General features: G+C 41.9%; 2 protein-coding genes and 2 pseudogenes across 3 annotated transcripts; 3 read left to right on the forward strand and 1 right to left on the reverse strand.

Annotated features, from left to right (window-relative positions):
* Positions 1 to 231: 231 nt before the first annotated feature.
* Positions 232 to 28,402, forward strand: MTMR4 (myotubularin related protein 4). Of its 2 annotated transcripts, XM_010371149.2 has the most exons (19): positions 232 to 323; positions 1,520 to 1,558; positions 5,190 to 5,279; positions 5,625 to 5,741; positions 6,648 to 6,730; positions 9,319 to 9,479; positions 9,596 to 9,692; positions 9,886 to 9,999; positions 10,849 to 11,045; positions 11,297 to 11,425; positions 12,570 to 12,681; positions 13,180 to 13,375; positions 13,666 to 13,851; positions 13,931 to 14,101; positions 14,253 to 14,407; positions 21,630 to 23,028; positions 25,042 to 25,152; positions 25,395 to 25,483; positions 26,135 to 28,402. In XM_010371149.2, the coding sequence occupies exons 2-19, from the start codon at positions 1,556 to 1,558 to the stop codon at positions 26,310 to 26,312; spliced, it is 3,588 nt and encodes a 1,195-aa protein (XP_010369451.1). In that variant the 5' UTR covers positions 232 to 323; positions 1,520 to 1,555; the 3' UTR covers positions 26,313 to 28,402. The 2 variants fall into 2 exon arrangements, with proteins under 2 accessions (XP_010369451.1, XP_030779485.1); XM_030923625.1 differs by lacking the exons at positions 232 to 323; positions 1,520 to 1,558 and adding an exon at positions 3,388 to 3,774 and having other exon boundaries at positions 26,135 to 28,401.
* A 1,243-nt stretch (positions 28,403 to 29,645) lies between these two features.
* Positions 29,646 to 94,686, forward strand: HSF5 (heat shock transcription factor 5). The gene is made up of 6 exons (XM_030923700.1): positions 29,646 to 30,255; positions 38,531 to 38,905; positions 52,984 to 53,078; positions 56,626 to 57,147; positions 58,778 to 58,955; positions 94,616 to 94,686. Exons 1-6 carry the CDS (start codon positions 29,646 to 29,648, stop codon positions 94,684 to 94,686), a joined length of 1,851 nt encoding a protein of 616 aa, XP_030779560.1.
* On the forward strand, positions 41,572 to 42,950 carry LOC104668441 (annotated as a pseudogene).
* A 27,220-nt stretch (positions 94,687 to 121,906) lies between the features above and the next one.
* LOC104669831 lies at positions 121,907 to 122,370 on the reverse strand (annotated as a pseudogene).
* Between the last annotated feature and the right edge of the window lie 17,112 nt (positions 122,371 to 139,482).

Raw genomic sequence — 139,482 nt, forward strand, 5'->3', positions numbered from 1 at the left:
TTCCCATTGGTCGCGTCTCCTCTCCGGCGCCGCGCCTCCTTCCTCCAGGTATAGTCATGTCTTCCGGCATCCGATTGGCTAAAGGCTGGGAGGGCGTTTGCCTGAGTTAACCAATGAGTGGGGTCGAGAGTGAGGGCGGCGGCTGCGTGATGGGGGCAGGGCGGGACTTGGCGTGGCCATTGGCCAGGGCGGGTACAGGCTAGGGATATGATTGGTTCAGGAGAGGGGCACCGCGGTGGGGTCGGGACTGCGCGGCCTCAGCAGCTGCGGGAGACGGAAGTGGCAAGAGTGCGGCCTCAGAGGGTCGGGCGGACACCGCCTGGGTGAGTCACCGTGCCCCCTGCACTGCGAGCCTGGGAACCGCAACGACCGCGTCTTGCCCGGCCCCGCCCTGGTCCCCACCGGCTTTCCTGAGTCCCGCCTTCTGTCACTTGGGGCTCCGCCTCCCAGTCTTTAGGCTCCGCCCCTAGAACCTGGGCACCTGGGCTCCCCTGCCAACCTGGCCCGCCCTTCGGGACCAGATCCCCTAGGTCTGAAAACCCTGGGCCTCCCAGGCCTGATCCTTGTCCCTCCTTCCCTCCCTTCGTTCCCTGGGGCTGCTGCCAGTGGGCGGTGAGGCAGCACCTCTGGCTTGTCTCTTGCGGCTTTCCCCATGAGGGAGAATGACCTAGGGAAGAGATACTGTGAACAGGGAGGTGGGCAGGACCACAGATGGAGGCTTTTATCCCCGCAGCCTCCCGTAGGGCTCTGTTGCACTGCCCGAGGATAGCAGGCATGAAGGAAAGTGTCAGTGAAACCTGGGCCTGGCTCGCTAAGTGAGCCTAGGCGGCCCCATCCTGAAATCCCTGTTACTTAGGCTCATTGGACAGCTGCTGACTCCAAGGCCTGGATTGGCCTGATTCTGTCCCTGTTGTGTGGCCTCCTCTCCATAACCTCCACCCCACTTGGTGTCAAATATACTCAGCAGGACCTGTGCAGCCCTGCTGCCCTCTGATCACAGGTTGTGGTCCCCTCCCTCTTGTCCCACTCTGGACTCTGCCCCCAGTAAACAGGTCAGGTAGGTACTACTCCCAGACTCAGAAACTGGCAAAACATTCCTGTGGACTCATGCTCCTTCCGCTACTGCCACTTCACCCAAAGATTCAGGGCCCAAAATGAGCCCCAGTTGGGCAGCCTGTGTCTCTTCAGAGTTGGCAGTTCTGCTCCCCCACAAAGAAGTGTTCTCCTTCTGCGTCTGGGAATCAGGACTCCTGAATTCTGCCGAATAATCTTGGATGACACTCATTCCTGCTCCAGAACTTCGTGGCTGACTTCATGCCCTGCAGGATCACTTGTTGCTTTCTCCCCATGTAGCTCCCATTGCCTCTCTCTGGCATGGTGACTTGTGGAGAGACTGGAGTCTTTGCGAGGGAGAAGAATAAGAGTTGTAGAGAAGGTCGGGGTAGATGTGTGGCATTTGTTGATTCTATGGTAGTGTTAATGGGGCCCTTTACTTTTATGTTCCTCTGTCTCCTTACAGTGAGAAGCAGGGAGCCAGGACCCTTGCCACGGTAGAATGGTGAGTACCCTGTCTTTCCTCAGGCCATTGTGTTTTCTGTAATCCTTGTGTCTTTCTCTGTGAAGCTGCCCCACCTCTCCTAGACCTTGAGCTCCAGGCTACCCTGTTCAGTTCCTAAACAGGTTCATCTGCCCTGGAGATAAATTAGGGTTTCTTTAGATTACACAACATCAGCCAGAATACAGCACTAGGACTGGAAGCTTCTAGAAATCATTTTCAGCATGTGCTATGCCCCATACTTTCCTAATACTCCCTACCCACCACTGGCTCTATTAACCCTTCGTAACAGCCCTCTTCTTGCTTTTCTTGGGTGCCCGGTAGAATCTCTGTGTTCTGGTCTGAAAAGCCAGGCCTTCTTTATCTCAAGATCCTTGGACTTCTGGTGGGTCCGTTGAATACTGTGGATGCTATATCAGGAGTGACTCCACCAAAACTGTGGGGCTTCTCCAGTTCCAGGGTGCTCCTGTTAAGCCACTACAGGTGACAGCTGACTGAATATCTAGCAGGATAGCATCTTCCAGGGTGACCAGAATATCACCAGAGATGGTTTACAATGATCCTATTAATTTTCCATTAATTGTAACGGCCCTTCTCTCACCCCAAGTCCAGGGAAGCCCTTAACTCCTGAGAGCTAGGAGGAGGCAGTGAGATGGGAAAGGCCTAGAGAGCTGCAGGCCCTGGCCCAGACCAGGCCCTTAACCTGGTGGTATCTCTTCAGTTTCTTTTAGGTGTCCCTTGTGCTTAGGGGCAAGTTAAAGAATTCAGTAGATGAGAGGATTTTCTCCTTCCCTCCCTTCCTTCCATAGACATGTGGATTTGGTGTATGCACTATTGGTTCAGTCTCTTCTCAGAAAGCCTGCTGGGTTTGGCCCCCACTGACAGATAGCTCCTCTTTTTCTCTTCTGGGCTACCCTGAAAAGAGCATGGGCTTCAGAGTCAGCTTCATCTAATTTCAAATCCTAGCACCACCACTTAGGTAAATTACATACTTTCTCTCTAAGCTTGAGTCTCACCAGTAAGACAGGATAAGGTTTACTTCTTGGGGGTTGAAAGGTTTTAGTGAGATAATGTTAGAAACTGCCAGGTTCATTGTAGGTGCTTAATAAAATGTCAGGTTTTCTTTTATTACTCCCTTCTCCCCGAAACAAGACAAAAGCCCTGGTGTCTGAAAGTTACCAGGTGCAGGAAGTTTGGGGTTCCAGTCAGCTCCCTCTGTGACTTTTGGTGACATTTTGAGCCCCTTATTCCTGCTCCTTATTTCTTGGCCCTCTGCCCAACTCTCTATTCCACTGCTCCTGGGTTTCAAGTTTCATTTTTTTGCATACCTTCTGTGGTCCATACTTCTAGCTCTTCTCTTTCCTAGACTAAGAAATCCCTTCTCCTCCAAGAAGGACTTTATTACGCAGAGATCACAATGTGAAACAAGGGAGAGATGGAGCTGAAGGACTAGGGTTGGGTAGGGGTGTTGGATAAAAAGCTCATTTCCCTTTCCAGGAGCGTGGAATGACTAACCTGGCACCATTCTAAGGGGAAAGAAGGGTTTAACGAAGTCACAGGATTGAAGGACCCTGATGGGCAGGGGCATGGTGGGTAGTGGTTTTGGAGGGAAAGGAGGAAGCAAATGGGTAGCGGGTAGGTGAGCTCCACCTTGGGATCCAGAGCAGGCGTCGGGGGAGCTTAGAAGGGGAGGGCGTGGGGATGGGTTTGTAAGAGGGCACAGGGGGGCTCACCTGGGAAGAGGGGAAATGAGAAGATGTGGGCGGTCCCGTAGCCCACGTTCCTGAAAGCTCCTAAAGGTCCCTGGAGTAGGGTACGCCCTCCTACGAGGCCCAGGGTCCACGGGGAGGGAGGAGGCTGGACTTGTGGGCGGGGCCCGCGGAGCCGCCCCGCCCCTGCCTCCGCCTTCCCGCCGCGGTCCCCGGCTCCCCTGGCGCCTGGCTCCCCTCCCTTCTGCCCTCGTGCGGGAGGGCGGAGCTGGGCCCGCTCCATTGTGGAGAGGAGGGGAGAGGCGCGCGGGAGCCGCGCGGAGGCCCGGCCACCAGCGCCCTAGCCTCTTGGCCGCCGCGGCCGCACCTGGCGAGCCCCGCAGCCGGGATGCGGCCGGCGCCCGGGGCTGGCGGGCAGCGCAGCGGCTCCGGGGACATGTGCGCTCGCCCAGACCGCCCGCGACCATGAGCCTGACCGCCCGCGTCTCCTGCTCCATGCTTAGCTGCTTCGTAAGTGCCCACCCTGCCTTTGGGGGTCTAGGAGGCACCCGCAGCCCCGCCCAGGGTCAACCTTCGATTTCAGCCCATCCCCCTTCCCGAGGCCCCTGGCCCGGTCCCGAACGTTTGGGGCGGGGAAGGTGGGTTAACCCGTTTATTTCTTGGACATGCTTCTATCTTTGGGTGCCGGAGATGGTCGAAGGCCAGGAATGGAAATTCTTTGGTCCATCCTGGCCCCGCAGCCGCTGCCCTTGACTGCAGATCTCTAGGCCCCGCCCTGCAGGGGTACATCTCTTTACCTCCGCCTCTCCATCTTGGTCCCACCCGCTGAATCCTTGCTTGGGGATGTGGGATGTGGCTAGTAGGCTGAATGGGACGTTAGGGGGCTGGTCGGGGAGCACGGGATGTCTGTGAGCTGGCTCGGGGCTCCAGTCCCTTCCCTCTTCCACCACTCCATCCCTCACCTGACATGCCAGCCTTTTCTCCTTGACTGTCCCCCAGACAGCCTCTCTTCTCCATCTTCCTTGTCTCTGCAGGGTTCCGTACCTCTGCATCATTCCCGGTCCTCCCCTCCTCCCGCTCTGGTTGATGCTCCTTCCCAGCTTCCCCCATCTGTCCTCTCAGCTGTCCCCCCACCCCCACCTTCCCCGTGGGTGTCTGCCAGGCCTCCTCTCTCTCTCTCCGGGCTGTCCTTGGGTCTCCTGGCTCCTCCCAGGCGCGTGGATCCCCTCAGGTCCCCTCCCTGGTGGTTGGGAGGGGAGTTCCTTCTGCTTGCTGTGGGTATTCCTCAGGAATTCCCCTCTGATTAGCAGGCAGGGCAGGTTACTTGGCAGGTAATGGGGGCCTGTCAGCAGTGTGGGTCTAACAAGAAGATAAGCCCAGCTCCCAAACACGTCTTCCTTTTGAAAGCATCGGTGAAGGCCCTCTAGAGGCGTGGGACTGAATCCCCCCACCCACTCCTCTTTGTCTCCTTCACCCGCCAGATTGAAGCTTCAGTGGCTGTAGGCGCCTAATTTCCCTCCTCTTTAAAACCAGCTGCCACACCTGTCACCTTTTCCTCAGGACAGCACTTTCCCATCCCCACTCCTGCCTTACCCTTACACGAGTCTAAGGAAGATAGTCTTTCTTTTCTTTAGTTTTCTCTCCTCCATTTTTGAAATATTGGTTCTATAGGACAGTCTCTCTTTGAAGAGTACAGATTCCCAATTCCTCCTGGGGCCTCACTCTTTCCTTAGGCTTAATAGGCTGATACTCTCTCCATTTCACCCTTCCCTGTGTCAAGTCAGATCTCTTTTCCCTTCTCTGGTGACCAGAACTTTTAGAGGTGTGTTTGTGGTTATCTGTGGATTTCTTGGTGGGGAGGGAAGCAGAATGAGCCTGATGGGCTAAGTGGAGCTTGGTGACTTAGGACTGTGGCCTTCCTACAGGGTGAGGAGGGGCCCCCCAGCCTGGAGTACATCCAAGCCAAGGATCTGTTCCCCCCCAAGGAACTAGTGAAGGAGGAGGAGAATCTTCAGGTAAGGAGGATTTGGGGGCCAGGATAGATGCGGCTCCCTGCCCAGTTAAAAAACACCCTCCCTTCTCCCAAAAATCCTCAAGGGGATCTGGTACCAGAGCTCTGGCTTCCTGTTCCCTGGTCTCTGGAGGAGGAGGGTTTGTCTGTGTATCCTGGAGCCTTTGACCCCAGGGAAGGAAAGGGAGCTTTCCTGTACAGCTGTTGCCTGGTGCTGTTACTGTGGAGAGAACTCTCCTCTCCTGCCTTGGTCCGCCTTTTCCAGAGGGGATCCCACAGATCAGGGGCTGTAGAGGAAGATAAGGTGGTCACTCACTTCTGGACTGAAGGTTTCTCTGCCCCTTGACAGGTCCCCTTCACAGTGCTGCAGGGTGAGGGAGTAGAGTTCCTGGGCCGGGCAGCCGATGCCCTCATTGCCATCTCTAACTACCGGCTGCATATCAAATTCAAGGACTCTGTCATCAACGTGAGTTTCTCTATTGTTCTTCTACCCCTAAGCTAGAATCCCTATGAGGTTCTAGCCTGGTGGAACAAGGTGGGATTGTTCCAAAGCTCTCCTTGATCATGTCGTTAAAAAAGTTGGAGGCCGGGCACAGTGGTTCACGCCTGTAATCCCAGCACTTTGGGAGGCCAAGGTGGACAGAACACTTGAGGTCAGGAGTTTGAGACCAGCCTGGCCAACATGGTGAAACTCTATTTCTACTAACAATACAAAAATTAGCCGAACTTGGTGGTACGCACCTGTAATCCCACCTACTCGGGAGGCTGAGGTGCGGGAATCTCTTGAACCGGGAGGTGGAGGTTGCAGTGAACCGAGATTGTGCCACTGCTATCCAGCTTGAGTGATAGAGTGAAACTACATCTCAAAAAAAAAAAAAAAAAAAAAAAAAAACTTGGGGATCCCTTCTCTTTCTCTCTGACCTCATGTTTTCCTGCCTCATTTTCCTAGCTATAGCTCTGTTTCTGGCTCATTCTCCTTTCTCCTCTTCTCTCTTTCCATTATTCTATTACTGGCCCTTCTAAGGAGCACAGTGGCATTGTTGGAAGAACACAGGCTTTGGAGTCAGACAAACCTGGGCACTTTTCCTGTGTTGCCACTGACCAGCTGGGTGACCTTGGTCAAGTCACCTAACTGAGGCTTGATTTTTCTCCTCAATAATATGGGCTGAAAACACCTGCCGTGCAGGGTTATTGGGATCATTAATTGGGATCACATATGCAGAGGACTCCGTACAGTTACCAGGTGCTTAACAGACCCTCAGTAAATGTTGGTTTCCTTCCTGCTATTGATACATCAGTGCCTAGGCTAGGGTGAGGGTAAGGAGTGATACCCAGTGGGGAGTCTGAGCTTCAGTTTGCCCTTCCTCTAAAGGTCCCCCTCCGGATGATTGACAGTGTGGAGAGCCGTGATATGTTCCAGTTGCACATTTCCTGCAAGGACTCCAAAGTGGTGAGGTGAGAACAACGGGGCCTCACTCAGGTCCCCTGGCCCTAGTTTTGTCCAGATCTCTGTGCTGCAGGGTTTCTCTGGTGCAAGAGAGGAAAGATCCTGCCTCACTTTCCCCAGTTGGAGGAAAAGGTGAAGACCATGTTCTGGGTTGGGAGGTCAGTGTACTGACCCATAGTATCTTGACCTGAAAAAATGGGGGTAATGCTTAGTTCATGGAGTCATCGTAAGGATTAAGTGAGATAATGTGTATGTGTATGAAAGCACCGAGGACAATATCTGGCACAGAGCACTCACATTATTGTTGGTTTATTTATTTATTCGTTTGATATACATGTATTGAGTACCCTACTCAATGCCAGACTGTTTTAAGCCCTGGGGATATAGCAGGGAACAAATAGACAAAATTTTCCCTTCTCAGAGAGCTTACATCCCAATGAAGAGATACCAACCATAAGTAATAAGTAAAATTTGTGAAATGATAGTAAATGTAAAGGAAAAAAATAAAGCAGTGAAAGGGAATACGGAGTGCTATGAGGGTGAAGATTGTAAAACAATTAGGCTGGGCGCGGTGGTTCACGCCTGCAATCCCAGTACTTCGGGTGACCATGGTGGAAAGATCGCTTCAGCTTAGGAGTTCAAGATCAGCCTGGGCAACATGGCAAGACCCCATCTCTACTAAAAATATAAAAAATTAGCCAGGTGTGGTGATGCGTGGAAAGATTGCTTCAGCTTAGGAGTTCAAGATCAGCCTGGGCAACATGGTGAGACCCCATCTCTACTAAAAATATGAAAAATTAGCCAGGTGTGGTGATGTGTGCCTGAAGTCCCAGCTACTCAAGAGGCTGAGATGGGAGGACTTCTTGAGCCTGAGAAGTTGAGGCTGCAGTGAACTGTGATGACAGTACTGCACTCTGGCCTGGGTGACAGAGTGAGACCCTGTCTCAAAAAAACAAAATGAAAGTGATCAGAGAAGCTGCACCAAAAAGGTGGCAGTTGAGTCAAGACTTGAAGAAAGTGGCCATGTGGGTATTTGGGGGAAGAGTGTGCCAGAGAGAGAGAATGGCAAGTGCAAAGGCCCTGAGGTGGGTGTGTGCCTGCATATTGGAAGACTGGCAGGGAGGCTGGTGTGGTTGGAGTAGAGTGCCTGTGGGTGAGAGTAGTCGGTTATAAGATCTGAGAACAAAGCGAGGTGTCAGACATTTTGTCATGAAGACTGGCTTTTACTTTGAGGGAACTGAGAAACCACTGGAGGATTTTGAGCAAAGGCGTGATGTGATCTGATTAATGTTTCATAGAATCACGCTGGCTGCTCTATTGAGACTAGATGAAAGAATGGGGGCAAGAGCAAAAGCAAAAACTGGGAGGCTAGTTAGGAAGCTATTGCAGTTGCCCAGATGAGAGATCATGGCGGCCTGTCTGAGGCGGTAGCAGCCAAAGCGGTGAGAAGCAGTCAGATTCTGGGTGTATTTTGAAGGTGGAGATGACAAGATTTGCTGACAGATTTGAAATGAAAGAAAGAGGAATCTGGGATGACTCCAAGGTTTATTAAAAGGATACCCACTTTAGAGCCTACCATGTGCTCAGGTCTGTGGGGCATTCAGAGGAACATTCACACTGCTCTTTCCTTCAAGGAGGCTAAACTCTAGCTGCTGGAAGAAGACCTAACATATGGCAATGCTATGGGGAAATGTGGTGCTTAGTACTCCAAGCAGGCCAGGCACGGTGGCACATACCTGTAATCCCAGTACTTTGGGAGGCCGAGGCAGGAGGATTGCTTGAGCCCAGGAGTTCAAGATCAGTTTGGGCAACATAGAGAGACCCTGTCCCTACGAAGAATTTAAAAAGTTATTGCACAATTATGGTCTCAACTACTCAGGGGACTGAGTTGGGAGGATTGCCTGAGCCCAGGAGGTCGAGGCTGCAGGGAGCTGTGATTGCACCACTACACTGCAGCCTGGGTGACAGAGCAAGAGCAAGACTCTCTCTCAAAAAAAAAAAAAAAAAGAAAAAAAAAGGTGTGTGTATATATATATATATTCCAAGCACATTAAGAATCAAGAGAGGAAGGAGTTTCTGGAATAGAGTAGGCTGGGAAGCCTTCAAGGAAGAGGTGAGATCAAAACTATCTTCAAAGCATCAGTAGGATGTGGCTAGGCAGAGAGGAGACATTATCAAGCAGAAGATAAACCAAGGGGATGGGAAGGATGTGAGCAGGACTTCCCGCCTGAAGCAGAAGGTTTGAATTAGGGAGTCATAGGAGATAACACTGGTCCGTTAGGGTAGGGACAAGGAGTGCAGACTTTCAGGGCCACGTGGTAGCATTTAGATTTGACACAGGAACCAGTAGGGCCCCATTCGAGAGGATAAGTATGCTTCAAACACAGGAGTTCCTGGGAAGAGAATTATCACAAGAGACAACTTCTGTTGGGTGTTGGCCAGTGTCCCTCGTTCCCCCACCCCAGGTCCCCACTGCTTTACCTCTTGCTTTGCAGCCTCTCTTCACAGCCTTCCTGTGGCTGTGTTTTTGACCCTGATAGCTCCATGGCACAACTGCACTTTGCCTCACCCAGGCCTGTGGCTTCTTGCCTGGCAGGTGTCACTTCTCCACTTTCAAGCAGTGCCAAGAGTGGCTCTCACGGCTAAGCCGAGCCACAGCAAGACCTGCCAAGCCTGAGGACCTCTTTGCCTTTGCCTACCACGCCTGGTGCCTGGGGCTGACTGAGGAGGACCAGCACACTCACCTATGTCAGCCAGGTGAGGCCAGTCTATTTTCTTTGGGAGGCTGCTTCTTACCCCTTGGTTCTCATCCCTCCTCCACTCCTGCACATTGGTGCTCTGGGAAGCTAACCATCATGGGGGCTCTGTTGCAGGTGAGCACATACGTTGTCGGCAGGAGGCGGAGCTTGCAAGGATGGGCTTTGACCTGCAGAACGTCTGGAGAGTCTCACACATCAACAGCAACTACAAGTGAGAGGGTTGGGGACCAAAACTCCTTCCACACCAAATGGCTTCCGTGTTTGGACAAAGCGTGGTGGGCACAGCTTCTGAGTCTGTGAGGGAGGAAGGCTTCTGGTTTTTCTTCCCACAAAGCCATCCCCAGGGATCCTGTCGTCACATGTTTTAGACCCAGTGCGGTGACCCCCACCTGGTCTCTTCTCAGATTGTGCCCCAGTTACCCCCAGAAGCTGCTGGTTCCTGTGTGGATCACTGACAAAGAGCTGGAGAATGTGGCTTCCTTCCGCTCCTGGAAGCGGATCCCGGTGGTTGTGTATAGGTGAGGCAGTGGGGCCGGGAAGTAGGGAGGCCATTTCTTACGTAACAAGGAAAGAGTCAGTATTGGAGGTTTTGGGTAACCTGATTGCCTGGGAATTGACACTATGGGGAAGTATGAAATAATTTTAAAACAAAAACTATCTTAGTTTTTTCTCCTAAGAATAAGGCTATTAGGGAGTTTATTCATTCCCCCCCTTTTTTAGAGAGAGAGAGAAAGAGAGGAGAGAGAGAGAGAGAGAGAGAGTGTGTGTGTGTGTGTGTGTGTGTGTGTAAACATTGGTACACGGGTTGGCAAACTGGCCTGCAGACAAAATCTGGCTTATAGTCTATTATATAAAACGGCTTGTAAGCTGTGAATGGTTTTTACATTTTTAAAGGGCTATTTTTAAAAAAACAAAGAAGAAATAATACATGACAGAAACTGGTTGTGACCCATAAGACCAAAAATTTGTTGTCTGACTTTTTACTGAAAATGTTTGCTGATCTCTGCACTAGAATATTGTAGCTAAAATAGAGTGAGACAGGAAGTAACCCTGAAGTTTGGAATTGTTCCTGTTCTTGGCTCAGCCAGGCCTTGTTCTCCTGCTGGGTGTCTGTACCTGGAGCAGTTGCTGTGCATATTTGATGAGTCAAGGTCACCTTGGGCGTATAGAGCCCTTTTGAGAAAATATGTGTGATGGTGCTTTGTGAACTGTGAAGCCTGCTAGAGATGCTGGGGCTTTTGGTTGCTGTTATGGCCTGGATGAGTGGGTAGCCCCTGCTGGCTCTAGAGACTTTGGTCTAACCCCCTGAGGTAGGCCTCTGGAGGCTTCGAATGCCAAGGGCATTACGGTTTCTTCTGTTTTGTCAGACACTTGCGCAATGGGGCTGCCATTGCCCGCTGCAGCCAGCCAGAGATCAGCTGGTGGGGCTGGCGCAATGCTGATGATGAGTATCTGGTCACGTCCATCGCTAAAGCCTGTGCCCTGGACCCGGGGACAAGGGCCACTGGGGGCTCCCTCAGCACCGGGAATAATGATACCAGCGAGGCGTGTGATGCAGACTTTGGTAAGGTGTGGATGATGCTAACCCCCCAGGGAGCAGGCCCCCTCCTTGACTTGACTGGCTCCCAGGGAGTCCTCAGTGAGAGTCTGGGAAGATGACCGCACACAGGGTGCTGGGGTCCCTGCCTTGTCAGAAGCTGTGGAGTGTGAGGGGTCTGTAGTTGCATGTTCTGCCTTCTGAGAGGGAGTGCCAGAGGGCCAGCAGGAGGCTGGGTGGCTGGCTGACTCAGGGGCTCCTTGCTGCTGTGTGTTTAGATTCCTCTCTGACTGCGTGCTCTGGAGTGGAGAGCACAGCAGCCCCCCAGAAGCTGCTGATCCTGGATGCGCGATCCTACACAGCAGCAGTGGCCAACCGGGCCAAGGGTGGAGGCTGTGAATGCGAAGGTATTGCTCTTATCCTGGTGTCTGTAGCCAGCCTGTGCTGTGGGTGGCTTTGGTGAGGAGGGGGTTGGCGGCCGTTTGTACAGTGGAAAGAGCCCAAACAAACCTGGCTTGGAATCACAACTTTGCTCCCTACTAGCTATGGCTATGACTATGCTGAAGTTGCCTAATCTGTCCAAGCTTTATTTTCAATTTTACAAGAAGGGGGTGTTACAAACTTTGCAAAATTGTTGGGATGGTTAGAAGTTGCCTATGTAGGCTGTGCCCAGTGGCTCACACCTGTAATTCTAGCACTTTGGGAGGCAGAGGCAGGCGGATGACTTGAGCTCAGGAGTTCGAGACCAGCCTAGGCAACATGGCGAAACCCCGCCTCTATCAAAAATACAAACCATTAGCTGGGCATGGTGGTGCACTCCTGTGGTCCCATCGCAGCCACTCAGGTGACTGAGGCATGAGAATCTCTTGAAGAGGCAGAGGTTGCAATGAGCTGATATCATGCCACTGCACTGTAGCCTGAGTGACCATGAGACCCTGTCTCAAAAAAGAAAAAGAAGTTGTATATATAAAAGTATTGCTGCAGAGCAGCTACTATTTATTGAGAATTTAGTATATATTGTCTTTCTAAATACTGCTGTCATCTGTCATTACTGTTACTATTATTAGTATATGGCACCTGAGTCTCCAGAGATACAAGTGTGATTCAGATTTCAAAACTGTATTTAGTTCCCATGCTGGAGTGCTCTGCCCGGCCAGGGAAGCTTTGTCCACCAGGGACCACTCTTGTCCTGGATGCCTGTTTCCAGGACGTGCTTTTTTTTTTTTTGAGACAGAGTCTCGCTCTGTCACCCAGGCTGGAGTGTAGTGGCGAGATCTCGGCTCACTGCAACTTCTGTCTCCCAGGTTCAAGCAATTCTCCTGCCTCAGCCTCCCAAGTAGCTGGGATTACAGGTGCCCGCCACTATGCCCAGCTCATTTTTGTATTTTTAGTAGAGACGGGGTTTCACTGTGTTAGTCAGGCTGTTCTTGAACTCCTGACCTCAGGTGATCCACCTGCTTTGGCCTCCCAAAGTGTTGGGATTACAGGCGTGAGCCACCGCACCCAGCCTAGGACGTGCTTTTACGTCCCACTCTCCTGTCATGTCTACAGAGTACTATCCCAACTGTGAGGTCGTGTTCATGGGAATGGCCAACATCCATGCCATCCGGAACAGCTTTCAGTACCTCCGGGCTGTGTGTAGCCAGATGCCGGATCCTAGCAAGTAGGTGTTCCCTACTTGGATTCCTTACAGTCTCATTCCTTACCCAGTACCTCTTATTCTTGGAAGATTAGATGGGGAGATGAGAAGTTCGGAGAGCAGGAGACCTGAGGGCCTGGGTGGAGTTGGGTGCCATGGGCTAGTTCCAAGAACCCTTCCACTTCTCAGCCAACACTTTGGCGTGGTCACAGGACATTGAATTCCTTTCGTTTGGATCAGTTGTTCTACTCAAAGAACCCAGAGAACTGGGGAGAGAAAATGGCTGAATGCGCATGTGATGCTCCCCAGTTCCTCTTTTGAGCCTCAGAAGCTCTTATCTGCTGCAGGTCCTGTCTTTCCTACCTTCCTGCTAGATGCCTCTTGTCCAAAAGGCCCCGGGTTGTACCTCTTTGTTTCAGTTCTCACTGGGGACTTTGTTGGGTGGGGCTGGCTGTGGATGGAGGAGAGACTGTTGTGGCCTCAGCTCCCTTTGTGACCGACTTGATTTCTGCTCTCGTGTAGCTGGTTGTCAGCATTGGAGAGTACCAAATGGCTGCAGCACTTGTCGGTGATGCTAAAAGCAGCTGTGCTGGTGGCAAATACAGTAGACCGGGAAGGCCGGCCTGTGCTGGTACACTGCTCCGATGGCTGGGACCGCACACCGCAGATCGTAGCCCTGGCCAAAATATTACTGGACCCATATTACAGGACGTTGGAGGTATTGAGAGGAATTGGGTGGGAAGACCAGAGGGAATGTGGGAGGAGGGAAGGTGTTGAGCCCTCTGGATCTGTCCTGGGGATCTTTCAGTAGAGGACATTGGTGGCTTTTTTTTTTCCTTTTTTTTCAACTCCCAAAGCTTTGGAAACTTGGTGGCTTTTAGTCCTCTTCTAGGTCCAGTCCTATTTTTCTTTGAAGCTGCCAGCTCCCTGCTTTGGGCAGTTCCCGGGAGAGCAGCACATCAGCATTTCCAGAGAGGCCCTATGTTTGAATAGTTTCTTTTTTTGCAGGGCTTCCAAGTGTTAGTGGAGTCTGACTGGCTGGATTTTGGGCACAAGTTTGGAGATCGCTGTGGCCACCAAGAGAATGTGGAAGACCAAAACGAACAATGCCCTGTGTTCCTCCAGTGGCTTGATTCTGTTCATCAGTTGCTTAAGCAGTTCCCCTGCCTGTTTGAATTTAATGAAGCATTCCTGGTAAGTCCTAAACTCTAAACAAGAGGGATGGGGAATGACAGCCCGAGGCCCCCAGGTGCAAGCTCTCTCTGCCTTCTAGGTAAAACTGGTGCAACACACATACTCCTGCCTCTATGGCACCTTCCTGGCCAACAACCCCTGTGAGCGAGAGAAGCGCAACATCTACAAGCGGACCTGCTCTGTGTGGGCGCTCCTTCGAGCTGGCAATAAAAACTTTCATAACTTCCTCTACACACCCAGCTCAGACATGGTGAGTCTCAGCCCTTTTCCTATAGGTGCTATTTAGAAACCTATAGGGAGAAGGAGCTGAATCAGTAGGGAAAATGTAGAGTCAAGGGCTTAGGGAAAGAAAAGGTACCAGGGACTCTTGACAGAGCACTAGTATTGGGCTGCTTCCCTAGGTCCTGCATCCTGTTTGTCATGTCCGGGCCCTGCACCTCTGGACAGCTGTTTATCTGCCAGCATCATCTCCATGCACACTTGGGGAGGAAAACATGGATCTTTACCTTTCCCCAGTGGCCCAGAGCCAGGAGTTCTCTGGCCGCTCTCTGGACAGGTAAGAAAAGCCCTTCTTCCTTTCTCCTCTCTCCACTAGGAAAGCAATAACTGTTTCCCATTTCATCTAAATGTTCTCTTTCTTTCTTTTTTTTTTTTTTTGAGACGGAATCTAGCTTTGTCGCCCAGGCTGGAGTGCAGTGGCGCAATCTCAGCTCACTGCAACCTCCACTTCTCAGGTTCAAACGCTTCTCCTGCCTCAGCCTTCCGAGTAGCTGGGATTACAGGCGCTGACCACCACCCCCAGCGAATTTTTGTATTTTCAGTAGAGACGGGGTTTCACCGTGTTGGCCAGGCTGGTCTCGAACTCCTGACCTCAGATGATCCACCTGCCCCGGCCTCCCAAAGTGCTGGGATTACAGGTGTGAGCCACCGTGCCCGGCCTCTTTCTGAGGTATTTAAAAGCAATTTCTTGAGTCATTTGCAGGAAAAGCTTGGCCAAGACTTGTAGCTAGCCTGGAGTGCACTCTGTGTATTTTCAAGGTCCTCTGAAGATAACGTTGGATACTTTTTTTCCTGAAGGAACTGCTATCACCCTGTATGATATACCCAAGCAGGGGAGAGAACAAAACAGAAAGGACTATTTTAGGAAGGTTTGTGAGAATGGTCTTGATTTTTGTTCGCTGGTACAGGGCATGGAGAGCTTACTGTATTAGTAGCAACCTTTGTTGTGTCCAGCATTAGCTTCCAGAAACATTTGACTCTCAGGGAAATGGGTTCCCAGCAGGGGGATGGCCTTATATTACTCCATCAGAAAAAGGCCAGAATTTAAAAGGGAGACATAAAATTAGTTATCTTCTGGCTGAATGTCTGGGGGGAAGTGAGATGGTGTTGGTTAAATTATGAGAGTAGTACCTGTTTCTTGTTTTTAAAAAAAATAGTCAGTATAAAAGTAGAAAATCCCTTATGATCCTTGTCCCCACAGGTGTCCACTATTAACATTTGATATGTGTCTTTCCAGATGTTTATCTCTACATAGGTAAATCCACACTCATGCTCTCATATGGAAACATTTTTTATAAATAAAATCAGAATATTTTTACATACCCTTTTTACTTTTTTGCATATTCTGCAACTTGTTTTTCCCACTTTGTATTAGATTGTCTTCTCATGACAGTACATCTAAATTTCCTTTCTTGTTTTTATTGGCTTCAGAGTAGTCCACAATTTATATAACCAGATTCCTATTCATCATTTAGGTAACTTCCATTTTTTAAAAATCATTACAGGGAGTGCTTTAGTGAACATCCTTATATGTGTAACTTTTTACAAAATTGTAAAATACGGGCTGGGCATGGTGACTTATGCCTGTAATACCAGCATTTTGGGAGGCTGAAGTGGGCAGATCACTTGAGGTCAGGAGTTCAAGGCCAGCCTGGCCAACATGGTGAAACCCTGTCTCTACTAAAAATACAAAAATTAGCTGGGCATGGTGGCGGGCACCTGTAATCCCAGCTACTCGGGAGGCTGAAGCATGAAAATCGCTTGAATCTGGGGGGCGGAGATTGCGGTGAGCCAAGATCGCGCCACTGCACTCCAACCTGGACAACACAGCGAGACTGCGTCTCAAAAAAACAAAAAAAAAAATTGTGAAATACACATGCTATTTACCATCTACATCATTTTTAAGTACATAGTTTAGTAGGGTTACTTTGTAGTTTTTTTTTTGTCTTGTTTTGTTTTTTTAAAGACAGAGTTGGGCTCTGTTGCCCAGGCTGGACTTCAGTGGCACAGTCTCAGCTCATTGCAACCTCTGCCTCCCAGGTTCAAGTGATTCTCCTGCCCCAACCTCCCAAGTAGCTGGGATTACAGGCATGCGCCACCATGCCCAGCTAATTTTTGTATTTGTAGTAGAGACGGGGTTTTACTATGTTGGTCATACTGGTCTCAAACTCCTGACCTCAAGTTACCCACCCACCTCGGCCTCCCAAAGTGTTGAGATTACATGTGTGAGCTCCTGCGCCTGGCCAGTAGGGTTACTTTGTATGCATATTTTTGCACTTGTGCTAGTATTTTTGCCAGATAAATGAAAATACTGTGCTCAAAGGATATATATATATATATATCTCAAATTTTGATATTTGCTTATTGGCTGAGAGCTTTTTTTTTTTTTTTTTTTTTAAGAGACAGGGTCTTGTTCTGTCACTCACGCTGGAGTGCAGTGGCACAATTATAGCTTAGTGTAACCTCAAACTCCTGAGCTCAAGTAATCCTTATGTTTCAGCCTCCCAGGGAGCTAATTAGCTCATTAGGCACGTGCCCATTTTTATTTTTTGTACAGACAGGGTCTGTTGCCCACATTAGTCTTAAACTCCTGGCCTTGAGTGATCTTCCTGTCTTGGCCTCCCAAAACACTGGAATTACAGGCTAAAAGTTTTTAAAATATGACATATGTTATTGATTGAATATTATAAAGGAAAACAAAAAACCCAGCATCCCAAATTACTGGTTTTAGGGTCTTTTGAACTAAGTCATTGTGAGGGGACCATGATAGGTTTCAGGAATTCAGTGACTTTTTTTCCTTCCCCAAACTATGCAGAATTTGGCTATAGGTTCATAGGTTTACTTTTCCTGGGAGAGGGGTCATAACTTTTAATCAAATTTTTAATAAGCTCTGTGACCCATTTAATAATCATTTCATTAACTTAGTATCTGATTTATCAATTCAACAAATGTTTCTTTAATACCTACAAGTTGCCTATTACTGTACTAGGTTTTGTGGCTACACCAAATAAATAGAAGATATTGGTTCTACTTTCAAGATAATTTTAAGCTGTAAGATAAGACACAGAGCAACTAGAGAACAATTCTTTTTTTTTTTTTTTTTTTTTTTTTTTTGTGATGGAGTCTCACTCTGTCACCAGGCTGCAGTGCAGTGACTCAATCTTGGCTCACTGCAACCTCTACCTCCTGGGTTCAAGTGATTCTCCTGCCTCAGCCTCCAGGGTAGCTGGGACTACAGGCATCCGCCACCACACCCTCATTTTTCTTATTTTTAGTAGAGACAGGATTTCACCATGTTGGCCAGGATGGTCTCAATCTCTTGACCTCATGATCTACCCGCCTCGGCCTCTCGAAGTGCTGGGATTACAGGTGTGAGCCACTGCACCCGGCCAACTAGAGAACAATTGTAAGTCAGCATCTAAGCAGATAAGAATGTGTATAGTTCAGGCTGGGCGCAGTGGCTTATGCCTGTAATCCCAGCACTTTGGGAGGCCAAGGTGCGCAGGTTGCTTGAGCCCAGGAGTTTGAGACCAGCCTGGACAACGTGGCAAAACTCCACCTCTACAAAAAATACAAAAATTAGCCAGGCATGGTGGCGTGCGCCGTGATCCCAGCTACTTGGCGGGCTGAGGCAGGAGGATTGTTTGCGCCCAGGAGGTCGAGGCTGCAGTGAGCTGTGATTGTGCTATGGCACTCCAGCCTGGGTGATAGAGCGAGACCTTATCTCAAAAAAAAAAAATAACGTGTATAGTTCAAAGCTTTAGAGAAATGATGTGTGTTTTAAAAGGGTCATTTGGTGGCTGTTTTACTCAGGAAATTTTCGTGAAGGACCAGACAAGAACTGTGGGTCTGTTTGTGTTCTCTGTATCTGGCTTAGAATCTGGCACATAATAAGTAAATTTAAATAAATTTACTGAGGTAAAAATTTACTTAAAACTTGACAAACAGCTGGGTGTGGTGGCTCATGCTTGTAATCCCAGCACTTTGGGAGGCCAAGGTGGGCGGATCACAAGGTCAGGAGATCAAGACCATCCTGGCTAACATGGTGAAACCACATCTCTATTAAAAATACAAAAAAAAAAAAAAATTAGCGGGCGCCTGTAGTCCTAACTATTCAGGAGGCTGAGGCAGGAGAATGGCATGAATCTGGGAAGGTGGAGGTTACAGTGAGCCGAGATAGTGCCACTGCACTCCAGCCCGGGTGACAGAGCGAGACTCTGTCTCAAAAAAAAAAAAAACATCTGGACAAATGAATGAAATAAAGGGAGTTGTGAGCTTAGTAACAAGGTTAGTGGAGAGGGGTCCAAAGGAAGTAGATACATGAGAGGTAGGGTTTTTTTTTGAAATGGAGTCTTGCTCCATTGCCCAGGCTGGAGTGTGGTCACACAATCTTCTCAGCTCACTGCAACCTCCGCCCACCGTGTTCAGCTGATTCTCCTGCCTCAGCCTCCCGAGTAGCTGGGATTACTAATTTTGTATTAGTAATAGTAGCTGGGCTAATTTTTGTATTTGTAATAGAGACGGGGTTTCGCCACATTGGTCAAGGTGGTCTCGAACTCCTGGCCTCAAGTGATCTGCTCACCTTGGCCTCCCAAAGTGCTGGGATTATAGGAGTGAGCCACTACGCCTGGGCGAGAGGTAGTTTTTTTTTTTTTTTTAAAAGAACTTCTGTGGCTGGCAGGGGTTGAGAAGGGGCTATTTTAAGGAATAGAGAGAAATATAAGACAGGTCATTGAGGGCATTGAAGGCTTTAAACATTACAGTAGAGTTTGTTTTGATTCAGTTGTCAATAGGAAGTCACTGTAGGAAGTCACTGTGATCTTCTGACAGTGGGATCCTTGGAGAACTAATCAGTGAGTACAGGGTAGCTGGAGGCACAGAGACCAGCCAGCACTGCTGTAGTAGTTTAGGTATGAGGGGAAGAGTCCCTGGCCAAGAGAAAGGATTAAATTTAGAAGCACTGTAGAGAATCATTGGCAGGCTACAGAATTGATTGAAAGTTGGAGAGTAGAAGTGAAAAGTACTTTGCGTCCCAAGTATCTGAGCTTAGAAAGTAGGAGAATATTAGTACCGCTAATAGACATTGAAAAGTCGAGAGACAAGCCAGTTTGGGGAGAAAGCGGAGATACAGGGAAATTGGGATTGAAATATTAGTTGACAGCAAAGAAGGAGGTGTGTTGTAGGCAGCTCAAGATGGAGAGTGGATTTTGAGGAATAACTGGTATAAAGATTTTAAAGGAAATGGTCTCTGTAACAACTGACCTGACTTACCTTTGATTCTACCTTTCCCTAGATCAAAAATGTCCTACTGTCTTTTTTCTTATCCTTCCATTAAAGTCATAAACACATTCTTGTATACCCATCTCAAATCCTACCCTCTCTGTGTAGCCTTCCTTGACCACCTAGCTGGATGAGCTCGCTCTCCTTGTTCTAAACTCAGGTATTAGTATCTCTGTCAACATTGCTGATTAACCTTTGGTACACATAGAATGAGTTGTGGAGGATGGCAGAATGTTGTTATTTGAATTGGGACGAAGAACACATCAGAGTTAATTATAGTCTTCTATTTGTTGTTGTTGTTTGAGACAGTCTTGCTCTGTCACCCAGGCTGGAATGTAGTGGTGCGATCTCGGCTCACTGCAATCTCTGCCTCTTGCCTCCCAGGCTCAAGCGATTCTCATGTCTCAGCCTCCCAAGTAGTAGCTGGGTTTACAGGTGTGCACCATCACACTCAGCTAGTTTTTGTATTTTTAGTAGAGATGGGATTTCACCATGTTGGCCAGGCTGGTCTTGAACTCCTGGCCTCAAGAGATCTGCCTGCCTTGACCTCCCAAAGTGTTGAGATTACGGGAGTGAGCCACTGTGGCCGGCATATTCTTTACTTCTTTTGTATGCTTGAAAGTTTCCATAATAAAAAATAAAATGAAAAGAAAGAAGTCAGCTGTGGCACTTAAAAGACTACAGATCCCTGGGCCTCACTCTTGGCCGTTCTTATTCATTAGGTCTTGGGTGGACCCTGGTTGTCTGGATGTCTAAGAAGATCCACCAGGATGCCTGATGTATATCACACATTCAATTGGCACCTAGCAGTGGAAAGTTGATGTGGTATTTTGAGCTCATTCATTCATTTCTCAAGTCATTTGCCCCTGGTAGTGTGCTAGGTGCTGGGGATTCAAATAAGACAGAGTCCTGCCATCAGCACACTTCAGCAGAGGGAGTTAAACAAGTAAACAATGAAGTGCAATAATGTGTTATAGGAAGCACTGAGCAATGTGCTTTGATGTGGATTCTTTTGTTTAATCTTCATAATAGCTTTAAGAGCTAGGTACTTTAACCTTTATTCCATAGATGAGGGATCTGAGGCTTAGAGAAGTTAAAGTCACACAGCAAAGATGTTGTTAAATTGGGATTTGAGCCCTGCCTATGGGACTCCAGGAACTCTAATTATAACGACTGTTTTTGCCTTCCTGGAATTTCATACCATTAAAAAAAAATCAAAATTGGTCATAAAAGTTATATCAAATATGTATAAAACATTTATTTTAAGTTTCAAAAATCAATTACTTAAAATAAGCTGCATTGTAACTCTGCCTTTGGGGGATTTTTCCGCATGGGCTGAACTGACTGAGCCATCTAAAAATAGGAGGCCAGTGAAGTCTCTACTGTTTCCCTGGTGAATTTCCCTCAAGTTTTCATTGCTCTAAGGACTTTGAACTGCATAAATAATCAGGATGGTCATTCTTGAAAATGTCCCTTAACCCATCTGGTATATATGAATGCCTCTAGAGCTCTGAGTGCTATATACCAGGGGAAGTTTCCATGGGGCCTTGGGAATCAGAGGAGTACACTGCTGCTAAGTGGTTATCAAGAGCAGTGCTGAGGGAGTTGTGTTGTCTTAATCAAGTTTGTGGTTATTATGTTTGTGGTTGGTTGCCTATATTTTGAATTCTCATAGCATCTCTACAAGGTATGATTTATTATCATCATTGTATAAAGGGAAAGACCAAGTATCTGGGAGGTTAATTTACTTATTTGTAGTCATGTAGCTAATTAGTGTCAGAGCCAATATGTTCTAGCTCCAAAACCCATCTTCTTTCTGTTTTATTGTGATGGAGGCAGTGGGATATTGGGTTTGAGTCTCAGGTATAGTCCTGACTGGAACAGTAGATTCAGAAGGCATTGGCATAGAAGGCAGCTGAAACCACTGTAGTGGTTGAGATTGCCCAGGGAGACTGGTAGGTTGAGTGCTGACAAAAGCTGAGGATAGATTTTTGGGTTCCGGAGGACAGGGTCCATGTCTCATGCTTTTTTTTACAGAATAAACTTTCAGTGAACATTGGTTATTTGTGATCTTAAGGGTCATTATTTCTAAACTTAAGTATTCTTAAGTGTCATTATTTCTAAACTCTGGCTTTGACATTGCTCCATTGATTCAGCTCCATATATTGTATTGCAAGTGCCCATCTCCTGACCTGGAGGTGTTATATTTGTCATTCCAGATTACCTAAAACCAGATCCATGGATGATCTTCTTTCTGCCTGTGACACAAGCAGCCCCCTGACTCGTACATCCAGTGACCCTAACCTGAATAACCACTGTCAGGAGGTCAGGGTAGGCCTGGAGCCCTGGCACAGCAATCCTGAGGGATCAGAGACAACCTTTGTGGACTCTGGGGTAGGAGGTCCTCAGCAGACTGTAGGAGAAGTGGGTCTTCCTCCTCCTCTGCCCAGCAGCCAGAAAGACTACTTGAGCAATAAACCTTTCAAGAGTCACAAAAACTGTTCTCCAAGTTACAAATTGCTTAATACCGCAGTGCCTCGGGAAATGAAGAGCAACACCTCTGATCCTGAGATCAAAGTCCTGGAAGAGACTAAGGGACCAGCTTCCAACCCTTCTGCCCAGAATGAGGTGGGTAGGACTTTAGATGGCACAGGGGAGCCACCTGAACATTGTCCTGAAACAGAAGCTGTCAGTGCACTCTCCAAGGTCATTTCTAACAAGTGTGATGGAGTTTGTAATTTTCCTGAGTCTTCCCAGGACTCTCCTACAGGTGTGCCCCAACAGGCCCAGCCAGACTCCATGCTAGGTGTGCCCTACAAATGTGTTCTCGATCACAGCCTCAGCACCCTTTGCAACCCAGCAAGTGCTGCCTGCCAAACTCCTCTAGGCCCAAGGGCTGACTTCCTCAACCAAGATCCCTCAGGGTCTGTGGCAAGTATCTCCCACCAGGAACAACCGAGTTCTGTGCCAGATCTGACTCATGGGGAGGAAGACATTGGTAAAAGAGGAAATAATAGGAATGGGCAGTTATTGGAAAATCCTCGCTTTGGGAAAATGCCATTGGAATTGGTCCGGAAGCCAATTTCTCAGAGCCAGATCAGTGAGTTCTCTTTTCTAGGGTCCAACTGGGACAGCTTCCAAGGGATGGTGACTTCATTCCCAAGTGGGGAGGCCACCCCTCGGCGGCTGCTTTCCTATGGCTGTTGTAGCAAGAGGCCAAACAGTAAGCAGATGCGGGCCACAGGGCCCTGCTTTGGGAGCCAGTGGGCTCAGAGAGAAGGTATGAAGTCACCTGTCTGTTCTAGTCATTCCAATGGACATTGTACTGGCCCAGGAGGAAAGAACCGGATGTGGTTGTCCAGTCACCCAAAGCAAGTCTCTAGCACAAAGCCTGTTCCACTGACCTGTCCTTCTCCAGTGCCTCCTCTCTATTTGGATGATGATGGACTCCCCTTTCCCACGGATGTGATCCAGCATAGGTTACGGCAAATCGAAGCAGGGTACAAGCAAGAGGTAGAGCAGCTACGTCGACAGGTGCGTGAGCTTCAGATGAGGCTGGATATCCGTCACTGCTGTGCCCCTCCAGCAGAGCCTCCCATGGACTATGAGGATGATTTTGTAAGTAGTCACCAACTGCCATACACCCATTATTTAGTCTGTTAATCCAGCCTTCCCTCTATTCAGCATTTATTCATTGGGTACTTGGCTGTGTGCAAATGAGTTAGGTGCCTGGACTATAGGATGAAAAACAAGTAAGCAATTAGAATGATGTTTTTAAGTGCTATGATTGAGGAGGCATCAGGTGTTAGAGGGCTGGAATGGAGTGAAACGTCAAGGAAGGCTTTCTTGAGAAGGTAATGCTTGAGCTGAGTGCTGAAGAATGTGTGATATTTAGCTAAGTAGACAGTGAAAAGGAAACACCATTTGCAGAAGCATCGTGGCAATAGGTACTCCAATGATATGGCTTAAAAGGATGGGACATGCAAGTGTATATGTGTACATGCATGCATACACTTACACTGGGGCTATAAGAGACAGATAGGGTGCTGGGAGGTGACATTGGAGAAGTAGATGGAGATTAGAAGGGTCAGCTTGAGTGCCCTTCTTGTTTGGATTTTACCCTTAAGGCAATAAAATTTTAGGCCAGTGCATAATATGATTAGAGTTGTACTTTAAGAAAATGACTCTTGCACTCTTGCAACAGTGTACAATTTTTTTTTTTTTTTTTTTTTTTTTTTTTTTTTTTTTTTTTTTTTTTTTTTGAGATGGAGTCTCGCTCTGTCACCCAGGCTGGAGTGCAGTGGCACGATCTCAGCTCACTGCAACCTCCGCCCTCCCGGGTTCACGCCATTCTCCTGCCTCAGCCTCCTGAGTAGCCGTGGGGCCAGCTAATTTTTTTTTTTTTTTTTTTTTTTTTTTGTATTTTTAGTAGAGACGGGGTTTCACCGTGTTAGCCAGGATGGTCTCGATCTCCTTACCTTGTGATCTGCCCACCTCGGCCTCCCAAAGTGCTGTGATTACAGGTGTGAGCCACTGTGCTTGGGCCAACAATGTACAATTTTAATGAGGCAGTTGAGACCCAGATTGGGAGACTGGTAAGGTCATTTTGGAATAATCCAGGTGAGAGATGAAGACTATGTAGGCTGTGCAGTGTTGGGCAGCCTCAGGTTCTGGCACCATAGTCCTTGGGGAGCTTCTAGGAACCAGCTTCCTCCCCATGGTATCTTGCCATTTTCAGACACCTCCTTTGTTCTGTTAAGGTGCTCCCTACTTGCCTGCTTCTCACTTCTCTGGTGCTTTAAACAGGAATCAACAAACCTTTTTTTTTGTAAAGGGCCAAATAATAACTATTTTAGGTTTTGTGGGCCATACAGTCTATGTTGCAACTACTCAGCTCTGCTGTTGTGCAAAAGCAGCCAGGCACAGTGGGTCATGCCTGTAGTCTTAGGACTTTGTGAGGCTGAGGTGAGTGGATCGCTTGAGCCAAGGAGTTTGAGACCAGCCTAGGCAACATGGTAAAACCCCATCTCTACAAAAATTACAAAAAAATTAGCTGGTCATGGTGGCAGATGCTTGTGGTCCCAACTACTCAGGAGGCTGAGGTCGGAGGATCTCTTGAACCCAGGATGTTGAGGCTACAATGAGCCGTGATCATGCCACTGCATTCCAGCCTGGGCAAAAGAGCGAGACCTTGTCTCAAAAACAAAACAAAAAGCAGCCATAGACTGCTTTTAGTATGTAAATGAATGAATGCAGCTGTATTCCAACAAAACCTGATTTACAAAAACAGGCAGTGGGCTAGTTTGGCCTGTGGGCCATAGCTTGTCAACCCCTGGTTTAGAACGTAACAAGAGAGTCTTTCTATGCTGTGGTGTAGCATATTGGTAAGAGTATAAGTCTGAAGCCACAATACTAGGTTCAAATCCCAGTTTTACTACATATCAGCTCTTAACTTTCTCTGTGGCTTCATTTTCTTATTTGTAAAATGGGGATATTAGTAGTATACGTTGTAAGACTGTCGTGAGAAATAAGTTCATGTATGTAATGCACTTAGCACAGTGCCTGACACATGGTAAACACTAAGCGTTAATGATGATGAAGATAATGTTGTTGTCTTTGCCTTTTCATCAGACATGTTTGAAGGAGTCAGATGGCAGTGATACTGAGGATTTTGGCTCTGATCACAGTGATGACTGCCTTTCAGAAGCAAGCTGGGAACCTGTTGATAAGAAAGAGACTGAGGTATGTTTAGGCACATATGTGGTGGGTACTTATGTGAGCCAATGAGTCATCATACTTCCCAGAGATGAATGACATGCTGTAGACTGAGCTGTCTCCCAGAGGAGTGTCAACCTGGTAGGCAAGTGGTAGCCAGTTACGAAGATAAGCCTTGTCACTTTCTCCTGGGATGCTTTCCTTGTTGCAGTGTTGCTCTTCCAGTCTGTCAGCAAGGACCAGGAATTTTTCCTTGTGCCTTCTATTAGGTGACTCGCTGGGTTCCAGACCATATGGCATCACACTGCTATAACTGTGACTGTGAATTCTGGTTGGCCAAACGAAGACACCATTGCAGGTAAGATGTTTTGTATGATTTAGTATGACTTAAAAAACAGTGCAGGCCAGGTGCAGTGGCTCACGCCTGTAATCCCAGCACTTTGGGAGGCTGAGGCAGGCAGATCACGAGGTCAGGAGATCAAGACCATCCTGGCCAACATGGTGAAACCTGTCTCCACTAAAAATACAAAAATTAGCTGGGTGTGGTGGCGTGTGCCTGTAATCCCAGCTACTCTGGAGGCTGAGGCAGGAGAACAGCTTGAACCAGGGAGTTGGAGGTTGCAGTGAGCTGAGATCACACCACTGCACTCCATCCTGGCAACAGAGCGAGACTCTGTCTCAAAAACAAAAACAGTGCAATACATATGTATAGAACTAAATGGAATTCGTTTGGAAATGGATACCTCTTTATAGAAACTATTTTTGTTTGTCCCCAACTTTTCATTTAGTATCACTCATTCTCAGTATATTGGCATTTCCTAATATTAATTAATTTTTTTTTATTAGTGATGGGGTCTTGCTATGTTGCTCAGGCAAGTCTCAAACTCCTGGCCTCAAGCAATTCTACTGCCTCAGCCTACCAAAGTGCAGGGATTACTGGTGTGAGTCACCCTACCTGGCTAGTATATTGGCATTTCTGATGAACTCTTCCCTCTTTGTGCTTTGGCAGAAATTGTGGGAATGTATTTTGTGCTGGATGCTGCCACCTGAAGCTGCCCATTCCTGATCAGCAACTCTATGACCCAGTTCTCGTCTGTAACTCATGTTACGAACACATTCAAGTCTCTCGTGCCAGGGAACTCATGAGCCAACAGCTGAAGAAACCCATTGCTACAGCTTCCAGTTGAATGCCGGGGAGATGACCTGTCCAACTTTAGCAGGTTTGAAGGGAGGATCTGCTTCAGTTGTAGTTAGGAAGGTTCGTTGGTGTGGCTCGTGAAATCACAGAGCTCAGAGATACCATCTTGAGAAATCCTCCTTGGTATCATGAAACTGGAGCAGAGGAATTGCAATTTGGCAGGAGGTCCTCTACTGGTGAGACCCTCACCTTGGGGTAATGGTCCTAACCCAGACCCAGGGTCTGGAAGCTTAATGTTGAGTTGGTGACTCCAGCCTCTTTCTCCTGGAGGTCACAAGATGATGATTGCATAGATGTTACCTGGTGCAAAGTGCCCCAAACAGCAATAGAATGGCATACGTATAACCAAACTCCAAGTGATAACCAGACCCATCTCTCCTCCACCTTGACAAAAGCAGATTATAGTATACAAGATAGGAATTCCTGTCCTATTTGAGATGAACTATATCCTGTACCTCTGTGCTCTGTGTCTGTGCATGAAGGCTCAGTCTTTAGAGGCACTCCCTCTAGTTGCATTAGTACTGTCTTTCTGTGGAGTTTGGTTTGAAGACTGGTTCAGCAAGTGGAGGTTTCAATGTATTTTTCAGTTGGCTCATCAGCCAGCATTGGTGAATATTCAGTTTAGGGGGACAGTTCTAGGGAGCGAGCCATTTTTGGGAGCAGAGGAAAACTCTGCTGATTGAGTTATTTTGAGCTGTGAAGGCAGTCGTCTCTGTTACACAGTGGCAGCTCTTGAGTTACGCACTGTGAAGAATGAGAAGGGAAAAGTAAAAATTATCCTTGTGAAACATCTGCTGATTGTGCCCTACCCTTTGCGCCTGACTCTTCCTAGTTGTCGTGGTGCTAACACAGGAGCTACACCTTGATCCTCTCCTGGCATGAAAATAAAACAAAGGTTTTCGTTGTTGTTCCATTGCCCGTTTCCCCCATGTTGTCTTTCCCTTGGCTGCTGCCTCCTCTGGATCACATTGCTTCTTATCCTGAACACTTGACACCTTGAGGGTAGAATTTAGCGTTTGGTTTTTACCTCCTAGCATATGCTGTTTGGTATGTGAGGGTTTCAGTACAAATGCTGCTGTCTATTTCTGTGCACTTAACAATGGAACCCAAACAGAGGAGAATAAAGCCTTGATACCAAAATCGGGAGAGAACATGTGTCCATTTGGACCAAACGTTGTTGGTTTTTTAAAACTTTTATTTTATTTTATTTTTTTTTCATCTTAATATGTACCAGTGGCACTTAACCAAAAGATACAGTGATATAGCCATGTACTGTGGGTGGGACAGATACAGTCTCCTTGGCCTATAATGAAACCACTAGGACTTTATACATTTTCCTTAATTTGTTGACATATAAATGGTAAATTACATTTAGGCTTATCCTGTTTTGAAATGATGGTAGTCATCTTTCTCACTGCTACTTTCATGTTGCTTTCTAGAAAACAGCATTTCATTCCAAAATAACTAGGATCTGCATTTAGAACAAGAATCATTATTTCCCTGAACTTTTCAGTCCTACAGAGAAGCATCTGTGGTTCTTTTGTACTTGCCATAGATGTAACCTAAAAAGTTTTGGCGTATTTAGGTCAGCCTAGCGGAACTTTTTTTTCATTTAAATGGAGCTGAATAATGGAGATTTTGTGTCTGCAAAATTCCTGAGATCATTGAAAAAGTAACAAGCTATTCCTTGTTTCTGATACATAAAATTATTTTAAGCATTTTATCAATCATTAAAATTTACTGCCAGTTGTGAGTGGCTTTTTAATTAACTTGACTTTCATTGCACTTCACTCTGCCTGTTTTCAAGGGGAGTAAGATTGGTAACATTTGGGGAGACTGTATCTGTCTACTTAGTGTGGCTGTTTTGAGGGACTGTCCCATCAGTGAACAAACTGCATGGCCTTGGAGAGAGACTCTGGGCTCTTGGCTCAGATGTGTTCATTAAATACTCCTTTCAGAGCTGTCGTGGGTGTAAGTGACATGATGTGGCCAAAAATCCAAACTGTGCAGTTGCGTTGTGACAAAAATGCAATGTGCTGTAAAAATTCAATACAGTTTAAATAAAATCTCTATATTAGTGCTGCTTTGTTGGGTTTATTTTCATTTCTAAAAAACCTTAATATTCACTTATTCTTTGACCATGAGAAGAGTAGAACATTGTACCCCTCTCTCCCAGCAATTTCCAATTTATTTATTTCGAAATGGAGTCTCTTTCTGTTCCCCAGGCTGGAGTGCAGTGGTGCGATCTCGGCTCACTGCAACCTCCGCCTTCTGGGTTCAAGCGATTCTCCTGCCTCAGCCTCCCGAGTAGCTAGGACTACAGGTCCTGGCTAATTTTTGTATTTTTAGTAGAGTCTAGGTTTCACCATGTTGGCCACGCTGGTCTCAAATTTCTGGGTTCAAGCAGTCCACCCGGCTCGGCCTCCCAAAGTGTTGGGATTACAGATGTGAGCCACTGTGCCCGGCCAATTTCCATTTTCAAATGAACCTCTCTTTTTGAATCAGCACAGCTCTTGTTACATTCTTATTTATTGATTGCCTAGGGATCGATTCTTATGGATACCGTAGAATTCTATCCCATCTTTATCTTTAATGTCTAAAATGCCACCAGCTGGTTGGGCAGGCACACAAGAGAGTACTTAGATTCTTGTGATTCCCTCTTCTCAGGGACTTCAGTTCTCATCTAACCTTGGGTAAATTGTCTTGAACAAAATACTGGCTTAAAAGAGTATATCTTAAAAGATACAAAAGGCTACTATCTAAAAGGTGAATTCGTTTACTCAAGATATTATACCTCCAGTGGCATCATTTTTGTTTGAGAGGTGAGCAGTTCCACTTAGTAAAGATTACAGACCAGACCCTTTGGTCCCCAGAATGACCGACTCTGCTGCCTAACGCACACTTTCTCTGCATTCCAAGTCCCCACTAGTTGGCTGGGCCGAAACACACGCCTCTTGGTATTCCACGGTGGATAACTGGGCTTCTCTCTTCGCAGGACTTAGAACTCCCCGGCGGGCAGCCTTCCCGGCCTCAAGTCTGGGAACGCCTGGGGAAGGGGCGCCTGCCTGGGTCCCGCAGGCGTCCGGCGGGCCTGGCCGGGGCACGCGGCCGCCGAGGGGGAGGTGCCCACGCCGCGTGGCGGGAACTCGAGGCCCCATTGGCCGTGCTGGGAGGCGCCGCGGGGCCTCGTGCGCCAACGGTCCCTGGTACGCGGCGGACAGGCGCCGGCAGGAGCAGGCAGGGCGAGGCGAAGGCCGGGGAGGGATCGAGAACGGGGTGGGAGAGCTAAGCTCGGGGGGCGACGCCCGAGCCCATCGGGGCGATGGAGGAGGCGCTGCTCTCCACCCCCATCAACCCCAACAACTTCCCTGCCAAGCTGTGGCGCCTGGTGAACAGCCCACGTTACCGCTCCATCCGCTGGGACGGCCGCGGCGAGGGGCTGCTCATCGACCAGCCGCTCTTCGAGGCCGAGCTACTCAGCCCGCCCGGGCCGGGGGGAGGCGGCGGCGGGGCTGCGGGGACCGGGGCCGAGCCCGAGCTCTTCAAAACCACCAACTTCACCAGCTTCATCCGCCAGCTCAACCTCTACGGCTTCCGCAAGGTGGTGCTGGGCGGGCCGGGCACGGCGGGGCCGGGGCCGGGGCCGGGGGGCGGCGGGCCGGCAGGCGATGGGCCGCTCCATCACTTCCACAGCCCGCACTTCCGCCGCGACCAGCCACAGCTGCTCGTGCACCTCAAGCGCCTGACTAGCGCCAACAAGGCCAAGCTGGCGGCCGGCCTGGAGGTGCCCTGCCGCCCGCCCAACCGCTTCCAGCGGCTGCTCATCACCTCGGCCTCCGCCTCCGCCGCCGCTGCCTCGGCCGCCGTCGCCGCCCCGTTGCAGCACCAGGAGCCGCCGCCGCCGCCCACGGGGCCCCGGCCGGAGCCTCACGGTGAGTCTGGGCTGCCCGCGGCCTCGCCCACAGCGGGCACATGGGCGGCGGGGAGCAACGCCCCTCGAGGGCGCGTTTTCGCACGTCCTCACGCTGGGGGAGTCCGAAAGGCGCCCAGGACCCATTGTCCACTGTGCTCCCAGAGACTGAAGGTCCCACCACTGCCACCGCCACCATTCTCGGCACCAGCACGGTGGCCACCGGCCCTCCCCTGGAGGGTCCATAAGCATTCAGCCCCTTCTGAGCCCACTGGCAGCAAAAGGGACCTCTGCCTCTTAGGCTCCCTACTACTTGTCCCCGGTTTGAACCCCAGGAGTTACCTGGTTGTAAGCCTCCGTTTACCTTCCTGAGACTCACACTGTCCACTGTAAACATGTAGACTGAAGAGTCCTTCGTTGAAACATTGGGTCTGGAAGAAACACAGAAGGGGCTCCTTTGCTCCCGTGGGAAGCAGAGTGGAGTCACCCTACATTAAGGCGGGACGGAACAAAATCATAGTCAAGAGAACTTAAAACATTACTGTTGGGCATGGTGGCTCACGCCTGTAATCCCAGCACTTTGGGAGGCCGAGGCGGGTGGATCACGAGGTCAGGAGTTCGAGACTGGCCTGACCAACAGGGTGAAACCTCATCTCTACTAAAAATACAAAAATTAGCCGGGCGTGGTGGTGGCGCACGCCTGTAATCCCAGCTACTCAGAAGGCTGAGGCAGGAGAATCGCTTGAACCCAGGAGGCAGAGGTTGCAGTGAGCCGAGATAGTGCCACTGCACTCCAGTCTGAGCAACAGAGCAAGACTCCGTCTCAAAAAAAAAAAAAAAAAAAAAAGAACTTAGAACATTACAATAGTAGCCAAGGGAAAGTTTTGGAAAAGGTGCCTGCAGTGGAAATTTGCCCTTGAAGAGGGCTGCCACCTTCCACCTATTGGCAGATCTAAGAAATCTTAGAAGAAATGTTCAGACAATCATCAGATTTAGAGTTCTGGGTGATGTGTAGAATGGTAGACATTGTTTATATACCTTAAGATCAAAAATACGATACATCATGGCTGACAAGATATAGTTCCTATGTAGAATGAATTAGCTCCACATTTCTTTCATTGTAGCGAATTAGAGCTTGATGCTTCCTTAAAGGGTTATGATTAGACAAACATAAGGCAAAAATGGTTTTCTTTACGGCTGTCAAGTTTTAGTTTAAAAAGAATTTTAGAAAGCTCACATTTACAGACTTTGAAGTTTTCTCTATTGGCTACAATCTTTCAGTATTGAAAAAACTTTTTGGTGTACCTCTGTATTTAGTAAAAGTTCAGAAACCCTCTGTGATAGTGAATTATTTATTTTTTATTATTTGTTTTTTTTTTAGAGATAGAGTTTTGCTCTTGTCACCCAGGCTGGAGTGCAATGGCGCAATCTCGGCTCACCACAACCTCCGCATCTCAGGTTCAAGCGATTCTCATTCCTCAGCCTCCTGAGTAGCTGGGAATACAGGCACGCGCCACCATGCCTGGCTAATTTATATATTTTTAGTAGACAGGGTTTGACCACGTTGGCCAGGCTGGTCTTGAACTCCTGACCTCAGGTGATCCGCCTGCCTCAGCCTCCCAAAGTGCTGGGATTACAGGCCTGAGCCACTGCACCCCGCCTATTTTATTTTTTGAGATGAAGTCTCACTCTGTTGCCCAGGCTGGCGTGCAATGGCAAGATCTCGTCTCACTGCAACCTCTGCCTCCCGGGTTCAAGTGATTCTCCTGCCTCAGCCTCCAGAGTAGCTGGGATTCTACAGGTGCCTGCCACCACATCTGGCTAATTTTTGTATTGTTAGTAAAGATGGGGTTTTACTATGTTGGCCAGGCTGGTTTTGAACTCCTGACCTCAGGTGATCTGCCTGCCTCGGCCTCCCAAAGTGCTGAGATTACAGGTGTGAGCCACTGCACATGGCCAAATTATTTTATAGACTTGATTTTTTTTTTTTTTTTTTTTTGAGATAGGGTCTCACTCTGTCCCCCAGGCTGGAGTGCAGTGGCAAGATCTTGGCTCACTGCAACCTCCACCTCTCAGGCTCAAGGGATCCTCCCACCTCAGCCTCCCGAGTAGCTGGGACTATAGGTGTGGCCACCACACCCAGCTAATTTTTTGTATTTTTGGTAGATACAGGGTTTCACTCTGTTTCCCAGGCTGGTCTGGAACTCCTGGGCTCAAGTGATCTGCCCACCTTGGCCTCTGGAAGTACTGGGATTACAGGCGTGAGCACCACCGCGCCAGGCCTGTAGACTTGATTTTTTGATGCTCTTCCCCCTCTTCCAGGAAGGCAAGGGTGGCGATATTCCATTTCTCTGTTTAAAGAGTCCATGATGTGAAGCAGTATACCAAGAAACCAACAGGATATAATAATAATTCATTCTTTACCTTCAACTAGGAGAGTAATAAAAACACTTTCAGCATGTTAACATGGATTTACTATAAAGTAAATGTAATCCCATGGGGCCGGGCATGGTGGCTCATGCCTGTAATCCCAGCACTTTGGGAGGCCGAGGCGGGTGAATCACGAGGTCAAGAGATTGAGACCATCCTGGCCAACATGGTAAAACCCTGTATCTATTAAAATATAAAAATTTGCTGGGTGTGGTGGCGGGTGCCTGTAGTCCCAGCTACTCGGGAGGCTGAGGCAGGAGAATCACTTGAACCCGGGAGGCGGAGGTTGCAGTGAGCCAAGATCATGCCATTCCCCTCCAGCCTGGGTGACAGAGCAAGACACCGTCTCAAAAGAAAAAAAGAAATCTGGGTTATTTTTGAGTTAATGAAAAGTTTAAATATACAAATAAAATAACACTATGTTCAACTTAACCTTCTCCCAGGGTTACGAATGACAACAGTACTTGGTTCATTTGGAATTTAGAAGATAAGGAACTAGGTTATGTGTCCACTGTGGAGTTTAGAAGATAATGGATTAGGTTAAAATTCCAACAATAAGTTGAAAAAACAGCAGTGGCATAAGAATGTCCTAAAGGAATATTAGCGCACTTCCATGTGATGGCCATTGATTTTGGTAGGGAATGGTAAGGGGCAAGGCAATGGAAACAATACCATGGCATACATTTGGTAGAATCTCTGACATGGATTTTTTTTTTTTTTTTTTTTCAGGTTGCATGTCTGGTGGGCATAAGGAGAAAAGACTAGAAAATGTGTTTTTTGGGAGAAATGGGATAACCACTTCAAACAAAGAAACATACATACATACGCACACACATAAAAACCAACACTTGCTCTTTTCTCTGATCTTTTTCCCTCAACTATCTTACACCCAGTTATATTTTAAGGATAGAGTCCATTTTAATTGAAGAAATTCAGGGCCATCTGGAATCTGATTTTATTCACTTATAGTTCAGTTGGTCAGCATTTAAAGATTACTGTTTGTTGAAAAACATACATTCATGGTGTTTCAGTATAGATTATATGTCAATCCATGTATAACTAAGTTATTGTTTTGATGTCTTTCCTGTTTGGTGTTTTTTGTTTGTTTGTTTGTTTGTTTTCCTTACCATTCTACCTGTTGGTGTGTGCAGAAGGTATGTCAGGTGTGGACTGTCTATACCATAGGTTTGGTTCACCAGGGAATTGTGTTACTGGTTCAGGTGGAATGTAATTCTGCTATAAGTTCAAGCATACTAGAACTTGAATAATTGAACAGAGCTGTTCAAGAATACAACTTTGTTTTGTTCTCATTCCATGTTCTAAGTCCTTGGCTCTTCTATTTTTCCTCATCTCATTTTTCTTCTTCTCGAATCTTGCCTTGGTTGTGTGCCTGACTACACTGCTACTGCTTAGTCTCCATTTTTTCTGTGTTCTATTTCTGTGTATGGGTTGAATACTTCTCTCTCTATAATAGAATCCTCTGTTTTAGGACCTAGTTCTTTTATTTAGAGCCACTGAACCAACTGTACTGTTCACCTTCCAAGAGTCTACTTGATAAGAAACGTGAGATTGCATGTTTTTCCTTTGTGCACTTTTGTTATTTTGTTTTTAGGAACAGTTTATTTTACGATATTTGTTAAAATATTCTAAACTAAGTAACAGGTCTGAGAAATGGATAACCTGTTTTTGCCTGGGGATACCATGCTCTCAAGAGGCAAGTTTTTGGATTCTTTCCTGGGAATTGATTAACTCAGATGGACTTCCATAAAAGAAATAGAATTTTTTTTTTTTTTTTTTGAGACGGAGTTTCGCTCTCTGTCGCCCAGGCTGGAGTGCAGTGGCCGGATCTCAGCTCACTGCAAGCTCCGCCTCCCGGGTTCACGCCATTCTCCTGCCTCAGCCTCCCAAGTAGCTGGGACCACAGGCGCCCGCCACCTGGCCCGGCTAGTTTTTTGTATTTTTTAGTAGAGACGGGGTTTCACAAGGTTAGCCAGGATGGTCTCGATCTTCTTACCTCGTGATCCGCCCGTCTCGGCCTCCCAAAGTGCTGGGATTACAGGCTTGAGCCACTGCGCCCGGCCTAAGAAATAGAATTTTTAAGAACACAATTTCATCCTGCCCTCTATTTCCAGAATTCTGGATTAAAACTTTGCCAATATATCTTAAAGCTATTTTGAGGACATATAGGTGATGTAATGTTGATCTGAATTGACCACTATGAGGTAACCCTTAACAGAAGAATAAATAAGGGCTGAACATGTCTTGGTTCTTTATTTTAAAAAACAGACTTAAAAGAATGCCCGTCTAATCTTGACTGTGTTCTAATTTTAACAGCATCTAAAATAGTTAATTGGCCAACACTCCAAGTTTATCATAATAGAAGTAGACAGATATAAAACAATTTGAGGTCGAGAATTCTTTAATTAGCTGCTGAAGTTATTGACAGCCTGAAAATTCACCAACAGTTTATCCCCAAAGAGGGCAGAGCTGTTGTACTCTGTAGGCAGTATGTAGTGTTGGCATGTGAGCATCCCAGGAGAAATCAAGCAATGGGTAGTTTTGGACATGGAGAAACACCTCTTGTGAAGAGCAAAAAAAAAAAAAGAGGCGTTGTCAGTGGTGGGTTCAAAGTGTGTGTACCTGCGGAATTGGTAGTCAAGCAGCATAAAAACTGTTTTATGCTTCTTTTTTTTTTTTTTTTTTTTTTTTTTTTTAAGACAGAGTCTCCCTCTCTCACCAAGGCTGGAGTTCAATGGCATGAACATGGCTCACTGCAGCCTTGACCTCCCAGGATCAAGTCATCCTCCCACCTCAGTCTCCTAGCTGGGATTGTTGGGGCATGCCACCACACCTGGCTGATTTTTTTATTTTTTGTAAAGACAGGATCTCACCTTTTTTTTTCTTTTTTCTTTCTTTTATTTTCTTTCTTTCTTTTTTTTTTTTTTGAATTGGAGTCTTGCTGTGTTGCCCAGGCTGGAGTGCAGTGGCGCAATCTTGGCGCACTGCAACCTCCGCCTCCCGGGTTCAAGCTATTCTCCTTCGTTAGCCTCCCGAGTAGCTGGGACTACAAGGTGTGCGCCACCATGCCCAGCTAATTTTTGTATTTTTAGTAGAGACGGGGTTTCTCCATGTTAGTCAGGCTGGTCTCAAACTCTTAACCTCAAGTGATCTGCCTTCCTCAGCCTCCCAAAATGCTGGTATTACAAGCATGAGCCACCATACCTGGCCAGGATCTCACCATTTTGCCTGTGCTGGTCTGAAATTCCTGAGCTCAAGCAATCCTCCCACCTTGGCCTCCCAAAGTGCTGGGGTTAGAAGGATGAGACAGGGTTAGAAAAAATAGACAGGGTCTATTTTTTGTACTTTAAAGGAAGAAAGGAAAAATAGTTTTTAAGAGATCTGTCATTTGAATACATTTAATCTTCTGAAGTAGGATTTTTTTCCCCGCATTAGATAAAGCCTCTTGATTTCCAGGGCTCCAGAATTTGTGTTGTTCATATGTATGTATTTTTTTCTTTTTGGCATTAATGCTTTATTTACTTGTTTAAGTATTTATTTTTAAGAGACAGGATCTCACTCCGTCACCCAGGCTGGAGTGCAGTGTCAGGAGCATAGTTCACTGTAACCTTGAACTCCTGGACTCAATAATGCTTTATTGTCTTTTTTTAAAACAGGGTCTCACTATGTCACCCAGGCTAGAGTACAGTGGCTCAATCTCAGCTCACTGCAATCTCCACCTCCTTGGTTCAAGCGATTCTCCTGCCTCAGCTTCCCAAGTAGCTGGGATTACAGGCATACACCACCATGCCTAGCTAATTTTTGTATATTTTGTAGAGATAGGGTTTCACTATGTTGCTCAGGCTGGTCTCGAACTCCTGGACTCAAGTGATCTGCCTGCCTCAGCCTCCCAAAGTGCTGGGATTACAGGCATGAGCCACCATGGCTGGCCTGCTTTATTCTTTAAAGGAAATTAAACCACAGAAATAGAATGACAGATTTGCAACTTGTTGAATGGGTTTACAATCTAATTATTTGGAAAAGCAGATATTTGAGTGTCAACTTTCAACGTGTAGTTTAATACTTGAGTAGCACATAATAGGTTTTCCCTCTGTTTTACAGATTAGCTTAATAAACTGAAAGGAACTTGTGAATCAGTCACATGATTTAATGCAAAACTTTCCTTAGGAATAAATTAGGCTAGCTTTGTTTATGTTCAAGAATCATAATGTATAGTTCTGCACCATTTATATTCTCTTGTCCTTCATTACATACTGTTGCCCTTTCTCTCTCTTCCTTATCTCCATTTTTTATTCCTTTTTACATTGCTAATGAAGAGAAGACAAGTATCAGAATCTCTGGGCCTGGATTTGTGGATTTTTAACATACTCTTCAGGTGATTCAGATGTAAACCAATGTTTGAGAGCCACTGACATCTGGGAAAGGATACTACTGGAAAGACTCTGAAGAAAGAAAAATCATGGAAAATGATTGATTTAAGGAATGAAAGAGGAAACTAAGTCAAACTTTTCAAGCGTGACTTTTCTACAAAGATGATCATTTTTAAAAATTTGAAAGGGAGGGCAAGACATGGTGGCTCATGCCTGTAATCCCAGCACTTTGGGAGGCAAAGGCAGGAGGATTGCTTGAGCCCAGGGGTTCAAGACCAGCCTGGGCAACATAGGGAGGCTCCTGCCTACAAAACAAATTTAGCCGGGTGTGGTGGTGCATGTGTGAACTCCAGCTATTCAGGAGGTTGAGATGAGAGGATTGCTTGAGCCCAGGAGTTCGAGGCTGCAATGAGCCATGTTCACACCACTGCACTCTAGCCTGAGCAACAAAGCAAGAGTCTAAGGAAAAAAAAGAATAAAACATTGATGCCAAAAATAAACACATACACACAACACAAATTCTGGAGCCCTGAAATCAAGAGGTCTTTAGTAGGGGGAAAAAATCCTACTTCAGGAGATTGAATGTATTCAAATGATAGGCCTCTTAAAAATTATTTTTCTTTTTTTCCTTTGAAGTACAAAAAACAGGCCAGGTACAGTGGCTCGTTTCTGTAATCCTAGCACATTGGGAGGCCAAGGCAGGAGGATCGCTTGAACCCAGGAGTTCCAGACCACCCTGGGAACGTGGCAAGACCTTGTCTCTACAAAAAGTAAAATAAACAGTGCTTGGTGGTGTGCACCTATAGTTCCAGCTACTCAGGAGGCTGAAATGGGAGGATTGCTTGAGCCTGGAAGTTTGAGGCTAGAGTGAGCCGAGATCACATCACTGCACTGCAGCCTGGGCGACAGAGTGAGATCCGGTTGGTTGGTTGGTTGGTAGGTAGGTAGGTAGGTAGGTAGGTAGGTAGGTAGGTAGATAGATAGCAAAGAAGGTTACATTTTTTTAAATCTTGTTATATGTTCCATACCCATTTCTTTTATTTTTTGGTGGAGAGCTTATTTTTATGCCTATTATTAATGTTACAAAATTGTTTGAAAGACTGAATGGAAAACTTTTAGGAAGTAGCTTACACGTTAGAAAAATCTGGGTCAGGCAAATAAAGCGAAAGGTAAGATGGCTAAATCAAGTATAAAAGGCTTTTAATGTTGAATATGTGATTTAACATTTGATTTAATGTTAGAATTTAGGCACTTTATCTTTTATGACTATTACACTGAGAAAACAAAGGTTTATTCGATTCTTCTTTCGGCATTATATGTCTCATATTCTTGATTCTGAATTTGTTTTTACCAAAACTAAACTTCTGTTGTGTTAAAAATTGCTGATAGGTGAAGAGTAGTATATTTTATGACCTTTGGTTTACTATGTCTGGTGGTGTAATGCAAAATTAGTAAATATGCTCTTCCTCTTTTATGCAGGACCACTGGCTGTAGGACAATTTCACCGGTCATTTCGGCGAGATAGTTTGTCTCCTTACTCCTACGTATCAACTCCATCCCATGACCACAGTACTTTCCCTCTGAAAGGTTTAGATCGGACCCCAGTTCCTCACAGGATATGGCAGAACTCCCTTGGAATGCACCCTGGACAAGTGGAGACATCTCCCACATTTTCAGATAAAGGGGTTCCATTTCCTGTACTCCAGAGGTTTCCAGCTGAGGTTACCTATACGCTGCAACCCAGCACCACATCTGTCCATGTTCAACAAGGTCCTCAAACAATGGTCAGCTCCTCCCAAAAATACAGTAACTACACACCCTCAGCACAGTACTCGCAAGCCTACTATCCAACAGGTATGATAAATTCAGGTTCATGGCCTTCTATTTAAGGTTGTTTATAATGAGCATATATATATTTTAAATGCATTTTATTGTCTCTGCTTTAACACAAACAGTAGGAATATGCATCTAAGAAATGGCAAAGATTTCTTAGCAGGAGGTATTTTTAAACAATATATAAAATTTCATTGTGTTTTTAAGGGTTGTGAAAATTTTGTTGGGTGTATAAAGGTGTGTATTGTTAGTGAAACTTGTATACTCAAAATGTGTCCTAGTTATGAAATTAAGACTTAGTACCCCAAGGGCGGATGTGGTGGCCCATGCCTGTAATCCCAGCACTTTGGGAATGTGAGGTGGGTGGATCATTTCAGGTCGAGTTCGAGACCAGACTAGCCAACATGGTGAAACCCCAACTCTACTAAAAATACAAAAATTAGCCAGGCACGGTGGCAGTCACCTGTAATCCCAGGTACTCAGAAGGCTGAGGCAAGAAAATTGCTTGAACCTGGGAGGTGGAAGTTGCAGTGAGCGGAGATCACGCCACAGCATTCCACCCTGGACGACAGAGAGACCGTCTTAAAAACAAAAAAACAAAAAACAAAAAACCTTAGTACCCCAGAACTTTATTTTAACTCTGTCCCTGGTGCCGCAGTTTTTTTTTTTTTTAATATGTCTATTATATATTTAATATGGTTTAATCGTAAAGTGAGATTACCTCATAATGAAATCATTTATTATCTCAGTAATGATATTTAATAAAAAAACATACTCTCTGAACATTAAATTCTTTAGTAAAAACCTGGTGAACAGTGGGATCTCCGCAGTGTTATTCCTAGGCAGCTAAGAACTGGGGAGTAGCAGAGAGAAGGAGAAACCTGACAATGACAACTGACCTGGAACTCAACCAAGGGCATTGAGAACATGCTGGTAGATCCCAAGCCACTAATTGGGAACTTAGTGGGGGAAAAAAAGTTATGTTTTTTTTCCTTTCTTTTCTTTTCTTTTCTTTTTTTTTTTGAGATGGAGTTTCACTCTTGTTGCCCAGACTGGAGTGCAATGGCACAATCGTGGCTCACTGCAACCTCCGCCTCCCAGGTTCAAGCAATTCTCCTGCCTCAGCCTCCTGAGTAGCTGGGATTACAGGCATGCGCCACCACCACGCCCAGCTAATTTTTTGTATTTTTAGTAGAAATGAGATCTCACCATGTTGGAAGGGCTGGTCTCGAACTCCTGACCTCAGGTGATCCACCCGCCTTGGCCTCCCAAAGTGCTGGGATTACGGGAGTGAGCCACCCTGCCTGGCCATTTTTTTTCTTTTTTAATAGAAAACGTTTTGCAATATAATCTTACCGTTTCACTCAAATGTATTTTCTTCTTTTTTTTTTTGAGACAGAGTCTCACTCTGTTGTCAGGCTGGAATGCAGTAGTGCAATCTCGGCTCACTGCAACTTCCACCTCCTGGGTTCAAGTGATTCTTCTGCCTCAGCCTCCCAAGTAGCTGGGACTACAGGCGCCTGCCACCATGGCCGGCTAATTTTTTTTTTTTTTAGTAGAGATAGGGTTTCACCATGTTGGCCAGGCTGGTCTTGAACTCTGACCTCGTGATCCACCCACCTCGGCCTCCCAAAGTGCTGGGATTACAGGTGTGAGCCACTGCACCTGGCCTCAAATGTATTTTCAATTTTGCAAAAACACGATAGCAGTGGCATGTATTTCATCATGTGGTATGCTTTTTACACAATGATGAAATGAGGCAATAGAAATAAGACAAGGGTCAAAGCTTTAAGAAAAGACCAGAAAGAGAAGAAAGGGGGCATTCCAGAAAAGACCAGAAAGAGAAGAAAGGGGGCATTCCTTACCCTGTGAATTAATAATCTAAGATCTTTTTTTTTTTTTTTTTTTTTTTTCTGAGACGGAGTCTCGCTCTGTCGCCCAGGCTGGAGTGCAGTGGCCAGATCTCAGCTCACTGCAAGCTCCACCTCCCGGGTTCACGCCATTCTCCTGCCTCAGCCTCCCGAGTAGCTGGGACTACAGGCGCCCGCCACCTCGCCCGGCTAATTTTTTGTATTTTTTTTTAGTAGAGACAGGGTTTCACCGTGTTAGCCAGGATGGTCTCGATCTGCTGACCTCGTGATCCGCCCGTCTCGGCCTCCCAAAGTGCTGGGATTACAGGCTTGAGCCACTGCGCCCAGCCATAATCTAAGATCTTTAATTTTTTCAGTTATGTAAATCTGGAAGCAATTTCTGGAAGTCTTTTGTTAGACCATTTCTCCCAGGTGGCACTAAAGGGAAAGCTAAAATATTTTTTCATTTTAAATATTTTTTCAAAAACATATTTACTTAAAGTAGAAGAAATGTAAATTAGAAAAGGGAATGGAGTGGCCGGGCCCGGTGGCTCACGCCTGTAATCCCAGCACTTTGGGAGGCTGAGGTGGGCGGATCACGAAGTCAGGAGATCGGGACCATCCTGGCTAACACGGTGAAACCCCGTCTCTACTAAAAATACAAAAAAATGAGCCGGGCGTGGTGGCAGCACCCGTAGTCCCAGCTACTAGGGAGGATGAGGCAGAAGAATGGCGTGAACCCGGGAGGCGGAGCTTGCAGTGAGCCGAGATCGCGCCACTGCACTCCAGCCTGGGCAATAGAGCAAGACTCCGTCTCAAAAAAAGAAAAAAAAGGGAATGGCGTAATTTGTTGCCATTTAAAAATTATAAATCTAGGCCTGGCGTACATTTAATCCTAGCGCTTTGGGAGGCCGAGGCGGATGGTTCACGAGGTCAGGAGTTCGAGACCAGGCTGGCCAACATAGTGAAACCCCGTCTCTACCAAAAAAATTACAAAAATTGGCCGGGCATGGTGGCGGCTGCCTGTAATCCCAGCTACTCGGGAGGATGAGGCAGGAGAATCACTCGAACCCGGGAGGCAGAGGTTGTGGTGAGCCAAGATGGCGCCATTGCACTCCAGCGTGGGCGACAGAGCGGGACTCCGTTTCAAAAAAAAAAAAAAAATTATAAATCTGGGCGAGGGAGGCTATCCACTGCCGCCGCATCCCCTCCGCGAGCAGGAGCCCGGACCGGGTCCCGCTTGCAGCCCTAGCCGGTACCTTGTAGTCAGGCCGCGAGGGCAGCGCTGGGAGGAGGCGGCTGGACCCAGCGAGCGCCCGCGCGTGTGCCGTGAGGGGGAAGCCGCCTGCCAGTCCCCTTCGCCTTCCCTTCCCCCGCCCCCACCTTCCAACCGCGCCACATCGGCATCCGCTGCCAAAGTCAGTAGAAAGGAGCTCAACTCCAGCCACTACAGGGCCGACGAGACCTCAGGAAAACAGCAAGAAGCAATTGAACACATTGATGAAATCCAAAATGAAACAAACAGACTTAATGAACAAGCCAGTGAGGAGATTTTGAAAGCAGAACAGAAATGTAACAAACTCCGCTAACCATTTTTTTCAGAAGAGATCAGAATTGATCACCAAAATCCCACATTTTTGGATAACAACATTTATCAACCATCCACAGGTGTCTGCACTGCTTGGGGAGGAGGAAGAAGCGGCACTGCATTATTTGAGCAGAGTTGAAGTGACAGAATTTGAATATATTTAATCAGGTTACAGAATAGATTTTTATTTTGATCAAAATCCTTACTTTGAAAATAAAGTTCTGTCCAAAGAATTTCATCTGAATGAGAGTGGTGATCCATCTTTAAAGTCCACTGCAATCAAATGGAAATCTGGAAAGGATTTGACAAAGCGTTCAAGTCAAACGCAGAATAAAGCCGGCAGGAAGAAGCAGCATGAGGAACCAGGGAGCTTCTTTACCTAGTTTACTGACCATTCTGATGCAGGTGCTGATGAGTTAGGAGAGGTCATCAAAGATGATATTTGGCCAAACCCATTACAGTACTACTTGGTTCCCGATGTGGATGACGAAGAAGGAGAAGATGATGATAATGATGAAGAGGAGGACGGATTAGAAGATATTGATTAGAAGGGGATGAGAAGGAAAATGAAGAAGATGAAAATGATGATGAAGGGGAGGAAGGAGAGAAGGGTGAAGAAGATGACTAATAGAACACTGATGGATTCCGACCTTCCTTTTTAAAAATTTTCTCCAGTCCCTGGGAGCAAGTTGCAGGGTTTTTTTGTTTTGTTTTTCGTTTGTTGTTTGTTTTCCTCTTGTGCTCAGTCGCCCTGTTCTTGAGATCTCTTTTCTCTGTATCATGGTTCTCACCTTATTTGGGGGAAGTACCTTGAGCAGAATACAGTGGGAAAAGAGTCTCTACCCCTTTCTGTTCGAAATTCATTTTTATCCCTTCCTGTCTGAACAAAAACTGTATGGAATCAACACCGCTGAGCTCTGTTGAAAAAAAGAAAAACCTGCTCCCTTGTCTCTGCTGGAAGCTGGAAGGTGTGAGGCCCCTTGTGTGGGCAGTGCCCAGAATTCTAGCTTTTTTACTCCTTTCTCTGTATATTCAGCTCAGAGAGTACACTGTATCTCTGTGTGAATATGGACATTTAGCATTTACCAACATGTATCTGTCTACTTTCTCTTGTTTAAAAAAACAAAAACAGAAAACAAAACCTTAAAAAAATGGGTTTATAGAAGGTCAGCACAGGGTGGGTTTGAGATGTTTGGGTGGGTTAAGTGGGCATTTTGACAACATGGCTTCTCCTTTTGCATGTTTAATTGTGATATTTGACAGACATCCTTTGCAGTTTAAGATGACACTTTTTAAAATAAATTCTCTCCTAATGATGACTTGAGCCCTGCCACTCAATGGAAGAATCAGCAAAGCCTGTAGGATCTTATTTGAAATTGACATTCTCTATTGTAATTTTTTTCCTGTTTATTTTTAAATTTTATTTTTGTTTCACTGGAAAGGAAAGATGAGGCTCAGTTTTTAAAGGTTAAAAGTGGACAAGTTGCTTTGTTACAATAAAACTAAATGTGTACACACAAAACAAAGTTATAAATATGGTGACTGTAATAGTACTCACTATTTTCTAGCTGTATTACTATCCAACTGTATACTTGTATCATTGGCTTATTGCACCTAAATATAGCAGTGAAAGGGATTATTTTCCCAAAATGCTTTAATGATATTAAAATCATCTAGACTGGGTTTTACAGATTTTCAGAGCTGTTACTCTTTTGGTGAATGGAGTTGAAAAAAAAAAGGAGGGAATTACATGAAGTAAGGATGATTTTGCACTTTTGATCGTTTTGCCTATTAGAAATGAAAAAAAAATTTTTTTACCATGTTACATAGAAAATGGTTAAGGCCTAATTTTTCCCCCCATATTTGCCCAGCTACTTCTTTGAAGAACCAAAATATCTGTACAATCTTTGAAAACAAGATGGCAAGGTATGGTGGCTGACACCTGTAATCCCAGCAACTTGGGAGGCTGAGGTGGAGGATTGCTTGAGCCTAGGAGTTTGACGCTGCAGTGAGCCATGATTGTGCCACTGCATTCCAGCCTGGAAAATGTATTCCAAGTTTCAAGCAATCCTCATGGAAACTACTAGCTCTAAATTTTATGAGAAGTACTCATATATTATTCACTAAAGCCACTACAAATATTATAGTTAATATTCATTATAGAACTGCTATTTGTTAAATTATTATAATTTTGGACATGCTGTTTTTAAAATATTTTATTTTAGCTTGATGTAAATTATAAATTGGGAGTTGTCTCCAAGTGTTTAAGGTAAGAATTAGGAAGGAGGCATTAAAAAAAGAGCAAGTAAGTGTCACTGATATTTTTATAGTATACAGTATATAGATAACTTTGTGTTAGCTGAATTTTTGTTTTGTCTTCTTTAATAGGGATAATTGAAATGACTGTAAAGTTTCTGAGATTATGAGAATAAGAAATTTCATGATGACTTCTAGTACATAATGTAGGCAAAACTGCTTTAAACATTGTGAAGTACTTTATAAATGAAAAGGTTTATTATTAAATACGAAAAACTTGCAATGGAAAAGAAAGTGCCATAAAAATACCCTACAAGTGCTTAATTCCTCCAAATTATGGGTGAAGGAAATAAAAAGTAGTGAACAATTTAACCAATATTTAGTGAGTACTTATTTATGAAGAGTATTACAAATGACTTTACCAAAATTAAATAGCGTATCATTCTCATGAGGCAGGTGGATTAGTTAAGGCCAGGAGTTCCAGAACAGTCTGGCCAACATGGTGAAACCCAGTCTCTACTAAAAATAGAAAAATTAGCTGGGTGTGGTGGCAACACCTATAGTCCCAGCTACTTGGGGGTTGAGGTGGGAAGATTGCTTGAGTTCAGGAGGTTGAGGCTGCAGTGAGCTATGATTGTGCCTTTGCACTCCAGCCTGGCCAACAGAGCAAGACCTTGTCTCAAAAAAAAAAAAATAAATATATATATATATATATATATATGTATAAATAAACTTGGATCTGGTCCTCAGATAGTATAACCAGTAAATGTTGAATTTTATAACATTTCATAAATTATTAATTTCTCTAGTAAAGTCAAACACTGCAACTAAAAAGTTGCCATCAGACTAACTCATAAAATGACTCATTGGAATCATTTTTTTTCTTTCTCACATTAGAAGCAGACTGGAGTCATTTTTTATGTTTGTTGTTCCTCCCTTTAAGTGTCAGTTTTCCATTCTTACCACTTCTTCAAAGGCAACATTTTGTAGATCTAACATTAGTTGACTCTTTTTATTCTTGCCTTATCTAGAATTCAGTTTTTCCTCTGATGTTATTTTTGGTCTACAACTGTGATTTAATTTTCCTCTTTTATGAAAATCTTCATTTTAAACCTTTTAATTTTACTTGTTCTCCACTATATAGTTGAACATACATCATCTTTATATATAGAATCCTATATTGAGAATTGTTTTTCTTTATTTTACTTGTTCTCCACTATATATTTGAACATACATCATCTTTATATATAGAATCCTATATTGAGAATTGTTTTTCTTTAACGCTGAATAGACTCAAAATCAACTTTGCCTTTTTTTCAAAGTTTTAAACTCAAGGCAATGATTAGTAAATTTGTAGCTGCCCTTCATCTCTTTTTTTATGTAACACGTATTTATGTAGTAATCACTATGACCAGGCACTGTTCTTAGTACTCTTTAAATATTCACTCATTTAATCCTTAAAATACTCTTATAAAGTAGTGTAATTATCCTCATTTTATAGATGAGGAAACTGAGGCACAGCTAGGAAGCTGTGGGTCTGACTCAAGAGTCTGTTCTTTTGGCCACTGTGCTCGCCTGCCTGCCTGCCTGTCTGCCTGCCTCTCATGAAGAGGGTCTTTTGTTTTTTAGCTTTGTTTTTCTTCTGAGACAATTTTTGTCTGGTATATCTCTTCCTCAGAGTTAGTTCTTCCCAGATAGGGTGGACAACAGCAATTGGTAGGGGAATCTACCTTTGTATGCTGCTGGTGGCATTGTGATTGCTCTGGGTTATTGACTCACCCTGTCCAAGCAGAGAGAATGTACTTCAATTGCTAGAGTGGGAGGTTCAGTCTGGGGGCTCTGGGGAGTGGGGCTGCCTCTAACTCATTTCTGTATCCCCCTACACCTAGCATAGTGCTTGCTGTAATGGGCCCTAAGTACATAATTTATTGAGTGGAATGAACTAGTTCTAGTCCCAGCTTTGCAGTTAATCATTGGATATGAACTTCAGTGGATTATATCATGTTATGTGGCCTCAATTTCCCTTTCTATAAAGTGGCCATAATAGTTTGAGTGAGGAATTAAATAAATTGATATATGTGAATTGACTTTGTAAAATTTAAACACTATTTACATGTAAAGGATCAAGTGTTTTAAAAGCTGTGCTTAATTTTATTTTTATTATTTTTTAAGAGACAAGGTCTCACTTTCTCACCAGACTGGAGTGCAGTGATCATAGCTCACTGCAGCCTGAACTCCTGGGCTCAAGCTATCCTCCCACTTCGGCTTCCCAAGTAGCTAGGACTACAGGCACACACCACTACGCCCAGCTAATTAAAACACATTTTTTTTTTTGGTACAGCTAGGGTCTTGCTCTGTTGCCCAGACTGGTCTCAAGCTCTTGGCCTCAAGTGATCCCGCTGCTTAGCCTCCTGAGTTGCTGGGATTACAGGCCTGAGCTACTGTACCTGTCCAACAGTTGTCTTTTAAATGGTCCTAGAAGGCTGGGTATGGTGGCTCAAGCCTGTACTTCCAGCACTTTGGGAGGCCGAGGCAGACAGGATCACTGGAGGTCAGGGGTTTGAGACCAGCCTGGCCAATGTGGTGAAACCCCATCTCTACTAAAAATACAAAAAATATTAGCCAGGCATGGTGGCACACACCTGTAGTCCCAGCTACTTGGGAGGCTGAGGCAGGACAATCACTTGAACCTGGGAGACTGAGGCTGCAGTGAGCCGAGATTGCGCCACTGCACTCTAGCCTGGGCAACGGATCAAGACCCTGTCTCAAAAAAGTAAATAAGCCTAGATATTAACACTTTAAAGGCTAAATAAGAGAATTTGTAAGAATATAAGCTTTCCCCCAAGATACGCGTGATATTTTTAATTTTTATTAGAAAATATATATCTGGCCAGGTGTGGTGGCTCATGCCTGCAAACCCTACACCTTCAGAGGCCGAGAAGCAAGAGGATTGCTTGAAGTCTGGAGTTTGAGACCAATCTGGGCAACAGAGCAAGATTGTGTCTCAAAAAAAAAAAAAAAAAGAAAGAAAAGAAAGAAAAGGAAAAAAAAAGAAAGTATCTATCCATCTTGGCATGCAGTGCTAGGTTAAAAAATATATGTATGTGTGTGTATATATATGTGTGTGTGTGTCTGTGTGTATGTGTGTATCTCCTATCTCCTATCATTTAAGATTTTTCTGAATTGGCCCTTGGGCAAAAAGAGTTACTGATTGTTGTTTTAAAGTACATTTAAATTCTATAGGTGTGATCTTTAGGCTTCTAATCCTACATTAATGTACATAAATAGAATATAGAATTATAAGAGGTTTTTGGTGCTGTTACTCTTGTTCTCAGGCAGTCTGTATTGCTTCTCTGAAAGTACTTGATTTTGTGCTTATGGGAAAGAGGCACTTAGCACCAAGAATCTCTCTCTGTCCTCTGCCAGAAGAAACTAAGCAAAAATACAATAATATTTACCTTTTTAAAAAATTGTGAAACAATATACGTAACATAAAACTTAACCACTTTAACTATTTTTCAGGGTACTGTTTTGAGGCATTAAGTACATTCACCATCACCACTGTCTATCTCCAGAACTTTTTCATCTTCCCCAACTGAAACTCTGTACCTGTTAACCACTAACTGCCCATTAAAGAATGCCAATCTGTCCCTGAGGTGGAGAGGTTGTCCCTAGCAACTACCATTCTGTTTTCTGTCTCTATGAATTTGACTATTCTAAATATCTCATATAAGTGGAATCATATATTTAATATATAAATTTACCGTCTTTTTTTTTTGAGATGGAGTCTCACTCTGTCACCCAGACTGGAGTGCAGTGGTGCAATCTTGGCTCACTGCAACCTCTGCCTCCCAGGTTCAAGTGATTTTCCTGCCCCAGCCTCCTGAGTAGCTGGGATTACAGGCGTGTGCTACCATGCCCGGCTAATTTTTGTATTTTTAGTAGAGACGGGGTTTCACCATGTTGGTCAGGCTGGTCTCAAACTCCTGACCTTGTGATCTGCCTGCCTTGGCCTCCCAACGTGCTGGGATTACAGATGTGAGCCACCGTGCCCAGCCAAATTTACCATCTTAACCATTTTTAAATATACAATTCATTGACACTACTTACATTCACAATATTGTGCAACCCTCACCATTGTTTCCAAAACTTTTCATCACCCAAATGAAACTCGGTACCCGTTAAGCAATAGTTTCCCCCAACCCCTGGTAATCTCTAATTTATTTTTTGTGTATATGAATTTGACTATTCTAGGAACCTTACATGAGGAATCATATAATATTTGTCCTTTTGTGACTGGCTTATTTCACTTAATGTCTTTAAGATTCATCTATATTATAGTATGTGTCAGAATTTTCTTCCTTTTAAAGGCTGGATAATATTCCATTGTATATGTGTAACACATTTTGTTCATCCACTCATCTGTTGATGGATACTGAGTTGCTTTCATCTTTTGGCTGTTGTAAATTCTGCTACGGTGGACATGGGTGTACAGATATCTTTTCAAATGCCTGTTTTCACTTTGAGGTATAAACTCAGAAGACCTTTTCTTTACCTCACCATAAATGAGGAGATACTGGGATTCTAGTTGCTGTAGGAACTTATCTTGAAATTAAATATACTATTATGATGTTTTTTTCTTTTGAACATTTATATGATGGGGTATTTTCTCACTGTTGACGTTATACTATTCTGGAGTAGATTCAAATTCGAAATATTTTAATTCTATATTTGAATCACTTCTGTAGGATAAAGTATATTAACTTGTTTGCCTCACCTATAGCAGGAGCAATAATTTTTAGTAACTCTGGCTTAACATTTTTATTACTTAGAAATTTTTTGAAAATGTCATTAATGCCTATATTTATATCTGAAATGGAATTCTTTTAATTCTTTTCAGTTTTTCTTTCTACATGGAATTTAATGCCTCAACTGAACACTGCCTTCAGGAAGACACTGAAAGTTCTTTATGCAGATGAATGTATCTTAGGACATAGTGATAAACTAAGTTTTATAAATGTCAGTGCTTTCATAATGCACAGTAGATTATTTTTTCATATACTAGGCACATAGTCAAATTTCTATGCCTAAGTTTTCATATTCAGTAAACTTACTAATACCTTTGTTCTATTTTGTTGACTATACAAAATAGGACTACAGTGGTAAGGAATAGCCATTGAGGAATCTTTTTGGAGTGTAATCTGTTGAAGTCCTCATTTTCTTCATACAGGTACTGTTTTGCTTTCCATTTGTTACTGGATACTTTAAAGAGCATTTACTTTTTTGCTGTTTCCTGAGAAACCAACTCAGCTATCAAGCTATCAAAAATATATTAACATATTCTCTGTTATATATTATAGTTTATTTCTCTGAGAAATTTATTTATTTATTTTTTATTTTTTATTTTTTTATTTTTATTTATTTTTTTTTTTTGAGGCGGAGTCTCGCTCTGTCGCCCGGACTGGAGTGCAGTGGCCAGATCTCAGCTCACTGCAAGCTCCGCCTCCCGGGTTTACGCCATTCTCCTGCCTCAGCCTCCCGAGTAGCTGGGACTACAGGCGCCCACCACCTCGCCCGGCTACTTTTTTTGTATTTTTAGTAGAGACTGGGTTTCACCGTGTTAGCCAGGATGGTCTCGATCTCCTGACCTCGTGATCCGCCCGTCTCGGCCTCCCAAAGTGCTGGGATTACAGGCTTGAGCCACCGCGCACGGCCAAGAAATTTATTTTAAAGTACATTTTTACACCTATTGAAAATGTGTAAACAATGGAGTCAGAAACTTCCAAACAATAAAACTAACACCTTTTATTGATTTATTTGTAACAAAACACTGCTTTTTGGTACTCTGATGGAATGGACCTGCAGCTCCCAAATCTTTCTCTACCGCTAGGTGGCTAGATTTTCCTTAGCTGCTGTAACTCTAGGGGAAAAAGAATTTTTTTTTTTCCCTTCCGCAGTTTTGGCAAGCTCTGAAGATCTTGCTTGGTATTTAGCTATTTGGATTCAATTTATTTCCTAGGATATTTGTGCTGTCAGACACTTTGGGAAATCTAATTCAAATCTAAAACATTTAATATATATATTTGAATAACCTTCAAAGGATCAAATCTAAGAACCTGTTCAGCTAACCTATGTTGGAAATGATAACAACTTGAATTTTATGAGGCAATCTTAGTAATATATGGCTTTTTAAAGTCACCGAAATGGTTAAAAAATATGTCATCCAAAAAAATAACCTTTATATTTATGGCTGAACTATAATTTTGCCCATTATTTCAAGTTTTCTTTCTGTGTGCAAAATTTAGTGGTTAAATTGCTCATGATACAAAGAGAAAATATTTATTTCTACTGTATCTTCATGAACTTCTGATGTTTTAGAAATCAGTATTCATGGAGAAATAGGGAAGCATTTCGGTTAATTTTTTAATAATCCTTAGGTCAATTTACCTTTAAAGATTAAATAATGAGATTAGTAATTTTATTAGCACACTCAAAATATGAAAAATGTGGACATAAAAAGGGAGAGTTGCCACCTTATTGGTAAAGACACCTTTAAAGATATTCGGCAAGTAGAATTCTAGTAAAACTACAAATGTTACATTTCAGGAAGAGGGTTTAGCTTAGGGAATTATTGTGAGATATATACAAATTCTTTTTTGGACATAGGGTCTTACTCTGTCACCCAGGCTGGAGTGAGGGGCACAATCACAGCTCACTGCAGCCTCTACCACCTGGCCTCAAATGATCCTCCCACCTCAGCCTCCCGAGTAGCTGGGACTACAGACATTTGCTGCCATGCCTGGCTGATTTTTGTATTTTTTGTAGACATAGGGTTTCACCATGTTGCCCAGGCTGGTCTCAAACTCCCGGGCAGAGGGGATTCACCTGCCTCAGTCTCCCAAAGTGCCGGGACTACAGGAGTGAGCCACCACGCCTGGCTGTATTGTGGTATATATATATATATATATATTTTTTTTTTTTTTTTTTTTTTTTTTTTTTGAGAAGGAGTCTCGCTCTGTCACCCAGGCTGGAGTGCAGTGGCCAGATCTCAGCTCACTGCAAACTCCGCCTCCCGGGTTTATGCCATTCTCCTGCCTCAGCCTCCCGAGTAGCTGGGACTACAGGCGCCCGCCACCTCGCCCGGCTAGTTTTTTGTATTTTTTTAGTAGAGACGGGGTTTCACCGTGTTAGCCAGGATGGTCTCGATCTCCTGACCTCGTGATCCGCCCGCCTCGGCCTCCCAAAGTGCTGGGATTACAGGCTTGAGCCACCGCGCCTGGCCTGTATTGTGGTATATTAAAGAGCATGTGCTTTGGAGTTTAATTACTGACTCTGTCACTTCCAGCTTTGTTACTTTTGGCAAATTACTTAATATCACTGAGCTTTAGTTTACTTGTTTTGTAAAGGCAATATATGTAAAGCATTTACTACTGTGCCTGAAACAGGGTAGGTGCTCAACATACATCATCCTCTGTTTAATCCACAGTTATGCTATTAATAACTGATTCTCACTTATACTGGAGAGTCTCTACAAAAAAGCAGACTCAACCTATTATTAAGACTGCATCTGTAAGTAACTTTGCTAATACCAAGAGTTCAGTCTTTTCACAGTGTCCTGACTATAAAGGGAAAGTTTTGAAAAGCTTCAGTTAAAATAATAGCAGCTAACACTTATTGATTGCTTACTGTGTACTAGTACTCTTCCAAGTTCTTTATGGATATTAGCTCATTTGTTCCTCATAACAACCATATTTGGTAGGTCCCATTATTCTGTTGTTATCTCTATTTTAATAGGATGCAAAAACTGAGGCACACAGAGATTAACCTTGCTCAAATTTACACTGGGCTGTAAAGCCAGGCTGGTGGAGCTGGTCTCCAAAACCAGGCAGTCTGGCTCAATGATCTGCATTCCTAACCACTTGCCTAAATGATTAAAACATTTTTGTATACATTTCTACTGGATGCATTGTTTAATGGTGGAACACTTGGAGAATATTTCGTACTTATTTTACTCTTTTAAAACACTCCACCTTCCAAATAGTGGTTACTGTTGAAATGATTGAAATACTTATTTTGGAATTTCAATATATTCCTCTATTTTCAATAAAATGAAAGTACTTTCAATGAAAATATATGTTTGGTTAGAAAGATAACAAAATGCTTAGGTGTTAAATCATTTACAAAAGTAGACATTAGACATGACCCTTTTAAAGACCTTTAAAATTATTTTGTTACTGTGTTGTTTTCAATAAATAACACCACCTAATTGGACTAAATATTTTGTTAGACATACAAAGAAAGTTCTTCAAATTTGGGTTTCTTTCCAGGTTGAAAGAGGGGAGCTCCTTGAATGCTATAGAAGTGTATTGTGGTTGATGGCTTTTCTGTGTTTGAATTTGTTCCAGCTGTGCTACAGTGCTGTTCTCCTACCCACATGGATGCTCTAAGTAGTTGTGTCACTCCCACTGCCTCTTCCTATGCACACTGCAACTACTTCCAGGTAGGAGTCTTGCAACCGTGGCCATGCTCTGCACTTCATGTGCGATTTTATCGACCTTGCAAAATTTCAAAGTGTAATTTTATATTAATGAGTAACCAGAAGTAAGCTGTGGATTAATGGGCTTTGTTTTCTCAGTTCTTGAAAAAAAAGAGAGAGAGAATTGATAGAAATAATATCTCAGAATTCTTCTAGGCCAGAACTGTTCAATATAGTAGCTACTAGCCACATGTGGCTATTTAAGCTAATTAAAATTACATGGAAGTTAAAAATTCTTCAGTTATACTAGCCACATTTCAGTACTCAATAGTTTCATATGGTTATTTAAATTAAAATTAAATAGATTTAAAAATTATTCCATACTTCAAGTAGACACATTTTGAGTGCTCAGTAGTTTCATATGGCTTATGGCTACTGAATTATACAGCACAGATCTAGAACATTCCCATTATTACTGCAAGTTGTTTTAAACAGTGCTGTTCTGGATTTTTCCAAGGTAAAATGAATACCAGATAAACTATACAAGTACATAAGTCATCAAATGACAGATTCTTCCAAGTTAATACAGATAATTAGACTTTTCTTTTTAAGGAGAAAGGAGAAAATGTCAAAAATGAGAAATTTAAATGGTGGCCCCCTTTATCCATAGCCCATATGTTGTAAACACCATAGTGGTTCAGCATCCCTTATTCAAAATGCCTGGGACCAGAAGTGTTTCAGATTTTGGATTTTTTCAGATTTTGGAATATTTGCAAAAACGTAATGAGATATCTTAGGGACATGACCTGAGTCACATAGTTTAAAGGTAATTTCATACAATATTTTTTGTAACTTTGTTCATGAAACAAAGTTTGCGTTAAGTGCTTTTGTGCTGGAATTTTCTACTTGTGGTGTCATGCCAGCACTCAAAAAGTTTCAGGTTTTGGAGTATTTGGGATTTTGGAATTTTGGATTAAGGATGCTCAACTTTTACTTCAAATATCTTCTCATTATTTCTTAGGAGACACTTGCTTGGAGTTAAATGTTTTATATAGCTATTTTAAGGATACTTTTAAATTCCATGCTTTGTATTTTTATGCTATAACTGCTAAAGATTGGAATTGCGTGTTTGCCTTGGATAAGCATCTAGCCAAGATAGTTTCAGTTCTTAAGAGAATATCTTACTAGTGGCATTAGGGTACTCAAAAGAACATTCCTTTTTTTTTTTTTTTTTTGGAGAAAAATCTACATAGGAAGTCAAATTATAATCAGGTTGTTGTTTGAAGATATAGGATGAGGTCAAGGGGACTTAGCTGGCCCTTTTTCATGGCTGATATGATCAAGCATGATATCCCAGTCCATTCATCTTCACTGGAGGGACACACCTAATCCCACAGTTAGATGCTCTTGTTTGTGGGTCCAGGCACTCTCTTCTGTGGATCATACTGGAGATACTTTGACAGTGTTTATATCTTGATTATGTTGTGTGCTAAATGAAACATTTTAATAAAGACTTTTTCTTGTTATAGAGACAATATATGTCCATGTGTGGTGGGTCATGCCTTATAATCCCAGCTCTTTGGGAGGCCATGGTGGGAGGATTGTTTGAGGCCAGGAAATTGAGATGAGCCTGGGTAACATAGTGAGACCTTATCTCTAAAAAAAAAAAAAAAAGAAAGAAAGAAAGAAAGAAAAAGGAGGGAGGGAGGGAGAGAGAGAGGGTGGGTTAGTTGGGTGTAGTGGCGTGTGTACCTTTCATCCTAGCTTGGGAGGCTGAGGTGGGAGGATCAAGCGATCCTCCCACCTTGAGGAGTTTGAAGAGTTTGAGGCTATAGTGAGCTATGATTGTGCCACTGTATTCCAGCCAGTGCAACACAGTGAGACCCTGTCTCCAAAAAAAAAAAAAAAAAATCTGCCAGGCGCAGTGGCTCATGCCTGTACTCCCAGCGCCACTTTGGGAGGCTGAGGTGGGTGGATCACTTGAGATCAGGAGTTCAAGACCAGCCTAGCCAACATGGCGAAATCCTGTCTCTACTAAAAATACAAAAATTAGCTGGGCGTGGTGGTGGGCACTTGTAATCCCAGCTACTCAGGAGGCTGAGGCAGGAGAATTGCCTGAATCTGGGAGGTAGAGGTTGCAGTGAGCCAAGATTGTGCCATTGCACTCCAGCCTGAGTGACAAAAGCGAAACTCTGTCTCAAAAACAAAACAAAAAATTTTAAAAAGAAGACAATACATGTTCATCATAGGAAAATAGAGATAAGCACACATAAAATTTTGAAATAGAAAAATGGGAAGGTGTTTCAGATTCCAACCCGAAAATAAATGCAATTAGTTTAGTTGGGCTGTAGGTATGGGTGAGAGTGTGTGTGCACGGTCAGTACATTGTAATGTTTAAGAGAAAGAGTTCTTGAGTATGGCAAACCTAGGCTTGAAACCTGGCTCTGTCAGTTATTTCATTGTAACTTTGGGTAAATTAGGAAGTTTCTGGACCTCAGTTTTGTCATTTGAAATGGAGATTATCACATTTCACCAGGCTCTTTTGAAGGTTGGATGAAATCTATATAAAGCACTTTGCATGTGCTTGGCACATAGTAATAACTCAATAAATGGTGCTATTGGCTATAGTCACTTAGTGCTTATACCATTTGAATTTACATTATTTGGCATTAGTGGCCTTCCGAAAATCATTGACAATCTTTGTTAATGAGTGTGTTTAGCAACGTCAACTCACTGCATACTTTCTTTAATCATAGCTCTTCTGTATTTTAAGTTTATAATCTATCAGATATCTGTTTATAATCTGATATAATCAACAAACATTTATTGAATGCCTACTCTGTGCGAAGCTCTTCATTGGGCAACATCAATTCATTTCATGTTTTATTTAATCATTTTTCTGTATTTTATGTTCACAGATCTTTATCACCAAACATGTATTAAATGCCTACTCTCTGCAAAGTAGTATATATAAGAGAATATATCTTAAAGATGTAAATCTAAAAGCAACAGCCATTTTAGTCTATTGCTTTATTATTAAAAATAAATAATCCCAGGAAACAAAGGGCATTTGATATTCCATCCATTTTTCCCCATATTATTTGGAACAGAATATTAGTACCACTCCCTGAATCTGTAGAAGGATTGGTAGACTTTTGAGCATCCTGTGTTTGAAATTTCCTTACTGCATTCTTAAAACAGTATATGATAGATACAAATTATGTTTTTGTCTGTCAGCCTTTGTGGAAGAATTTGATGTATAGATGCTTTCTCAGCAAATAGGTATTTGGGTACTATAGCTTTTGATTTTGTATAGTTTAACCCTAAGAATTATTGACCCATTGAAGTGTTAAACTTAGTAGAGTGGTTGACATGTAGTATATACTAAGTAAATGCTAACAGTAGATTTGAAGCTACTATTGCCGAAAAGTAGATAGTGTCTAGGTTTTCTTAGTGATCTTTAAGTTTAATCTATTTATGTTTAGCACTCATCAGCCTAAATATTGTAGCTTTCCTCCTTAATCTTATATTTGATTTTCTATCCAAACAGTTATATCTTTTCTTTTCCCAGAATCCTTCAATGCAATCCTCCTATCCAGTTGAATTTTTGCCTTCCAGTTGGCCCTGCAGTACTACTGATGAAAATAAAAAGACAGAAGTAAACCTAGAGGCTGTCTTTCAGATAGTAGATGAGTTGCATTCCTCCCCTAAATTGGAGATGGTAAAGGTGGAGCCTGTTGAGAATCAGTGCCCAACATCTCAATCTAACAGAGGCCAACACATTCTAGCTAATTCTAACAACAGCAATCCATGTTCTGCAAGTCAGGCTAGCCAGCTGGAGCCACTTACTCCTGTAGGCTCAGATATTATGTCTTTTGTGGTTGGAACAGAACAAGCAATTGCCTGCTCTCTACCACAGTCACCTGAGTACATCTATACCATCCACACAGCTCAGCCTGTTGAAAATAGCACAATACAGGAATCTGCAGCCATCCAGCAAGCTCATGTCAAACTGAAGGAGCACCTAAATCATAATCCATCTCCATCTTCAGTAGTATTTGTGCAGGAAGGGCCACCATTCAGCACACACCAGGTAAGGGGGCAAAGAAAAAAATCCTAATAAAGCTCAAAGTACCTAGTACTTCTGCTAAAGACTATTCTAGTGGAGAGTTTGTTCAGATTTTATTTGGGTTTAATACCAGTTCATTATGGTTTCCAGGAGGATCACGTCCCAGTGGTTCTGCACAAAAGATTCAGAAAGAAGTTACCTTAACCCTTAAGCATCCTCTCATTATATTATGCATGGTCTGAAGTCAACCTCTAAAGAGAGGTTGTCTAATTGAGCATTGTGGTATGAAGTTTATTTTCATGTTATAAACATCCCTTGAGTTTTTGCTTCCTATCTTAATTTGAATAGATTAGATATGCCTGGCCGATAATTCTGTTACCCAGGAGGGATGGTTTATTTGACAGACATTATGAGGACTTTCCTAGCCATTTGTAGCACAGAGGTAAGGAGATGGTTGGAGGTCTTTTCTAACTTTATTACAGCATCATTGAACTGTAACTTGTGAGCATACTGTGTTTGAATTTCCTTACTAATATCTGCACTCCTAAAGCAGAAGGTAAAGGCTAATTCCTTTATTGCCACCAGTTTATTACAAGAAAATGAATAAACTTTCATTCTCAATAATTAGTAAGAATAATTCATCAAAAGTACATCCACAGAAACAACATCAAATAGCACCTGTTCTCATTTTATAAGAGGAAGCTAAATAATTTGTACACACTGGACATACAATGTGGAATAATAGACATTGGAGACATTGGAGATGTGGACGGGTGGGAGAGTGGGAGGGGGAACAGAGATGAGAAATTACTTAGTGGGTACACTGTACACTATTCACTCAAAGCCCAGACTTCACCACTATGCAGTATATCCATGTAACAAAATTGTACCTGTACCCCTTAAAATAATACCCAAAAAAATCCAAATTAAAAAAGAATTTTTTTTTTAAGATGGAGTCTCTCTCTGTCACCTAGGCTGGACTGCAGTAGTGCAATCTCGGCTCACTGCAGCCTCCACTTCCTGGGTTCAAACGATTCTTCTGCCTCAGCCTCCTGAGTAGCTGGGACTACAGACGCCCGCCACCACGCCCAGCTAATTTTTTGTATTTTTAGTAGAGATAGGGTTTCACCATGTTGGCCAGGCTGGTCTCAAGCTCCTGACCTTGTGATCCACCCACTTCAGCCTCCTAAAGTGCTGGAAGTACAGGTATGAGCCACCACGCCCAGCCTACAAAAAAAATTTTTAAAAATTAACTAGCACCTGTAGTCCTAGCTACTCAGGAGGATCACTTGAGCCCAAGAGCTTGAGGTTACAGTGAGCTATGATTGTACCACTGTACTCCCACCTGGACAACAATGTGAGACCCTGCCTTAAAACAAACAAACAAAAAAAACCCTGTACTTTTGTAAGTTAAAAAAAAATCAACAAGCTTCATGGGAGATATTCCTCTGATCATAAGTAAATGTTTTAGCTCCATATACATTTTAGTAGTTTGTGTATGGAGAAAGGTATAGTATCATTTATAAGAATGAAAAGCCTTATAAGCTTGTTTGTTGGATCATGTTCCTATAATAGAACTCCTCTGATAAAATATCTTAACTTTTAGCAGATATTTGGAGGAAATCTCAATTAATGAATGGGTTTAATATTTTAGGTGGATGCCAATATAAAATGCCAGACCAGTTCACGTGAGAATATCTTGCCTTCAGAACAAATGGGATTCCTCATTTCAGAAATGGGGCCTGCTAGCAAGCCTAGCAAAGACACAGGTTTAGCCACTCCAGCCAGATACAGAGAGCACAGAAGCAACTCACAACAAGGAAAGTCCCCTGGTAAGGATTATTGTGCTCTAGAATGCCAGAAGTAGAACCACGCTGTAGAATTAATATATGAATGACAGTTTTTCTGGGTCTCCATTTATTATTCATAATTGTATTATACCTGTCACATTGCTATTTTTACATAGCTATAATTTTAACTCTATATTTGTTCTTCATTATCTTTGTAAAGTATGTAGTAGTTATTTTCCTAATATTACATATAATGATTTGGGCTTTGAAAAATATAGAACATATTAAGAATAAGCAAAGGAATTTAGATTATTTAACTTGGAGAAGGCAAGGATGAAGGATGATTTAATAGCTATCCTAGATACCAGACTTCGAAATTGTAGTTGTACTTGTTCTGTTATTAACAGACTCTAGGACAAGAGGGCATGTACTTATATTGTGACAGGAGAAAATTAGATGAAAATTTAGGATATTATCCTGAGTATATTATAAAGGTACTGTAAAGTATGACCCTATACCAATGGTTTGTTTTTCTTGTAGTTTGTAAGAACTCAGAGTAAGTGATTGTTTTAGGGACATATAGTTGCTTCTAATATGACAAAATCATGTTTTTTGAAGAAAATAGTAACATCTAATAAAACATGTATTTTATATGATCCAAAGATCAAGTTACCAAAGTCTGCAGTGCACAGTTTCAATATTCTAGAATTACGTGCATGTCAGAGGCATGCAGTGCAAGCAGAATTAACCAGGACGAACAATCATTTTAACCTACAGTAATTTGAAAAATGTTGAGAACTTCTGTGAAAATTTTTCCAAAAAGTAAATTAATAGTGAAATGATCATAGATCATAGTGTAGCTCAGATTCATAGGGTTCTTTCTACAAAATGTCTTTTAGGCTAAAAACTATCCATCATTTGTTCACTAAACTTAGCTTGCACGCTTTTAGTTGACTATATATTCCGATCCATCATTAAAGATTAAAGATTTCTCACCACTGAAGATGTTTAACACAATGGCATGAGCCTTGAAGGCAATTTAGATGAGAGAAGGGCAGGAACTAATATTTACTGTACCCATTTTTTTTTTTTTTTTTTTGAGGCGGACTCTCGCTCTGTCGCCCGGACTGGAGTGCAGTGGCCGGATATCAGCTCACTGCAAGCTCCGCCTCCCGGGTTTATGCCATTTTCCTGCCTCAGCCTCCCGAGTAGCTGGGACTACAGGCGCCCGCCACCTTGCCCGGCTAGTTTTTGTATTTTTAGTAGAGAGGGGGTTTCACTGTGTTAGCCAGGATGGTCTCGATCTCCTGACCTCGTGATCCGCCCGTATCGGCCTCCCAAAGTGCTGGGATTACAGGCTTGAGCCACCGCGCCTGGCCCCTACTGTACCCATTTTTATGCCATACAACAAACTTGATGGAAGTGGTATTCTCATTTTAAACTTCAGGAAATTTAGGCTTAGAGTAAGTAACTTGTTCAAGGTCACATATAAATTTGTTTTCGTTTTTCATTTTTTCGAGACAGAGTCTTGCTCTGTTGCCTGGGCTAGAGCGCAGTGGCACGATCTTGGCTCACTGCAGCCTCCTCACCTCATGGGTTCCAGTGATTCTTGTGCCTCAGCCTCCCAAGTAGCTGGGACTACAGGCACGTGCCACCACACCCGGCTAATTTTTGTATTTTTAGTAGAGATGGGGTTTCACCATGTTGGCCAGGCTGGTCTTGAACTCCTGGCCTCAAGTGATCTGCCCACCTCAGCTTCCTAAAGTGCTGGGATTACAGGTGTGAGCCACCACGCCTGGCCCTTTTTTCTTTTCTTTTCTTTTCCTTTCTTTCTTTCTTTTTTTTTTTTTTTGAGACAGAGTCTTGCTCTGTTGCCCAGGCTGCAGTACAATGGCACCATCTCGGCTCACTGCAACTTCTACCTCCCACATTCAAGCGATTCTCCTGCTTCAGCCTGTTGAGTAGCTGGGATTACAGGCACACTCCACCACGCCTGGCTAATTTTTTTATTTTTAGTAGAGACAGGGTTTCTGCCATGTTGGCCAGGCTGGTCTCAAACTCCTGCCCTCAGGTGATCTGCCTGCCTTGGCCTTCCACAGTGCTGGGATTGCAGGCATGAGTCACTGCGCCCAGCTGCCTTTTTTCATTTTTTGTGGAGACAGGGTCTCACTATGTTGCCCAGGCTGGTCTTGCACTCCCACACTCAAGCAGTCCTCCTGCCTTGACCTTTCAAAGTGCTGGAATTAACAGGCATGAGCCACGATGCATGGCTAGTCTTGTATAAATTAATATTGCTAATATCCTTCCCTAAGTTGTCTGCCTGTAGAGCGCATATTCTTTCCTTTTCATTTTTTATTGTGTTGAACACGTAATATAAAATTTATCATTTTAACCATTTTTATTTTTAATTTATAATTTAAATGTAATTGTACATATTTATGAGGTACAATGTGATTTTTTGACACATGTATACATAGTGTAATAATCAAACTGAGATAATTACCATATCCATTACTTTAAACATTTATCATTTCTTTGTGGTGATAACTCTCTAAACCTTTTCTTCTAGCTGTCTTGAAATATACACTACATTGTTGTTTGCTACAATTATTCTACTGTGTAATAGAATACGAAAACTTATTCTTCCTATCTAACTACAACTTTTAACTAACTTCTCCCAGTCCCCCACTTTCCTACCTTCCCCAGCCTCTGGTATTTACTATTCTACTCTCTTCTGTGAAATTAACTTTTTTAGCTTCCATATATGAGTAATATTATGCAGTATTTGTCTTTCTGTGCCTGACTTATTTCACTTAACGTAATGTTCTCCAGGTTCACCTATGCTGCCAAAAATGACAAGATTTCATTCTGTTTTATGGCTGAATCGTATTCCATTGTATATGTAAATATACACACACACACACACATACATACATACATACATATACAGTGGAATACTATTCAGCCGTAAAACAGAATGAAATCTTGTATGTTGAAGAGACATCTCCACACCCATGGAGAAATATGTATATACGTATATACACATATATGTATATATTTGTATATATGTATATATGTATGTATATATGTATGTATACACATATATATATCACATTTTCTTCATCTGTAGATGCATATTTAGGTTGATCCATATCTTGGCTATTGTGAATAGTGCTGTGGTAAACATCGGTATGGAGATGTCTCTTCAACATACTGATTTCATTTTCTTTGGAGATGCATCCAGTAGTGGAACTGCTAAATTATATAGTGGTTCCATTTTTAATTTTTTAAGGAAACTTCATACTGTTTTCTATAATGTTATCCTAACTTACATTCCTACAAACAGTATATGAGTCCACTTTTCTCTGCATCTTTGCCAGCATTTGTTATTTTTTGTCTTTTTGATAATAGCCATTTTAACTGGGATGAGGTGATATTGTGGTTTTGATTTGCATTTCTCTGATGATTGGTGATATTGAGCATTTTTCCATATATTTGTTGGTCATTTATGTATCTTCTTTTGAGAAATGTCTATTCAGGTCTTTTGCCCATTTTTTAAATTAGACTGTTTTTGTTTTTGTCTTTGTTTTGCTTCTGAGTTTCTTAAATTCCTTATGTATTCTGCATATTAACCTTTTGTCAAATGTATAGTTTGCAAATACTTTCTCTCTTTTTGTAAGTTGTCCCTTCATTGTATTGTGTCTTTTGCTATGCAGAAGATTTTTAGTTTGATATAATCCCATTTGTCCATTTTTGGTTTTGTTGCCTGTGCTTTTGAGGTCTTATCCAAAAAGTCCTCAGCCTCCCAAGTAGCTGGGATTACAGGCACCCACCATCATGCCCAGCTAACTTTTGTGTTTTTAGTAGAGACAGGGTTTCACCATGTTGGCCAAACTGATCTCAAACTCCTGACCTCAAGTGATCCGCCCACCTCGGGCTCCCAAAGTGCTGGGATTACGGGCGTGAGCCACTGTGCCTGGTCTCCTTTATCATTTTTTATTGTTTTTTACTTAAAGTCCTTTTTTTTTTTTTTTTTTTTTGAGATGGAGTTTCGCTCTTGTTGCCCAGGCTGGAGTGCAATGGCATGATCTTGGCTCACTGTAACCTCTGCCTTCCAGGTTCGAGCGATTCTCCTGCTTCAGCTTCCCGAGTAGCTGGGATTACAGGCCTGCACCACCACGCCCAGCTAATTTTATGTTTTTAGTAGAGACAGGGTTTCTCCATGTTGGTCAGGCTGGTCTTGACCTCCTGACCTCAGGTGATCCACCTGCCTCAGCCTCCCAAAGTGCTGGGATTACAGGCGTGAGCCGTTGCGCCTGGCCTTAAAGCCCGTTTTATCTGTTGCAAGTATAGCTACTGCTGTTCTTGTTTGGATGATGGAAAAGATGGAACACTCTTTTCCATCCCTTCACTTTCATTCTATGCATATCTTTTTTTTGTTTGTTTGTTTTTTGAGACAAAGTCTCACTCTGTCACCCATGCTGGAGTGCAATGGTGCCATCTCAGCTCACTGCAAACTCTGCCTCCTGGGGTCAAACGATTCTCGTGCCTCAGTCTCCCGAGTAGCTGGGATTACAGGTGCATGCCACCAAGCCCAGCTTTTTTTCTTTCTTTTTTTTTTTTTTTTTTTTTTTTGGTAGAAACGGAGTTTCACCATGTTGGCCAGGCCAGTCTCGAACTCCTGACCTCTAGTGATCTGCCTGCCTTGGCCTCCCACAGTGCTAGGATTACAGGTGTGAGCCACCCTGTCCAGCCTGTGCATATCTTTTTAAAATTTAAAGAAAAAAATTTTCTTGTTTTTTTAGATGGAGCCTCACTCTGTCACCTAGGCTAGAGTGCCATGGTACGATCTCAGCTCACTGCAACCTCTGCCTCCCAGGTTCCAGTGGTTCTCGTGCCTCAGCCTCCTGAGTAGCTGGGATTATAGGTACCTGCCACCACACCCAGCTAATTTTTGCAGTTTTTATAGAGACAGGGTTTCACCATGTTGGCCAGACTTGTCTTGAAATCCTGATCTCTGGTGATCCACCCACCTCGGTCTCCAGAAGTGTTGGGATTACAGGCATGAGCCACTGTGCCCGGCCCATTGTGTGCATATCTTTATAGATGAAGTGAGTTTCCTATAGGTAGCAAATAGTTGGGTCTTTAAAAAAAAATCCGTTCAGCCATTCTATGTCTTTTAATTGGAGAATTTAGTCCATTTATATTTAAGGTTATGATTTACAGGTAAGACTCATTACCTGTAATTATTACAAAATTATTACCATTTTGTTAGTTCTTCTGTGTTTTATAACTCCTTTCTTCCTTTCCTACTGCTTTCCTTTGTGGGTAAGTGATTTTCTTTGGTAGTTTATTTTATTTTATTTTATTTTATTTTATTTTATTTTATTTATTTTTTTTTTTTTGAGACGGAGTCTCGCTCTGTCACCCAGGCTGGAGTGCAGTGGCCGGATCTCGGCTCACTGCAAGCTCCGCCTCCCGGGTTTACGCCATTCTCCTGCCTCAGCCTCCCGAGTAGCTGGGACTACAGGCGCCCGCCATCTCGCCCGGCTAGTTTTTTGTATTTTTTAGTAGAGACGGGGTTTCACCGTGTAGACCAGGATGGTCTCGATCTCCTGACCTCGTGATCCACCCGTCTCGGCCTCCCAAAGTGCTGGGATTACAGGCTTGAGCCACCACGCCCGGCCGGTAGTTTATTTTAATTCCTTGCTTTTTATTTTTAGTATATTAGTTATGGATTTTGTTTATGGTTACCACAAGGCCTACAAAAAACATCTTATATTTTATTTTAAACTGATGACAACTTGACTTTGATTGCAAAGAAAAGAAAAGAAAGAAAAAAACAAAAAACCCTTAAACTCTATACTAACTCCATCCCTCTTCACCCTTTGACTTCTGGATGTCTCACTTTACATCTTTTTATATTGCCTATATCTTAACAAACTGCTATAGTTATTATTTTAATCTTTCTTCTTTTTTGTAGTTATTATTTTAAATAGTTTTGTCTTAGGCTTTACACTAAAGAAATCAGTTATTTATATATCACAATTACAGTATTAGGGTATTCTGAATGTCTCTGTATGCTTACTTTTATCAATAATTTTTATACTTTCAGATGTTTTTGCAGATGTTTTATATACTTTCAGATGTTGTTGTACATTTAACATTTACAGTAAAACAGGTCTGATGGTGATGAATTCTCTCAACTTTTGTTTGGGAAAATCTTTATCTCTCCTTCATGTTTGAAGGATAGCTTTGCTAGGTACAGTATTCTTGGTTGACAAATTTTTTTTTTTTCCTTCAACACTTAGAATACATCATCCCACTCTCTCTTGCCTGTAAGGTTTCTGCTGAGAAGTCTGCTGCCAGATGTACTGGAGCTCCTTTATGTGTTATTTGCTTCTTTTCTGTTGCTGCTTTTAGGATTCTTTCTTTGTTCTTGACCTTTAAGAGTTTGATTATTGCATGCTTTGAGGTAGTCTCATTTGGGTTGAATCTGCTTGGTGATCTCTGACCTTCTCGTACCTGAATATTTTTATCTTTCTCTAGGTTTAGAAAGTGTTTTGTTATTGTGTATTTCAGTAAGCTTTCCACCCCTTTTTCTTTGTTTATTCCCTCTTGAAGGCAATTGACTCTTGCATTTGCTCTTTGTAATTCTGTCCCATAGATCTCATAGGTATTCTTTGTTCCTTTTAGTTCTTTTTTTTCTCCTCTGACTGTGTATTTCCTTTTCTCTTTTCTTTTTCCCTCCCTCCCTCCCTCCCTCCCTCCCTCCCTCCCTCCCTCCCTCCCTCCCTCCCTTCCTTCCTTCCTTCCTTCCTTCCTTCCTTCCTTCCTTCCTTCCTTCCTTGTTCTCACTCTGTCACCCAGGCTGGAGTGCTGTGGCATGATCATGGCTCACTGTAGCTTCAACCTTCTGGAATCAGGTGATCCTCCCACCTCAACCTCCTGAGCAGCTGGGACTACAGGTGCATGCCCCCATTCCCAGCTAATTTTTGTATTATTTGTAGAGACAGGGTTTTGCCATGTCCAGGCTAGTCTCAAACTTTTGGGCTCAAGCAATTTGCCTGTCTCAGCTTCCCAAAGTACTGGAATTACAGGTGTGAGCTACCATGCCCAGCCTGACTGTGTGTTTTCAGATAGCTTATCATTGAGCTTATTGGTTCTTTCTTCTGTTTGATCAGTTCTGCTATTCAGACCCCCAAATGCATTTTTCAGTTGTTCTGTTATATTTTTCAGCTCCAGGGTTTCTGTTTGATTTTTAAAAATTATTTCAATCTCTTTCTTTAATTACACTGAGAAATTTCTGAATTGCTTCTCTGTGTTTTCTTTATGTTACTGAATTTCCTCAAAACAGCTATTTTTAATTCCTATCTGAGAAGTCATACATCTCTGTCTTTCCAGGGTTGATCACTGGCACCTTATTTAATTCCATTTGGTGAGGTTATAGTTCCCTGAATTTGTTTTTTTGTTTTTGTTTTTGTTTTTGTTTTGAGATGGAGTTTCACTCTTCTTGCCCAGGCTGGAGTGCAGTGGTGCGAGCTCAGCTCACTGCACCTTCCACCTCCTGGGTTCAAGTGATTCTCTTGCCTTCACCTCCTGAGTAGCTGGGATTACAGGAGTGCCCCACCATGTCCGACTAATTTTGTATTTTTAGTAGAGATGGGATTTCTCCGTGTTGGTCAGGCTGGTCTCAAACTCCTGACCTCAAGTGATCTCTACCCTCCTGGGCCTCCCAAAGTGCTGGGATTACAGGATTGAGCCACCACACTAGGCCTTTTTTTCTTTTTACTTTTTCTTTTTTTCTTTTTTTTTTAGACAGAGTCTTACTCTGTTGCCCAGGCTGGAGTACAGTGGCATGATCTCAATTCACTGCAACTTCCACCTCCCAGGTTCAAGTGATTCTCATGTCTCAGCATCCCAAGTAGCTGGGATTACAGGCATGTGCCAACACGCCTGGTTAATTTTTTGTATTTTTAGTAGAGATGAGGTTTCTCCAGATTGGCCAGACTGGCCTCAAACTCCTGGGCTCACGTGATCTGCCTGCCTCGGCCACCGAAGTGCTGGGATTACAGGCATGAGCCACTGCGCCCAGATGAATGTTCTTGATATTAGTGGACATTCATCGATATCTGGGCATTACAGAGTTAGGTATTTATTCCAGTCTGCAGTCTAGCCTTGTTTGTACCTGTCTTCCTACAAAGGGCCTTCCAGAAATTCAAAGAGGACTGCCTGTTGAGTTCCCTAAGCCTGTGGTCACTGCAACCACTCAGCAGCAGAGGGCACCCTAAGCCCACGTATGCTGCAGCTCTTGCAGACTCCTAGGTCTCCAGTCGTGATGAACTTGAGGAAGATCAGGGAGAGTTCCCTGGGTTCTTAAGTAAAGTCCCCCTTCACTCTTCTCTCTTTTTCTCCCAAGTTGAAGGAGTTCCTCTCCATGCTTCATTTCCTGGAGTTGGGGGAGGGGTGACATGGGTATTCCCATGGCTGTGGCAGCTGGTGCCATGCTGGATCACACCTTAAGCCCACAGCATCAGAGCAGCACAGTACCAGGTCTTGCCTAAGGCCCTCTATTGCTACTATCAGACTGCCACTGATACTTATTCAGGCCTGAGATCACTTTAGTCAGACAGTGGTGAAGCTGGCTGGGACTTGGGTCCATCCTGCTGGGGTGGCAGATTCCTTTCTGGCCCAGGGTGGGTATAGAAGTACTATCCAAGAGCACTAGAGTGGAATCAGGGGCTTTGGTGTTCTGCCAGGTGCTGTGTTTTACTGTGGTGGGGCTGGTACTAGGTTCCTAGGCAGAGTCCCCTGCACTCTTTCCTCCCTTTTTCTTTTTTCTCGAGATGGAGTCTTGCTCTGGAGTGCAGTGGTGTAATCTTGGCTTATTGCAACCTCTGCCTCCCAGGTTCAGGCGATTCTCCTGCCTCAACCTCCCGAGTAGCTGGGACTACAGGCATGCGCCACCGCACCCGGCTAATTTTTGTATTTTTAGTAGAGACAGAGTTTCACCATCTTGATCAGGCTAGTCTCGAACTCCTGACCTCGTGATCCGCCCTTCTTGGCCTCCCAAAGTGCTGAGATTACAGGCGTGAGCCACTGCTCCCGGTCTTCTCTTTTACACAGGAGCCTCTTACCCCCCTTTCCTGTGTGGCGTTGGGATGGGGTGGCATGCACTCGGATGGCTGCCACAGCTGGTATCGTGTTGGGTCGCACCCCAAGCCTGCGGCCTCCCAGAGCAGTACAGTGTTAGGGATCACCCAAGAACCACTGTTGCTCTGGCCTGCCTGCTACTGAAATTTATTCAGTACCTGAGGCCACTTTAGTCAGCCCATGGTGGATCAGGCCAAAACTCAGTTTCCTCCCACTGTGGCAATGGATTATCTTCTGGCTCTGAGCAGATCTGAATGCCCCTTCCATGGGCATTGGCGTGGAATGAATTAGTACTGTGATGAGGCCAGTACTAAGTTCAAATGCAAAATCTCCCCACATACTTCCCTTTGCCTCTCTTAAATGTAGATTTTCTCTCTGTGCTGCATTGCGTGGGTTTGGCGGTAGGGTGCTCTAGGCACTGTGAGACTGTCCTTCCTACCCTGTTCAATGTGTCTTTTCTTGTTATGCTAAATCCAGGCACTGTGATCTATCACTTGATTTCTTCAGCTCTTGTGAAGGTGTTTTCTTGAATTAACATGAATTTGATGTTCCCCTGGGGGGAGAATCATGAGAGGATTCCAAACTGCCATCTTGCTCTGCCTCTGGCCCATTTTACCTTTTTTTTTTTTTTTTTTTTTTGAGCTGGAGTTTCACTCTTGTTGCCCAGGCTGGAGTGCAGTGGCGTGATCTTGGCTTACTGCAACCTCTGCCTCCTGGGTTCAAGCGATTCTTCTGCCTTAGCCTCCGAGTAGCTGGTATTACAGGCACACTTCACCACGCCTGGCTAGTTTTTTGTATTTTTAGTAGTGATAGGGTTTCGCCATGTTGGGCAGGCTGGTGTCGAACTCCTGACCTCAGGTGATCTGCCCACCTCGGCCTCCCAAAGTACTGAGATTACAGGTGTGAGCCACCACACCCAGCCCCATTTTAACCATTTTTAAGTGCACAGTTCAGTAGTATATTCACATTGTTTGAAACAGATCTCTAGAACATTTTTATCTTGCAAATCTGAAACTCTATATCCATTAAACACAATTTTTCTTTTCCCTCTTCCCTTGCCCCTAGTAACCACCATTCTACTTTCTGTTCCTATGCATTTAACTATTCCAGGTACCTCATTTAAGTGGAATCACGCAGCATTTGTATTTTTGTGACTGGGTTATGTTTTCAAGGTTCATTCATGTTGTAGCATGTGAAAGGATTTCCTTTCTTTCTAAGGCTGAATAATATTCCCTTGTATGTACATATGACATTTGTTTATTTATTTCTTAATAGACATTTAGGTTGCTTCCGCCCCTTGACTATTGTGAATAGTGCCACTATGAACTTGGGGGTGGAAATATCTGTTTTGTTTTTCTTTTTAAGAGATGAGGCCTCACAATGTTGCTCAGGCTAGACTCAAACTCCTGGACTCAAATGATCTTCCTTCCTCAGCCTCCCAAGTACTGGGACTACAGGCATGTGCCACCGTGCCTGGCTCCACCTATCTCTTTGAGGCCCTGATTTCATTTGCATATATCCAGTAATGGATTGCTGGATCATATGGTTAATCCAATTTTTAATTTTTTGAGGAACCTCCATGCTATTTTTCATAGCTGCCATACCATTTTATAATCCCACCAACATTGCAAAAGAGTTCTAATTTCTCCACATCCCCACCAACACTTATTATTTCCTGGATTTTTTTAAGGATGACTTCTATAAGTAGCCATCTTAATGAGCATAAGCTGGTAGATACCTCATTGTAGGTTTGATTTTTTTTTACATTTCTGTGATAATTAGTGATATTTAGTATCATTTGTATACTTACTGGCCATTTGTATATCATCTTTGGAAAAATGTATATTCAAGTCTTTTGCCAGTTTTTCAGTTGGTTTGTTTGATTTTTGGTGTTGTTCAGTTGTAGGAGTTTTTAAAATATATTCTGAATATTAACCCCTTAGTGGATATGATTTACAAATATTTTCTCCCATTCTGTGAGTTGTCTTTCATGATGTTTTGTCCTTTGATGAGCACTTTTAAGTTTGTTATAGTCCCATCTGTCTATTTTGCTTTTTTTTTTCTACCTTGTGCTTTGGTTGTCATATCCAGGAAAGCTTTGCCAAGTCCAGTGTCATAAAGTTATCTCTCTGTGTTTTCTTCTAGGATTGTTATAGTCTTAAGTCTTGTGTTAGGTCTTTAATCCATTTTGAATTAGTTTTCGTATATAGTGTAAGAGTTTAACTTCATTCTTTTGCATATGGATACCCAGTTTTCCCAATACCATTTGTTAAACAGAGAGATTGTCCTTTCCCCAATGAGTGGGCTTGGCACCTTTGTTGAAGGTCATTCAATAATATATGTGAGATTTATTCTATTGAATATTTATTGATATATTTGGCTGAATTTATGCCAGTAGCACTCTGTTTTGATTACTGTAGCTTTGTAATATGTTTTGAAATCAAGAAGTGTAAGTCCCCTAACTTTGTTCTTTTTCAAAATTGTTTTGGCTATTTGGGATCTCTTGAGATTCCATATGAATTTTAGGATGAAGTTTTCTATTTCTGTAAAAAAAAATTAACTGAGATTTTGAAAGGCATTGTGTTGAACTATAGATTGCTTTGTGTGGTATAGATATCTTAACAATATTTCCAGTCCATGAACATGGAATGTATTCTACTTATTGGTATCATCTTTATTTCAGCAGTGTTTTGTAATTTTCAGTGTAAAAGTCTTTTGCCTCATTTGTTACATTTATTCCTATTTTATTCTCTTTGATGCTATTGTAAATGAAATCTTTACTTTTAAGTTTTAATCTCACAAACAGTGTACAAATACATTCTCCTTGTAAGAACTACTAAGGCCAGAATTCCCTTTGACTACTACCTCCCCATGCTGTTCCCTTTATGTCTTCCCCAGATATAACCACATGTTTTTTCTACATCATCTTAGTAATGGCACAGTCACTCAAATAAGCAGATAACCTTTTCAGATAATATTCTGGAGGGAAAAGTTTCTCTTATATAAGATTGGGTATGTTTGTTAAAAATTATTCTCATTACTTTATGGTTACACATACTAGACTATTGAACTAATATAACAAGAAAACTAAAAAGAAAGTTAAAGGATAGATACCTCTGATTATGATTTAAGAGCAATATATTCAAGGGTCCAGAGACAAGATGATTTATTGAGTGTATACAAAGGAAGAGATGCTTGAGACTGAGGGATGGGGTTGTTTGGTAGGGGATGGGTTGAGGCAGAGGGCTTGAGAGCAGGCAAGTTGATTAACAGGTCATATATAGAGTAGTTAACACATCCACATATCCTTGCCTCCTTCTGAAGAGTGTTGGTAGCTAGAAATTGGAGGTTTCTCCTTTAAAAAAAATTGAAAAACAGGTGTGGGACTTAGAAATCTCTGTTTCAGCAATTGGCACCTTGGGGAACTAAGAATGAAAGGACTGGCTGGGCGCAGTGGCTCACACCTCTAATCCTAGCACTTTGGGAGGCCGAGGCAGGCGGATCACAAGGTCAGGAGTTCAAAACCAGCCTGGCCAATATGATGAAACCCCATCTCTACTAAAAAATACAAAAATTAGCTGGGCGTGGTGGTGCATGCTTATAGTCCCAGCTACTCAGGAGGCTGAGGCAGGAGAATCGCTTGAACCTGGGAGGCGGAGGTTGCAGTGAGTGGAGATCGCACCACTGCACTCCAGCCTGGGCGACAGAGACTCCATCTCAAAAAAAAAAAGAATGAAAGGACTAACTAAGTCTAGCCCATCTCTTCCACCTGTAAGGCAAACTCTGCTTGGTTTGTCTGAGAAATGCAAGGCTTATTTTTCAAATGTCAAACAATGTTATTCACCATGTTAACAATATAAACAAGAAAAACGGCCGGGCGCGGTGGCTCAAGCCTGTAATCCCAGCACTTTGGGAGGCCGAGACGGGCGGATCACGAGGTCAGGAGATCGAGACCATCCTGGCTAACACGGTGAAACCCCGTCTCTACTAAAAAAAAATACAAAAAACTAGCCGGGCGAGGTGGCGGGCGCCTGTAGTCCCAGCTACTCGGGAGGCTGAGGCAGGAGAATGGCGTAAACCCGGGAGGCGGAGCTTGCAGTGAGCTGAGATCCGGCCACTGCACTCCAGCCCCGGCGACAGAGCGAGACTCCGTCTCAAAAAAAAAAAAAAAATAAAAAAAAAAAAAAAAAAAAAAAAAAACAAGAAAAACTATGACCATTTAATAGATGCAGGGAAAGCATTGGACAAAAGTTTTACACTATTTTATAGTAAAAACTCTCAGCAAACTAGGAATGGTAGAAAATTCCTCATACCAATAAAAGAGTATCTATAAAGTATGTGCACTAAAGATCATAATGGTAAAAAACTAAACCGTTTACCCCGGAGACTGGGAACAAGGCAAGGATGGCCACTTTCCCCACTTGTCTTCAACACTGTACTGGAGGGCCTCACCCTTGAAATAAGGTGAAAAGTTACATGCATCATGTATGTTTACCACCCTTTAGCTTTGATCACATAGCCACAGCCAATTAATTGTAGGGTAGTTTTGGAAAAGAAATCTTTGGCTAGGTGACCATGTACCCACCTAAGCATTCCACCACCATGGAAGAAGAGGTGAATGACTTCTGGGGGACAGCCTCTGCCCGATCCATTGCTTTGACTACCCAAGTATCAGAGCACACCCATGTTAGTATACATAGAACATGGTCACATTCTCTCCAAGAGAGACAATGCCAAAGACCCATACAATTACGGCATCCTGCTTAGTCAGGATCTCTAAGTATTATGAAATTCTTTTCTGTTAGATGGCTCTTCTTTGTCTCGTAACATAAAAAACAAGTTATCCATCCTCCCCCCTCACTCACACATACCCAAATTAGAGTATTAGAATAGGATATGTAACAAGTAAAACTTTCACTCAAAAAAGAGAAAAATAGGAAACATACAACAGTCGCTGTTTCACAGCATTTATCAAATCCTGCTGGATGAAAACTGCAAAGATTTTCTGCCTTGACAGTAGGATAAATTCCTTGGTTAGCCCATCAGTGAAGCCCTGCTTTTGTGTTGAGGGAGTATTTTTCTGTTTGTTGCCTCTATCACCTCTGGCGTTCCCTTCCAAGAGGGCTTTTCCTGGTTCATTATCCTTCGTGGACTCATCTGAAGTGGTCCTCAGGGGTATGCATTTTTTTTGGAATGATCGAGTTTTTGTTGCCTCTTTTCAAAGCCAACTTTTATATTTGTTAATTTTTTCCATTGTCTGTTTTCTGTTTCATTGATTTTTACTCTTATCTATATTATTTGCTTTCTTATATTACTTTGGGTTTACTTTCCTCTTCCTTTTCTGGTTTTTTAAGGTGGAACTTCAGGTCACTGATTTTAGATCTTCTTTTCTAAGATTAGCATTTAAAACTATACATTTTCCTTTAAACATCGCTTCAGCTGCATCCAACCAAGTTTGGTGTTGTATTTCCATTATCACTCAGTTAAAAATATTTTCTTTTTCATTGTGATTTTGTCTTTGATTCATGCATTTTTAGATTTATTCCCAGACATTTAATACATTTATATTTATTTCCAGATATTTGAGGTTTTCCTAGTTACTTTATTGTTATTGACTTCTAATTTAATTTTGTTGTGGTCAGAGAATACATTTTGTATAATTTTGATCCTTTATGTTTATTGAGACTTGTTTCATGGCCCAGTGTATGGTCTATCTTGGTGAACATACCATTTGCACTTGAAAGTAATGTATATTCTGCAGTTGTTAAATATAGTGTTCTATATCTGTCAATTAGATTAAGTGTTGATTATGTTGTTCACATCTTTCCTACTCCCTGAATCCCCTTTGTCTTAATTTTTTTTTTTTTTTTTTTTTTTTGAGACAGAGTTTCGCTCTTGTTGCCCAGGCTGGAGTGCAATGGCATGATCTTGGCTCACTGCAACCTCCGCCTCCTGGGTTCAGACGATTCTCCTGCCTCAGCCTCCTGAGTAGCTGGGATTACAGGCACCCGCCACCACGCCCGGCTAATTTTTTGTATTTTTAATACAGATGGGGTTTCACCATGTTGGCCAGGCTGGTCTCGAGCTCATGACCTCAGGTGATCCACCCACTTCAGCCTCCCAACGTGCTGGGATTACAGGCGTGAGCCACCTCATCCGGTTTGTCTTAATTTTTTTAAACCTCTCATATTTTTTTTCCTCCACATTTCCTTTTTGAGTTGTTTCTTCTACCTTCTTGTTCACTCTTTCTCTTATACTAGGTCTAATGTGCTGTTTGACTCATCCACTGAGTTTATTAATTTGATTATTTTTCTTTTTTTTTTTTTTTTTTGAGGCGGAGTCTCGCTCTGTCGCCCAGACTGGAGTGCAGTGGCCAGATCTCAGCTCACTGCAAGCTCCGCCTCCCGGGTTTACGCCATTCTCCTGCCTCAGCCTCCCGAGTAGCTGGGACTACAGGCGCCCGCCACCTCGCCCAGCTAGTTTTTGTATTTTTTTTTAGTAGAGACGGGGTTTCACCGTGTTAGCCAGGATGGTCTCGATCTCCTGACCTCGTGATCCGCCCGTCTCGGCCTCCCAAAGTGCTGGGATTACAGGCTTGAGCCACCACGCCCGGCCTATTTTTCAATTCTAGGATTTCTGTTTGTTCTTTTCTCCAGACCTTCTGGTCACATTTTTGAGTTTCTAGTTACCTGCCAAAATTTTTCAAGCTTGTAATTTGCCTCCTTGAAATAGTAAGCGTGGTTGTTTTCTTGCTGGATTCTGGTAATTCCAGTATATCGTGTTTCCATAGGTCTCTTTCAGTTGTCTCATTTGTGTTGGTTCTCAACCATAGTGGCTACTCCCTCATGTAACTGGTTATTTTCACTGTATGCTGAACATAGTATTTGAAGAATAGTATTTGAAAAATTACTTGTAAAAATAATTTAAGGCCTAGGATGACATTATCTTCCTCAAATAAGATTTGTTTCTACCAGGTAATTGGGGTCACTGGCAATTAGGGATCACCTTAATCCAGTTCAGAGCTTGAGATTTTTCTGACCACAAACTGTGCAAGGGCTTGTTTCATCCTCTGCTGGGTACAGCCTATAGAGATCCTAGCCATCAAAGTGGGAATCTCATCAGAACTCAACCTTTGAAAAGCCCAGTCTCTGACATTTGTCCCTCTAGACCCAGAAGGCAAAGCTCAGCCTCTCAATCTCCTACAGATGGCAAATGTCACAAACGCAAAAGTAGCCTCAATACCAGGCTTACCTCTCTGGATCCCCACTCTCACCTGACACTCAGCCCAGTCGTTGTTTACTATCTCATTACCTTTTGAGACTTTTAAAGAATATTGTTTCTGTAGTCTGTCCAGGTTTTTTAGTTGTCTTCAGTGGGAACGCTGGTCTTAATTACCAGTCCTGACATTACCAGAAGTGGTCATATCATTAAAAAAAAAAAATTCTTACCTCTTTACCCCTCCATTTTTCCTATTTTTTCTTTAGTCCAGTATTGGATATGTTGAGTTGAATTTCTCTCTCTTTTTTCTTTCAAATTTTTTATATCTTTGTCTTTTTTCTATTTTGTGGGATGTTCCTCAGATGAAACTTTCAACTATTTAGTTTTAAAAATTTGGCTATTAAATTTTTAATTTCCGGCCGGACGTGGTGGCTCGTGACTGTAATCCCAGCACTTTGGGAGGTGAGGCGGGTGGATCACCTGAGGTCGGGAGTTCGAAACCAGTCTGACCAATATGGTGAAGCCCTGTCTCTAGTGAAAATACAGAATTAGCCAGGCGCGGTGGTGCATGCTTGTAATCCCAGCTACTCAGGAGGCTGAGGCGGGAGAATCGCTTGAACCCGGGAGGCGGAGGTTGCAGTGAGCCAAGATCGCGCCATTGCACTCTAGCCTGGGCAACAAGAGCAAAACTCCATCTCAAAGAAAAAAATGTATATAACTTCTAACAGCTCTTTTTTATTCTATAATCGTTCCTTTTTTGGGAAACTTTCTGTTCTTTTATGTGGATGCAATATCTTCTCACAGCTGTCTGAGGATACTAAATGGAAGGGCTGGTCTTGAAGTTGTTTTCCCATAGCAAGTGTCAGTTTCCTCTATGTTCTGTTTTTTTTTTTTTTTTTTTTTTTTTTTTTCATTGGCTTTCTTCCCTATTCAAGAGCAGAGCATTAAAAAGCTTATTAGAAGCTCTGTTGACAAGATTCGTCAACTATTGGGCTCAGCTTAATATTAATCAGCATGTACCACCAATTTTTTTTTTTTTTTTTTTTTTTTGAGGCAAAGTCTCACTCTGTTGCCCAGTCTGGCAAGATCATAGCTCACTGCAGCCTTGATCTCTGGGGTAAAGTGATCCTCCCGCATCAGTCAACCAACCCCCAACCCCCAAAGAAGTAGCTGGGACTATAGGAGCATGCTGCCATGCCTAGCTGATTTTATTTTACTTTTCAAAGAGATGGAGTCTCACTGTGTTGCCCAAGCTGATCTCCAACTCCTGGCCTCAAGCAATCCTCCCAACTTAGCCTCCCAAAGTGCTGGGATTACACGTGTGAGCCACCATGCCCCGGCCTAAAGGCACTTCTTAGTGCAACTTCGGGTTGGGATATTGAAGCAGTTGGATTCATGACCCAGTTACTGAACTCTAGTCAATAAGTTGTCAACCACAGGCAGACAAATACTCCCTTCCATCTCTGCTTGCACATTACATACCTCTAGCCTGAGTTTCTCTCTTCTTTCAGGGCTTTGCTGAATGTGTCAAGAAATAGTCAACACATTGTGATTTTTGTCAGTCTTTTTCCCCATGGTTGTATGTTCACTTGGTGCCTGTAGTCTGACTTCCATGGTATCACAGGTGACGATTTTACCAAATGTGTTGGCGTGGATAACAAAGATCACCAACATTCTAGCTTGCTGTGTCCTAACCATGTGCTGCCTGACTGCAAAGCCAGTAGCACGTATAATCATGCATCCCTGAATGACAGGAATATATTCTGAGAATTATGTCATTAAGTAATGTTATTGTTGTGTAAACGTCGTGGATTGTACTTACACAAACCAAGATGGTGTAGCCTGCTACATACTTAGGCTGTATAGTATAGCCTATTGCTTCTAAGTTACAAACCTTTACAGCATGTTACTGTACTGAATATTGTAAGCAATTATAATACAGTGGTATTTGTGTATCTAAACATAGCTAAGCATAGAAATGGTACAGTAAAAATAGAGTACAATCTTACGGAATCATCATCATCTGTATGGTCTGTCATAGACCAAAATCAACCAATTATTTTTTTTTTGGCAATTTGATTGGCAAAACTTTAACTGTTGATAATATCCAGCTTTGATAAAGGTATGGAGAAAAAGGAACGTTCTCTACGCTGTAACTAGAATGTAAATTTGTATAGCCCTATAAAGGACAACTTGGCATTATTATTATTTTTTATTATTATTATACTTTAAGTTCTAGGGTACATGTGCACAACGTGCAGGTTTGTTAACATATGTATACATGTGCCATGTTGGTGTGCTGCACCCATTAACTTGTCATTTACATTAGGTATATCTCCTAATGCTATCCCTATCCCCTACCCCCTACCCCCTCCCCACAATAGGACCCGGTGTGTGATGCTCCCCTTCCTGTGTCCAAGTGATCTCATTGTTCACTTCCCACCTATGAGTGAGAACGTGTGGTATTTGGTTTTCTGTTCTTGTGATAGTTTGCTGAGACTGATGGTTTCCAGCTGCATCCATGTCCCTACAAAGGATATGAACTCATCCTTTTTATGGCTGTATAGTATTCCATGTTGTATATGTGCTACATTTTCTTAATCCAGTCTGTCACTGATGGACATTTGGGTTGATTCCAAGTCTTTGCTATTGTGAATAGTGCTGCAGTAAACATATGTGTGCATGTGTCTTTATAGCAGCATGATTTATAATCCTTTGGGTATATCTCCAGTAATGGGATGGCTGGGTCAAATGGTATTTCTAGTTCTAGATCCTTGAGGAATCGCCACACTGTTTTCCACAATGGTTGAACTAGTTTACAGTCCCACCAACAGTGTAAAAGTGTTCCTATTTCTCCACATCCTCTCCAGCACCTGTTGTTTCCTGATTTTTTTAATGATTGCCATTCTAACTGGTGTGAGATGGTATCTCATTGTGGTTTTGATTTGCATTTCTCTGATGGCGAGTGATGATGAGCATTTTTTCATGTGTCTGTTGGCTGCATAAACGTCTTCTTTTGAGAAGTGTCTGTTCATATCCTTTGCCCACTTTTTGATGGGGTTGTTTGTTTTTTTCTTGTAAATTTGATTGAGTTCTTTATAGGTTCTGGATATTAGCCCTTTGTCAGATGAGTAGAGGCATTATTTATAAATAACTAAAATGCTTATGAGTTTTGACTCAGGAACTCTACTCCTGAGAATCTCTCCTGTAGAAATGTGTATGTTCCCAATGGTACTAAAAATAAGTTTGCTATAGTGTTATTTATAATAGCAAAAATTTGGAAAAAGCATAAATGCCTGACAGTGGAGAACCAGATACGTTATGACAAATCTACGTAATAAAATACTGTGCAACCATTTAAGAAACTAAAGTAGCTTGATGTGTTGTGACCTGGAAAGACAGTAAGTGTTCATAATGTGTTAAGCAAATGGGTAAGTTCCAATACAATATGTCTAGCACAACTCCCTTTCTAGAAAGAAAGAAAAGAAAGTATATGCTGTAAAATTGTCAAAAAAAGTCTGGAACTATATGATATAGCTGATAAATATAACACTAGTTACCTCTCAGAAGATAGAATGTGCAGGTGCAGGGGTATGTTTAACTTCTCAATTTGTGTATGTATATGTAATAGGATTATGGGAAATTTTCACTGTCTGTATTCTTCTATGTGTTTAGAATTTTAAAAATCTAAAAATACTAAAAGTAGTTTAAGTACTTGAAGTGTTCCTGTAGCATGAATATAAAAGCCTTAAAGTAATGGAAATGAACAATTTCAGAATGTTTTTAAAAAATATTTGGGCCACGTGTGGTGGCTCAAGCCTGTAATCCCAGCACTTTGGGAGGCCGAGGCGGGTGGATCACGAGGTCAGGAGATCAAGACCATCCTGGCTAACATGGTGAAACCCCGTCTCTACTAAAAATACAAAAACCTAGCCGGGCGTGGTGGTGAGCGCCTGTAGTCCCAGCTACTCGGAGGCTGAGGCCAAAGAATGGCGTGAACCCGGGAGGCGGAGCTTGCAGTGAGCCGAGATCACGCCACTGCACTCCAGCCTGTCTGCACTCCAGCCTGGGCGACACAGCGAGACTCCGTCTCAAAAAAAAAAAAAAATTTGTATCCCAGATAGTAAACTGACTTTTGAGGTTTAGATATGACTGACTCAAGATAAACTTACTTTATACCAAGAATGCCTTTCCAAGATTTCTGAGAATTTCTAGGGTTCATAGTAGCTTTTATTTTTGAGTTTCTGCTTAAATGTAATTCCAGACTTGTCCATATCTGACTTCTCAGGGCTGTTCTCATCTGTCTGATCCATGCCATACCAGATGCAGAACTTGGCTCACTTTCTTTGACCTCTTCCTCCCTTTAAGCATTATGCTAGGCATTTGTATGTGTAGCACACTTTTATGAAGAAACCGGGAGGTAGAAAGGGTTTACATTTAGAACACTGCAATAATGGAATTAAAAGGCCCCCAGTCACTTTACAGCATCTTTCCTTGTCACTAGTCAATATGGTCCTCTGCCATGTTGCTTTCTTTCCTTGTACTAGCGCCAGACCTTCATTTCTCTGTTTTGTTGTTGTTGTTGTTGTTGGGTTTTTTTTGTTTTTTGTTTTTTTTCCTGCTCTTTCTCCAGATGCTGAATTCCTGAAAGAGTACAAAGGCAAAGAAGGTTAGGCATCTCTTCTATTTTCTGATGTTTTTAAGGTCTCATTTTTCCCAACCAGAACAATCTATCAAGATATATTCCTCAACAAAGACAATTACCTCCCTGAGAGGAACTCTGGTGCCTGCTGTTAAAATAATAATTTCCTCTCTTTCACTACATGTTATGGTTGTAAGTGTAACTGATAAAATAATTAGCACATTGATTATCTTTGTTAACTCTTCCTGTTGTTTTTTTTTTCTAAGTAAAGCCTTATCCTTTGGTCAGTGCAGTTAATAGATGAGTCTTTTTTTTTTTTTTTTTTTTTTTTTTTTGAGACGGAGTCTTGCTCTGTCGCCCGGGCTGGAGTGCAGTGGCCGGATCTCAGCTCACTGCAAGCTCCGCCTCCCGGGTTTATGCCATTCTCCTGCCTCAGCCTCCGGAGTAGCTGGGACTACAGGCGCCCGCCACCTCGCCCGGCTATTTTTTTGTATTTTTTTTAGTAGAGACGGGGTTTCACCGTGTTAGCCAGGATGGTCTCGATCTCCTGACCTCGTGATCCGCCCGTCTCGGCCTCCCAAAGTGCTGGGATTACAGGCTTGAGCCACCGCGCCCGGCCAATAGATGAGTCTTAATTGATGTTGGCTTCCTGCTGTGAAATGTAAGAGTTGTGAAATCTTGGCATCATTATGACACCTAATCACATTTTCATTTTATTAGGGACAAGAGGAAAATGAGTTATGAATAAGCTAGAACCTCTCTGCTAAAAAATAAAAAAAATAAAAATAAAGTTAGTTTAATTAAAGTGTAAGCAGAAACACAATTCATGAAGTTGTAAATGCTTCCTCTCTGATAGACCTTGGCCTGACAATTGGTCTGTGAAAACATGGCTGTATGTAAGGTTGCATGGCACTAAGAGGCCTTAACCAAGGTCAATGTGTGAGATTAATATACTGCTCATCAGAAAGAGTACAGCATAACGGATAGAAAGAAAGCTTTTGGTGTTAGAAAAACCTACATTAAAACCTGAATTCTGCTCTTTATACTGTGTGACCTTGGACGTGTTTACCTAACTGAGCTTTGGTTTCCTCATCTGCAAAATGAGGGATATGGATTATAATGATATAAATCACAGAACTGGCTTAGTATTATGCTGGGTTACATAGTAAGTAGTCGGTACACAGTAGCAATAGAATTCTAGCAATAATTACTATTATCTTTATAACATTTACTATTCTTATGTTTATTACCACTGGTCACTTTTCAGATGGCTAGTCTCTATTTATTTATTCATTTGTTTATTTATTGAGCTGGAGTCTCGCTCTGTTGCCTAGGCTGGAGTGCAGTGGTGTGATCTCGGCTCACTGCAACCTCCCCCTCCTGGGTTCAAGCGACTCTCGTGCTTCAGCCTCCCAAGTAGCTGGGACTGCAGGCATGAGCCACCACACACAATTAATTTTTGTATTTTTAGTAGAGATGGGGTCTTGTCATGTTGGTCAGGTTGGTCTTGAATTCCTGACCTCAGGTGGTCCACCCACCTTGGCCTCCCAAAGTGCTGGGATTACAGGCATGAGCTACCGCACCCAGCCTTAGTCTCACTTTAAATTCACATAGACTCTCAGTGTTGCAGTAGTCCTATAATATTTTTCTAGTCAATATATTCCCCATTCTCCAAAGCCACTCTATTATATCCTGTCCTCTCTGCTCCATTTCCAGTACTTCTCCTCTCTCTTCACTCATGGCTGTGACCCTGTTTTGTATCTTACTGAGAAAATAGAAGCAGCTAGAATAAAGATTTCATATCTTCCCACCAACATATCTATCAGTCTACTTCCAGTTGTAACCCTACACTCTGCCTTTCCTCCTGTTATAATGGAAAAGGGCCAGTCCTTTCATTTGTATACAGAATCCTGTCCCCTTTTGTGTACTCACAGACTTAGGGCCTACTGCTATTGCCCTTACTCTTCAGTAATCACATTGTATCTTTGTTTTTGCTTTCCCCCTGAGACAGGGTCTTCCTCTGTCATCCAGGCTGGAGTGTAGTGCTGTGAATACAGCTCACTGCAGCCTCGACTTCCCGGCTCAAGCAATCCTCCTACCTCAGCCTCCTGAGTAACTGACCACAGGCTCATGCCACCAGGCCCAGCTAATTTTTTAAAATTTTTATAGAGACAGGGTCTTGCCATGTTGCCCAGGTTGTCTTGATTTCTTGGTCTCAAGTGATCCTCCTGCCTTGGCCTCCAAAGTGCTGGGATTATAGGAGTGAGCCACCGTGCCTGGCCACATTTTATCTTTTCTTTTCTTTTTTTTTTTTTTTTTGAGACGGAGTCTAGCTCTGTTGCCAGGCTGGAGCTCAGTGGCACAATCTCGGCTCACTGCAACCTCCGCCTCCCAGGTTCAAGCGATTCTTCTGCCTCAGCCTCCCAAGTAGCTGGGATTACAGGCACGTGCCGCCATGCCCAGCTAATTTTTGTATTTTTAGTAGAGAGAGAGTTTCACCATGTTGGCCAGGATCATCTCGATCTTCTCCCAAATTGCTGGGATCACAGGCATAAGCCACCACGCCCGGCCTAACATTTTATCTTTTATGTTAGATAATTCCCATCAGCAAGCAAACATGTCATCATAGGGTCTATGTTTTAAAAATCCCTTTGGGCCAGGCGCGGTGGCTCACGCCTATAATCCCAGCACTTTGGGAGGCTGAGGCGGGTGGATCACCTGAGGTCAGGAGTTCTTGACCAACCTGGCCAACATGGTGAAACCCCATCTCTACTAAAAATACAAAATTAACCAGGCGTGGTGGTATGCACCTGTAATCCCAGCTACTTGGGAGGCTGAGGCAAGAGAATCACTTGAACCCAGGAGGCAGAGGTTGCAGTGAGCTCAGGTGACACCACTGCACTCCAGCCTGGGCAACAAGAGTGAAGCTCCGTCTCAAAAAAAAAAAAAAAAGAAAAAGAAAAAAAATTCCTTTGACCTTTCCTTCATATTTCCAGGTAGCTATTTCTCTGCTTTTTCTGCTTTCCTTAGAGCAAAGCTCCTTGGAAGCATATCCTTACCTCAACTACTCCAAGCAGATTTTTCTTTCTTCTGCTCAACTGAAACTGCATTTGTCAAGGTTTCCAATGACTGCCACATTGCCAAATCCAGTAGCCAATTATCAGTCCCTGTTTTACTTGACCTTAGCACCATTTGAACAGTTTATTTCAGCCTTCCTGAAATGCTTTCTTCTGGCTTATGGAACATCTGCCTTTCCTAGTTTTCACTGGCCAACTCTGTAGTTTCTTTTACTGAATGCTTTTCAACTTTCCTGATTTCTAAATATTTATGAACCCCAGAGCTCAATTCTTTCTCTCGGTTCAATTCCTAGGTAATCTCAACCAGTCTCATGCTTTTATTATCATCTTTGTAGTGGTGTCTCCGAAACCTGTATCTAAAGTCTCAATCTTCTCTGACCCTAACTTGTATACCCTACTGCCTACACTACGTCTTTGGATGTCCCGTAAGTGTCCCAAGCTTAATATATTCTACCTTTTCCCCAATTTTACTTATTTACTTATAAATAAATAGTATTGGCCAGGCATGGTGGCTCACACCTGTAATCCCAGCACTTTAGGAGGCCAAGGCGGGCAGGTCACTTGGGCTCAAGCAAGACTAGCCTGGCCAACATGGTGAAACCCCATCTCTACAAAAAACATGTGTGGTGGCACGTGCTTGTGGTCCCAGCTACTTGGAAGGCTGAGGTGGGAGAATCGCTTGAGCCCAGGAGGCAGAGGTTGCAGTGAGCTGTGATTGTGCCACCACACTCCAGCCTGGGCAACAGAGCAAGACCTTGTCTCAGATGAATGAATGAATGAATGGTACTTCTAGTCATCTGGTCCGCCACAACTCTTGGAGTCTCCCTTGACTCCCTTCTCTCACATGTCCAGTCCATCAGCAAATCTTATCTGCTCACTGTAGATGCACATCCAGAATCTGACCATTTCTCACCTCCTTTACTTGGTGTTACCACAGTCCAAGCCACTACTGTCTCTTGCCTAGATGACTGCATAGCTTCTTAAGGTTTTTCTGCTTCTACTCTTGGCCCCTACAGTCTTTTTCTGCCAGAGTGATCCTTTTAAATCAGTAATTATTTTTCTTGCCTAAATTTCTTTAATAGTTTTCTATATATATGTAGAAGAAAATCTGAAAATCCTTATTGTGGTCTTCAAGATGCTGAATGATTTGGTACCTGGCAACTGTTCTGACTTCATCTCCTACTACCTTCCATCTCCCTCATCTAGTCCAGCCCCAGCAGTTTCTTCACTATTGTTTGAGTATACCAAGAATTCTCCAGCCTTTATACTTGCTATTCTCTCTGCCAGAAATGTTTTTCACCCAGATTTTCACATGGCATGTTCCTTCATTTCATTCAGTCCTCTGCTCAGATGCCAGCTCATCATAGAAATCTCCCTGACCATGCCATCTGAAATGGTACCCTGTTCCCCATGTCTGCCTTCCTTCAGTCCCTTTATTCTTCTTTGTTTTTCTTCTGCAGTGCTTATTACTACTTGCTATTTTTTCTATAATTCCCACCCCCACTCTTTCTAGAAGGTTAGTTCTCTGAGGGCAAAGGCTTTGTTTTGTTCCTTGTTGTATCCCCAGGACCTAGAATATTACCTGTGGCACTCCTTGTTGGATAAATAAATGAATGAGTTGCTTTTTTTTTCTCCATATACATTCTTATCTTACTAATGTACTTTTTAAAAATTTATGGAAAAATGCAGTCTTTTAAAAAATTGTGATACTCATAAAATTTACCATCTTAACCATTTAAAAATGTACAATTCAGTTAATGCCACTGCTACCATCATCCTTTCTCCAGAACTCTTTTCATCTTGCAGAACTGAAACTCTGTACCCATTAAACAGTAAGTCTCCATTTCCTCTGTCCCCTGAATGCTGGTAGCCACCATTCTACTTTCTGTGTCTGTGTCTATGTCTGTGTTTTGTCCCTATGAGCAGTGTTTTAGTTAACCACTAAGAGGTAAGGTTTGAATATTTGGGGAGTCAAACCACCCTCAGGTTTCTTTTAACAAGCACTTATTGAATACCTGCCTTGGGCTTGGTACTGTGCTAGGTTCAATATGGTTACACAAGGGGTGTCCTCTACAGGTCTCTTCTGCTGGAAACAAGAAGTGTGTATGTTTTACAAAAGATACCATTCCATATCTCATTACCATGCTCTGATACTGAAAACTAAGATATGTTTTGGTATGTGTATTAGTCAGGGTCTTCCAGAGAGATAGAACCAATAGGATATATATGGTCAAGCACGGCATAATGACATTTCAGTCAGTGACAGACCATATATATGGAACAGTGGTCCCATAAGATTGTTACACTGTAGTTTTGCCATACCTTTTCTATGTTTAGATACATAAATACTCACCATTGTGTTACAGTTGCCTACAGTGTTCAGTATAGTAACTTGCTGTACTGGTTTGTATCCTAAGAGCAATAGGCTATGCCACATAGCCTTGGTATGTGTATAAGTCCATTTTCTCACTGCTGATAAAGACATACCCGAGACTAAGCAATTTACAAAAGAAAGAGGTTTAATGGACTTATAGTTCCACATGACTGGGAGGCCTCACAATCATGGTGGAAGGTTAAAGGCACATTTCACATGGCAACAGACAAGAGAAGAGAGCTTCTGCAGGGAAACTCCCCCTTATAAAACCATCAGATCTCATGAGACTATTCACTGTCATGAGAACAGCACGGGAAAACGTCAGCCCATGATTCAATTACCTCCCACCAGGTTCATCCGACAACATGTGGAAATTCAAGATGGGATTTGGGTTGGGGACAGCCAAACCATATCAGTATGTAGGAGGCTATACCATCTAGGTTTATGTAAATATACAATATGATATTTGTGCAGTGACAAAATAACCTGATGACACATTTTTCAGAACATATCCCCATTGTTAAGTGACTCATGACTGAATATAGACATATGAGAGGGATTTATTAGGGAAATTGGCGTATACTGTTATGGAGGCTAAGAAGTCCCACACAAGCTGTCTGTAAGCCGGAGACCCTGGTAGTGTAGCTCAGTCCAAGTGTAAAAGCCTCAGAACCAGGGAAACCAATGGTGTGACTTGTCCAAGACTAGAGCCTGAGAGCCCAGGGGACTCCTGGTCTAAGTCCCAGAGTACAAAGGCTGGGGAGTCTAGAGTTTTGATATGCAAGGACAGGAGAGGAAGAGTGTACCCCAGCTGCAGCACACACTTGCCTTTTCTCTGTTTTTGTTCTCTCTGGGCCCCTGGCTGACTGGATGGTGGTGCCTACCCATGTTGAGAGCAGATCTTCCCCACCTAGTCCACTCAAACTCACATGCTTATCTCCTCTAGAAACACAGAGACATATCCAAAGATAATGCTTTACCAGGCCAGGTACAGTGGCTCACACCGTAATCCTAGTACTTTGGGAGGCTGAGGTAGACAGATAATCTGAGGTCAGGAGTCCGAGACCAGCCTGGCCAACATAAAAATATAAAAATGAGCTAGGCATGGTGGTGGGCACCTGTAATCCCAGCTACTCGGGAGGCTGAGGCAGGAGAATTGCTTGAACCTAGGAGGCAGAGATTGCAGTGAGCCGAGATCATGCCACTGCACTCCAACCTGGGAGACAGAGTAAGTGAGACTCCATCTCAAAAAACAAAACAAAACAAAAACAGTAAAAAAAAAAAACAAAGATAATGCTCTACCAGATTTCTAGGTATTTCTTAATCCAATGAGGTTGACAAAGCCAACCATAACTATGAATTTTGTGCTTTATAGCCATATCCGGCTTTCCCCTTCTTTTTGTCTGGTCATTTCAAATTGACAGGATAATATACTTTTTTTTTTTTTTGTAAGGTGAAATTAACATAGAATTAAACATTTAATTTTTTTTTTTTTTTTCTGACAGAATCTTGCTTTGTTGCCCAGGCCGGAGTGCAGTGGTGCAATCTCGGCTCACTGCCCTCCGCCTCCCGGGCTCAAGTGAGTCTCCTGCCTCAGCCTCCTAAGCAGCTGGGATTACAGCTGCCTGCCACCATGCCCGGCTGATTTTGTATTTTTAGTAGAGATCAGGTTTCACCATGTTGACCAGGCTGGTCTCAAACTCCTGACCTCAGGTGATCCACCCACTTCGGCCTTCCCAAAGTGCTGGGATTACAGGTGTGAGCCACCATGCCTGGACAAACATTTAATTTTTTAGTTTTTATTTTTTTAGACAGGGTCTTGCTCCGTTGCCCAAGCTGGGGTGCAGTGGTATGCTCTTGGCTCGCTGCAACCTCTGCCTCCTGGGCTCAAGCAACCCTCCTGCCTCAGCCTCCTGAGCATCTGGGACTACAGGCATGGGCCACCATGCCCTGCTATAAATTAAACATTTTAAAATGAACAATTAAGTGGCATATAGTACATTCATAATGATGTACAACCTCCACCTCTATTTAGTTCCAAAACATTTTCAGCACCCCGAAAGAAAACCCCATAACCATTAAACAGTTGTTCCATATTCCCACCTTTCCCCAGCCCCTGGCAACTACCAATCTGTTTTCTGTCTCTATGGATTTACTTATTCTGAATATTTTATATAAATGAAATAATGCAATATGTGAGTGACATTTGTGTCTAGTTTATTTTACTTAGCATGTTTTTAAGGTTCATCCACATTATAGCATATAAATCAGTACTTCATTTCTTATTATGACTGAATAATGTTATATGTATATGCCACAATTTGTTTATTCATTTATTTGCCGATGGACGTTTGGGCTGTTCTATCTTTCGCCTATTGTGAATAGTGCTATGAACATGCATGTACAAGTATTTGTTTGAGTACCTGTTTTCAGTTCTTCGGGTTGTATACCTAGGAGTGAAATTGCCAGGTCACATGGTAATTCCATGTTTAACTTTTTGAGGAACTGTTAAACTATTTTCCATAATGGCTGAACTGTTTTACATTTCTGCCAGCAGTGTACAAGGGTTCCAATTTCTCTACATCCTCGCTAATACTTGATATTTTCCTTTTTAAAACATTATTATTAGAGCCATCCTTGTGGTGTGAGGTGGTACTTCATTGTGTGTGTGTGTGTGTTTTTTTTTTTTTTTTTTTGAGACGGAGTCTCGCTCTGTCACCCAGGCTAGAGTGCAGTGGTGCAATCTGGGCTCACTGCAAGCTTCACCTCCTGGGTTCACGCCATTCTCCTGCCTCAGCCTTCCGAGTAGCTGGGACTACAGGCGCCCGCCACCACGCCCAGGTAATTTTTTGTATTTTCAGTAGAGACGGGGTTTCATCATGTTAGCCAGGATGGTCTCGATCTCCTGGCCTTGTGATCCGCCCGCCTTGGCCTCCCAAAGTGCTGGGATTACAGGGGTGAGCCACCACTCCTGGCCTTCATTATGGTTTTGATTTGCATTTCCCTAATGACTAATCTTTTCATGTGCTCGTTGGCCATTTTTATATCTTCTTTGGAGAAAATATATTGTTTTGAGAACCATAATAACAATATTCAACTTGATGAAATCTTTTTCCTGTTTTCCTTAAATTTATCTTGATTATACCCATAGTGTGTGCTATTAGAAGAGGAGTTAGTAAACTAAGTCCTGTGGATCAAATCTGGTTTGCTGACAATTTTTATATGGCCTACATGCTAAGCATGATTTTTACATTTTTTAATTGTTGGAAGAAAAAAATCCAAAGAATATTTCATGATACATGAAAATTATATGAAATTCAGATTTCAGTGTCCATAAAGTTTTATTGGAACACACAGTCACACCCATGCATTTATGTGTTGTCTATGACTGCTGTTATGCTACAATAGCAGAGTTGAGCAATTGCATAGGGACCATATGGGCCATAAAGCCTAAAATATTTATAATCTGGCTCTTTATAGGAAAAACTTTGCCAACCCTGTATTATATGTTCTTGTTCCTTGTTCTTAGCTTCTGATATTTGTGCAGCCCTGATCACTGATGGGCAGAGAAGCCTTTAAGAGAGTAAGGAAGTACCCCTTGTGGGGAGAGCTCAAAATGGAATAGCATTCAGTTTAGTTCTCATAGATGACCAAATGTTTTCTATCTTGATAGATACTAAATTCCAAGGTTAAAATATTAATGATAGGAACCAGATACAAAATTCCTAAAATATCATTTAAATGTCATCTGTCATTATCGTTAAGAGTATCTCCCATCAATAATGTTCCAACTCTCAACATACATTATTTATGATGAATGTAAGAGAATTTCATGAAATCTTCCTCTAAAAACTCCTTTGGCCCCAAATTCTGAAATACTATAATTCTAACATTAACTATTGGAATATCATTATGTTGCTCAATATCACATTGAACAGGGGCATCTTACATTCCCGAACTTATCAGTGCCCTTCTGTAACTAAATTATAAAAATTTAAAAACTAAATTAAAATTTTCTTTAACCTGTGTAAGAAGGGACATCTTCTCACACTTGAAGCTTTATTTGACATTTTTATTTTTATTTTATTTTATTTTGAGATAGTGTCTCACTCTGTTGCCTAGTCTGAGTGCAGTCGTGTGATCAGCTCATTGCAGCCCTGACTGCCTGGGCTCAAGCTATCCTCCCTCCTCAGCCTCAGAGTAGCAGGGACTCCTCAGAGTAGCAGGGACTATAGGCACATGCCACCACACTTGGCTTATTTATTTATTTATTTTGTAGAGGCAGGGTTTCACCATGTTGCCTAGGCTGGTCTCAAACTCCTGGATGCAAGCAATTCACCCACCTCAGCCTCCCAAAGTGCTAGGATTATAGGCATGAGCCACCGCACCTGGCCAAAAATTTTTTTTAATAATAGACTTCGAATTGATTAGGTGTCCAAATTGTAGTGATTTCAGTGATGAGTATTTTGTTAGGAGGAGGTTGTTCATTCCAGCCACTGGCATGCTTTGTGTAGGTCTTTTGAGTACATGCTGACTTAAGGAAATACCTTCTAAATAAAAAATACCAAGAGGTAAAGAATATTAGACTGCATCATGTTCTTCTGATTTCTACAATGGGTATTACCCTAAACCACATGTACCCAAATATTAATCTTATTGTGGAAACTACACTGTTATATTCTGATAGTATGTTTAGTTTTACAGTCAAAGGAAACTGAAAGTTTAAGAGCAAAGTTCACTTCATTCCTGAAGAAAAAACTTCCCATTTTATAGCTATTGGATTATAGATGAGATTTCATTAAGGTAATAGCCCCAAAACCCTAGAGGATGCTCTTGGTAGGAATGATCGTTCCCAAACAAGTAGATGCAATGCTCTTGTCTCTTGGGGCCTTTCACCTCTCAAGCCTGTAAATCCCAAATACTTAACTTCTCTGATCAGTATGCAAGTTTATCTTTTAAGTGAAGTCTTATAAACCTCTAGCAACACCAGGCTAATCTATGTCTTTTTGTATTTTTATTGATTTCTGTACTCCTTAGCTCCTTGATTGGCAACTTTGTTAATGGAAGGAAGCTTGCTTTAATAAAATTATGTTTAGATGCTTGTTATTAGAAGCTGTGTGCCAGACGATATTTTAAAGCCCAATCATTAAAATTCAGTGGGTTTGTTGCTACTGTTCTTCAGTCTGCCTCCCCATTTGAGATCTATAGTTGCTTTAACAGTCATTTCCTTTGTCCTTATCAACAATTCCTACTCTGCTTTCAAAGTAGGGTTACAACTGAGTCTATTCATATTCCAAAATCTTATTTTAGTATTTTCTACCATCATATGGCCTGTCCTTTAGGGAGCTGGTATGTCTCTATAGGTTTAGAAAATGATCATAGTTAGGTGTTATTCTTTTTGGTCAGCTTTCAAAAATCCCGATGCCTGGGTTGCATTCCACACCAATTAAATTAAAATGTCTGAGGGTGGGGGGGCCCCAAGCATCAGTATTTTTTAAAAAGTCCCAGGTAATTCCAGTATGCAACAAGGTTTGGAAACCATTGGCTTTACTAATTGGCCAAATGGCTTAGAGGCTCTTCCTCCTAGTTATCTACTCACTACCCAGGATTAATTAGATGACCTTAACACAATGCATTTAGCTACCTGAAAAAGAGATGATATGTAAATGTATTACTGTTATCATTATTATCATTATTATTTAAACTTCAGAGAAGCCATTTTGTGGTAAAATGTGCATAACATAGAAGTTACCATTTTAACCTTTTATTTATTTATTTTTTTTTGAGACGGAGTCTGGCTCTGTCGCCCAGGCTGGAGTGCAGTGGCCGGATCTCAGCTCACTGCAAGCTCCGCCTCCTGGGCTTACGCCATTCTCCTGCCTCAGCCTCCCGAGTAGCTGGGACTACAGGCGCCCGCCACCTCGCCCAGCTAGTTTTTTGTATTTTTTAGTAGAGACGGGGTTTCACCATGTTAGCCAGGACGGTCTCGATCTCCTGACCTCGTGATCCGCCCGTCTCGGCCTCCCAAAGTGCTGGGATTACAGGCTTGAGCCACCGCGCCCGGCCTTTTTTTTTTTTTTTTAGATAGGGGTCTTAACTATGTTGCCCAGGCTGGAGTGCAGTGGCTATTCACAGATGCAGTCATAGCACACTGCAGTCTGAAATTCCTGGGCTCAGGTAATTCTCCTGCTTCAGCCTCCCAAGTAGCTAGGACTACAGGTGTGCATCACCATACCTGGCTCATTGTAACTTTTTTTTTTTTGAGGTAGAGTTTCACTCTTGTTGCCTAGGCTGGAGTGTAATGGTGCAATCTCGGCTCACTGCAACCTCCACCTCCCAGATTTACGCGATTCTCCGATTCTCCTGCCTCACCCTCCTGAGTAGCTGGGATTACAGGCATGTGCCACTACACCCAGCTAATTTTGTATTTTTAGTAGAGACAGGGTTTCACCATGTTAGTCAGGCTGGTCTTGAACTCCTGACCTCGGGTGATCCATCCACCTCAACCTCCCAAAATGCTGGGATTACAGTCATGAGCCACCGCACCTGGCCTCATTGTAATCATTTTTAAGTATACAGTCCAGTGGCATGAAATACATTCACATTTGTGCAACCATCACTACCATTCATCTACAGAACTCCTTTCATCTTCCCAAACTGAAACTCCATACCTATTAAACAACAGCCCCTGGCACCTACCATTCTATTTTTTGTCTCTGAATTTGACTATTCCAGCTACCTCATATACCTGGAATCATATAGTATTTTGTCTTGTTGTAATTAGTTTATTTCATTTATCCTAATACCTATTGTTGTAGCATGTGCTAGAATTTCTTCCTTTTTTGTTTGTTGGTTTGTTTTTTTGAGACAGGGTTTTGCTCTGTCATCCACAATGGAGTGCAGTGGTGCCATCATAGCTCACTGCAGCCTCGAATTCCTGGGTTCAAGCAATCCTCCTGCCTCAGCCTTCTGAGCGAGTGGCTGGGGTACAGGCATGTGCCACCACTCCTTGCTTTCTTCCTCTTTTTTTTTTTTTTTTTTTTTTTGAGATAGAGTCTCACTCTGTCGCCCGGGCTGGAGTGCAGTGGCGCCATCTCGGCTCACTGCAACCTCCACCTCCTGGGTTCAAGCGATTCTCCTGCCTCAGCCTCCTGGGTGGCTGGGACTACAGGCACATGCCACCATACCCGGCTAATTTTTTGTATTTTTAGTAGAGACGGGATTTCACTATATTAGCCAGGATGGTCTCAATCTCCTGATCTTGTGATCTACCCACCTCGGCCTCCCAAGTGCTGGGATTACAGGCGTGAGCCACCGCTCCTGGCCCCGCTTTATTCCTTTTTAAGGCTAAATAACATTCCATTATATGTGTGTACCACATTTTGTTTATCCATTCATCTGTTGATTTCTTCTCTCTTTTGCCTATTGTGAAAAATACTGCTGATTATACTACTATGATCATGGGTGTATGAGAAACTCATTTTAAGTGATAAACTGATAAACTCTCCTTCCACAAAATGCTTATATGGATAAATTACTTATTCTATATGGCTAGATTGTAGTTCACCAGATGAGTAAGCACCTGCCCCTGGTGACTAGTCTATCTTTTACAAAATATGGCAAAAATTAGGTACTATTTCAAATGCTTTCTAGATTTTCTACCAAGTAGTAATAGAATTCCATTTTATTTGAATTAGCTATCCTTCTCAGGCTGTGGATCAATTCTGTAGAGGCTGTGTTCCAAAAATGTAGTGACGAAAGTCTTTGTATGTTGAGAATGAAATAAAGGGTTTGTGCTGTATACTTTAACTCACAAATGCTAAGGCAAAGTTGTAAGCTTCAAAACCAACCTAAAAATGCTCCCTGGGCTGGGCACGGTGGCTCACGCCTGTAATCCCAGCACTTTGGGAGGCCAAGGCAGGCAGATCACGAGGGCAGGAGTTTGAGACCAGTCTGACCAACATAGTGAAACCCTGTCTCTACTAAAAATACAAAAAATTAGCCAGGTATGGTGGCGTGCGCCTGTAATCCCAGCTACTTGGAAGGCTGAGGCAGGAGAATCGCCTGAACCCAGGAGGTGGAGGTTGCTGTGAGCTGAGATCGCGCCACTGCACTCCAAACCGGGTGACAGTGCAAGACTCTGTCTCAAAAAAAAAAAAAAAAAAAAAAAAAAAAAAACAAAACAAAAAAAAAAAAACTCCCTGGTCATGTTGCTGTAGAAATTGTAAGCTCATTAGGTTGAAGCTAGAAGGCACGTTAAGATCCTTTTATTGCTGCCTGTGTTCCTCTGATAGACGTTTTAGCTCAACTTCTACACATGATCTTAGCTTTTTTGTATTACAGAACCTAATACCTAATTTGCATTTTTACTTCTTTCATTCTTAATGAACCACTGTGTGAGGATATGCTTTCTTTTTTATGGACAGTTGAGCTAGGTGTTTTTACAAGAATTCAGCTGTGTTAGTCAATAAGTAGGAATTTTACAGAGTCAATCAACTTTGGAAAAATGGTGATTACTTATTTTAACATTGTTTTTCCTGAGGCATTGCCTTTTCATGTTCCCACAACCCACCCACCTACTCTTACAGCATGAAGGAAATGAATTTTTATTTGTATGTGTATATTCACTTTGATCCCTTTGACAGTTTTCCTTACTTTTTCACTTATAATAAAAGGCAATTGAAGGCCAGGTGCCATGGCTCACGCCTGTAATCCCAGCACTTTGGGAGGCCAAGGCCGGTGGATCACTTGAGGTCAGGAGTTCGAGACCAGCCTGGCCAACATGGTGAAACCCCATCTCTACTAAAAATATAAAAATTAGCCATGCGTGGTGGTGCATACCTGTAATCCTAGCTACTTGGGAGGCTGAGGCAGGATAATCACTTGAACCCAGGAGGCAGAGGTTGCAGTGAGCCGAGATTGTGCCACCATACTCCAGCCTAGACAACAAGAGCAAAACTCCGTCTAAAAAAAAAAAAAAAAAGGCAACTGAGATGAAGAGAGTCTTGGCCATACTGCTGAAAAGGAGAGGTACTAAAATGTGTTGGTTAACAACTAGGCTGCATCAGTATGCTTTAGAGTTATAGGAATACCCCAAAATTGAGAATCCGATGGGACTATATAATTTTAGAGCCAGTTCTACAGGTGAGACATAGACAACTTGTTCTGCTTGTCTGAAAACTTGTGTATAGAACTCTACAGAGAGGCTAAGAGGGAGTAAACAATCCTTTCTTTCTAGATCTTCATCTGCTGGTGGACGTGGCCTGCAAGCAGGAGCACTTTCCAAAGGAGGAAGAATTAAAAGAATGAGGCATGGATGACAAATGTGACATTGTGCACTAGCTGTAGCTGGAGGCAGACTAGCCTTGCACATGACAAACTGTTAGGAGTTTTTCAGTTCTGTTAAGGAAAAAAAGTATTTTTTGTTTCGTTAATTGAGAATTTTGTTAATTGAGAATTGGGAATTTGCTATGTACTACAGCGGTTCGGTTCAGATTATCTGCCTTGACAAACTACCGAACATCTAGCAGCCATGTTTTTTGGCTGCCCAGATCCCTTTTAAATGAAAAGTTCTGACCTTCTGTTATAGTCAAGGAGCATCTAAAAACTGCTCCATCTATGGTACTAGAGAATAATCTGTGTGTGTGCTGATTTGTCGTCTTGCCACTTAAACTGTAGTCAGCACAACTTTAGTGGGGAATTCAGTCTCTCTGATTCAAGTCACAGTGTGATCCTTTTAGAGGAGATCGTGTGAGAAACAAAGGCCTGTGAGGTCACCAACATTACAGGTCTAAATGCATCAGGAATTCCAGGGAAGAAACTCTGGAGAAGAGCTAATTTTCTAAGTGATTAACCAGGAAATTCTCTTACTTCCTAACCTAGCATTCTGTTTTAAGAGCAAGGCATCCGGATGGACTTGGACCATCTATCACACTTAACACTCCCTGAGTCTTTTATATTAATGGAAGCATTCTTCTATTTTCGTATCTTTCTTTCATTTTAATGATATATTATCATAAATGGTAAAAAGGTTTTATTAATATATCACTTACTTAAATGTCTTTAAAGAAAGTATTTAACTTGTTTTATATAATTGTATTTATAAATGCTGATAGATTTAAAGGTTTTAAAGTTTTATATTTTTATTATTGCAGGATAGAAGGATAAAGGATGCATGTGTAGTATTTTTATTTTGAAGGGAAAATGTACAGTGTGTGAACAAAAACATTAAGAGATTTAATACACTATTTTCTTATTTTAGATTTTTACATTCAATAAGTATAAATTCTCATCTATATAAGGTATTGTGTGCAAATGTGGGGAAAAACTGATTAGTAGTCCTTTAGCAGAAGCTATGCCTCTGATTTTTAAAAAATGGTTTCGATCTAGTTTAAGGCTTCTGAGAGAATTTTGGATAGTGGGATAGATGGTAGCATTTTTTTCTTATCCCTGTTATAGGATTCTAGATTTGTGCAGTAGGATTGTGGGACTTTGTTTTAGGAGAGAAGGATATCTTGGATGTCCAGTTTCTGTGGTTGATCCCTTACTTTCTTACCCAGTGACAGCAAGAAACTTTCTGATTTAAAGTCTTTCGATTGACCAGAACTTTCTTATTGGATTCTGCTTCAGTTCTCCTATTAAACACTGCAGAAACAAAAGGAAAGCCTAGGAATATGAAACTAATTAAAAAGGCACTTGGTGATATGACATAGTACTATGCTAGCCACTGTGGATGTAACAGTTCATTTCTCATACTGCGCTGTGCCTTCCCAATGATGTCAAACCCTAGAAATATTACAGAGATCTACTTTTCTGGAAAAGGGTGAGCTCTGTGTTGATCTGCAGTGACTCTGTTTAGATATTAAAGTAGATTCTGAAAAGCGACCTGTGTGGTCCATCTGATTAGACTAGATAATGTCTATGTAATGGGCATTTATTTATCTTTATTAGCAAGGTTTAAAAGAGCAAATTATCAAGACACCTGTATCTTTTGGCCAGACTATATAATATTTTGTCAGAGTATGTGAAGAGGAGACCCAATTTCCAAATGAAGGAACTTTGCTTTTTCTCTGTCATACTGAAGAGCTAATATACTGTGTAGATGATATTTTCCCCTAAATATGGCTTTCTTAGCTTTATATATGTTGAGATAATATCTTTTGAGGAACACATGTCAAGCAGGAACCTTGGCATAGATTTGGTTTCAGTTGTTTTAAGGCTTAATTAATGAAATGCCTTATTCGGCTTTCCAAACATTTTTATGTATGAATACAGCAGACCAAGGAGCTGGATCTCCTGCTATCCTTACACGCCTTGTATCTATCAACTAAAGCTGTCATTAATGACTTGGACAAAATGGCAAGAGGTATAATAAAATCTTCCTGTGAATTAGCCAGTAGGGTCTGACACAACTAGTCAACTAACAAGGTTCCTGACTAGTACCTCAGTATTTCAGTACCTTAAGCACTGATAAATTTCAATCAGTCAACAATAAAGTGAGTGTTCCAACTAGACTTGTTGTCTTGCTTGTTCTTACTGTTTGGTGATTAATAGAAAACTCAATCATTATGACAGTTAATAGTATAATTCAGGCCGGGCGCGGTGGCTCACGCCTGTAATCCCAGCACTTTGGGAGGCCGAGACGGGTGGATCATGAGGTCAGGAGATCGAGACCATCCTGGCTAACATGGTGAAACCCCGTCTCTACTAAAAAATACAAAAAAAAAAAAAAAAAAAAAAAACTAGCCGGGCGAGGTGGCGGGCGCCTGTAGTCCCAGCTACTTGGGAGGCTGAGGCACGAGAATGGTGTAAACCCAGGAGGCGGAGCTTACAGTGAGCCGAGATCCGGCCACTGCACTCCAGCCTGGGAGACAGAGTGAGACTCCGTCTCAGAAAAAAATATATATATATAATTCAAATGAGATTGTACTTTGTTTTTCAAATAATCTGAATTTTAAAAGTTTTTTTTTTTTTTCCCCATTTAAATAGCAATGGAATTGTTTAAATGCCATTAAGGATAAAGACAATTCTTAGGGCCGGGCGCGGTGGCTCAAGCCTGTAATCCCAGCACTTTGGGAGGCCGAGACGGGCAGATCACGAGGTCAGGAGATCGAGACCATCCTGGCTAACACAGTGAAACACCGTCTCTACTAAAAAATACAAAAAAAATCTAGCCGGGCGAGGTGGCGGGCGCCTGTAGTCCCAGCCACTCGGGAGGCTGAGGCAGGAGAATGGCGTAAACCCGGGAGGTGGAGCTTGCAGTGAGCTGAGATCCAGCCACTGCACTCCAGCCTAGGTGACAGAGCAAGACTCCGTCTCAAAAAAAAAAAAAAAAAAAAGACAATTCTTAGACATGTTTTACAGAAACCTACATTTTTGGAAAAGGATGAATGATCTTTAATACATTTAATCAATCCAGAGGTGAAAGTAGACCCTGAAGGATGATCTGTCTCATGTATAAGATTAGCTAGTAGATGTCATTGAGACTTAGGCATTTCATTACAATAGTGATGGCATCTTTATGACATCTCTAGGAAAATGTTGTAGTATATCAAACCTAGAGGGTAACTCCAAAACTTTAAAGCTGAAGAATAATTGCTCTTGCAATTCTGGTGACCTAAAACAGTGAACTAAACTACATAGAACTGTTTGGTTTGATTCTGAGTTTCTCCAGGTCTCCAGGTTCATGATGCATATCATCATCATTTCCAAATCTCAGAGTTTCCTCAAGAGAGGGCAACCACATTTGTATCTGTCTTCTTTCTGTCAATTAAGTGTGTGTATTAATTACTAGGGCTAGGTCTCTTCATTCCTTTGCACATTTTAAGCAGGAATAGATGAGGCAAAGCCTATTTGTAGGTTTTTTTTTGTTTAGTTTAACTTTAAAGGTATTTTTGCATATATCATATATAACAATGTATATGCTGCATTATTTATGCTATACAATTACATGGCATACACAGAATAAAAACATAAACCATGACAGATTTCAAAAAATTTTCTCCAGCAGAATTACAACTCTTCCTATCTTTTAGGAAAGGAGCTACAAAGGGTCTATATAGTTGGCCTTCCATATCAGTGGGTTCCACATCCATGGTTTCGGTTAACCTCAGATTGAAAAAGTTTGAGAAAAAAAATTCCAGAAGTTCTGAAAAGCAAAACTTGAATATGCCACAGACCATACACTTTAAATCCATGAGAATTAAGGAATGTATAGGCATTGTTTTAGGTATTACAAGTAATCCAGAGATGATTTAAACTATACAGGAGGATGTGCATAGGTAGCATGCAAATACTAAGCCATTTTAATAAAGGCCATGAGCATCCTTGGATTTTGGTACTCAGTGGGTACCAGAACCAGTCTTCCATGGATACCAAGGGATTACTGTAGTACCTGCATTCTATTCCTTTCTTTTTTTGAGGCAAAGTCTTGCTTTGTTGCCCAGACTGGAATCCAGTGGCACCATCTCAGCTCATTGCAACCTCCACCTCCCAGGTTCAAGAGATTCTCCCACCTCAGCATCCCAAGTAGCTGGGATTATAGGTGCATGCCACTGACGCCCGGCTAATTTTTTGTATTTTTAGTAGAGACGGGGTTTCGTCATGTTGGCCACCAGGCTGGTCTCGAACTCCTGACCTCAAGTGATTCACCCGCCTCGGCCTCCCAAAGTACCGGGATTACAGGCGTGAGCCACCATGCCCAGCCAGCTGTACCTGCATTATATTCTTAAAGTCCAAACAAGACAGAAAAAGTGCTACATTAAGAATTTATTTTAGGCCTGCCAGGGTGGGTCATGCCTGTAATCCCAGCACTTTAGGAGGCCTAGATGGGAGGATTGCTAGGGCCCTGGAGTTCAAGTTCAGCCTGGGCAACATAGGGAGACTCCATCCCTACAAAAACATTCGTTTTATTTATTTATTTATTTATTTATTTATTTATTTATTTATTTATTTATTGAGATGGAGTTTCGCTCTTGTTGCCCAGGCTGGAGTGCAATGGCACAATCTCAGCTCACTGCAACCTCTACCTCCCAGGTTCAAGCAATTCTCCTGCCTCAGCCTCCCAAGTAACTGGAATTACAGGCATGCGCCACCACGCCAGGCTAATTTTTTTTTGTGTTTTTAGCAGAGACGGGGTTTCTCCATGTTGGTCAGGCTGGTCTTGAATTCCCGACCTCAGGTGATCCCCAAACTCGGCCTCCCAAAGTGCTGGGATTATAGGCGTGAGTCACCATTCCTGGCCCAACAAAAAATTTTTAAAAATTTGCAGGGTGTTGGCTGGGCGCGATGGCTCACGCCTGTAATCCCAGCACTTTGGGAGGCTGAGGTGAGTAGATCACAAGATCAACGCCGGGCGCGGTGGCTCAAGCCTGTAATCCCAGCACTTTGGGAGGCCGAGACGGGCGGATCACGAGGTCAGGAGATCGAGACCATCCTGGCTAATACGGTGAAACCCCGTCTCTACTAAAAAATACAAAAAACCAGCCGGGTGACGAGGCGGGCGCCTGTAGTCCCAGCTACTCGGGAGGCTGAGACAGGAGAATGGCGTCAACCCGGGAGGCGGAGCTTGCAGTGAGCTGAGAGCCGGCCACTGCACTCCAGCCTGGGCGGCAGAGCAAGACTCCGTCTCAAAAAAAAAAAAAAAAAAAAAACAAGGTCAAGAGATTGAGACCATCCTGGCTAACACGGTGAAACACCGTCTCTACTAAAAATACAAAAAATCAGCTGGGCGTGGTGGCAGGCGCCTGCAGTCCCAGCTACTTGGGAGGCTGAGGCAGGAGAATGGTGTGAAACTGGGAGGCGGAGCTTGCAGCGAGCCAAGATAGCACCACTGCACTCCAGCCTGAGCAAAAGAGCAAGACTCTGTCTCAAAAAAAAAAAAAAAGAAAAAGAAAAAGTTTGCAGGGTGTGGTGGCACGCACCTGTGGTCCCAGCTACTCTGGAGGCTGAGGTGGGAGGCCATGAAGGTCAAGGCTGCAGTGAGCCATGATGGCACAACTGTGCTCCAGCGTGGGTGACATAAGACCCCGTTTCAAACAACAAAAATAAACAAAAAAATTATTTCCGAATTTGTCTTTGATCTAGGTTAGTTATTAGGTCTGAAATTCTGAAACTACTCTCATAAACCTTATCTACAGGGGAAACAATGTTGAAGGTCAATAGACTACTCATCCTTTTTGCTTTCAGAGGCATTATGTCATTTAATCTTTACAACAGACCTATCGTAATTATTATCATCAGCATTTTACAGATGATCAGAGATTCATTTGTACATGAGGTAAGAAACACATAAAATTTACTACCATAACCATTTTTAAGTGTACAGTTCACTAGATTTAACTATATCCACATTGTTGTTCATTTGTATAATTTTGAAAGTTTATGGCAGCAGTTCAGAAATAAAATGTCTCACCACAGTCAAATATAATCTGGTAATTTGAAACTTCAAATGCTATAAAGGTATTAGAAACTGTTGTGTTATTTCTAATGGCAAGGTAGTAATAAGGATTGTAGTTCATGAATGTGGTAATTAGCCAGAAATTCATTTTCTTTTTGCCTATGCTTTTCTCATTAATCATATTTTACCCTTTTGCTTGTATTTATGACATGGACTTCTTTGGAGTCTTACATTGAAGGCATAGGTCTGATCCATAGTATTATTTCACCTCTCAAAGATTGAAAAGAAAATAACAGTTGGATTCCAGACCTCTGACATGAACCTGATTTGAAAGTTCCATATAGGCACAGTTTAGACAGAGCTACTGAATTTAAATTAGTAAGAGCTGAAGAAAAGCTAAGCATAAAATGGACAGAGCCCTTCCCAGGGTAGCAGACATAAGCAGCAGTAAATCCGTAAGTACTAAAGCACAGGATCACTTTATTCTGGCTTTCTGCCATTTATAGACACTCAAACTTGGAATGAGCAGAACTCCTTTTGAATTTATATTTGCAAAACCTTGTGTCCATTCTTTTCTGGATTACCTTTATTTTTTTCTGTTTATTTCCTCATACCATCATCTATGCTCTGTTGGGTGCAGAGTCTGCTTAGATATGTTTGAGTGGCCCTGATTTGCATGTGGTAGCTTGCGTACCCAGAGAGAGGTACTGGGGATCAAATTGGATGCAGTTTAGCTGTGGCTCAATAGAGGGAGTAGAGGAGCTGAGGGAGGGGAGAGAGCAAAAGAACGTGTCTGGTTAAGTAAGTGTTGTGTGTGCGCACCAGGAGGAGGGGGGCAGGGTGGGGGGTGGTTGCCTCTAGCAGCTCCACCCTCACTTTGTCAGCAGGTAGAGAGCGTGATTGCTGTCCCAGGGGAGGGAGTCAGAGCTAGAACACCAATTACAAACTACAGGCTTCCTGCTCTAGGGAGTTGATCCAGAATTGTCTTTCTGAAAGGAAGCACTCGAATCCTTCCGAACTTTCCAAGTCTATCCATGATTCAGAGATACTGCCTTCTCTCTCTGGGATTTTCTGTGTTTCTGATAGTGAATTGTTGATGTATTTGCTACTTTGCTCCTTTTCTCTTTCAAGACTTGGTCATTTTATATGCTGTTTGGAGAAAAAAAAGAACTTTTATTAGAAAGAGGTTTCAGAAATGATTTTGGATTTTCTATAAGTGTTTAATCTAGTTCTTGGGGACAGCATCTCTCATCCTGGAGTAAATTTCTGCCTTTGACCTGCATGGATTATTTTTTCAGGCTGCGGAATTTCTCGGCACCTACCTGTAGTATGGGGCACTTTGTTTGGTTGCAGAGTAAGAAGGTGGAAGAATGAGCTGTACTTGGTTAAGCAGTTGAAACCTTTTTTGAGCAGGATCTGTAAAAGCATAATTGAATTTGTTTCACCCCCGTGGATTCCAGTGGGCCCGACAGCGCAACAGGTTTGCAGATTTCTTTTGAAATTCTTTTCTTCCCCCCTCCCTCTGCCTCAGCAAAAGAAACGAATCTATATAACAGGTTCATGTTGTTCAATTGCTTGGCTTTTCAGCACTTATTCTGAAAACTTTATAATATTTTTAAACTTGACCTTGGAACACAGAGGGCTTTGTGGGTGAAGTGTATTTCTATTTACTTAAGGGTGCACATTTTAAAAATCTTATTCTGTGTTTGTACAAAGACCCAAATTTTCACAGTGCCTGGAAATAGCACAGATTTATTCTACTCAAGCTTATTTGTATTTTTTCAGGGTATTCTACCTAGAGCCTGTGGTTCATCGCCTCCCCGCTCCCCCTACCTTTTATTCCCCACCCCCTCAAGGAATTTGAAAACATGTTAGGAATAGTCCTTTGTTTTTCTTATGAACCTAGAAAATTACAGATCATAAAATCTGGATATTAAAGTAGTTTCCAAAAGCATCTCATGAGAAATCAAAGTGCTCGGCATTTCCGAGCTGGAGAATAAAATCAAGAATCCTTAAGAAAGAAAAGAAAATGGAGATAGAAATATGAATTTTAATTGGAAAAATAATTGGAAAGCTAACCTTTTCAAATACTCTAATTATGAAAGTTGGAAAAGGTTGTGATGTTCAGGATTATCCTGTAATGTGTGAAGATACATAAATTAGCACCTAATTTATAGGCAAATTTTGGTAAAACACAAAAAATTATGGTATGTCTAAGTTCATGAAAAGTCTGTAAATGCAGTGGGCCTGGAACCCTGGCTACACTGAAATACAGTTTAATGTGGAAACTTTTCTAACTACATGTTGTAGCATCTTTGGACATCAACGTGTGGCCTGAAATTTTTATTGTTCCCTCTTCTCTTCCATTAAAAAAAAATCTCCTTGTGGTTTTTAGTCATTTACCATTGACACATATTATGGCTTAAAAAGGGCCATCTCTTCCTTTTCTGAGCTGGAGTTCTTCACTCTCACCTTTGATGCATGGCCGTAGCTGTTTACTTTGCCTTGTTTTGTTCATGAACATTGGGTTTAGTGCCTGGCAACTTGATGCATATGGAAGAGCAATGCCAAGTGATCTGACATAATACAAATTCACGATGTGACATTCAATCACAAGCAAAGTTGGAAATTCCAAAGAGAAGTGGTGAGATCTTTACTAGTCACAGTGAAGATGGGAGAAAATGACATACCTGCCGCAGATGTGGGCTGAAAATATCCTCTTCTCTGCCCAATCAGGAATGCCACCTGTTCTTGGGAATAAACTTTAGAGAAAGGAAGGGCCAAAACTACGACTTGGCTTTCTGAAACTGAAGCGTAAATGTTCTTTTCCTCCATTTGTCTGGATCTGAGAACCTGCATTTGGTATTAGCTAGTGGAAGCAGTATGTATGGTTGAAGTGCATTGCTGCAGCTGGTAGCATGAGTGGTGGCCACCAGCTGCAGCTGGCTGCCCTCTGGCCCTGGCTGCTGATGGCTACCCTGCAGGCAGGCTTTGGACGCACAGGACTGGTGCTGGCAGCAGCGGTGGAGTCTGAAAGATCAGCAGAACAGAAAGCTATTATCAGAGTGATCCCCTTGAAAATGGATCCCACAGGAAAACTGAATCTCACTTTGGAAGGTGTGTTTGCTGGTGTTGCTGAAATAACTCCAGCAGAAGGAAAATTAATGCAGGCAAGTATAACTTTATTATATTTCACTTTCCATCTGTTTGAAATATGCATTTCTTCTTTTGTCTTCCAAATGAAATACCATACATGGGCTTCTACTGCTTAGCTTTCTATTTCATAGAAAGAGTAGATACTGCCTTATTGGCATTCTAAAGCAAATTCTTATTTTATACTCTGGAAGAAATACATAAATCCTATATTTTAGAAGATTATCTGCTTATTTTTAACTGGTATTGCATAACTACTTAGATACACATAATACCTTTTTTTAAGTGATATATTCTGGGCTCTAATTTTTGATAGATGAAATATATTAGCTTGTGTTTAATTGATGTGAGGATTGTACTTTACATCCTGTTTAAATTGAAGTAAGCACTAAGAAGATTGATTTTAATGGTCAGCAGCACCTGAAATTCTGGAATGCCCTTGGAGCATATTTGATTACTGTCACTTTTAAAATTCAGTCAAGCTTGAATGCTATGGCTGGCCTTACACCACGTGTGGCACCCTATTGCTAAGCGCAAAATGGAGAGGATTGGATTACAAAATGGACACAAGGTGTAAACCTGCCTCCTGATCACTTTGGCCTCATCCACACATAATTTTATCATTTTCAATAATTTAAATTTAACATATTTTTTACTGATCTGCCAAGTTTTTCAGACACAGATTCTTAGGCTTTCAGACTGTGAATGTTGCCTGTAACTCATTCATACATGAAATGACTGGGGCCATAGCATTTCATAGACCAGTTGCTCGTTCCCCATAGTAAAGACAGAACCTAGAGGGCTGTACCTTTTTAATGGTCTTTCCACTGTCTTACTCCATAAAATGATGTTGCTTATTGATTGAAATTTATCATATAAAAGAACAATTCTTGCTGTAGCTACTGGACACAGGTTAAAATATTCTTAAATGTGATCTATCTTAGCATCCAAACTCAAATTTTAATTTTGTGATATGAACAGACTATGAACAGAACCAATTTATTGTATGAATTTTAATTATTGTCTACTTAGAGAAGATAGGAAAATTTAACAAATTATAGAACTTATTCCCAAACATGTATTCTTTAATATATGGTTTAGTGTTTATTCATTATCACTTCTTAGGCAATATTTTGAAGCTGGGATAAATGAAGTAGAAGGAGAATTAGGTGAAAATGGAAGGCTTTGCTATTTAGAAAAATAGGAAAGAAGAGTATATCTGGAAAAATGGCATAAGATTTTTTTGAATAAGATAATTTGGACTCTAAAATGGAATTAGGAATACTTAAAAGCTAAAATCATAAATCATCTTGAATACTACAGCAATTGGAAAGGAAACTTCCTTCCTGGCCTTGCCTAGTTAATACCCTAAAGCATGAATTGTGTGCTCCATTTTAGTTTTTACCATAAGTAATTTTACTAGTCGTATTTTGATATCACTGAAGTTTTTGAGAGCCATACATGCCTTATTGATATCCTGTGATAGCATGTTCAGTGGGCTAATTATGTGGTCCATAAAATGTATTCTTTTAAGTTTTAATGTTATTATCATAAAGCTCTACATAAAGTTTGTGTTTTCATAAAGGAAAAAGTAAACAAACACCACCAGTTGGCATTCTCTTTGCCATTCATTATTTTATCAATCTTTATCATATCTTCTCTTATTCTATCCTTTTTCTCACTCTGGCAAATCTTACCAATCTTTTTTCTTTTTTAAACTATTAACTTTGATCCTATCATTATACATTAAGTATTGTTTTTACTTTGTGAAGAGGGAATTTCATCATACCTTAGCAAAGACTTTCAGGCTTTACAGTGGATAGTTTTATGTCACTGGCAATTGTTTAGTCTTCACCTCTCTGTCCACATATGCTTCTTTTAGGTCTTTAAATAAGCCTTTTCACTAGCTTAGTATTCATTTCTGGATACTTTCCATATTGGTTTTGGTTTATTGTCTGTTAATCAATTTTTAATCTACAACAGTTATTAAAGTTTCTCAATAACCTCTTATGAAAAACTTTATTTTTAAAAAAACAAGCTTCTGAATTATATATATGGTTTTCTTTATCCATTTTTTGATTAATTCTTTCAAAGAACTCTAGTGTGTTAGGGACACATGGTTTACACTTCTGAAATCCATGCTGTTTGTTCCTTATCGGATTACACTGCAACTCAGGTTTACTAAACTGTGGTTAGCCAAGCCTTCCATTTAACTGAAGTTCCGTTTATATCTTCTAGAGATGTGCTTTGCTGTACTTTAACTTTCTCAGTGGAGAGCTGTACCCTGGTGTCACAAATCTAAAAGGAGTCTTCTCTTTGGTTTTGAGGAATTCTGGATAATTCTGTGAATCCTTCTACCTACGAATTATTCTAGTTGCCTGTTAAGATTAGTTGTCTCCAAAGATTGCAGTCAAATCTTTTTAAACTTGAGGATGCTATGTGCCAAAAAATGTACAGTTATGAGAACAGCGATTTAAAAAAAAAATGTTATTTCTGGAATTCTCAGATAATTTCTGAAAAGCAGACATTTCTTTACATTTTGTTCAATTAATTCAGCATATAGACAATTTCATAAGGACCAAACTAACTGAATTTTCATTTGTATTATGATTTTAATTTTTCTTAGATAAAAGGAGACCCCTCCTTGACAATGTGCCCCCAATTTGTTAAATAGTATAATAGATCATAGAATTGCCTCTAAAAGAATTTTGTCTCAACTTTGTCTGATGGCTGTATGTACAAGGGCATTGAAAGTCAAGTTTTGATGATTTTTGTTCTGATTCTTATCCCTCACTGTTTGTGCTTAGGTTTTTCCTTGCCAATAGTAATGATCCATTTTACAAGGTATGTTCAAAATTATTAATTGTAATATTCTTCTAAAAGCACTAGAATAAAGTCAAAATAGAAGAGGAAATGTTGTTGCCTTTGCCCTTCTATTTCTCAAGTCCTCTCTTTTCGATTTCAGAACATCTCATTTTAGTCCTGTCCAAATTTTATTATTTTCCTTTCTATTTTGCCCAGGAGTTGCTTCTGTATATTACTGTATCATTCCAACTCTTTGTCATTGTCTTTAAAGTGTCTAATTCTTAGGTTTCCCCTACATTTGCCAAAATATTTGTCTCTTCCTCTTCTCTGATTTCCTTCCACTCTTTTATTTTTCTTTTGTTTTCCACTGAATTTGTACATTTAGGATTACCTTCCACTGCTATTCTGGATCGGTATTTTAATAACCATCAAAAATCCAGGTCAAGGAAACTTTTCAGATCTCTTAATTACCTGGCGGTGACTGATAAAAAGGACTAAATGATAGTGATTACTTCTTACTGTTTTTATTCACATTGGAATATATTCTTTCTCTCCTGTTTTATACCATTATAGAAGGAAAAGTGTTGGAGCTGATTCGTGGTCTAATTTCCACTTTTCTGGTTTGGTTACCTCTTATCAATGTTTGTTTCTATTATTTCAAGGAATATTATTGCCACCACTTCTAAAAATGATTACAGTCATATTTTATTTCTCAATCCTGTTGATTGTTTATAAATATTTTTTCAAGGGACAACTCAAAATTATTCTTTCTTCTCAGAGCAAAAGAGTAAGAGGATCTTAGTGTAGCACAAGAGATGTCACCAATTCTCTAACTATCACACTCTTCCTGCTCAGCTGGTTGTCCTGGATTTTCTTAGACTCCAGGATAAAGTTATGATCAAGATTAAAATGTATTCCCCTGAGGCTTCAGACCTACCATGGGAGCAGCGGTAGTTTAGCACGTGGCCAGTAGCAGTGAACACCTTCTGCAGAAATTCCCCTTTGCACAATATCTCTGCTTGCCTCTTAATTTTACCTGTTAGTCAGCACATAGTTATCCCATTGTTGCATTTTTTACATTATTTGTAGGCAGGGCCTGAAACTTTAAGTTTTTGGCCAAAGCCAGAGAGACAGTCCTATGTTGCAAACTATAGTTGGCAAAGTATCTAAACTGTGACTTGGAGGACTTGACTTTTAGTTCCACACACAGAGGAATATGCTGCCACTATAAATATTAATAGTTGTGTGATTTGGGACAAAATAGTTTTTGCCTTTCTAGGCTTCAGATTTCCAGTCTGTGAAATTGAGGAATTAAAATATAATACTGCCAAACTTCTGCTATGCACTTTGCATGTATTAGCACATTGACTTCTCATAATAACTTCATGAGAGAAGAAATTCAGTACCTTTATTTTTTACATTTTACAGATAAGCAAACTGAGGATTAAAATGTTAATAACTGTCAAAGTATTAACTATTATTGTCTAATAAGTGGTGTTGCTGGAACTTGAACTGCAGAGCCCATGCTTTACCAGCTCTAAAATTCTGTATATGTAAGAATGCCACAGATGAAGAGAACATCAGTCTAGAGTTTGTATAAAAAATTTATTTCCAGAGTAGAAAGGAATGAAAATGATAAGTACCATGATCTGAGATTGATCCAGAATGCATCATATCCTGCTACCTTCTAATAATCTCTGTATTTCTTCTATTTCTCTCATTTTGTGTTGCATTTGCAAAGATATTAGTAAATCACAATGTCTGTTTACTCGGTATCTCCCTTATAATGTAACATATTTTATCATCTTTCTCTTCATTTTAAAAGTCTAGGTTAAGTTATCGAATATAGGAACCTGAAATAATAAACACTGAAATAGCATGCATTTAACTGACATTGCTCAAGTTAGAGTTCCTTCCATGCAGAAATTTTAAAATAGATTTTTGTGATTTTGTTTGATGCCAGCCTTTAAAAGAAGTATAGAGTAGATATTCAAAGTATGATCAACTCCGTTATTTATGTAAATGAAGGTACAGAAAATCCAATTAATTAGTAATTGACTTTGGAATGTAGTCAGGAGTATACCATCAGACACAGTTCCTCTGTGCTCACAAACATTCTTAGGTGCTTGCCTCCTATGATCCCAGCTCAGAGCCTTCCTGACATGGCTTTTGAGTCTTCTATTCTAGACTTGGCCTTGTTGTTAGAAGCCTGGCACCCAGAAAAGACAAAGAAGCTGCAGAATATTTTCAATGATAATTTTTAATAAGTTCTCATCAAATAGATTTGTATATATAACAGTTCTGTACTTCAACAAAAATTTGTATCCAACAAAAATTTGTAAGTTCAACTTCATACATATCTGGTTAATAGGAGGTAATGGATGAAGTATATCCCTGGCTATTGCTCCCATCAGGCTATTTAGTGTTCATTTGGCAGACTCTTGGTTGGCAGTGGGGAGGGGGCGGGGGGAGGGGGTAGGTATTTCCTTGGGTTTTGTTTTATAGTTAAGTGTGTATGTATATATGTGTGTGTGTTGTAATTATCCCGAAACTAGCCATAATTTACTTTACTTTTTTTGTTTCTTTGTTTTTTGAGATAGGGTCTTGTTCTGTCTTCCAGGCTGGAGTGCAGTGGCGCAGACACAGCTCACCGCAGCCTCGACCTCCTGGGCTCAAGCGATCTGCCCACCTCAGCCCCACAAGTAGCTGGGACCACAAGCATGGAGCACTATGCCCAGCTAATTTTTTAATTTTTTGTAGAGACAGGGTTTTTCCATGTTTTCTGCATTATTAAAGGTATTCCTGGACCAGGTGTGGTGGCTCACGCCTGTAATCCCAGCACAGTGAGAGGCTAAGGTGGGAGGATCACTTGAGCCCAGGATTTCGAGATCAGCCTGGGCAACATAGTGAGACCCTGTCTAAGAAACAAGGTATTCCTGGAGGTCATGGTTTTGCTTGTTTGTTTTTGTTTTATTAAAAAGCCTTGGCTGGGCGCGGTGGCTCAAGCCTGTAATCCCAGCACTTTGGGAGGCCAAGACGGGCGGATCACGAGGTCAGGAGATCGAGACCATCCTGGCTAACATGGTGAAACCCCGTCTCTACTAAAAAATGGAAAAAACTAGCTGGGCGAGGTGGCGGGCGCCTGTAGTCCCAGCTACTCGGGAGGCTGAGGCAGGAGAATGGCGTGAACCCAGGAGGCGGAGCTTGCAGTGAGCTGAGATCCGGCCTCTGCACTCCAGCCTGGGCGACACAGCGAGATTCCGTCTCAAAAAAAAAAAAAAAAAAAGCCTTTACATTTTGTTAATTGGAAAGAGTTTATTGGATTTTTTAAAACTTTCAAATTGCTAATTACAGTAGATTTTAAAAAATGTTATAAATGAGTAATATCCTGTTAGGAACCAGAATTGGTAGCAGGGTATTGTTAGAGAAGACTGTGAGAATGATATTCCATTAAATTTATGTAGAAATTTTCTTCCAAGAAGCTTAAAATGATTCACCATACCTGGAGCCAGGTAAGAACAGGTGCTATTAACTCCATTTTACAGAAAAGGAAATATACTGGGAAAGAGAAAGAAAGTAAATCATCTAAGAACAAAGTTGCACAGAGACTGAGCCGGTCTGGTTTGCAGGAGATAGGAGAGTAATCAACTTTTAAGGAATCTGAAGATGTTGATTTCTCAAAGGTCAGTTCTACTGAGTGGAAATCCTAAAGGCCTTTTCCTATTTACCCAAGGACTCCTATTCTCCTTTCCTGCTATATTTTTCTTTACAAAATTATTAATGTGGCATGCTGTAATGTTTTAGTTTTGTAGTTGTCTATCTCCCCACAGTAGAATATGAGTTCTGTGAAAGCAAGGATTTTTGTCTCCTTTGTTCAAAGCTGTATACTTAGCACCTAAGTATACTTAGTCCTTGGACATGGTGGGTACTCAGTAAATATTTATTAATGAATATAAGGAATATTGTAGTACCGAGTAACTCTGATGGCTGGGAGATCACTCTAGAATAAAACATGCTTATCACATTTTTAAAGAATGTTATAAGGTAGATTATTTTGAGTGTGTGTGGTTTGATATAGCAGGCTGTGTTCCTTTACTCTTCTGACTTACCAACAGCCTAGTGTCTTGTTATTTCAGAAATCATAAATGTGGCTGTAATCGATATGTTTAAGGTGTTCCTTTACACAGGATTTTAGAGTTTTTTCTTTAGTTTGATAGCTTAAACCTTGCTGTTTAGGATATTCTGGTTTTCCAAGAAAGATTATTCAGGTCCTGATTTTAAACCTTTGATTTTAAGATATTAGCATGCATCCAAAGGACCTTACCTTCTTAGTACTTAAATTTGTGATTACCAATTCTGGTTTTTAGATGCCCTAAAGCACAGTTTTTAATCTTATTTGTGTGTGCCACAGGCCCTTTTGAGAATGTGATAATCATTATTGACCATAGGCACAAAATACACACAAATACTTAACATACACAATTTTGCATAAAATCTCAGTGAGTTGAGAGAGTCTGTAAGACATATCTAGAGATCTAAGGACTCCAGATGAAGAGCAACTATCCTAACATAATCCCAATTATTTCAAAAAATTAAACCAAATTCTCAAAACAAATTTACCTTCAGTTTACTTAATTTGAAAAGTACTTGTATATATTACTTGAAGTCAGACAAACAACAATATTACAATGCAGTTATAAGAAAGTGGCCTGACCTTAGGTGAAGGAACTCCAGAACTAAAAAAATTATGTCTGACAAAGATCTTCTTATGTGTAGTAAGTGAATTCTGCTCTCCAAATATGAAGTGGAACTGCATCAATTCAAGACATGCTTACAATCCCTTCAGCATGGCAGTTCCACTGAAAGGCCCTTAAGAATAATGGATATTGGCCGGGCGCGGTGGCTCAAGCCTGTAATCCCAGCACTTTGGGAGGCCGAGACGGGCAGATCACGAGGTCAGGAGATCGAGACCCTCCTGGCTAACCCGGTGAAACCCTGTCTCTACTAAAAAATAGAAAAAACTAGCCGGGCGAGGTGGCGGGCGCCTGTAGCCCCAGCTACTCGGGAGGCTGAGGCAGGAGAATGGCTTAAACCCAGGAGGCGGAGCTTGCAGTGAGCTGAGATCTGGCCACTGCACTCCAGCCTGGGCGACAGAGCGAGACTCCGTCTCAAAAAAAAAAAAAAAAAGAATAATGGATATTTTACTCACATGTTTTGAGATTAGTAGAACCATTGTGGCTTTATGTGTCTATTTAGTTACTACATTCAGAAAACTGAGGGTATAAAACAAACTGTAACTTTTTGTTTTCTTCCCATGTCTTTAGTTTCCACTCTTCAAGCTCCATTGCTTTCCATAAGGCAGGGTTCTTTGGGCCCTTAAATTTCTATTTGCTCTAATGGAAAAATTTATATATTTTTTAAAGCCAAGATTTGTTGTTGCTTGCTTGTTTTGAATGACAGATAAGCTACTTTACATACCCTTTTTATCTGGGTTCTAAACTTTACAGTTCATAGATAAATTTTATTTTGTGCTATACTTTTTAATATATTGGAATCTGTGTTTAATTTACAAACTTGGAAACACCAGAGCAACCAAAATGATTTAAAAACTAAGGTTTTTAAAAAATTGTAAGCACAAAGGCCTGGCACATTATTCCTCAAGATAAGAAGTTAGACTACAATATTTAGAAATCCTCATCTCTAGGCCAGGTGCGGTGGCTCACGCCTGTAATCCCAGCACTTTGGGAGGCTGGGGCAGGTGGATCACTTGAAGTCAGGAGTTTGAGACCAGCCTGGCCAACATGGTGAAACCCTATCTCTACCAAAAAATTTAAAAATTAGCTAGGTGTGATATTGCACGCCTGTAGTCCCAGCTACTCGGGAGGATGAAGCAGGAGAATCGCTTGAATCTGGGAGGCAGAGGTTGCAGTGAGCCAAGATTGTGCCACTGCACTCCCACCTGGGTGACAGAATGAGACTCTGTCTCAAAAAAAAAAAAAAAAAAAAAATTCCAGTCTTTGAATCTAAAGCAGAGGCAGCATAACTATCTTCAAGACTCCTGTTTGTTGTTGTTGCTTTAAATCTAGAATACCCTGTCATGATGGAAACTGACTATAATACAACTATAATTTTAAATAGCACATTAAATTATTATGTACTTTTGTGCATGCTAGTATATCAAAAAGGTATTGTTGTACATACATAAATATATGACATTTGAGAAACACTGTTGGTATTTTACTTCTGTAGAAAAATTTGGATGAGACTAAAGGTCTTATGTTTTAAGTCTACTTATTTTGCTATTTTCTAAAAATACAAAACAAAAAAATGTATAGATTTCTATTCGTTGTTTCCCCCAAAACCATTTTCTACAGTCTTATGTATTATCTACTCTAAAACAACAAAAAACATCTTTTATATGATCTGGGTTTTGTGTTCCCTTATTTTAATATCTTCTACCGGCCGGGCGCGGTGGCTCAAGCCTGTAATCCCAGCACTTTGGGAGGCCGAGACGGGCGGATCACGAGGTCAGGAGATCGAGACCATCCTGGCTAATACGGTGAAACCCCGTCTCTACTAAAAAATACAAAAAACTAGCCGGGCGACGAGGCGGGCGCCTGTAGTCCCCGCTACTCGGGAGGCTGAGACAGGAGAATGGCGTGAACCCGGGAGGCGGAGCTTGCAGTGAGCTGAGAGCCGGCCACTGCACTCCAGCCTGGGTGGCAGAGCAAGACTCCGTCTCAAAAAAAAAAACTTCTACCTAGAATTATATTGATGATCTGACTTTAAAATTCTTGTGGTCAAGTTTCTTTAACTTTTGAAGGAGTATATTGGCCCTATATTGGAATTAAGTCCCATTCAGTTTTCCATTCCTAGAGTAAAATACAATTTTGATGGAGGGGAGGGAAAAGTGGCAGAATATTCCATTTGTGAAATATAATCATCAAATTTCAAGCCAGAAAAAAACAGTCAGTCCAGTCTTCTCATTTTATATATGAAGAATTGAACTCAGATTGGTGCTTATCAAAGAATTCCAATCTGCTGCTGTATCTTACTGGCCAATATTTTTAGCATTGTTTATTTATTTATTATAAACCTTTTGGGGTCACTGCAGGGAAATTAAAAAGCAGATGTCAGCAGAGATTTCCCCCTGAACATTCCATTAAGAAGATATAGACTGCCACAGGGTCTCTTTCCTCTTTGATCCCTAGTCAACTACAAGGCATACTTTAAAACAAGTGAGCAGACAAAAAATACCTCACCACAGTCTAGCAATACTTTTATGTGGTGCTGTGTCATTTATTCTGCCACAAAATCACTGCACATCAAGTGGTCTGTAGCCCTGGATCTTCTCAGAGCAATATCACGTCTTTATAAAGTCTAGGCTGAGAATCTTACCAAGACTGGAAGATGTGCTGGATTCCCTAGATGCCTTATAATGTGGTTTTCCTATTTGTACCAAATTCTGTGACAGATACTCTAGTAATTCAAAGAACAGCACCTTAGCCTAGTCCAACTGAGGAGAATCAACTTAAATAGCAGGAGGCATTATGTATTGAATGCCAGATGTAGTTGTAGGCGTAAATGCATTAGAGTGCTGATTTATTTTCTCTTCCTTCCTTTCGTTCTTCCTTTCTTTTCTTTTCCTTTTCTTTTCTTTTCTCTTTCCTCTTCTCTTCTCTTCCCTCCCCTCCCCTCTCCTCCCCTCCCCTCCCCTCCCCTCCCCTTCCCTTCCCTTCCTCCCTTCCTTCTTCTTTCTTTCTTGTCATTAGAGACAGGGTCTTTCCCTGTCACCTCTCTCTGTCACCCAGGCTGGAGTGTAGTGGTACCATCAGAGCTTACTATAACCTTGAACTCCTGGGCTCAAGCCATCCTCCCACTTCTGCCTCCCAAAGCTCTGGGATTACAGGCATGAGCTACCGTTTCTGGCCTAGGATGCTGATTTTCATTTTTTCAGGAGTCATTCAAGTGATTGTGGTAATTCTGTCTCAGATTCCCTATGATTAAAGAAAAAACAAATGAAAAATATTAAATTTTAACCCAGGCAACTTCAAGTAGCTTAAAGTTAGAGAAAAAAGTACTACAACCCAGTCATACCTTCTAACCTTTTACTGTTATCAGTTAATTACAGGTTGTTATATTCCTGTGTGTATAATACTCATCTTTAGCATTGTCTTTAGGAGTCTAGAATGACTAGACACCATGGCTTTTTTTTCAGGTTGCAAACTGACTTTCTAAAATGTGCCAATCAGTCCCTGTTACATTTTAGTTAAAACAGTAAATTTAGCTTTAAACAGAATTCAACATATTGGAAGTTTTGTCTGAATTTATCTCAACTAGCTTGATTTTAATTCTTCGCAAACTACATTCCATAAGGGAAGAAATAAATACTAAGACCCTTTATGTAGAAAGTGAAGAGTATTTGAATATCATCTCTATTTAACAAAAGTTGTTTTTAGTACCTTTTTTTATTATTGACTTTAGTCATAAATGTGTTATTCCTGTTCCCTAAAATGTGTTGATTTTAGTATAATGTGAGGCGTATAGAGAACCATTTAAGAAGAATGTACCCATCCACTATGACATTAGATTATTTTACTGTAAAGTTAGTAAACTCTATGACATACATTAAACATTTAAAAATTGTCATGAGTGAATATTTGGGATTACTGGGTTGCCCCCTTGGGGTGTATGAAAAGTCCATAGGCACCTTATGATCATTTTAAGGAAAAGCAAGTCACTTAATCTTTCTTCTGTTGGTGTAGGGTTGGGGGAGAACTAAATAATCTTTAAGATCCTTTCCAGCTCTAAACTTTTAGAGTTTATGCTTATTCTAGAAATAGATTTCATATATTAAAGGGACATGTGTCTTGCCTATTTAGTTCTTTTTCTTTGTCCTTAGTTGTTGGACATCAAAGACAAAATTTGTTTGGTAGGTGATAGAAAAAATCTGACTAAATTAATGTCTTACAATAAATAGGTAGCAGAACTAAGCATGAGACTCAGTTGTACTCCCAGTCTTCTGGTCCTGTACTGTCTTTACATTCCAGTTAACGCACACAAAAAAGGAGCCTTTCTCTGGAGTTTCATATTTTAAAATATCTGTAGTGCATTGAGGACCCTTATTGTAAATCCTTCGTCAAGGCTGTCCCAGTGATCAGAACACATTGACTTCAATCACTAACCTGCACCTAAGTGAATCTAACCTTTGGAAAAACCTGAAAGAGCTGGAGACAACCTAGAACCAGTCTGGGCCATGAAAGTAAAAGGAGTAGGATGCTTCTGATCCTAAGTACTCTGTGAAGTGAATTGTTAGAGATAAGCTGAATAATTATACTAAAAATAAGATTTCAGAGCAGCTAGTGGGTGTTCACCCATGGGGCAAGGGGGATAGAGCTCTAGTGTGTAAGCATCTGGAGGCAACTGGGAGGAGTGGAAATGGGGCCATCTGATTAGTAACTATGCCTTGTTATTAAACCGTGACTTTCTGCATTGTGTATTCCCAGAGTTGGAAAACTTCCGCTGGCAAAAAAAAAGAGAAGGGCCGCCGTGCTGTTGCTGAGGGCCATACAGTAGACACAAAAGCGCCTTCTTAGAGGCCTTCAGCAGAGGCAGCTTGTACAGGCAGGCCTGTTCCTCTCAAAGACTGGGAATCAGATTCTTTCCCCAGGGGGTTTCCAACTAGTTTGCACTTCAGAAAAACCTTTTCTTTCTCCTGCTGTTCACGCCCTGCAAAGAATTTTCTTCCAACCAAAGAAATTGTTTTATAATCAAAGATCCTTGTCCTTAGTTGTTGGACATCAAAGAAAGTTTGGAGGAGACTGGGGGATTATGTGAGTGCCTAGAATTTATTTTGAATGCAAACTTGCAACATTAGCAAGTCCCCCAAAGAATATACTCATCTCAGAGCTGGGAGAGAGCCTAATATAACTAAGTCTTTATTCTTCCTTGGTTGGATGTGCCCCAGTAAGATACAAATGACTTGAATTGCCCTATCTGGACTTGATTCACGTATGTTTGGTTCTTGAGGTACACACTTACTGGAAGAGGTCCCCCTAACTTATCTTCCCTTTTAAAACTGATATTTGGAAACATCAAACACTATTAATAAACTCAAAACAACAACCTCCCCCCTCTGCCCACCCCCCAAAAAACTTTTTTAAACCAGTGTTTGACTCTTGGGAGTTTGGGGTTTCTCCCAGGACAGTTGATGGTATCACCAAATGTTGGGAGCCACATTCCCTGCATTCCCTACTGTCGCTGAGGTGTTGATGATGTCATTTTCTCCCACAAAGGAAACCCTCAGCACCCTGAGGGCCTGAACTCAGGTCTTGGCAGGTAAATCAAGGAAGAACTTACTTTTGGATTTCAACTGATTGAGTCAGGCATAAAGAGACACAACCACCACATTAAGTATTAGTGTCACAGCCTCATCTCTGGGGCCTGAATAGACAATTTATCATTCCAAGAAAATTAAGACTATAACTTTAAGAAATTATCTTCTGGGTAAGAACAACGATTCATTTAATATTTTGGTTCTTACACTTTGGGACATTTATAGGGCATTGTTCTCAGAGATTTTGGCTTCCTCTTAAATAACTTTCTCTGAATCCACAAATTTTCCAAGCCTTTCCGGAACCTGTTTGTAGATTATCTAGCTTTCCTTCCTCGAGCAGATTAACAACAACATAAACAAGAATTAGGGGGGAGAAAATTATGGATAGGGCAGATTTAGGCAGAATTATGCCTTGGGCAAAGTACATTCTTGTTATTTTATCTTGGTTCTGTGGTTATGAACTGAAGAGAGCATTTGCTCTAGAAGATTTCCAATCTCTTCCTATCCCTTCATCACAACCACAGAGTAGTGGTTGGAAATAGATTCCAGGAACACCAGAAATGCTCAGTGTTTCCAGTGGTGACAGCTAACAGTGCCCTCACAGGGATCCTTTGAGCATTCTTCCTCTGAGTCTTCTCGTGGTGTCCTTGTGGTCAGGAGACATATCAAAAAATCACAAAGACTTGCCCTGGAGACAAACCTGGTAAAAATAATCAATTGTCTATCTTTGCCACTAGAAACAATCCTTTTGTTTTTACTTGGTTCTGAACAAACATGCTATAGTTTTTTAGAGAAAGACCATCTATTTCACGGAATCATCAATTGACTATTCTCAAAAATTTGAGATGTGCTAGTTTGTACTAGGAAGGTAAGGTAGGATCTGGGAAGTAAGTAGGATTTGCCAAAGGTTTTTATTCTACTCAGCAGTGCTAACTTGCCTGTGTTACTCCTATGCAGGTATTAGATTATAGGGTTTGTTTTGTTTTGTTTTACGCTAGGAATGTATGAATAAAATTCACTGAAATGAAAGTGTCCCTTAGGTTATATAGGGGAATAGGGAATTGAATTTATAAGGAAAGAGCCCAGCCTGCAACTGACCTTTCATTTTCATAGTCTTATTTCTCCTGAGTTGATGTAGGCTTAAAACAAATGAATGTATTATATAAAATGCCCTAGTTTTTCAAGCAATGTCAATCTTCAGGGTATGGAATAGGATTTGGCATTTTGTTTCCATTTTTATTGTTTTGTTTTCTAAAGGGAGGTTTGAGTTAGAGCCTGTCTGGCAAGATTCCATTGTCTCTGCCAGGACAGGTGGTATGGTAGATCTGATTTTCTCTTGTAGCTAAACTCTACACAGAAACTAGCACCCAAACAGTGGGTGCATACCCAAACACTTGGGTGTCCCAACATCAGGAGGACTAGTACCACTAGTTCTCCAGTTGAGTTGTAAAATAGTCTTTGGCATGACATTCAACAATTATTTAATTTATCAAATGGAGGAGAAGTAACTTTCTGGTTTACCCGGTTTTCAAGACTTTTGTGAGGATCTATTAATAAGCATGAATCATTTGGTAATTATTATTTGAAAATTACCTGTACAGTTCTGCATCTAGTGAACATGAAGGAGAGTATATTTTCCCCAAAATAGATCAGGAACATATCTCTGAAGTCAGACCACCATGCAAAGTTCCTAAGGTGAGAAACTACCATTTCTCTCAGTTGCTTTTTCCTTTTCCCAGAAATGTAGGTTACCCTACGGTCACCAGCATTCGCTCTGTGATTAGGCAGTTGTTTTGTAGGCAATCTGACATCCTAGATAAGAACTTCTTTCCTTTTGTATATCAGAGTGTTTCTTGGGTTCCCTCAGGGCAGAGTTACTTCATTATCTTCTAACTTATGTATAACTGGATGCCTTCTGACCTAGGAACATAATTTCTATCACCAATCAAATAATTAAGACAATATGCCCACCAAATGGTGCTCTTTGGACAGGATTCATATATAATGATATAATATGATAATAAGGCATAAAAGGTATTCTAAAATGAGGAGCAACATCCTACAGTGAAAAGTGTTCTCAGTAGACTTGTATTTTAATCTCAGTGCTGATCCTTCTTAGCTTTATGACCTAAAGGAAAATTGCTTAACCTCTTTGAGCTTGTGGCTTCCTGAGTAAAATGGGAATAATAGTAATAAGTGGCCTGACTACCTGAAATGAAATAATGTATGAGTGTTGTCTTTGAAAATGGCAAATGTTAGGTATTATTAATAATAATAATAAATAATAATTAAACTTGAGCTATTCCTTATTCACCTAATTACTATCAGAAATATTACTAAGTGTGAAGGTTATTGATTTAGGCTCAGTTAACCTATTTGCATTCAATTGGGCATCAGCTTAACACAACTAAGCAAGACTATATTTTCAATGTAGCCAAAAGGACAAGGCTTTAGCTTCAAAATTTTGTGGGCCAAGGATGCTGATTCAATATTACCATAATGTAGTACAGGTAGCCTTAGTGGTTTAGAGAATGACTAATACTGTATGAGTTCTGGGGTGGGAACTTAAGACCTGTTACTGCCTTGCTTGTGGTACGGTGAATCACTTACCTGCCCTGGACCTTTGTATGAGTGCCTGTTCCATATCGGTAACTCCATTAGCTTCCTTCCATGATCAATGAGGTGATCACTGACACAAAGCAGCTGCTTTCTAAGTTTTTATTTATCAGATTCTGAGGGATCCTAGAATCACATTACATATCACTCTTACATCTTCCCTTTTTGAAATTTTAGAGTATTTTAAAAATTGCTGCTATTGGCCGGGTGCGGTGGCTCATACCTGTAATCCTACTACTTTGGGAGGCCAAGGTGGGTGGATCATGAGGTCAGGAGTTCCATACCAGTCTGACCAGCATGGTGAAACCCAGTCTCTACTAAAAATACAAAAATTAGCCGGGCGTGGTGATGTGCAACTGTAATCCCAGCTACTCGGGAGGCTGAGGCAGGAGAATCACTTGAACCTGGGAGGTGGAGGTTGCAGTGAGCTGAGATGGCGCCACTGTACTCCAGCCTGGGCAACAGAGTGAGACTTTGTCTCAAAAAAAAAAAAAAAAAAGAAAGAAAGAAAAGAAATTGCTGCTACTCTGGAACAGTTGCTCAGAATGCTGATGCTTCAACTTCTGGTGTGTAGCTTGCAGCCATGTTTTTAAGGACCAGAAGGGAAGGAGTTCAGGATTGTGAAGGGGACTACTTTACCCAGTTCATTATACTGTGCTGGTCCCAACATGTTTTTTGAAACTCAGCAGATACGATTCTATAGCCTGCTTGGAAATTATCCCACAAGTCTCTGAGACTCTCAGTTCCCTATCTGAGAAGAATTGGATCAAAGTAAGAATAAGCAGAGTTTTTGTCATAGCGTCTATCAAATATTTGTGTCCCTGAAAAAATTTTCAGGTAAAGACCATCCTCTGCACCTTCTCAGAGACTAACAGTCTGCACTATAAAAAAATCTGTGTTCAGTGTTTTGTAACTTTACCAATTTGAAGTCTCTTCCCAAAATAAGTAAATAATGGGATAAAGGTAATTATGGGTTTCCTCATCTTTTCTACTTCCCTGTTCCCTGTTATGATTAAACACACACAGCTTATAACTCTTTTGGAAACAAACTGAATTACCATTATTATCCTTTCAACACTTGCATGGTATTACAATTCATTTCAATCACCAGTACAACACAGTGGGAGTTAGGAGACCAATGGGGTGGCGGGCGGGGGCGGGGTGGGGGGGAAGACCTGGAGAAGGGCAAACATTTTCCTTTTTATTGGCTTTGGGAAGCCTTCTTCCTCTCCGAAGGCACTTCTTGGGGAAAACTGTTTTCTTCCCAAAGCCTAATAAAGATTAGTAAGAGATGTCTGCAAAGAATTAGAAGCTCTTTGAAATGAAGGCAAGGATAAACATTCAATATCACTGTTGTTATCATTAAAAAGGAAAGTCCAGCATGTGATGTTTTGGGTCACTTCCAGCGGCCTTGTTTGATGTTCACGGTTCCTTTTTTGACCTTTACCTCTTGATATCTTTATACATTTATTGAGGCTATTGGACAAAGTCTTGAGATACTAAGCAATACAGTGCTAAGAATGAATGATTGCTAGACTCCATTTCTATGGGTGGAATTTCTGAAAATGTGTTTTTGTCCTCAGATACCCCGTTGTTCCAGTTTGGCAATATTGGTGGCAAAGTTAATTTAATATCTGATCACTTGAGTTTTTATTTCCTATTCTGTACCTTAGCCCAGAACCAAAGTTCTATAGGATACTTTTCATTAAATAAATAATAACTGGAATTTTTCTGTACTATGCTTATTAACCAGAGATACATCAAAAAAGAAGCAGATGTAATGAACCTAAAAAGCAAATAAGAACTTCCCAGGGACATTGTAAGTTTAGCTCAGTCTCTTATACTTTAGTACGTAAATTATTTCATCCCAAAAATGACCATAATGATATCCTTGTAGTGTAGACACCAAGTAAAGGCTAACTTTTGTTCAACATGATGTATTTAGGCAGGAAAGTGTACCAATACATTGAAGAAAGGATTTCAACAGTACAGATTGAATTTATAAGGACTTCCTGGTCTTCAGAAAGGTAAATAAATCACTGTCAACCTAAAAGGAAGAAGCTGAGGCAAAATTAATATAAGTGGAGAGCTTATTTGAGCCAAGTTTAAGAATTGCAACCCCAGAGCCTAGATTCAAGTTGCCCTGAATATACACTCTGATTAGCAGCAGTTACAAGTGGATTTTTATTTTTATTTTATTTTTTATTTTTTTCTGTGAGGCATTTTATTTGTAAATATATGTATTACATCCCTAGAAAAAGAATCCCAGGATTTTCCCTCCTGTGTGTTTTCGTCTCGCTGCTTCATGGTGCATGATGCCAGCTGAGGTTGTCAGTACAATGAAACCAAACTGGCGGGATGGAAGCAGATTATTCTGCCATTTTTCTAGATCTTTGAGTTGCACATCAAATCTAGGGCTGATCACTCCACTTGTTTAGCCTGCCTGTGAGGTTCACAACAATTTTCCCAGCTCTGTGATCAATGATTTCAAATTCGCCAATGTAACCATGCTTCATCGTCACAGTGAGAAACCGGACAGTGACTTTGGAGCACGGCCTAATAAGCACCTGGCGTTTGCCTCTTTTTTCGGCATTGTTGATGCTCTTGAGAGCATCAGCCAGGACATTCATGCGCACCATTGTGGCGGTGCGGAAAGATGGCGGAAAGGGCACAAGTGGATTTTTAAAAGCAAAAAAGAGGGATAGGGAGTGGGCTAATACCAGGTTGTTTGTCAGGAATTCTCATTGGTTTACAGAAATAACATTGATTAGTAATTGGCTATATATTGTTAAGCTATAGGGTATGGGTTATAGTGTCTGGTGTGGCATTATTAATCTATAGCTACTTGTGGCAATAGCAAGCAGTTTCAAGAGATGAATAACATAGCCTAAAGCGGGAAGCAGGACTTGATTGCGGTCTCATTTTAATGTCTCTCTGGGCCTGATAATTAAAAGGATTTGCATTCCTCATATAAAAGCTATTTTCTTTTCTCATCACAAACTTTTTTTTTTTTTTTTTTTTTTGAGACAGAGTCTCAGTCTTGTCACCCAGGCTGGAATGCAATGGCACGATCTCAGCTCACTGCAACCTCCGCCTACCAGGTTCAAGTGATTCTCCTGCCTCAGCCTCCTGAGTAGCTGGGATTACAGGCGCCAGCCATCATGCCCAGCTAATTTTTGTATTTTTTTAGTAGAGACAGGGTTTCACCATGTTGGCCTGGCTGGTCTCGAACTCCTGACCTCAGTTGATTCTCCTGCCTTGGCCTCCCAAAGTGCTGGCATTACAGGCATGAGCCACCATGCCTGGCCAAAAACTTTTATTATTACTTAACGACCTGTGCTAATCAGAATATCCTATTCTGTAATTGGCAGTTGTATTTGAGAATTAGGTAGAATTATCTCGTTTCTTTTAATGTTTTTGGTCTTTCCTTTTGAGTTTGTGGGGTTGCTGTGGGGTTGCTGTGTTTCATAAAAAATGGCACATTCTTCATAATCCTAGTTGATGAATTGTTTCACATTTTAAATGTTTATTCTGTAATAAAGTTTGCTTGTACACGCACATTTATTTTTCACCCTCTAGGTTTTCAGTGTTTTTTTTTCTTTCAATCTCTACCCTGATTTCTGCATTCCTGCACACACACAGTTTTTTGTTTTTTTGTTTTTTTGTTTTTTTTGTTTTAATTTCTAAGCGTAGCTATCATCAAATAAAGGTAAGCTAGAAAATCAAAACCCTGAATCTTTCCATCAGAACCAAAGGAACTCAGCAAGTTCTGAAGGAAATTGAAGTTGAAGATTGTGTATGTCATACCAACCACTGATAGAGAATTATTTGAAATTAACATCATATTTGATTTTATACAAAAGCAACTACTATGGTAGGGTAGAGTGTGTGTGTGTGTGTGTGTGTGTGTACATAAAGGATAAAAAATGTTTAGGCTAGAATGAATATATCTATATATTGTATAGATGTATTCCATACGTATATACATATTCCATATTGTATATATTCTATAGAGAGAATATTCTAAATCCTCATTTTCAATCCTTTAGAGGAAGCTGCTAACTCTAAGCAAACCTCAGACCAGTCTCTAAAAATAGCTTGCTTTGAAGACCCTGAAGCCAAATTAAATATGTAGCCTTTGAAATTTTGTCTGTTGAGAGCATGGTTACATGTAAAATGGATAACCTTAGGACAGTACCCGCTCTGTTTTTCCCCCCTCAAGTCTGCTCTTCTACTCATTATTTTAGTAAATTGTACTTAGTGGAAAACAGTTAAGTTTGACCTCCTCATGGACTGACCTCTTTCCCTCTGTTTTAGCCTTGTCTGAGGCTTGTCTGTTTCAGCATGTGGGATATGAGTTTTTTTCCTGTTAAATGGTTGCGGGCTCATCTCTCCTCAGTTGTGTTGACTATGTTACCCCTTAAGAATTTTAATCTACATGATGGTCCTTCTGTTTTTTGTCTCTCATTTTCATTTTTGGGTTATTTGAAAATCCATGCCCACTGTCAAGTCAAACGTTTCTTCTATCAACAGTTGTTACCATTTCCGTATCCTCCATATCATGTTGGTCTTTTTTAGGTTGGAATTTTGATGAGCAGGCCTGTTCCCTCCTATGTCATATGCTACACCAGGTTCACTGTCTGTATTTCAATAAGTGTGATAAAATAATCATTTTGTTGAATAAGTTGGTGTATTGCTGCTATTGTTCCTCTGAAGACAGTTTTCTGCAGGCTACATTAACAGGCAGTGGAAATGCATGCCAGGCTACATCCTAACAGTTGTGTCTTCCCATCAGAAAAAGATCCTTTTTTCCCCTCCCTGTCAAATGAAGGCTTAGATTTTAAAGACAATTACAAAATAAAGAAAATGAAAGAGAAGAACTGAAATCACAGCATCTGTGGTTTTTCTCTATCCTTAATAGTGAGGCAGCTTCTTAGATGATTTTATTATAATTTGTTGATAAAATGTTTATAGTCATCCCTTTGCAGTTTGTTTAGAAAGTAGTTTCTAAGCAGCAGTTCCTGCATCATCTATAAACTTTTAGGTAGAGAAACCACCTTTCTTTTTCTCAAGCTGCAAAAGCAGTCTACTCTTTTAGTTTAACACCTGATCTTTATAGTGAGGGACTAAGTTACATGATCTTTCTTCTAAAAGAATATTTCTCAGATTTTTGTGTTCTATAGCTTTCTGATTAAATTGCCATAATAATAGAATTACTTATTACTCAGTCACAGGGAACTCAGTCACAGGGAACGGTGACTATTTCTAGGAGTTCAAGTGTACACAATAATAAACTGTCCCTCATAAAGGCGTGTAAGGGGTAACTTCATAGCTATTGCTATGTTAGTGGTTTTGGATGCATCTGACTATGGAACCAGATCTCTGATCAGAAATAGTTTGAGTTGTATATATATTTAAAGCTAGGGAACTTAACATCACATTATATTGCCTTGTATTGACAATCATCTTTCCATTATCTTTGGATAAGTAAGACATGCTTTGACAGACTATTTGGCTGTCTCAAAGTCATTCATTACCTTATATTTTTTTCCCAGAGGAATTTCAGATTCTGTTTAATATTTGCTAGTTTTGCTAGGTACTGAAGGCAGAAAGGGGTTGCAGTGGTATCTTGTGAGGAAGGAAATCAGTGTTTCTTTTCCATTTTCCATATACTGTCAATCTGTCCAAACAGACTTATTATATGGCAAACCGATAAAGAACCTTGTTTTCCTCTCGATGTACTTGCCTGCACAGCACCATGTGCCACTTTGGAGAGCTCTGTGGTGGAGTTTCAACTCTCTAGATAAGGTGGAATAGCTGAACCATTTTGCCTCCATAGATTTTCACAACCCTGAAAGTAACAGCAGTTGGGAAGATGAAAGAGGGCTATTTCCCACCCACCCCAAGAGTCCTAAAGTTCAAAGACACAGCTGGTGTTTCAATGGAGCCAGTGCATCTGGATCAGCCCAGTTACTAGAGAGGTAACTATTGCAGGTACCCTTCTTGTTGTTATTCTCAAAAGTATTCATCTAGGTGGCCCTTGCCCTTCCCTGTGAATCATCTCCTCAAGTCCCTCTACCCTTTTGTTGGCCTGCTTTGAACTTCTTGTGTGTTAATCTCTTTTACAAAGTAAGACCTCTAAGCATAGGATAGGAAGCGCTCCAGGTGTACTCTCACCCACGCTGTGTGAGAATTGTTGAACTATCTGGTTTCTGCATATTTCAGAAGTGCAGTGATATCTAAGTTCTTACTTTACTTGATTTCTTCTGTTTCTCTAATCACCTTCTAGATTATTTCTCTTCATGTACATAATATTCAATGCTTTATTTTTCTTCATTATTCTATTTGATATCAAGTCATAGATAAGCCAAAGACATGTTCTCTTCTTTTTTTAAGGCTGTCTTCTAGAAGAGCATGCGGCCACATTCTAAGAGATTCTCTGGAATTTCTTCTAAAATTCACCATCAACGGATAGGGTTTCCTTTTGTAGTTTTACCTTTCAAAGCTTACCACTGACTCACATTCTTTCTTTCATTTTATTACAACCAAGATTTCTAATTGTGTTCTAAAAATCAAACTGAACTCTTGTCTTTCCTCAGGAGAGAAGGGTATCCCCAGTAGAGAGGAGTCTAGGGAATGCTGGGAGCACTTCTCTGAAACAACCCAACCACATCCAATTCTGTTTCTTTTGGAGATGGAGTCTTGATCTGTCGCCCAGGCTGGAGTGCAGTGGTGCAATCTCGGCTCACTGCAAGCTCCGCCTCCCGGGTTCACGCCATTCTCCTGCCTCAGCCTCCCGAGTAGCTGGGACTACAGGCGCCCGCCACCACGGCCAGCTAATTTCTTTGTATTTTTAGTAGAGGATGGGATTTCACTATGTTAGCCAGGATGGTCTCGATCTCCTGACCTCATGATCCGCCAGCCTCAGCCTCCCAAAGCGCTGGTATTACAGGCGTGAGCCACCACGCCTGGCCTTCCAGTTGTGTTTCTATTTTAGGGCACTGCCCAAGTAAAATGCACATGAGTTATGATCTGTTGTAGAAAGCATTACAATGAATCTCAAATATTAAATTAGTCAGTTTCTTGACCTACATTGTAATCAAAATAGTGCAGTTGACTCTTGAACAACACAAGGATTGGGGCACTGACTTCCTGCATGTCAAAAATCTGCATATAACATATGATACCCCCAAAACCTAACTATTAATAAGCTACTGTTAACTAGAATCCTTACTAATAACAGTAGACTAACATATTTTGCATGTTTTGTGTATCATATACTATGTTACAATAATGTAAGTTAGAAAAAAGAAAATATTACTAAAAAAATCATAAGGAAGAGAATTATTTTTTTTGAGATGGGGTTTTGCTCTAGATGCCCAGGCTGGAGTGCAGTGGCACCATCTTGGCTCGCTGCAACCTCCGCCTCCTGCTTTCAAGTGATTCTCCTGCCTCAGCATCCCAAGTAGCTGGGACTACAGGCATCTGCCACCATGCTGGCTAATTTTTGTATTTTTAGTAGAGATGGGGTTTCACCATTTTGGTTAGGCTGGTCTCGAAATCCTGACCTCAGGTGATCCATCTGCCTCGGCCTTCCAAAGTGCCGGGATTACAGGCATGAGCCACTGCACCTGGCCCACGGAAATGTATTTCCTATTCATTAAGTGAAAGTGGATCATCATAAAGGTCTTCCTTCTCCTTGTCTTCACTTTACAAGGTTAAGGAGGGAGACAAGGGGTTGTTCTTGCTGTTTCAGGGGTGTCAGAGGCAGAAGACAATCCACGCAGTTCAAACCCGTGTTGTTTAAGGGTGAACTGGAATGTCAAGTGTACCTCTTCCTCAAGGTAGATAACCCAAAGAAAAGTCTTTTGACACGAGGGCCTATCCCCCACTACACAGGGTGGGTCACCAGCTACTCCATAATAGCAACATTAACCAGCAAGTTAGGACAAGAGAATGAAACAACCATATCCAATTGAAGCTTCAAGGAAACACAAGGTACTAATGATTATTATATTCACATATGGATAAAAGAGCATGAATTACATCCATTGTTGCCAGAGTTTCTTGTGAGAGCATTTTGTGCTAAGTTATATGCTATTCTCTACATTAGGCCATGTATGGAGATAAAGAAGCCATATAACCCCCTCCCTAGGTTTTGAAGACAGGTATTCGCTTTGAGAGAGCTGTTGTAGTAATAATAGTTTTGGAATGAGTGTGTAACTGTCTTACATGTTGACTTTAGATTTATGTATCTTAGTTGTAGGGACTGCCATTTATTTCCCTTCCATATGTATTCCAGAGGTCAATGGGTACTTAATAAATAAGAAGTAAAAATTACTATTTTCCTAAGCTTTTCCAGCATTATTTGATGATAAGTTCATTTTTTGGTCATTAACTAGCTGGCTTCCCGTTATATCTCATGATTAATATGAAGTATGTATTTGTGCGAAAAACATTTTGATAGTTCTTAAACAGATGCCGTTTAGTCTCTTGGGATTCACCCCAAAAAAGAGGTATTTTCTTAGCTCTCCCTACTTCATTTACTATTATTTTTGAAGTTTCCTACTCTGGTCCTGCGTTGTCCTGTCCTTAAGGTGATATTCTTTTACAAATTGTGTGCATATCCCTTGGGGGGTAAATATACTTTCCTCCCTCCTCTGATCACGGCCCCATAATAATTAGTCCATTCTTCTAGATCCACTGTCTTAGGGGCTGCTTGTTCTATTATGTGGAATAGATTTCTGTTTCATCTTGAGGGTCGTTTTTCTACCCCCATCCTTTAGCTACCAGCTGCAAAGACTCTTACATACACCTCCTAAATTGCTTCGAAAGGAATCTGGTTCTGCTGGCCCCAGTTCTGACCTTGACCCTCTCCCCAGTCCTGAGTGGTCCTGGAAACTCAGTGTCCCCAGCACCTAATTCATGCTGATCCTTTGACTTTCTTGCTTGGCCTCTGGAGAGACAGAGAGCACATTCTGAACACTCCTCCTTTTGTGTCGGCATCTCTGTGAGGTGCTTTGGAAGGACTCCAGCCAGGCATGGAAGGGCTCTTTGATAATATCTGACGGGTGGGTAAGAATTTCAGGCACCTGGCCAAGATACACATTGCCTGTAATCGTTAACTCAGCCTGTAAACAGTTCAAACGGCACTGAGAGGCCGTCAGTTATTACATTAGAAGAAGCCTTTCATCTCTCTTGCTCAGAAGCCAGGGCGTCCAGCATTGGCCCCCACTGTGGTGATTGGAGCCATGGTACTCTGTGCACAGCCACCAAAGCCCAAGACATGCAGGGACACACAATGGAACCTGCTCCGAATGACTGACTTTCAAACTTTCAGCATTGGAGCAATAACTAAATCATTAATTTCCTTTTGTTCTGCACCTGGCTGATGCTGGAAGGAAAAAAATGTGTTGGACAGTGGGGAATGGGGGTGGTGGTGGAGAGGTGGGATCCCTGACCAGGAATAAACAGTGGCGAAGGAATTTTCTAATTGGAAATTTAATTTTTCAGCTCAATTTTCCAGCACACACTCATGTCTGAAAGCTCACCCCTCACCCTTTTTATTTGTCCCTCTGCTTTACGATCTTTCTAGGTTTGGTCCTTAGTGTACTCCATATCTCCAGTTGGCTTCACAATTACTCAGTATTACTAAATCCTGGTGCAGGGCACAATGCTGCGCCCCGGAGAGGGCCTGAAGGAGCATAAGATAACAAACATTCTTGCCCTCAAGGTGCTTACTAACGGAGCCCTTCAGATACTCTAGATACATACTAGAGAACTCTACCTTGAGAGTATACAGTGAGTTTCTACAGGACTTTACAATGAGAAAGAACAGCAGTGTGGACAGAAGTGATCAGGGAAACTTCATTTCACGAAAAACAAAATGTTTCAGTCGTTTGTTTAAAATTTGCTTCTTTTCTTTCATGTTTCTCACCCATTTTCTTTTGCCTTTTTCATTAAATTGCTACTTTTGCTAAGCAATATTGAGTATTCTAGGCACTTAGTAAATGGGATCATTAAACCTCTTTTAGAATTTAGCTGAGGAGCTAGAATTTAAGTGTTCTGGTATCAAAGGATGGTACAGAAAAGCCAAGTGCAACTTATTGTAAGCATCTTAATTTCAGAAGACCCTTTTCTGGTTACTATTTCTAAAGATGTTCATATGGTTTTAAGGCTACTGTTGCTGAAAGAGTGTAGATTAGGCCATAGGTCTTAAATAGCAGGTGAAATAAAATCCTACACTCACCAGTATTCAAGGTGAGCATCAAAGTTGCAGGTTTTACCCTTTATACCAGAATCTCAAGTGTAAAGAAGCTAGAGTTTTTGCTCTACAAAACAATATCTTGGCCGGGTGCGGTGGCTCAAGCCTGTAATCCCAGCACTTTGGGAGGCCGAGACGGGCGGATCACGAGGTCAGGAGATCGAGACCATCCTGGCTAACACGGTGAAACCCCGTCTCTACTAAAAAATACAAAAAACTAGCCGGGCGAGGTGGCGGCGCCTGTAGTCCCAGCTACTCGGGAGGCTGAGGCAGGAGAATGGCGTGAACCCGGGAGGCGGAGCTTGCAGTGAGCTGAGATCCGGCCACAGCACTCCAGCCTGGGTGACAGAGCGAGACTCCGTCTCAAAAAAAAAAAAAACAAAAAAAAACAATATCTTAACATTTGCCTCACTTTCTTCAACTAAAGAAAAATGATAGCGCCATGTGACATTCTTCTAGAAAATTAAAAAAAGAAAAAAAAAGGATCTGCCTTTTATAACTTGACTGGGGCCCTCATAACTTATTAGTTAGAAAGCTCTGACCTCATGCCTTCTGTTTTCTTTGTTTTATATTCCGTTTTGCTCAGCTTTCGGGGGCACTGTTTTATTCCCTTTACATATTCTGGATTTGGGGTTTGTCTCGTTCCCACCATTCACATTTTCTTTGCTGATTCTGAATGTAGCTTTGGAGGAGCATGGATAAAATAAAAGAGTGCAGAGCTTGAGGATGAGGACATGCCGCCCTGCAGCCCGTCATGTGCTCTACTTCTGATTTACCAACTGCAGAGATGAGCAGTGTATCCTTTTTTTCATCTAAGACAAGTAATACTTTCTTCCATGGAAAAAGCAGTAGTTCAATCTTAAAAGGAAATTAGGTCCTTTAGAAGAATTGAAGCACTAAGGCAAACTAAATCAAATTTTGTTACCATTTTGTCCAGCATTGTTATTTGTTCATGGTAAACAGGAGAGTAGTAATTTGAAAGCATGTGTTAGATCATATTTATGTAGTAGAATTATAGACATACAGAATTTATAAGATACAAGAAAGCTTTGAAGCTTCTGCAGATGTTTCAGATCCACTCAATTCAATGCCCTGGTTAATATTGAGATCATATGTAAATTTAATATGATGGGGAAATAATGGAGGAAGCCTCTGTTCTTCTACCTGAACGTAGAGCCTATCTTTTGAGAAATGACCAGTTTTGCATATTGGCCTCCCACTCTGGTGGCTTTCATTCTACATGTAGTAAAGAAACTGCCTATAATTGTTTTGGACCCTGTTGATCAATAGTTAGCAAATTTTAGCATATATCAGAATCAGTTTCAGAAGGCTTGTCACTCAAACTCCAATTCCTATTTCAAACTGCCTTTAAGATTTAAATGTTCATTCCTCATTTAGTATATCAAGACTGACTTAAATTTTCCCTACGCTAACTTCTTTTTCTAATTTCCCCATTTTGTTAATGCAACATCTTTTTTCCAATTCTCCAGGTTTAGAACTTTTAACTTCTCCATTTCCTTCATCCTTGTACTCCAATCTGTCAAGTACTTTTAACACTTCCTTCGTAATTTCTGTGATTCATTCCTTCTCCTTTTAACTATTACTACCAGAGTTCAAGCTCTCATCATGCCAGTACTAGATTACTGGAACTCTCTAATTGATTTTCCTACCACTAATTTTCTCTTCATTGCACTAGTTTACTCTGCTATTAAATTGTTCTTCTTACAGTACTGTTTTGATAATGAGATCCTCTTAGGAATTTAGGATGATTCCGTTTTTGCATATGAGAGCAAGCTTTAACTCTCATCTTGGCATGCAGTAGCCTTTGTAATTTGATCCTACCTCAGCTATCCAAACTATCTTTGCAGATCTATTTTTTCAGTCAGACAAGTCTTCCTGTACCTTGAAGACTTGGGAGAAACTGCTCAAGAACCTTACTTTTTCTCTCACCTGGCTCCTGGTTTCTTCTCAAGTAAGCTCAGAAGTTTGAAAAATCCATTTGACAGATGCCAATGGACTAGATCCTGTGGCTTTTTTTCTCCTGTCCAAATTCTGTCCCCTTTAAGGGTGAGCTTAAGACCCATCTCCTCGACAAATCCTGTAGGTCCTACTGGCTTTACCACACAATGTGGCCTTTGATACAATGTCATTTTGTACCACCATTTACTTTGTGAATATGTTATCTTCCCAATGAGACTGTACCACCTGAGTTGGACCTAACAGTTTTGGGAAGAAGATAGGTGCTCATCAAATACTTGCCAAGTAAGAGGCCATATTTCAGACCCATTCTGATGTACCTATGAGGGAAATCTCTGTGCATGCCCATCCAGCATTGCACTCAGTGGTCACATGAAGTGAGTCTCTGTTTCTTGACAGGGATCACTTGGGAGCCATTGGTCTGCCCTGTCACAAAGGGTTTGGGGGAAACTATTGCGGCTGTCATTTTAGGGAGAAAAATAGCTCCAGAAACAGGTCCGATAATGCCCAGGCAAGGAATCAACTTAGTAACAGACAGCAACTCTAGTAGTTAGGTATTTGGCTAGGAAAGGGGCTTAGCCTCTGAAGTATTTCAGGTAGGTGTTGGCTTAGCAATTACATATGCTGCTACTTTCTGAGTTAAACCTACCTAAAAACAAAAGTATGGCCTGATGACTGGGTAGTTACTCCTGTACCCTAAGAACTCATTTATAGGCATCTGCACAGAGGTACCCACCCGAACAAACATTAAGAAGCAGCAAAGGAAAGTGCCTGAAGCATAGTCACTGTGTCAACAGAAATATCAGATAAGGTGGTTTTATGGAGGGGGTGTGTGTGGTGGGAGGAAGAATTGATGCACCTGTGGCTGGTGATTAAGAAACTTGGTGCCACATTATATGGCACCATGAAGCCACTTTATGTCCCAGCCACCCCATGGTGGCTGATGTCATATAATTACCCATTTGCTAACTGGGCCAAGAGGAAATGTATTGGATGAAAGCCAGAGTAAGATAGTTATATCTTAGCTGAGCCATGTTCAGAACTATTCAGAACTTTTTGGATCTCCTTTTGTTTCCAGTGAAGCCATTGTCATTGTCAATCTAATAGTAGTTGACTTTTATAGGTGTCTTGCACTTTTTTTGTTTTGTTTTGTTTTGTTTCTAAGACGGAGTCTCTCTCTGTCGCCCAGGCTGGAGTGCAGTGGCACAATCTTGGCTCACTGCAACCTCTGCCTCGCAGGTTCAAGCGATTCTCCTGATTCTCCTGCCTCAGCCTCTTGAGTACCTGGGATTACAGGCACCTGCCACCATGCCTGGCTAATTTTTGTATTTTTAGTAGAGACAGGGTTTCACCGTGTTGGCCAGGTTGGTCTCGAGCATCCGACCTCAAGTGATCTGCCTGCCTCGGCCTCCCAAAGTACTGGGATTACAGGTGTGAGCCACCGCACCCAGCCAGGTGTCGTGCACTTTGGTGTACCCATTCCTAAGACAAATACATTCTCGTGTAAATGTATTCAAGTGAGTTCCCATGGCTCACACAAGCTGCCAAATTATGATATCTCCTCAAGCAGGGACAGAATCCAGACAATTCCTTTTGGCTGAACTAGGACTAAACTTAATCCCAGACTGACTCAGCTTCTCTGTTAACATTGTTTGAAATTCTGATATCCCTCCAGAGGTTGTTTCTAAAGAGTGCTTAGTGTGAAGTACGAATCACAAAGAAATGGACCAAAATGGACCTTGGAGACCAAATATTTTCAATATTAATTTAGCACACATTTATTGACTGCCTTTTACGTTAGAGCATTGTGCTATGCGGGATTATAAAGAAACCCCTGCCCTCAATTTAGTAAGTAAGAGTATAGGCCAGGCATGGTGGCTCACACCTGTAATCTCAGCACTTTGGGAGGCCAAGACAGGAAGATCACTTGAGGCCAGAAGTTTAAGACCAGTCTGGGCAACATAGCAAGACCCCTATCTCTGTTTATTAAAAAAAGAAAAGAATATAAAGCAGAAGGTGAAAATTACCATATGTAGATACAAACAAGATGTTTGGGGCATTTCAGATGAAGAAGAAGAGATTCTTCATGGAAGAGGTAGCATATGAACTTGGCGTTGAAGGATATATAGGATTTTAATAAGTCACAGAACAGAAATAATAGGCATTCCAAGAGAATATGAGAGAATAGTGAGTAATCCAATTTATTTTGGACTAGTATGGTACATTGAGGAGAGAGGTGGGGATGAAACTGAAAAGGTAGAGAAGGGAAGAAACACATACTTCTGAGTGATTACTATGTGCAGGAACTGCTGGTACTTTAAATATGTTACTTCATTTTATTTCTGCAATGATCTTCTTGCGTGGTGTTTTTTGTTGTTTTTGTTTTGTTTCTTGTTTTTTTTAGGGACAAGGTCTTGCACAAGCTGGAGTGCAGTGGCACAGTCATAGCTTGCTGTAGCCTCGACCTCCTGGGCTCAAGCAATCCTGCAGCCTCAACCTCCTGAGTAGCTGGGATTACAGACATCTACTAGCGTGCACAGCTCATTTTTAAAACATTTTTTGTAGAGATGGGGTCTTGCTATGTTTCCCAGGCTGGTCTTGAACTTGTGGACTCAAGTAATTTGCCCATTTTGGCCTCCCAAAGTCAGGGGATTAAAGCATGAGCCACCTGTGCCCAGCCTCCATTTTTAAAAGGAGACTTAGAGAGATTAGGTTACCCACAGCTTGGAAGTGATAGAGTTGAAATGCAAAACCAGTTGAAATTTAAAACCAACTTGTCTGATTCCAAAACCAGTACAGAGCACCGAGGCCTTGATGTGACAGGCTATGGAGTTTGAATTTAATTCAGAAGACAGTGGACAGCCACTGATAGTATTTGAACAGGGCAATGATAGGATCAGTGCTGTGTCTAGGAAGATTGTTTTTGAAATGACAGAGAGCTTTAGAATGGTGAGAGACTAAAGACTAGTTAGAAGTCTGTTGTAATGGTTCTGACTCCAGAGACATAGAAAAAGTAGATCTCCAAAGACAAGTGATGGCATAGTCTTTGCAATTACTAAGAGGAGGAATCATAATGACTGTGAGGTGCTCAGCCTGAGTCTCTAGGAAAATGGTGGTGCCGTTACCTGAAATAGGTAAGTTAAGAGAGGTTATTGGCTTAGGGTGGAGTGTAGGGAGAATGTGATATTTAGGTTTGGTATATTTAAGTTTGAGGTATCAGGAAGACTACAAAGAAATAATGTTTAACAAGCGTTTTGAAGTACAGAAGATTTGACTTCAGATACCAATTTGGGAGTCATAATTAAAGATACTGGAGTGAATAAGAACTTCAGAAGAGAGATAATAGAGATCAGAGAATACATCTTTAGGAAACATATATATTTAAACAAGAAAGAGAGGAAGAAAAGTAAGAGGAAGAGGCAGTAAGTGAGGACAATCAGATAAGTGGAAGAACTAGAATAGCATTATGTCATGAGCAACCCGTGAAGAGTCAAGAAGCGCGGATTCATTGGGTCAGAAGTAATTTAGGGCTCTTTGTCTTGCTGTAGTATCAGTCCCTTTCTTAAGAAACAACTGACACCGTTAAGTTCAAACACATTTATTTTTCTATGTCAACTCTGTTAGGGAGGAAATTCAGCAATGAAGAAAACTGTTTTCCTGTTAAAGATGTGTTTGGTGGTCACATTTTTCATTTAAGCTAGTGAGAGCTCTCAATTTTACTACCAGCAAAAGAAAGCAACATTTTAAAGTATTTCACTATGTCATCGGAGGTTTAGTTCCCAAGAAAGTTCTTGTTATGTCCGTGCTTCTGCCCTTTCACTCTGTGCTTCTTCCTGGGGTCTGTCAAGTCTCCCTTCATTAGATTTAGTACCCGAAATCAATGCCCAGAAGTCAGGTCACAAGCCCAATATGCATTGCATTGTCTCTTCAAGCCTCAGTTACTTAATTTGTGAAATGAGTGGTATTAATAAAGAGAGTAAAATTGCTAATGAAGGATTATAAAGCACTTTGCTTATATAAAATGCAACATCAAAGCTGAATAATAATCTTAATTTAGGGTGAAGGGTTCCATTAGCAGAGTAAAAATAAAAAGGACAAAGGGTAGTGTTGCTTTGTACCTTGATAACAGTGTACAAATCAAAAGTGCTGCTATTGATCCTCATTGCCCTGTGAACTCTCAACCCAGGAATTTGGCTCCCCTCCCTAACTCTCTAAGTACTTCCCTTACCCACTCAGTGTGGTGATGGTACCTCCCTGAATCCTCTGACAGATGTGAACAGGAAATTCTATTCAGCAGAGCCAACTTGCTAACTGAGAAGATTCCTCTCTCACTCATCAGTGCTTTGATTATCTTTTTGTGTCCCTTACTATTTGTGCTTAGCAAGAAAAATAAAGAGGTTTGAACAATTAAGAAATAACAAAGAGCTCATAGTTCATAAAGAGCAAGTCAAAGGATGTCTGGAATATTTGAACATACAACTGCCTTTGGCATGAGGTGGCCTACATACGTTCTCAGAGGCAGGGTAGGCTGGAGAGCTGATCAAGCTGCTGGGAAGCTGAAACAAAGGCGGGGTGGTGGAATCAAATGTCTCTTTAACTGAAGTCTTTAAAACTCGGGCTTTAGCTGGGCACGGTAGCTCACACCTATAATCCCAGCACTTTGGGAGGTCAAGTCAGGTAGATCACTTGAGGTCAGGAGTTCGAGACCAGCCTGACCAACATGGTAAAACCTTGTCTCTACTAAAAGTACAAAAATTAGCCAGGCATGGTGGCACATGCCTGTAATCCCAGCTACTCAGGAGACTGAGGCAGGAGAATTGCTTGAATGCGGGAGGCAGAGGTTGCAGTGAGCTGAGATCACGCCATTGCACTCCAGCCTGGGCAACAGAAAAAAAAAAAAAAAAAAAAAAAACCTCCAAAAAACCAAAAAACTTGGGCTTCAGCTGGATGCAGTGGCTTATGCTTATAGTCCTAGCCCTTTGGGAGGCTGAGGCAGGAGGATCACTTGAGGCCAGGATTTTGAGACCAGCCTGGGCAACACAAGGAGACCCTGTCTCTACCAAAAATAGAAATCAAAAACATTAGCCAGGCTTGGTGGTATGCTCCTGTATTCCCAGCCACTTGGGGTACTGAGGTGTGATCCTTCCAGGTTTGGGCCCGGGAGGTCGAGGCAGCAGTGAGCCATGATTACAGCACCACACTCCAGCCTGGGTGACGGAGTGAGACTCTGTCTCAAAAACAAACAAATAAACAAACAAAAAAAACTTGGGCTTCAGATACATCTGCTTTTCAAGGAATAAAGAACAGAGAAAAAAATGTAATTCATCTCTCATCCCACCAAAGGTAAGAAAAACCCACTCAGAAAAAAATATGGAATATTATCGGGAGTGAACTGCTTCTAAGTTTTCCCAGAACTTTTCTGTGCAGATCTCTGGGCCAAGTCCTCATAAAATTTTGGTAGGGTTGTGGAGGAGATCTAGGCATGATGGTGGAAAGGAAAGAAGAGAACTCCGCCTTGTGATGAGGTCAAGATACTCTAAAGCTGACTTTGAAACTGAAACTTACAGGGAGTATGCAGAAAGTTTCTGAAGAGAAAGCAGAAATCTGAAAATAATCATATCCTGATAAAATGACAGGGCAACCATCAGATTTATTTTACTAAATAAATCCGTTTACTAAAACGGATGATTCAACATGCATTTTTCTTAACATCTACTGTATGCATGGCATGATGTAAGTGATGAATAAGACCTAGTCCCTGACTTCAAGGAGCTCAGATTCTACTTTGCAGGAAGGAGGAAAGAACTAATGTTTCATTGCCCTAAGAATCAGGCATTCTGCTGGAGGAAATAGGTAAGAGGGTGGGTCACAATGGAGCACTGACCTATAGTAAGAGGTAAGTTGTCATTTAAGAATTTTGAATAGATGGCTTTAGGGGAATATATGAGAGAAAGTATTTAGTTCTGGGGACTGAGGGCTGGTCAGAGGATTAGAGAAGGGCCCAATTTGGACTGGCATGTGGAGTCAAGGGCAAAAAGAAGTAGAGAGCTATAGGATCGGAGTTGTCACAGTCTTTGGCTCACGGGGGATAGGAGAGGTGCCATTTTTTTTTTCTCTATAGAACCAAAGAAATAGGGAAACGTCCATGGGAAGAGAAAGGAAAAAGAATTTGTCAGAGAACCAAACTATCTTCCCATCATACGTTTTCTGTAAAAGACTTCTTAGGAGCTAAGACAGTGTTTTTCTGCTTTCATTCTCTTTAATGCCTAGAATTCTGCCATAAAAGGCTATTTATATATCTTACTTTTTAGCTCCTAGGAGCGCAAGAGATGCTACTATTGGGAATTTCTAAAATATTCAGAGGATGGAAATACTAGCTGGCACCAATGCTGAGATATCCAGGCACCATCCATAGAGACCCAGTGAAATGCTAAGCCCCAAATGGCAATCCCTCCCAGACTCTCCCAGAGCCATCTCACTTTTTCTTTTATCCCCTGCCTGGAAGGCTACACTGTGGGTGGGAATAAAAATCCACTCTCCTGTTGCATCTAGGCAGCTGCCAGCAGTCTGTTTGCCTAGTTCTTTGCTGGCAAATCATTAAACAGTCCCCCCAAAGCAGGCCTCTTCCCTAGGGCCACCCCATGGACAGAGATTCAGAGCTGTGGTCAAAGGGCTGTCAGCAGTCAGGCTGGAGCCCTTGAGCTATCTCCAACACAAGCCCTTCCTGGCTGTTGCCTCTTCTGAACAGAAACCTCCTTGGCCTAATATCAACCCCCCAATGGCTTCTAAGGAGAGACTGTGGGCATCTGAGTTGGCTGGTTTTTTGTCCTTTTCCTCCTGATGTAATTTCTGAGTGCAACTACCCCTGTGATCCCTTTATTGTTTCTTTATTGAACCCCAGGCCCATCCTCCACATTTTTCCCACTTTGCAATGTAAATACAATATTGTATGTTACTGCCTAGGAACTGGGGACTGGGACCAGCTGAGCAAGCTTCATAGCTTCATTCCATCCCCACTTACTTGGTGCCAACGCAAATCTGAGCATAGAAGATTTCATTGAGCCAGCCCATTTGGAGATAGTATCTGCCCTCAAAGGGCTTCTAAGCCCCAGGGCAAGCCAGTTGTGGAAGACAGCAGTATGGAGCAGAGTTTGCAGAACACCTTGAAATCCCTACAGCCTCTGAGCAGGTGACTAAGCCTGAAAGACCTGGAATATGTGTGAAGTAACCATGTTAATGAAGCTCTTTCACACCCTTGCACTGAAATCACCAAACTTAGCAATGCTCAAGTAGTTCTGCTGGTAGTCCAGATGGGCCTCTGGCTTATTTAAACAAATGATCTGGTTTCCTTAAGTTTCATTCTTTGGTGTTTTTCACAGGGACTGTCTGGCTTTAGTCTTTGGCCTTTTAAGCATTGAAATCGTAACCTAAATAATTACTCAAAAATAAACACTTATCTGCTTCTAGTAGGTTTTCAGATTCCTGCCATCTCTGGCATGAGTTTAGCTGGAACAGGAACAGCAAAATGAAATCATAAAGCAAACTGTGTCAAGGCTG

The sequence above is a fragment of the Rhinopithecus roxellana genome, chromosome 19, assembly GCF_007565055.1.
Source record: "Rhinopithecus roxellana isolate Shanxi Qingling chromosome 19, ASM756505v1, whole genome shotgun sequence".
NCBI classification, from domain to species: Eukaryota; Metazoa; Chordata; class Mammalia; order Primates; family Cercopithecidae; genus Rhinopithecus; species Rhinopithecus roxellana.

Coding starts and splice junctions, on each gene's coding strand:
- MTMR4 (XM_030923625.1), top strand. CDS start 3,730: ATGAGCCTGACCGCCCGCGTCTCCTGCTCCATGCTTAGCTGCTTC. Junction 10,000..10,848: donor ATCCCGGTGGTTGTGTATAG/GTGAGGCAGTGG, acceptor CTGTTTTGTCAG/ACACTTGCGCAATGGGGCTG. Junction 23,029..25,041: donor TGGACTATGAGGATGATTTT/GTAAGTAGTCAC, acceptor CCTTTTCATCAG/ACATGTTTGAAGGAGTCAGA.
- HSF5 (XM_030923700.1), top strand. CDS start 29,646: ATGGAGGAGGCGCTGCTCTCCACCCCCATCAACCCCAACAACTTCCCT. Junction 38,906..52,983: donor GCAAGCCTACTATCCAACAG/GTATGATAAATT, acceptor AATTTGTTCCAG/CTGTGCTACAGTGCTGTTCT. Junction 58,956..94,615: donor ACAACAAGGAAAGTCCCCTG/GTAAGGATTATT, acceptor CTTTCTTTCTAG/ATCTTCATCTGCTGGTGGAC.